This window comes from Aquarana catesbeiana, linkage group LG10 (genome assembly GCF_042186555.1).
Source record: "Aquarana catesbeiana isolate 2022-GZ linkage group LG10, ASM4218655v1, whole genome shotgun sequence".
Classification (NCBI taxonomy): Eukaryota; Metazoa; Chordata; class Amphibia; order Anura; family Ranidae; genus Aquarana; species Aquarana catesbeiana.
This window is the reverse complement of record NC_133333.1, coordinates 8,352,510-8,496,688: the sequence shown is the minus strand read 5'-3', so window position 1 is coordinate 8,496,688 and position 144,179 is coordinate 8,352,510. Positions and strand designations below refer to the sequence as shown.

The 144,179-nt window shown below is 46.0% G+C and overlaps 3 protein-coding genes and 1 pseudogene across 9 annotated transcripts; 2 read left to right on the top strand and 2 right to left on the bottom strand.

Annotated features, from left to right (window-relative positions):
* Positions 1-27,310: 27,310 nt before the first annotated feature.
* LOC141110295 (leucine-rich glioma-inactivated protein 1-like) lies at positions 27,311-66,162 on the top strand. Its single transcript, XM_073601590.1, has 9 exons — positions 27,311-27,997; positions 37,032-37,479; positions 47,895-47,966; positions 49,426-49,497; positions 50,769-50,840; positions 52,079-52,150; positions 54,391-54,569; positions 61,152-61,316; positions 63,568-66,162. Exons 2-9 carry the CDS (start codon positions 37,289-37,291, stop codon positions 64,428-64,430), a joined length of 1,686 nt encoding a protein of 561 aa, XP_073457691.1. The 5' UTR covers positions 27,311-27,997; positions 37,032-37,288; the 3' UTR covers positions 64,431-66,162.
* A 3,878-nt stretch (positions 66,163-70,040) lies between these two features.
* On the bottom strand, positions 70,041-79,716 carry LOC141110293 (FXYD domain-containing ion transport regulator 6-like). Its single transcript, XM_073601589.1, has 6 exons — positions 79,143-79,716; positions 78,854-78,896; positions 78,021-78,053; positions 75,747-75,821; positions 74,161-74,204; positions 70,041-71,156 (listed from the first exon to the last, which is right to left on the bottom strand). The coding sequence occupies exons 1-6, from the start codon at positions 79,152-79,154 to the stop codon at positions 71,130-71,132; spliced, it is 234 nt and encodes a 77-aa protein (XP_073457690.1). The 5' UTR covers positions 79,155-79,716; the 3' UTR covers positions 70,041-71,129.
* Positions 79,717-83,372: 3,656 nt separating this feature from the next.
* Positions 83,373-130,853, bottom strand: LOC141110291 (FXYD domain-containing ion transport regulator 3-like). 7 transcript variants are annotated; one of them, XM_073601583.1, is made up of 9 exons: positions 124,937-124,989; positions 91,776-91,837; positions 90,352-90,384; positions 88,157-88,177; positions 86,505-86,579; positions 85,226-85,262; positions 85,083-85,123; positions 83,548-83,588; positions 83,373-83,508 (listed from the first exon to the last, which is right to left on the bottom strand). In XM_073601583.1, exons 1-8 carry the CDS (start codon positions 124,972-124,974, stop codon positions 83,569-83,571), a joined length of 327 nt encoding a protein of 108 aa, XP_073457684.1. In that variant the 5' UTR covers positions 124,975-124,989; the 3' UTR covers positions 83,373-83,508; positions 83,548-83,568. The 7 variants fall into 7 exon arrangements, with proteins under 7 accessions (XP_073457684.1, XP_073457686.1, XP_073457688.1 ...); XM_073601585.1 differs by lacking the exon at positions 124,937-124,989 and adding an exon at positions 130,712-130,853 and having other exon boundaries at positions 83,373-83,588; positions 91,776-91,840; XM_073601587.1 differs by lacking the exon at positions 124,937-124,989 and adding an exon at positions 130,712-130,851 and having other exon boundaries at positions 83,373-83,588.
* A 303-nt stretch (positions 130,854-131,156) lies between these two features.
* On the top strand, positions 131,157-132,528 carry LOC141110292 (uncharacterized; annotated as a pseudogene).
* The last annotated feature ends 11,651 nt before the right edge of the window (positions 132,529-144,179 follow it).

Genomic DNA, 144,179 nt, shown 5'->3' with positions numbered 1-144,179 from the left:
TCATTCGGTACCACCACAGCTCGGTGTCCATGTACTCTCCTCTTGTACCAACGTCGATCGGTGTCCGCGTATTTTTTATCCTGTACCACCACTGCTCGGTGTCCATGTACTCTCCTCCTGTATCACCGCCGCTCAGTGTCCGTGTACTCTCCTCCTGTACCACCGCCACTCGGTGCCCGTGTACTCTCCTCCTGTGTCACCGCCACTCGGTGTCCGTGTACTCTCCTCCTGTACCACAGCCGCTCGGTGTCCGTGTACTCTCCTCCTGTACCACAGCCGCTCGGTGTCCGTGTACTCTCCTCCTGTACCACCGCCGCTCGGTGTCCGTGTACTCTCCTCCTGTACCACCGCCACTCCGTGTTCATATATTCTCATCCGGAGTGTCCATGTACTCTCATTCGGTACCACCGCCGCTCGGTGTCCGTGTACTCTCCTCCTGTACCACCGCCGCTCGGTGTTCGTGTACTCTCCTCCTGTACCACCACCGCTCGGTGTTCGTGTACTCTCCTCCTGTACCACCACCGCTCGGTGTTCGTGTACTCTCCTCCTGTACCACCACCGCTCGGTGTTCGTGTACTCTCCTCCTGTACCACCACCGCTTGGTGTGTGTGCACTCTCATTGGGTACCACAGCCGCTCGGTGTCTGTGCACTCTCATTCGGTACCACCACCTCTCGGTGTCCATGCACTCTCATTCGGTACCACCACAGCTCGGTGTCCATGTACTCTCCTCTTGTACCAACGTCGATCGGTGTCCGCGTATTTTTTATCCTGTACCACCACCGCTCGGTGTCCATGTACTCTCCTCCTGTATCACCGCCACTCGGTGTCCGTGTACTCTCCTCCTGTACCACCGCCGCTCGGTGTCCGTGTACTCTCCTCCTGTATCACCGCCACTCAGTGTCCGTGTACTCTCCTCCTGTACCACCGCCGCTCGGTGTCCGTGTACTCTCCTCCTGTATCACCGCCACTCGGTGTCCGTGTACTCTCCTCCTGTGTCACCGCCACTCTGTGTCCGTGTACTCTCCTCCTGTACCACAGCTGCTTGGTGTCCGTGCACTCTCCTCCTGTACCACCGCCGCTCGGGGTCCATTTACTCCTCTCCTGTATCACCGCCACTCGGTGTCCGTGTACTCTCCTCCTGTATCACCGCCACTCGGTGTCCGTGTACTCTCCTCCTGTATCACCGCCACTCGGTGTCCGTGTACTCTCCTCCTGTACCACCGCCACTCGGTGTCGTGTACTCTCCTCCTGTACCACAGCCGCTCGGTGTCCGTGTACTCTCCTCCTATACCACCGCCGCTCGGTGTTCGTGTACTCTCATCCACAGTGTCCATGTACTCTCATTCGGTACCACCGCCACTCAGTGTTCATATATTCTCATCCGGAGTGTTCATGTACTCTCATTCGGTACCACCGCCGCTCGGTGTCCGTGTACTCTCCTCCTGTACCACCGCCGCTTGGTGTTCGTGTACTCTCCTCCTGTACCACCACCGCTCGGTGTCCGTGTACTCTCCTCCTGTACCACAGCTGCTTGGGGTCCGTGCACTCTCCTCCTGTACCACCGCCGCTCGGTGTCCATTTACTCCTCTCCTGTATCACCGCCACTCGGTGTCCGTGTACTCTCCTCCTGTATCACCGCCACTCGGTGTCCGTGTACTCTCCTCCTGTACCACCGCCACTCGGTGTCCGTGTACTCTCCTCCTGTACCACCGCCACTCGGTGTCCGTGTACTCTCCTCCTGTACCACCGCCACTCGGTGTCCGTGTACTCTCCTCCTGTACCACCGCCACTCGGTGTCCGTGTACTCTCCTCCTGTACCACAGCCGCTCGGTGTTCGTGTACTCTCCTCCTGTACCACCGCCGCTAGGTGTCCGTGTACTCTACTCCTGTACCACAGCTGCTCGGTGTCCTTGTACTCTCCTCCTGTACCACCGCCACTCGGTGTCCATATACTCTAATTCAGTACCACCACTGCTCGTTGTCAGTGTACTCTCCTCCGGAAACACTGCCCCTCAGTGTCAGAACACTTTCCTCCTGTACCACCACTGCTCGGCGTCCGTGACCGTGTATTCTCCTCCGGAACCACCAGCGGCAGGGCCAAGATCTCAACCCATGACCTCAGCTACACTGGCGCAGTGGCTCTTCATGCTGAGCCACCTGTGATGCAGGGTACCCAATTCCTTGGATAATCTTGATTAAAAAAAAAATGGGCAAAATGTCACTGAGTAATAATTCTAAAAACATATTAATTCTAAATATTTTTAATTATATGTATATCATAATAAATATAATCTTTTATATATTAAAATATTATTTTAAATCATTGTTAAATCATTTTATGGTGTAATTTTGGCTAATCTTGATAAAAAAAAAATAAAGGAACAGTGTAAAAAAAAAAAAAAAAAAAAAAAAAAAGTTTTATAAATAATAGCATTTAAAGTGCCTCCGCCCCCTAGCTAATGTACAAATGCGAATGCATGCACAAGTCCTGCACACATATGTAAACGACAATCGCACCACATATGTGAGGTATTGCCGCGAATGTCAGAGCCAGAGCAATAACTCCATCACCAAACTGCCTGTGTAACTCCAAACTGGTAACCTGTAAAGACTATTTTAAAGCATCGCCTATAGAAATTTTTAGGTATAGTAGTTTGGCTCCGTTCCAAAGGCATGCGCAATTTTAAAGCGTGACATGTTTGGTATCTATATACTCAGCGTAACATCATCTTTTATATTTTACCGTAAAATTGGGTATTTATATTGTGTCCCTGTGCACTAAAATTCAGTAAAGTGTATTTTTTTCTTAAAAATGTTAAAACAGGCTGTGCAAGTAATGTGCAACATACAAAAATGCAACAACCATTATTTTATTCTCCAGGGTCTTTGCTTTCAAAAACATATATCTCGTTTGGGGGTTCCAAGTAATTTTCTAGCAAAAAATAAATAATTTTGCAGATTTTGTCAAAATTGGCCGGGGGGGGGGGGGGGTTAAGCGGTTAAATATGGAGCTCTGTATTTTTATGATGTTACACATTCTCAGGAAATAGGTTAACCACTTCCGGACCACCGCATGCCGATGTATGTCCTAAGTTTGAAGAAGAATATCGTTGATATGGCAGCGGCTAGCTGCCGTAACCCCGGTATCCTCTTTTTCGGCCGGTGGTCCGGTTTCTGATAATAGTGGTCTCTGCGGCGAATCGCCGCCGCAAGATCACTTTTATCGGCGGCGGGAGAAGGGTCCTTCTCCCACTGCGCTTTTTTTTTTTTGTTATTTTATTTTTTTACATGACTTTTTTTTTTTTTTTTTATTGCATTTTAGTGTAAATATGAGATCTGAGGTCTTTTTGACCCCCCAGATCTCATATTTCAGAGGTCCTGTCATGCTTTTTTTTTCTGTTACAAGGGATGTTTACATTCCTTGTAATAGGAATAAAAATGACACATTTTTTTTAAAAGAACAGTGTAGAAAAATAAATAAAAGGTAAAATAAGAAAAAAAAAAATTTAAACGCGCCCCGTCCCGCCGAGCTCCCATGCAGAAACGAACGCATATGTAAGTCGCGCCCGCATATGAAAATGGTGTTCAAACCACACCTGTGAGGTATCACCGCGATCGGTAGAGCGAGAGCAATAATTCTAGCCCTAGACCTCCTCTGTAACTCAAAAAACATGCAACCTGTAGACATTTTTTAAATGTAGCCTATGGAGTTTTTTAAGGGTAAAAGTTTGTCGCCATTTCACGAGCGGGCACAATTTTGAAGCGTGACATGTTGGGTATCAATTTACTCGGCGTAACATTATCTTTCACAATATATAAAAAAAAAAACTGGGCTAACTTTACTGTTGTTTTATTTTTTAATTCAAAAAAGTGTATTTGTTCAAAAAAAAAAAAAAGTGCGCTTGTAAGACCGCTGCGCAAATACGGTGTGACAGAAAGTATTGCAACAACCGCCATTTTTATTCTCCAGGGTGTTAGAAAAAAAATGTATAATGTTTGGGGGGGCTAAGTAATTTTCTAGCAAAAAAAAACAAAAAACTGTTTTTAACTTGTAAACAACAAATCTCAGAAAGAGGCTCGGGTCCTTAAGTGGTTAATAGGGTCCAGATTTCCAGGGACAGTCCCGGATTTTAGGGGGCTGTCCCCAGAAACAAATGGTTAAACGCCTGTTGTTGTTGTTTTTTCTGCCATTTGTGTCCTGCAGAGGGGAGATTTCCCATCCTGTCCTATAAATACTACAGGGAAACTCTCCAAAGGAATCGGGAATCCCCTCTGGGACAGTTGTCACCGGGACAGGTGCCCCTTTTGAAAGACATTCCTGTTCAGTTGGTGACAACTGAAAATTTGGGATCTTTTTTTTTTCTATCGCTCTTCGTGGCAATTGTGACCAGAACAGATAGGTGGGTGGACAGATGTTGCACCAAATTATGGGTGTGGCAAAACCGTGGGAGAACCTACTCATTATGTACACAGCGGCATGGTACAGTCCTTGTGCCCAAAAAATATTCTTTAATTACTGTGCCACGAGTCCAACAGTAATGCACAAAGTAAAGGGGTTGGGTGTCAGCAATGCACAGAGCGCAGGGGTCAGGTGTCAGCAATGCAGAGTGCGGGGTTTGGGAGTCTGTAATGCACAGAGCACAGGGTTCAGCAGTTTGCAATGCACAGAGCATGGGGGTCGGTAGTCTAATGTAAAGAGTGCAGGGGTCAGGAGTCTGTAATGCACAGAGCGCAGGGGTCAGGAGTCTGTAATGCACAGAGCGCAGGGGTCAGGAGTCTGTAATGCACAGAGCGCAGGGGTCAGGAGTCTGTAATTCAGAGTGCAGGGGTCAGAAGTCTAATGTACAGAGCGCAGGGGTCGGCAATCTGTAAACACATAGAGCAAGGGTCAGGAGTCTGTAATGCGCAGGGGTCAGGAGTCTGTAATGCGCAGGGGTCAGGAGTCTGTAATGTACAGAGCGCAGGGGTCAGGAGTCTGTAATGTACAGAGCGCAGGGGTCAGGAGTCTGTAATGTACAGAGCGTGGGGTCAGGAGTCTGTAATGCACAGAGCGCAGGGGTCAGGAGTCTGTAATTCAGAGTGCAGGGGTCAGAAGTCTAATGTACAGAGCGCAGGGGTCGGCAATCTGTAAACACATAGAGCAAGGGTCAGGAGTCTGTAATGCGCAGGGGTCAGGAGTCTGTAATGCGCAGGGGTCAGGAGTCTGTAATGTACAGAGCGCAGGGGTCAGGAGTCTGTAATGTACAGAGCGCAGGGGTCAGGAGTCTGTAATGTACAGAGCGTGGGGTCAGGAGTCTGTAATGTACAGAGCGTGGGGTCAGGAGTCTAATATACAGAGCCAAGGGGTCAGGAGTCTGTAATGCACAGAGCGTGAGGGTCAGAATTCTCTAATGAACAAGAGTGCAGGGGTCAGGAGTCTCTAATGGGTCAGGAGTGTGTAATGTACAGAGTGCAGGGGTCGGGAGTGTGTATTGCACAGAGTGTGAGGGTCAAGGGGCAGTAATGCACAGAGTGCAGGGGTCAGAAGTTTCTAATGCACAGGGTGCAGGGGTCAGGAATCTCTAATGGGTCAGGAGTCTCTAATGCGCAGAGTGCAGGGGTCAGGAGTCTCTAATGCGTAGAGTGCAGGGGTCAGGAGTCTCTAATGCGCAGAGTGCAGGGGTCAGGAGTCTCTAATGCGCAGAGTGCAGGGGTCACGAGTCTCTAATGTGCAGAGTGCAGGGGTCACGAGTCTCTAATGCGCAGAGTGTAGGGGTCAGGAGTCTCTAATGCGCAGAGTGCAGGGGTCAGGATTCTCTAATGCGCAGAGTGCAGGGGTCAGGAGTCTGTAATGCGCAGAGTGCAGGGGTCAGGAGTCTCTAATGTGCAGAGTGCAGGGGTCAGGAGTCTGTAATGTGCAGAGTGCAGGGGTCAGGAGTCTGTAATGTGCAGAGTGCAGGGGTCAGGAGTCTGTAATGTGCAGAGTGCAGGGGTCAGGAGTCTGTAATGTGCAGAGTGCAGGGGTCAGGAGTCTGTAATGTGCAGAGTGCAGGGGTCAGGAGTCTGTAATGTGCAGAGTGCAGGGGTCAGGAGTCTGTAATGTGCAGAGTGCAGGGGTCAGGAGTCTGTAATGTGCAGAGTGCAGGGGTCAGGAGTCTGTAATGTGCAGAGTGCAGGGGTCAGGAGTCTGTAATGTGCAGAGTGCAGGGGTCAGGAGTCTGTAATGTGCAGAGTGCAGGGGTCAGGAGTCTGTAAAGTGCAGAGTGCAGGGGTCAGGAGTCTGTAATGTGCAGAGTGCAGGGGTCAGGAGTCTGTAATGTGCAGAGTGCAGGGGTCAGGAGTCTGTAATGTGCAGAGTGCAGGGGTCAGGAGTCTGTAATGTGCAGAGTGCAGAGGTCAGGAGTCTGTAATGTGCAGAGTGCAGGGGTCAGGAGTCTGTAATGTGCAGAGTGCAGGGGTCAGGAGTCTGTAATGTGCAGAGTGCAGGGGTCAGGAGTCTGTAATGTGCAGAGTGCAGGGGTCAGGAGTCTGTAATGTGCAGAGTGCAGGGGTCAGGAGTCTGTAATGTGCAGAGTACAGGGGTCAGGATTCTTTGATGTGCAGGGGTCAGGATTCTCTAATGCGCAGAGTGAGGGGGTCAGGAGTATGTAATGCGCAGGGGTCAGGAGGGCATAATACATTGGTCAGTGTACAGAATGCAACAAAAAAATACCTTGCTCTTCAATCCAAAATCCCCCTTTTGGAAACCCATGCAAACTCAATGCAGATGGTGTCCTGATTGGGATTTGAATTGAGGACCCCAATGCTGTAAGGTGGTGGTACTAACCACTGAGCCACTTATTCTACAAGGTTGTCAGTCTGCCTAAGCGATGCTCATTGCAGGGTCCTTTTTTCACATATATAACTTTTTGTGGTAATCTTCCCCTCGATGACAAAGGAGATGACAAAATCCGACCAAAAAAAAAATTGGATTTTTAGCGTTTATCTATATGAAATGCGTTGCTAAAAAAAAACTTTTTTCTTTTTTCGTAAACTTCACAGCCGACTTCTTAAAAGTTAAAATCAGTAGATAAAAAGCCTCTGGGTGCTGATCCCGGCGTTTGCTGTGTTCTGATGTCGCCGCGAAGAATGCGGCGCGGCGCTGAGGTGACACGGAGTCGTGTGAGGTCTCTGCATCTGCCTCGCTGCAGGACAAGGGCCTGGTGACACCTCCGCGTTCTGTCAAATGCAGCCAATATTTGCTGGAGGACGACCTTGGACTCTCCTGCTGACCGGCCGCTTTAGTTCAGCTGCTGAACGTCGGCACCGAGCCATCCCTCCCCCCCACACCCCACCCCACCCCATGCACTCTTCTCCAAGCTACCAGACCCAGCACCACCATTTAACTCCATCATAGGCAGAGAGCCTGGGGTCTGGCCACGTAGGCCAGTGCCTGGGGTGTAGAAGTTTCTAGAGGGTGAAGGCCAGACTGCGTTGGCACATTTTTTATCTCTTATGGTTGTAAAACAAGAAATTTACAAAAACCCCGGGGGGGGGGGGGGTCTGGGGGGTTTTATGTTACTTTAACATTGAATTACCCTCGTGGCCTCCAGGGGCACCAACAACGTGGAGGAGATCGGTCCTGGCACTTCTGGCTGGTGTGCCCCGTGGTGGTCTTTGTCTCTCTCCTGGTATTGAACGTTACACAGGCCGGTGTCGGCATGATGAGAGTCCATGGGAACACCAGACCAGATGACATGTGTCCTGTATCTTTGGGGGCGGGGGGGGGTGGCTTTGATACCAGTGACAACCTCTGACTTTGTCTGGACTGAAGGACTGAACTCACTTTGTTACATTCTCTGCAGCTGGTAGAGTCCTATCAACCAGGACTGGGGGGAGGACTACAATGACCAACAGAGGTCAGGAAGAGTTCAATTCTGTTTCAAGAGGCAGACATGAGACTAGATATAGATAGACGCTATCTATCTATCTATCTATCTATCTATCTATCTATCTATCTATCTATCTATCTATCTATCTATCTATCTATCTATCATAAATATGAGGTACTGCAGGAGAGAGATACCTACAGTGACCAGAAAAAGTATTCATACCCCTTGAAATTTTTTACGTAAATGTATTTTATTGGGATTTTATTTGATAGACCAACACAAAGTGGCTCATAATTGTGAAGTGGAAGGAAAATGATAAATGATTCAAATAAATATGTGAAAAGTGTGGGGGGAGGGACATTTGTATGGCGCCCCCCCGGAGTCAATACTTTGTAGAACCCCCTTTCTCTACAAGTCTTTTTTGGGGATGTCTCTACCGCTTTGCACATCTAGAGAGGACATTTTTGCCCATTCTTCATTGTAGAATATCTCAAGTTCTGTCAGATTGGATGGAGGGCGTCTGTGAACAGCAATTTTCAAGTCTTGCCACAGATTCTCAATGTGATTTAGGTCTGGACTGTGACTGGGCCATTCTAACACATGAATATGCTTTGATCTAAACCATTCCATTGTAGCTCTGGCTGGATGTTTCGGGTCGTTGTCCTGCTGGAAGGTGAACCTCCGCCCCAGTCTCAAGTCTTTTGCAGACTCTAACAGGTTTTCTTCTAAGATTGTCCTGTATTTGGCTCCATCCATCTTCCCATCAACTCTGACCAGCTTCCCTGTCCCTGCTGAAGAAAAGCATCCCCACCACATGATGCTGCCACCACCATGTTTCACGGTGGGGATGGTGTGTTCAGGGTGATGTGCGGTGTTAGTTTTCCACCACACATAGTGTTTCGCTTTTAGGCCAAGAGTTCAATTTTGGTCTCATCTGACCAGATCACCTTCTTCCACATGTTTGCTGTGTCCTCCACATGGCTTCTCACAAACTACAAACAGGACTTCTTATGACTTTCTTTCACCAATGTCTTTCTTCTTGTCACTCTTCCATAAAGGGCAGATTTGTGGAGAACACGACTAATAGTTGTCCTGTGGACAGATTCTCCCACCTGAGCTGTGGATCTCTGCAGCTCCTCCAGAGTTACCATGGACCTCTTGGCTCTTCTCTGATGAATGATCTCCTTGCCCGGCCGGTCAGTTTAGGTGGACGGCCATGTCTTGGTAGGTTTGCAGTTGTGCCATACTCTTTCCATTTTCCAATGATGGATTGAACAGAGCTCCGTGAGATGTTCAAAGCTTGGGAGATTTTTTTATAACCTAACCCTGCTTAATACTTCTCCACAACTTTATCCCTGACCTGTCTGGTGTGTTCCTTGGCCTTCATGATGCTGTTTGTTCGCTAAGGTTCTCTAACAAACCTCTGAGGGCTTCACAGAACAGCTGTATTTATACTGAGATTAAATGACACACAGGTGGACTCTATTTACTAATTAGGTGATTTCTGAAGGCAATTTGGTTCCACTAGATTTTAGTTAGGGGTATCAGAGTAAAGGGGGCTGAATACAAATGCCTCCCCCACACATATTTATTTTATTTATATATATATATATATATATATATATATATATATATATATATATATATAGTTTTGATGATCTCAGTGGTGGAAGATGGTGAAATACACAACAGACAGAAGGACGGACACAGTGGAGGGAGTTCTCGGGATCTTCTCTCTGTTGGCCGGAGTCCGGCACCCCCTACACTCCCCCCCCGGTGTTGAAGTTCAGAGATGTCGCTGGCTCTATATATAGAGGATGGAACATGTCAGGTGTCCCCGCTCTCTGCCCCAGTTGGATGGACAATACGTTGTCACCCTCCACATTGGTTGTGTGGCACGGCTGTGGACAGTGTGGGGGGGGGGGCGACGTGGAGTGGCGAGTGGACCCAGCCCCTCATTATACGGGTCGTTTTGGGTACAGTTGGGTTGGGATTTTGGCTGCTCGGATGTCCAATCAGAAGATTTGGATGTCTGGCTCTTTTAACCCGCAGCAGATGAGCAGTTGATGGCGGCGCACACGTAACGCGCGGACAAGAACTCTCCGTCCTCCAGCCCTGCGACGCGCCGCAGAGACCTCCGTCTGTGCCGAGCGAATATCAAGGTCTATCGGAGGACTTTTTTTTTGGGGGGGGGGGGGGGGGAATAATGCTCACTGTTGCCATGGCAACTGTATAACAAGTCAGCCGTCGGATGTGATTTTTGACAGACGGCCGGCCATGAAAAAAAAAAAAAAACGCCGAATCTCTGGGCAAGTTTCGTAGTTTGGTTCAGGTCAGCTGTTTGGGAAAGTTTTAAAGGGGAAGGAAAAAGTCTGCCTTATTAAAGCGGACCTGTCCGTCACTTTCACCTGAATGACTGCAACATACAGGGATATACAATGTAATACTGACACATAATCACACACATAGGTTGGACTTGATGGACTTGTGTCTTTTTTCAACCTCATCTACTATGTAACTATGTAACTATGTAACTTTACAAGTCTGCATGAAGAAATCCCGGAAGAGCCCCAATATAGAGGACGAGGATCGTCGTTCACAAAAACTCTACTCTTTTTATTATTGAAAAGTCATCCTTGATCTCCAGCCTAGGCTGAGATGATGTAATCAGTCTGCAGAAGGGAGCATTTCCTCAAGCTCCCCAACCCCCAATACCCTCCCCCCGACCAGACTTTATGTTGTAACTTTGTTGCAAGTCACAAAGTGAGAGGTTACAGCAGGGGGGCTGATCAGACATTTGTGAACCCGGCAAAAACAGCACAGGCACCAGGATTTACATCATAGTGGGCACAGAAGGTGAACAGATCTGGGAACTCAGCACAGGGATGGTGGGAACCCCTCATAATGGGCACAGCGGGTGTACAGACCCGGGAACTTAGCACAAGGATGGTGAGAACCCCTCATAATGGGCACAGCGGGTGTACAGACCCGGGAACTCAGCACAGGGATGGTGAGAACCCCTCATAATGGGCACAGCGGGTGTACAGACCCGGGAACTCAGCACAGGGATGGTGGGAACCCCTCATAATGGACACAGCGGGTGTACAGACCCGGGAACTCAGCACAGGGATGGTGAGAACCCCTCATAATGGGCACAGCGGGTGTACAGACCTGGGAACTCAGCACAGGGATGGTGAGAACCCCTCATAATGGGCACAGCGGGTGTACAGACCTGGGAACTTAGCACAGGGATGGTGGGAACCCCTCATAATGGGCACAGCAGGTGTACAGACCCAGGAACTCAGCACAGGGATGGTGGGAACCCCTCATAATGGGCACAGCGGGTGTACAGACCCGGGAACTTAGCACAAGGATGGTGAGAACCCCTCATAATGGGCACAGCGGGTGTACAGACCCGGGAACTTAGCACAAGGATGGTGGGAACCCCTCATAATGGACACAGCGGGTGTACAGACCCGGGAACTCAGCACAGGGATGGTGAGAACCCCTCATAATGGGCACAGCGGGTGTACAGACCTGGGAACTCAGCACAGGGATGGTGAGAACCCCTCATAATGGGCACAGCGGGTGTACAGACCTGGGAACTTAGCACAGGGATGGTGGGAACCCCTCATAATGGGCACAGCAGGTGTACAGACCCAGGAACTCAGCACAGGGATGGTGGGAACCCCTCATAATGGGCACAGCGGGTGTACAGACCTGGGAACTCAGCACAGGGATGGTGGGAACCCCTCATAATGGGCACAGTGGGTGTACAGACCCAGGAAACTGGCACAGGGATGGTGAAAACCCCTCATAATGGGCACAGCAGGTGTACAGACTCTGGGAACTCAGCACAGAGAACTCACCAATGTAGTCCTAGAGGAAACTATGGGGGGGTTTATTGCTCAGTTTTGGGGGGGGAACCTTCATACACATCACTGCAATGGTTCTGGGTCCATAGCACAGTCGGGGATCAGGGCTCTGTGCTGCACACACATACTTCATAGGCTTTAGTACAAATGTAATCCTTTGTAATCGGATGAAGGGAAGAAAGTGACGACTTCCTTCCTTTTGTCCCAGTAAATCCCCGGCGGTCGCACCTCTGGCCCCCGTGCAGCTGCTTCCGGCTCCACCGACATGTGTGCGTTGGCTTAAGTTATACAGCGTTCAGTACTTGGGCGGAGCCTGAGTTTATAGAACGCATTTTTTTTTTTTGCAGGAGGCTGACTCCTCCTGAAAACGCTGGTTGACTGGCTTCAATGCTGATCCCTTTGGCTGTAACATTTTTCTGAGTTAATTTAATCAGAATACATTTCAGCTATAAAGTGGTCAACTGGAAACCCTCCTTTATTAATTAGTGTGCTGGATCCTGGAATTCTCCATTGATATCTGTGCACTAATCGGAGTGCCCTCTTCTGGCGGTTGGCGATATGGCGGAACTTCCTTGGCTGGCTGGCTCCCCAAGCGGCTCACCGTGAATTATTTCATCTCTACCTAGAATTCTGCAGTGATATCTGTGCACTAATCAGAGTGCCCTCTTGTGGGGGTTGGCGATGTGGCGGGACTTCCTTGGCTGGCTCGCCAAGCCGATCACCGTGACCCATCCGTTTAAGCTCAACCTGGAATTCTCTGGTGATATCCATGGACTAATCAAAGTGCCCTCTTCTGGCAGTTGGCGATATGGCAGGACTTCCTCGGTTGGCTCGCCAAGCCGCTCACCGTGACCCATTTCAGCCCTACCTGGAATTCTCCATTGATATCCATGCACTAATCAGAGTGCCCTCTTCTGGCGGTTGGCGATATGGCGGGACTTCCTTGGCTGGCTCACCAAGCGGCTCACCGTGAATCATTTCAGGTCTACCTGGAATTCTCCGATGATATCTGGGCACTAAGTAGAGTGCCCTCTTCTGGCGGTTGACGATATGGCAGGACTTCCTTTGCTGGCTGGCTCACCAAGCTGCTCAATGTGAATAAATTCAGCCCAAGCTCGGATTCTCCAGTGTTGTGTGCACTAATCAGGGTGCCCTCTTCTGGCGGTTGGCACTATGGCGGGACTTCCTTGACTGGCTCGCCAAGCCGCTCACCGTGACCCATTTCAGCCCTACCTGGAATTCTCTGGTGACCTCTATGCACTGATTGGAGTGCCCTCTTCTAGCGGTTGGCGATATGGCAGGACTTCCTTGGCTGGCTCGCCAAGCCGCTCACCGTGAATCATTTCAGGTCTACCTGGAATTCTCCGTTGATATCTTGGCACTAATTAGAGTGCCCTCTTCTGGCGGTTGACAATATGGCAGGACTTCCTTTGCTGGCTGGCTCGCAAAGCTGCTCGATGTGAATAAATTCAGCCCAAGCTCGGATTCTCCAGTGTTGTGTGCACTAATCAGAGTGCCCTCTTCTGGCGGTTGGCACTATGGCGGGACTTCCTTGACTGGCTCGCCAAGCGGCTCACCGTGAATCATTTCAGCCCTACCTGGAATTCTCTATTGATATCTATGTACTAATCAGAGTGCCCTCTTCTGGCGGTTGGCGATATGGCGGAACTTCCTTGGCTGGCTCACCAAGCTGCTCACCGTGACCCATTTCAGCTCAACCTGGAATTCTCTGGTGATATCCATGGACTAATCAGAGTGCCCTCTTCTGGCGGTTAACGATATGGCAGGACTTCCTTGGCTGGCTCGCCAAGCGGCTCAACGTGAATCATTTCAGGTCTACCTGGAATTCTCCGATGATATCTGGGCACTAATTAGAGTGCCCTCTTCTGGCAGTTGGCGATATGGCGTGACTTCTCTGGCTGGCTCACCAAACCGCTCACCGTGACCCATTTCAGCCCTACCTGGAATTCTCTGGTGACCTCTATGCACTAATCAGAGTGCCCTCTTCTGGCGGTTGGCGATATGGCAGGACTTCTTTAGTTGGCTGGCTGGCTCGCCAAACTGTTCACCGTGAATGATTTCAGCTTTCAAACATTAAAATTAATTACTGGAAATGATCGCCTAATCGACGTTCTCGGCTTCACATTCAGCACAGGTGGGAGGAAAATATAATCAGAGGAGCCGTCCAATTTTTGGTCAGCAGCTGGCGATTCCCAACAACTTCCAGCGAATGTTTGCTGCTGGGACACGTGCAGGTAATGGAGCGCGTGTGTCCTGTGCCAATCAGTACAACCTGCCATGTAAAAGTATGTAGTCATTTATTTTTTTCGTTTGTTTTTACAAGACTCCCAAATGCCAGCAAACATGTAATTAGGCAAGCACCATTTTTTTTTTTTAATTGACTCTCTAAATCCTCTTCAATGACACAACAACCTATAAAGGGTGCTGAAGCATAGTAAACGTTAAAGCGGTATTAACCCTACAAACCAAAAGATTTCATCCATCACAGCTTACCAATCATCAAATGTGATGTGCTGCAGGGCCTGGGACAAGGGGGGCACAACAGGAGGGGCAGCTGCCCCTGGGCACTGTGGAATCGTGAGGTGGAGATTTGGGGATTTGTGTTGGGAGGAGGAAATTGGGGGGGGGGCAGGAGGGGCAGCTGCCCCTGGGCACTGCGGAATCATTTGAGGTGGAGGAGGAGATTGGGGGATTTGTGTTGGAAGGAGGAAATTGGGGGAGGGGCAGCTGCCAGTGGGCACTGTGGAATCATGTGAGGTGGAGGAGGAGATTGGGGGATTTGTGTTGGATGGAGGAAATTGGGGGAGGGGGCAGAAGGGGCAGCTGCCCCTGGGCACTGTGGAATCATGTGAGGTGGAGGAGGAAATTGGGTGATTTGTGTTGGATGGAGGAAATTGGGGGGGGAGCAGGAGGGGCAGCTGCCAGTGGGCACTGTGGAATCATGTGAGGTGGAGGAGGAGATTGGGGGATTTGTGTTGGGTGGAGGAAATTGGGGGGGGGGGGGTGGCGAAAGGTAAGAATAGTTCTAGGAAGGGAAATTTGGGGGAGATTTGCTAGGAGTGGTTATTTGGGGGTATTTGTGTTGGGAGGGGTAAACAGGACTTAGATCCTTTAGGAGGGGAGATTTGGGGGGGTTTTGCTAGAAAAGGTGATATGGTAGAGGGGAAAGGGATCTGTGCTAGGAGGGGAATATTTTTTTGGATGGGGGGGATTTGTACTATCAGGGATGATCGGGGGCGTATTTGTGCAAGGAGGGGAACCTGGGGGGGGGGGGGTTGTGCTAGGATGGGGAATTGGGGGAGGGGGATTTGGAGTGGGGGGGTAAAGGAATTTTGTGCTCGGAGAGGACATTTGAAGGGTAGAAGATTTGTGGTAAGAGGGGGAAATTTATTTTGGAGGGGGGATTTGGTCAAGTGCCCCCCCTGGAATCAGAAATCGGATCTTAAATTTAGTACAGTTGCGTCGCTATCGGGGTGCGGCCAGCCTGCACCCGGGTGCCACCTGCCAGTGGCGTGACACCATCAAGGTGTTGTCAAGCCCGCCCATCAGTGTAATCTGACTTCGGGCTCTTTTAACTGCTCAGTCCAGCAGAGAACTCGGCGGCGCTGTGACAGGAGAAAGGCGAGCTGCGGGCTATCAGCGTCTTCCCCCGCTTGCCCCCCCTTTCTCCTGTCAGGGAGAAGAGACGGCAGCTCTCCCCAGGTTCCCCGCCCAGCTTCCTGCCCACTCCATTCCTTCCCTATTGGCCATAACTGAGAGCCAATCAAAGGAGACTAGGAGAGGAGAGCATCATGGGACATGTAGTCCCAAAGATTGGCGGCTCCATTCTCCACATGGAGGAGGCTACAGCTCAATCAAGGGGGAGATTGAGAGACTGCAGCTTGGAAAAAAAGGTGAGGGAGAGTGCGCTGCAGGACAAAGAATAAGGAGTGTGCTGAGCGGAAGCCAGAAAGAGAGCCACGCTGCCCAGCGCCACCAAGGAGAGAGCCACGCTGCCCAGCGCCACCAAGGAGAGAGCCACGCTGCCCAGCGCCACCAGGGAGAGAGCCACGCTGCCCAGCGCCACCAGGGAGAGAGCCACGCTGCCCAGCGCCACCAGGGAGAGAGCCACGCTGCCCAGCGCCACCAGGGAGAGAGCCACGCTGCCCAGCGCCACCAGGGAGGGAGCCACGCTGCCCAGCGCCACCAGGGAGAGAGCCACGCTGCCCAGCGCCACCAGAGAGAGAGCCACGCTGCCCAGCGCCACCAGAGAAAGACTGAGCCACTACCAGGGTACAGACATGCTACACTACTGACCAGAGAACCCAGAGTGAGCGATCGTCCAGCCGGAGGAATCACTGCTGTCCTTTCGCTGGGTTTGGTAAGAGGACCTGTTGTCCATTATCCATTACTTATCCTAGGGACTGTACTACGTCTGCTGTCTCTGACCATGATAATGTGATAATGACATTGTCCAAAAGGGGCGGTGCATGGGTGACCCTAAAATTATGACCCCCCCCTGAAAAAAGTTCTGCGGACGCCCATGATTAGGAGTGGGGGGGGGGGACTGTGCTTGCAGAAGACATTTGAGGGGTAGAAGATTTGTGATAGGCAGGAGAATTTTTTGTTTGGGGGGGATTTGTTCTGGGGGCATATGGGGAGAGAGGATTTTAAGCTGGGGGGAGACAAATATTTTGTGCTTTTTATGGTGTGGGGGATTTTTGCTGACACTTGATGCTCATACATCTTGCTGATCTTGCTGGGGGGGGGGGGGGGGGGTTGGTTGCAATTTGGTCCTGGGCTGTAGATGACCTTGTTCCCGCCACTAGGTGGCTGCATTTGTTTTCTTCTTTTTAGGCTGTTTTCACCTGGTGATTCGGCGCCAGTAACACACCTTCTGTATGAGAGCGACCCCACTCTGGATGAAGGAGCAGAAGGGGCACCTTTTGGACAGCAGTATTGTCGTTCTGGGGATAGAGGGCAGTGTTAGATGGACTAGCAAATTTAAATACACTAACAAATCAAAGCCAAACTCCAGCTAATACTTGAATAATCCGTTACAGCAAACTGTTTTTTTTTCTGTTCCTTTTTGGGATAAAGGTTTTACATCAATAAATAACAGCCAGTCATTGTAAGCACCCATCAAGGTAAATGGTTTGTTCCTATCCTTGTAACTGTTACATCTGCAGGACAGCTTGTTCTGTTGTAAAAAAAAAAAATATATGGATCACCAGGATAAAAGAAGGAACATGAATGCGGTCATCACATCTAAGAATTGGTAAACGACAATCTAATAAATGTTTGCTTTTGGGTTTAATACCGCTATAAAGGGTAGAATGTTCCCATTCAATTCTGGCACGTGACCCCTCCCCCTCATCGTTCATACAGGGCCCCGGACTTGGAGAATAATGCCTTTTGCTTGGCACGGGGAGGGAAGCCTGGATACAAGACTTGTGTTTTTTAATTGCACAATTTGGGAGTTTTTTTATTCATTTTTCTTAAAAGTACATTTAGGGATAAATTTTACTTATTCGGTTGCTGCTTCATCTCTTTAAGAGTGATTGAAAGTGCGCCATCTGGTGGTCATCTGTGGATCAGGAAATAAGATTACCGTCAGTGCTTAAAGCAACCTGTAGCGCTTTTCAGAAGCTGTAAGTATTTCTTGCCCCGGCCTTACTGTTACCTCCTTGTTCCCTGCAGAGCATCAAGGACCCATCTGCTTCTTGTTTTGCCCCATTTGGCCCCTTTTTTAAGTCTTGCACATGTGTACCGGCTCCTCTCTGGTATCGCTTGCTCGAATTTCACTGCACACTGTAAGTTCCTCACAATGTGCATTAGAAGCCACAGTGATTAGACAGAGCCCCGCCTCATTTCCCGGCTGGAGGACATCCAGCATCATCTGGCGCTTTCCTCCCCAGCTTGACCGTCCCCTGGCCCCGCCCCTTTCATTCATTGGGTTTCAACTCTCTCAATCTTGGAGGCTCAGCATCAGATGTGGGCGTTACCTATGCAAATACAGCCTGCCCTGAAACGCCCTCTCCCCCCCCCAGACTGACACCTACCTATCAATCGTTTTGATATTTGCATAACTCCTCCCAAGGTGCAGCCCGCTGCTTGCATCAGGGATGAAGAGTATTAAGCCAGGGCACTGTGATGTTTTAAGGAAGCTATGTACAGCCCCTCCCACCAGCCATGATCTGCCTGCATTGCATAGAGAAGCACAGAGATCCAGTGGTCACATCACACAGCATTTTTGTGGACTGGGTGGTGTCAGCCCTGCCCCATTGTCTTTTGCTAAACTACTTAAACCCCCCCTACTCTTCCTAGGTCTGCAGCATAGACATTAAATATTCTATAGTCCTAAGATGAGAACTAGGGAGAGCTATATAGGCACCTTGAGGTGACACGGGAAGTGTTCACAGGGCAGCTCTGAATTTCTGACGAGATCAGCCGGTCTAGTTTTTGCAAATATATACTGTGTGTGTTTGTGTGTGTGTGTGTGTGTATGTGTGTATATATATATATATATATATATATATATATATATATATATATATATATATATACATACAGTATCTCCCAAAAGTGAGTACACCCCTCAGTGACATTTGTGTAAATCTTTTCTTCTATCTTTTCATGTGACAACACTGAAGAAATGACACTTGTCTACAATGTAAAGTAGTGAGTGTACAGCTTGTATAACAGTGTAAATTTGCTGTCCCCTCAAAATAACTCAACACACAGCCATTAATGTCTAAACCGCTGGCAACAAAAGTCAGTACACCCCTAAGTGAAAATCTCCAAATTGGGCCCAATTAGCCATTTTCCCTCCCCGGTGTCATGGGACTTGTTAGTGTTACAAGGTCTCAGGTGTGAATGGGGAGCAGGTGTGTTCAATTTGGTGTTATCGCTCTCACTCTCTCATACTGGTCACTGGAAGTTCAACATGGCACCTCAAGAACTCTCTGAGGATCTGAAAAAAAGAATTGTTGCTCTACATAAAGATGGCCTAGGCTATAAGAAGATTGCCAAGACCCTGAAACTGATCTGCAGCACGGTGGCCAAGACCATACAGCGGTATAACAGGACAGGTTCCACTCAGAACAGGCCTCACCATGGTCCACCAAAGAAGTTGAGGTCACGTGCTCAGCGTCATATCCAGAGGTTGTCTTTGGGAAATAGATGTATGAGTGCTGCCAGCATTGCTGCAGAGGTTGTAGGGGTGGGGGGGGTCAGCCTGTCAGTGCTCAGACCATACGCCGCACACTGCATCAAATTGGTCAGTATGGATGTCGTCCCAGAAGGAAGCCTCTTCTAAAGATGATGCACAAGAAAGTCCACAAACAGTTTGCTGAAGACAAGCAGACTAAGGACATGGATTACTGGAACCATGTCCTGTGGTCTGATGAGACCAAGATAAACTTATTTGGTTCAGATGGTGACAAGCGTGTGTGGGGGCAACCAGGTGAGGAGGACAAAGACAAGTGTGTCTTGTCTACAGTCAAGCATGGTGGTGGGAGTGTCGTGGTCTGGGGCTGCATGAGTGCTGCCGGCACTGGGGGGCTACAGATCATTGAGGGAACCATGAATGCCAACATGTACTGTGACATACTGAAGCAGAGCATGATCCCCTCCCTTCAGAGACTGGGCCGCAGGGCAGTATTCCAACATGATAACCACCCCAAACACACCTCCAAGTACACCACTGCCTTGCTAAAGAAGCTGAGGGTAAAGGTGATGGACTGGCCAAGCATGTCTCCAGACCTAAACCCTATTGAGCATCTGTGGGACATCCTCAAATGAAGGTGGAGGAGCGCAAGGTCTCTAACATCCACCAGCTCTGTGATGTCGTCATGGAGGAGTGGAAGAGGACTCCAGTGACAACCTGTGAAGCTCTGGTGACCTCCATGCCCAAGAGGGTAAAGGCAGTGCTGGAAAATAAATGGTGGCCACACAAAATATGGACACTTTGGGCCCAATTTGGACATTTTCACTTAGGGGTGTACTGACTTTTGTGAGATACTGTATATAAATACTTCTAGACCTAGGGAGAAAATAGGAGAAATCCATAGTTAAGGTTTACATGCACTTTCTGACTCGATTATCCTGAAAATATACGCATTTTTCATCCCTGGCCTCTGGAAGTTCATGAGACAGAAGGAGCAGTAAAGTCCAGTCACTGTACAGCTCTACTAAGCAGGTTATGTTGTGCAGCTGATCATATTTGAATATGTATTTAAATAATATCCTATAGAAGGACTATCAGAATCATTTTTACTGTGCTGTATTGTAGCCAGGTGGTTATGCCCTCCCCTCCCCCCCCACCCAGTTGTAAGATAAAATGCCAATTTCCTCTCCGATAAACCCCCCCCGAACCCTCGCCCCACATTCACAGCCACATAGAGATATGAAGCAGCCAACCTCATGCCACCCACTTCCCGGGCACAGTGTCAGCCCCCCCCAAAACACCCTCTTGGCACATTTAACTCTTTCCCCGCCGCAGCCCGCAACTAACAAAGAGCCGTGTATTTGTAATTATTTTTTTCCGCTGACAAGTTGTTTTGGACGGCAGCAGAGGCCGTGAGATTGGGCGCCCCTTGGCCGCGGGCCAGTCATGACCCTATCGGAGGAAAGATGGTCCGGAAACAAAGGGGCGCTTTATGCCGAGGGAAGAATGGCAAACTGGGGGGGTGGGGGGCGGGGCCTACGGGAACGCGGCTTTAACTGGGCAGAACATTTTTTTTTTTTTCCGAAGTGCGAGATGAATTCACGGAGGCGTTTTTTTAGATCTTGGCGTTTGGCCGCGCGAATAGTTGTTGTTGGGCGCTTCCCGTAGTCCTTCGGGGGAAAGTAAAAGATGAAGAAACTTTAGAAATGATGAGAAATTATACAAATAAAACTTGAAAGTGACAAAGTAACGAAAGCTGAACTCCTGCAGGTAGAAAAAGTCGCAAACGAATGCAGCTCTGTGATTGTTGGGGGGCCCCTTTCACATCTCCGCGTTTCCAAATGCAGGGCAACCTGCACGGAAGATGCGCGCTTGGCTAAGCGTTTTTCGGAGCGCGCATCGCACGTGGCCATTAAATGTTAATAGCAGCGCGGGAAGCAAACTCTCCAAAAAAGCTCCCCAAAAAAACAAGCTCCACTACAAAAAAAAAGTACAGGAGCTTCTTTGGGGCGTATGTCGCACGTAGGGCAACCCATTCAAGGGAAAGGCTGCCATACGTGCGATTAACACGTGAAAAACGCACACAAGACAGCGAGTGGGAACGCGAGTTCTCGCTGCGCGCAGATGTGACTGCAGCTTACGGTCACATTCACTCTCACACCTAGGCACTCCAGAAACTTGGGCAGAAATGCAGATTGCGTGTTTTATCGCACAGCAAAACGCATGAAAATGCAGCATTACACAGAATGCGAAATGCGATTGGCTCGGTGCCCAAAAAAGAGGCACTTGAGCTACTGTGTGCATAGAAAATGCTGTCACGTGAAAAAATGAGAGCCAAGTGAAAGGGAACTTAAGCTTAAGCTTGTGCTGCTTCTCATTTCACTGTCCAATCACAGGTTGAGGTTGGGGCCAGGGTGACCTGGGCTCAGAAAAAGTGAGTTGAATAATGCTGTAATAATCAGATTTAGCCACAATTATAGCCAATTATCCAGTGATGCAGATCCATTTAATTTACGATGACTTGCCGACGCAATGACCAGCTAATGCTCCCATTTCAAATGACAGATCCCCAGTACTGCTGGGATATACAAATTGTGGATGGATCTTGTGTAGTATCATTGACCAAATGCAGTCATGACCATATTTGGTCAATGACATCACCCAGGATCCCCACTGGCTTGTTTACGAACAGCAATCTGGGATCTGTTTTGGAGGCAGTAAAGCCACTGGCACTAAATGACAGATCCCTGACGACTATTTGCAAACCAAATCCAAATGTTCAATCACAAGCTGAGGATGTTGGCCATCAGATTTGGCCACAGACCAGTCATCCAGTGATGCAGATTCACGTAATTCCCAATGACTTGCCGATGCGATGACCAGCTTATGCTCCCGTTGCAAATGACAGATCCCCAGTACTGCTGGGATATAAAAATAGTGGAGGGATTATTTGTATTGTCGTTGACCAAATACATTCAGGAACATATTTTGTCAATGACATTACCCAGCATGAGGATCCCCGCCGGCTTGCTTATAAACAGAAGCAAACAGGGATCTGTCATTTGGAGGCAGTAGTGTTACCAGCACTAAATGACAGATTCCTGACTGCTGTCTGCAAACCAACATCAATCACATCCAGTGTATGCATACCACATCAATCACAATAAATTGCCAACAAATTGCTTCTTTCACAAATGACAGATCCCCAATAGTGCTGGGATTTAAAAACACCAAAGGGATCCTGGGTAATGTAACTGAAAAGTACGATCATTACCATATTTAGTCAATTACATGATCAAGGATCCCCGCTGGCTTGTTTACAATCAGCAGCACTCAGGGATCTGTCATTTGGAGGCAGTAATGCTACTGGGACTAAATGACAGATCCCTGACGGCTGTTTGCAAACCAAATCCAAATGTTTAATCACAAGCTGATGATGGGGCCAGGGTGACCTGGGCTCAGAAAAAGCGAGTTAAATGATGTTAGCCATCAGATTTGGCTACAGGCCAGTCGTCTAGTAATGCAGATCTACATAATTCCCAATGACTTGCCGATGCGATGACCAACTAATGCTTCCATTTCAAATGACAGATCCCCAGTACTGCTGGGATATACAAATAGTGGAGGGATCTTGTGTAGTGTCATTGACCAAATACAGTCATGACCATATTTGGTTATTGACATCACCCAGGATCCCCGCCGGCTTGCTTATAAACGGAAGCAAACAGGGATCTGTCTTTTTGAGGCGGTAATGTTACCAGCCCTAAATGACAGATCCCTGACTGCCATCTGCAAACCAACATCAATCACATCCAGTGTATGCATATCCATATCAATCACAATGATTTGCCAACACTATGACCAGCTGCTGCTTCTGTCGCAAATGACAGATCTGCAATAGTGCTGGGATTTGGGTGGGGGTGTGGGGGGGGGCAGAACCCCCCCCTTGCCCCAAAGCCCCTCCCCCCATGTTGAGGGTATGTGGCCTAGTATGGTTCAGGAGAGGGGGGCACTAGCTTGTTGCCCCCCCCCCCCTTTCCTGACCTGCCGAGCTGCATGCTTGGATAAGGGTCTGGTATGGATTTTGGGGGGGCCCCCACGCCATTTTTTCATTTTGGCATTCCCCTTAGAATACATACCAAGCCCAAAGGGTCTGGTATGCGTGGGGGAACCCCATGGCATTTTTTAAATGTATTTTTCATTGCCTGCATTCTTCTTCTTTTTTTTTTTTTTTTTTTTTTTATATTCAGCTGTCAGCAGGGAATCCCGCTGACAGCTGATGAGTCATCGGTTGTTAAGGACGCGACGGCCAGCTTCTCATCCTGCTCCTTAACAACCAGCTATTTCTTCACACACAATTCGAATCGGTTGATCATTTTTCAAACCGATTCAAATTCAATTTGTTCTGAAAATTTGGAATTCGATTAGAGAATAAAGAAACCAAACGAAACAAAACGCGTTTTTACGTACTGCACATGTCTAACGACTTTGTAGAGCGCAAACAAAACGATCACATTGGTCAAAGCCAAAGTCGTAACAAAGTCCCACTCATCCAAAGTCGCATCCAAATCGCACCAAAGTCACAAAGTTGCAGAGGTTTTTTTTTTTTACGGGGATTTTTTTACGTTGCGCAAGTGTGAACGCACTCTCACAGAAGCCAATCGTTTTGCGCTTTTTTTTTTTTTTGACCCAACGAAGAATTCTTGTTTTACTCCCATCTTTTCTAAAATGTTTGGGTTGAAGCTCGTTGTGGTGGGTCCCGCCCGTCTTCTCCTTGGACTGGTGATATCTCTCCTCCCCATTGACCTGTTTTCATGTGTGATTCCCTTTCCTCCTCATCACCCGCTGTGGTCTCCTCCGCACATCCCAGATGTTCCTGGAAACTCCTCCACCGCACTGGATGTTCCTTGTGTGTCGCCAGCAAAACAATTGGCAAGCGGCGGGACTCCTTGGATCGATTGCAAGATGACTCCTTTCCTGCTCCGTTTTACTATGTAGGTGTCCCTTTCTTCCATCTCTACACCTGGCAGAAAACGAGAGGACCTGTCAAGAGTTGGACCATTGCAGAAGTAACCTTTTAACGTGGACCGGCCAGTAACTTCACAATACATTGTAACAAGAGCAAGAGTATCCTTTTTTCAGAAAAGCTCCACCTTTAATCATTGAAAAGCCATCCTTGAAACCCCATTCCAGTGACTTTGCCTAGGCTGAGATGACGTCATCAGTCTGCTGCAGGCAAGAGGAAGAATTTCTGCCGTTTCTTCTCCCCCAGCGATCACTCGGATGATACATTGTAACTTTGTAGCAAATCCCAATGTAAGAGGATGTGAAAGGGGCTGATCTGTGTCAGAAATTTGGTAACATGGCTAACAATGGCAAAGGCACCAGGATTTAAATAGTTATTTAATCTCTAAACTGGCATCTATTACAAAGACAAAATGTATATAGTAAATAAAAAAACACCCACACTATGAAAAAGAACTTTATTAGAAAAAATGAATAATAAATACATTTAATAAAATAAACATTGCCCCCCAGATTTGGCCACGGGCCAGTCATCCAGTGATGTAGATCTACGTCATTCACGATGACTTTGCCGACGTGATGACCAGCTGATGCTCCCATTGCAAATGACAGACCCCTAGGGGGTCCCTGATGGGACTTAAAAGTAGAGGAGGGATCTTGTAGTGTCACTGACTGAATGCAGTCATGACCATATTAAAAAATAGTGGAGGGATTATATGTATTGCCGTTGACCAAATACATTCATGACCATATTTGGTCAATGACATCACCCAGGATCCCTGCTAGCTTGCTTATAAACAGAAGCAAAATGGGATCGGTCATTCGGAGGCAGTAGCGTTACCAGCACTAAATGACAGATCCCTGACTGCCATCTGCAAACCAACATCAATCACATCCAGTGATGCAGATCCACATCAATCACAATGACTTGCCAACACTACGACCAGCTGCTGCTTCTGTCGCAAATGACAGATCCCCAATACTGCTGGGAATTAAAAATAGCAAAGCTATTACTGACCAAGTACGATCATTACCATCATAGGCGTGCGCACAAGGTGTGCCAGGTGTGCCTGGGCACACTCTAATCACCCAGTGTGGCGCAGATTTCCCCTGTTTAGACCCTTGATATTTCACCAAAGCCCCCTAATGGGGCTCCTTAAAAAAAATCAGCTTGTAAAAAATAATAAAAACATAAAAAGTACTTACACAGTCCTACTGACACCCCCAGTATATACTGTATACACATGCACACACACGCAAATGTGTTTGAGCTTTGGAGTGCACACCCTAATGCAACAGGCTTAACACCTATGATTACCATATTTTATTCAATGACATCACCCGGGATCCCCGCCGGCTTGTTTACAAACAGAAGCAAACAGGGATCTGTCATTTGGAGGCAGTAATGCTACCGGCACTAAATGACAGATCCCTGACTGCTGCTTGCAATCCAACATCGACCATGATGACGTGTCGACAAGACAACCAGCTGCTACTTCCATCGCAAATGACAGATCTCCAGTACTGCTGGAATTTAAAATTAGCAAAGGGATCCTGGGTAATATAATAGACTAAATATGATCATGATCATATTTAGTCAATGACAATACCCAGGGTCCTTGCCAGTTGGTTTACAAACAGAAGCCAACAGGGATCTGTAATTTTGTGGCAGTAATGCAACCAGCACTAAATGACAGATCCCTGACTGCTCTTTGCAAACCATCATCAATCATGTCCAGTGATGCAGATCTACATTAATCACGATGACCTGCCAACATGATGACCAGCTGCTGCTCGCATTGCAAATGACAGATCCCTAGTACTTCTGGAATTTAAAACTAGCAAAGGTATCCTGGGTAATGCAACTGACCAAGTACAATCATCACCATATTTAGTCAATGACATCACCCAGGATCCCTGCCTTGCTTGTTTACAAACTGAAGCAAACGGGGATCTGTCATTTGGAGGCAGTTGTGCTACTGGTGCTAAATGACAGATCCCTGACTGCTGTTTAAAACCAAACATCAATCACCTCCAGTGCTGCAAATCCACATCAATCATGATGACTTGTCAACATGATGACCAGCTGCTACTCCCGTCACAAATGACAGACCCCCAGTACTGCTGGGATTTTAAAAAAGCGGAGATATCTTGGGTAATATCATTGACCAAATACAATCATGACCATATTTGATCAATGACATCACCCAGCATCTTTGCCGGCTTGTTTACAAACAGAAGCAAATCCGGATCTGTCATTTGGAGGAAGTAGTGCTACTGGCACTAAATGACAGATCCCTGACTGCTATTTGCAAACCAGATCCACATCAATCACAATGACTCGCCAACACGGTGACCAGCTGCTACTCCCATCACAAATGACAGATCCCCAGTACTACTCTAATTTAAATTTAGCAAAGGGATCCTGGGTAATGTCATTGACCAAATGCAATCATGACCATATTTGATCAATGACATCACCCGGGATATTTGCCGGCTTATTTACAAACAGAAGCAAACAAGGATCTGTCATTTGGAGGCAGTAGCGCTACTGACACTAAATGACAGATCCCTGACTGCTGTTTGCAAACCAACATCAATCCCATCCAGTTATGCAGATCCCCATTGATCAGGATGACTCTCAGAAATATTGACCAGCTGCTACTTCAGTCACAAATGACAGATCCCTAATACTGGTGGAATTTAAAAATCGTGGAGAGATCTTGGATAATGTCATTGACCAAATGCGGCCATGACCATATTTGGTCAATGACATCACCCAGGATCCTCCCCAGCAAACGGGGATCTATCATTTGGAGGCAGCAGTGCTACTGCCACCAAATGACAGATCCCTGACTGCTCTTTGCAAACCAACATCGATCACGTCCAGTGATGCAGATCTCCATCGATTAGGATGACTCTCTAAAACGATGACCAGCTGCTACTCCCATCGCAAATGACAGATCCCCAGTACTGCTGGAATCTTAAACTGGCAAAGGGATCCTGGGTAATGTCATTGACCAAATACCATCATTACCATATATGGTCAATGATGTCACCCAGGATCCCCACCGGCTTGTTTACAAACAGAAGCAAACAGGGATCTGTCATTTGGTGGCAGTAGCGCTACTGGCACTAAATGACCGATCCCTGACTTCTGTCTGCAAACCAAAATCAATCACATCCAGTGATGCAGATCGCCATCGATTAAGGATGACTCGCCGAAAAGGATGACCAGCTGCTTCTCCCATCGCAAAATGCGATCGCAAATCCCCATTTCTGCTGCAATTTCAAAATAGCCGAGGGATCGTGGGATCGTAGGGATTGTGGGCAATGTCATTGACCAAATCTACTCATCCTGACCACATTTGGTCGATGACATCACAAAGTATCCTCACCGGATTATTTACAAACAGACGCAAATGGGAGGCAGTGATGCTCCCGGCACCAAGTGACAGATCCCTGACCGCTCTTTGCACATAATGTCACTTTTAAAGGAATACATCATACTGCATCCGCAAATGATTGTGCAGATTTGAAGGCGTGACCTGCACTTTAATTAGCAAATTTCTATTAGCACTTTATGGTTTTCGACGTTCTACTGCGATCGATCTTCATGGAAAAGTTCTCCTTTAAATTCATTCCACATCGCAAGTCCCCGAGCCAAAGATGACAACATTAATGAGAAAACAACACAGCGACCACAAGCATGGACACACCGCAAACAAATTAGGACAAGCCTGTTCCAAACAGGTCCACATCCTCCTCCTCCTCCTCATCCTCATCATCATCATCATCATCATCATCATCATCATGGTCATCCCCATCCAGCCCTTCCTCCCTCCGAGCCGTCCCAAAGATTCCATCAAACAACACATTGTGTGAAAGGCTGCCAGCCCCACCAACACCACATGCAGGACGGGGAGAGGAGCGCCGCGAAAAAGAGGGACACAGAGAGAGAGAAAAGCAGAGGAGAGGAGACAACGAGAACCAAGAGAAGAGGAGAAAAAAGAGGCGAATCCATCGAGAAATTACAGAGAAGAAATGTAGGAATCTGACGATCACCCAACTATTGTGGTGAGTACAAGACATGACTCAATTGTGCTTTGTAGAGACTGATTTTATTTTATTTTTTGTTCTTTACATTTTTTTCTCTTTAATTTCACTTTTACTCTGTTCATTTTTGTTTATTATTATTTTACTTTGGATTTTTTCTACTTTTACTATTTCTTTTTTTTTTTACTTTCGTATTAATGTGTATATTTTCTGCACTAATCTTTCTCCTTTTACATTGATTTTTTTTCCTCTTCGATTTTCTTCATTTACTTTGGATTTTTTTTTTCCATTCACTTTTTTTTTTCTTTTACTTTGCATTTGCATTACATGCTTTGTGCATGCTTTTTCTTTCCTAATCATTCTTTTATTTTCTTTGTATTACTTTGTACTTTTCCTTTGCCATTCTTTTTTCTTTTCTGTTTCAAATTTTTCTTCTTTTACTTTGTAGTACTTTGTACTTTTTCTTTGCAGGCTTTTTCTTTTTTTTTCTTCTTTTCTTCTTTTACTTTGTACTTTTTCTCTGCCATTCTTTTTTCTTTTACTTTGTATTTTTTTTCTATTCTCTCTTTTTGTACTTCTGTATTACTTTGTACTTTTTTCTTTTTATATTCTTTTTTTTTCTTTTCTAATCATTCTTCTTTTACTTTGTATTACTTTGTACTCTTTCTTTGATGGTCTTTTTTTCTCTTCTTTCTTACTTTGCACTTTTTCTTTTACATTCTTTTTTTTTCTTTTCTTTTCTAGTCTAGTCATTCTTCTTTTACGTTGTATTACTTTGTACTCTTTCTTTGATGGTCTTTTTTTTTTCTCTTCTTTCCTTTTTTTTTCTTATCTTTCTTCTTTTACTTTGTATTACTTTGTACTTTTTCTTTGATGGTCTTTTTTTCTGTTCTTTTCTTTCCATTTTTTTTTATCTTTTCTTATCTTTCATCTTTTACTTTGTATTACTTTGTACTTTTTCTTTGATGGTCTTTTTTTATTTTATTTTCTTTCCCTTTTTTTTTCTTATCTTTCCTCTTTTACTTTGTCTTACTTTTTACTTTTTCTTTTCAATTCTTTTTTTTTTCTTTTCTAGTCTAATCATTTTTCTTTTACTTTATATTACTTTGTACTTTGAGGTTCTTTTTTCTTTTGATATTCCTTTTTTTTAATTTTCTAATCATTCTTCTTTTATTTTGTCTTACTTTGTACTTTTTCTTTTCAATTCTTTTTTATTTTTTTATTATCTAGGCTAATCATTTTTATTTTACTTTATATTACTTTGTACCTTTTTCTTTGCTTTCTTTATTTTTTTTTTCTTTTCTTGCCTTTCTTCTTTTACTTTATATTACTTTGTACTTTTTCTTTGAGGTTCTTTTTTCTTTACCTACTTTTTTTTTTTTTTTTCTTTTCTTACCTTTCTTCTTTTACTTTGTATTACATTGTACTTTTTCTTTTCCATTCTTTTTTCTTATACTTTGTATTGCTTTGAGTTTTTTTTCCTTTTCTATTCTCTTTCCATTTCTATTTTCTTTATTCCATCTCACTTTCTTTTAAAGCAATAACCGACTCAAAAGCAAACCTTTATTATATTGCAGCTCACCAATTCTTAGATGTGGTGGCCGCATTTGTTTTCTTTTTTAGACTTTCTTTTCTTTTGTCACCTGGTGATCCAGCCAGTAAGTCTGTTGTTTTCCAAAAGAACAAGGTGTCCCATTGATGTTATCAGTTACATGGATGAGACAAGCCACTTACCACTGACAGGGGTGCTTACAATGAACAGCTTTTTTAAATCTATGTGAAACCTTTATCCCAAAAGAAAAAAAAAACTGTTTGCTGTAACTGATTCTAAAGTGTTAAATGGCGTTCAGGTTCAATGTGTTAGTGTATCTAAGTCTGCTAGTACATCTAACTTCCCCTCCCCCCCAAAGACTGGCAATGCTGCTGTCCAAAGGTGCCCCCTGTGCTCCTTCATCCAGAGTGGGGGGCACTTTAAGACAGGAGGTGTGTGTTACTGGCCAGATCACCAGGTAACAGAGGGGGGGGGGGAGCCTAAAAAAAGAAAACGAATGCAGCCACCACATCTAATGATTGGTAAGCTGCAATATATGACATTTTTGGTTTTGGGTTTATTACGGCTTAAAAAAAATTTCGTCTTATTCTATTAAATCCTTTTTTTTTTTAATTTTCTTCTTCCCCTTATTTCTTTTACTTTGTATTTTCTCTTTTCTATTCTTTTCTCCTTTTTACTTACTTTTTACTTTACTTCTTCCCTTTCTCTCACTTTCCTTCAATCTTCTTTTTATTGTTTTGTTTTGTGTTTTTCTTTGCAATTTTTTCTGATATTGTTTCTCCTTTAATTGTTTTTTGTTTGTTTGTTTTTTAAATAATGTCTGCTTCTATTATTTCCCTTTTCCAGCTCAATTTTTCTTTCACTTTCTATTTTGCTTCTCTGCAAATTAAAACAAAAAGTGAAATATTTTCTTTCCTATTGTCTGTAGAAAGAGAAAAATAGCAGATGGGGGAAGTTCCATGCCATGTGCAATTCCTATTCCTATTCATTATTATTATTATTATTATTATTGTATGTATGGGTGAATAACAAATTAAAAGGGGGCGTAATACACAAATACAACACAAAAGTTTTATTTAACTTTTAGTACAGCTGGTCAGGGCTAAATGGGTATTTGTGGACACCTGACCATCCCACATACTAAAAGTATGTGACCCCCCCCCCCCCCCTCCCTCCATGGATGGGGTTCAGGTGTCTCCAGTGAAGGGTCCTGTTAATATTCCATCATACAAAGACACTTTGGGGCAATTGTGGCAACCGTGCCATTTTGGATTTCCCATCATTTTGCCCCACCGGGGCAAGTAGAGAAGAGAGAGAGAATCCACCTCACAGGCACCCCCCTGACTTTGGATATACTTTTTGACCTCCAACACAGACATTAAAAATGCCACGTTTTAGATCTTACATAGTTACATAGTAGGTTCTGCTTATTATTTAATGGTACCGTCCACTAAATGTGACACATTCGCTTCAGTACCGGACACTGTCACCCCCTTCCTGCCCAGGACAATTTTTAGCTTTCGGCGCTGTCACACTTTGAATGACAATTGGTGGGGTATTTAATCACCACTGGGGGTCTTTTATTTTTTTCTAATCTAACAAAAAAAGAACGAAAATTTTGAAAAAAAAAGTTTTTCTTAGTTTCTGTTCTAAAATTTTGCAAATATGTAATTTTTCTTCACTGATGTGAGCTGATGAGGCTGCACTGAGGGACCCTGATGAGGCTGCACTGAGGGGCCATGATGAGGCTGCATTGAGGAGACCTGATGAGGCTGCACTGAGGAGCCCTGATGAGCCTGCACTGAGGGGCCCTGATGAGGCTGCACTGAGGGGCCCTGATGAAGCTGCACTGAGGGGCCCTGATGAGGCTGCACTGAGGGGCCCTGATGAGGCTGCACTGAGGGGCCCTGATGAGGCTGCACTGAGGGGCCCTGATGAGGCTGCACTGAGGGGCCCTGATGAGGCTGCACTGAGGGGCCCTGATGAGGCTGCACTGAGGGGCCCTGATGAGGCTGCACTGAGGGGCCCTGATGAGGCTGCACTGAGGTGCCCTGATGAGGCTGCACTGAGGGGCCCTGATGAGGCTGCACTGAGGGGCCCTGATGAGGCTGCACTGAGGGGCCCTGATGAGGCTGCACTGAGGGGCCCTGATGAGGCTGCACTGAGGGGCCCTGATGAGGCTGCACTGAGGAGACCTGATGAGGCTGCACTGAGGAGACCTGATGAGGCTGCACTGAGGTGCCCTGATGAGGCTGCACTGAGGGGCCCTGATGAGGCTGCACTGAGGGGCCCTGATGAGGCTGCACTGAGGGGCCCTGATGAGGCTGCACTGAGGGGCCCTGATGAGGCTGCACTGAGGGGCCCTGATGAGGCTGCACTGAGGGGCCCTGATGAGGCTGCACTGAGGGGCCCTGATGAGGCTGCACTGAGGGGCCCTGATGAGGCTGCACTGAGGGGCCCTGATGAAGCCGCACTGAGGGGCCCTGATGAAGCCGCACTGAGGGGCCCTGATGAAGCCGCACTGAGGGGCCCTGATGAAGCCGCACTGAGGGGCCCTGATGAAGCCGCACTGAGGGGCCCTGATGAAGCCGCACTGAGGGGCCCTGATGAAGCCGCACTGAGGGGCCCTGATGAAGCCGCACTGAGGGGCCCTGATGAAGCTGCACTGAGGGGCCCTGATGAAGCTGCACTGAGGGGCCCTGATGAAGCTGCACTGAGGGGCCCTGATGAAGCTGCACTGAGGGGCACTGATGAGGCTGCATCGACGGGCACTGTTGAGACTTCACAGACGGGCACTGTTGAGGCTGCATTAACGCGCCCTGTTTAGGCTGTACTGACGCGCCCTGTTGAGGCTGCATTGACGGGCCCTGTTTAGGCTGCACTTCGGGGCCCTAATGAGGATGCACTGGGGGGCCCTGATGAGGCTCCACTGAGGGGCCCTGATGAGGCTCCACTGAGGGGCCCTGATGAGGCTGCACTGAGGGGCACTGTTGAGGCTGCACTTAGGGGCCCTGATGAGGCTCCACTGAGGGGCCCTGATGAGGCTGCTCTGAGGGGCCCTGATGAGGCTGCACTGGGGGCACTGTTGAGGCTGCACTTAGGGGCTCTGATGAGCACTGATGATCAGTGCCTTGATTATGAGTGTAAATAATGTACTGACAATCTTGCCGGTTAGCGCCACTCCTTTCCCCACACAGACACAGCACGGGAAGAAAGGACTGCCGATAACCGCCAAGTTTGTTTTACATGTGATCAGCTGTGATTGGACACAGCTAATCATATGGTACAGGGCCGCTGTGATTGGCTTTTACTGCAATCTGTGATCCGATGGAAGTCTTCCCAGAACTTGAAGCTCGCACTGTAGCCGGCTTTTGGCTATAGCGCAGGCGGGAAGCGGTTAATGGCACCCCTACATATGTCTAAGATATTTCGAGTGGCAAACTGCATAGTGCTGCAGCACCATATGGTTCGGTGTGGCGCCTTTTTTGGAAGAGAGTTAACAACTTCTTTTATGTGTTTCATGCTCCTTCCTGTTTGATTTCAGTGGGCCGCCCTACACACAAAGCACGGGAATGCGCATAACACGTGCATCCACGCACGCAGTGGTGTGAACCAAGCCTAAATAATGTCAGAGGGACCCACAACAGTGGCCCCTTTGTTACCATCACCCCCCCATGTCCCGAATTGTCACTCTTCTTCCAGTTGTAGCAATTTGTAGTTTGTTGCTTCCCTCCAGGGGGTCACGAGCTCTGGTTAAACTTAGAAACATAATTGGCGTCCCCCATTCACGGTCATTTTTTTTGCTCGCCGGTAATTTGTAAACCGCCGTTGCGAGTAATTGTGGCGCTCCCAGCTATGAAACCCCCCCTTTGCTGCACCCTCCAGGCTGTGAATAGACAATACAGAATAGAGAGGATGATTTATCTGCCGATCCCTTTAATAGCGCCGCCTCGAGCCGTCACCTTCACGAGCGGAGAACAAACGGACTGCCGAGAAGGTTTAACGTGTCAATGTCATTTCCAAAATGATTTTCACTATTTCGAAATCTAAAACTTTGGCGATTTCTTATCGCTGGTGATCCGATCGTGCCCGGGCACTTCCTGTCACGGGGTGACAACGCTCTGTCAATAGAATCACTGCAGAAAGTTGTGCCTTGTGACCAGGGCCTGGATAAGGGGTGGGCAGGAGGGGCGTCTGCCCTGGGTGTAATGGGTTATTATAGGTATGTGGGCACCCTAACCCTAAGGGAAAAGGGAGTGGGGGGGGGTGCAGATTGGCATCTTTGCCCTGGGCGCTGGATGGCCTTGTGCCGGCACTGCTTGTGACACTTCAGGTGCTGATGGTCAGGCAGGGCCGGGGCAAGGGGTGACCCTGGGCCCTGTGGTGTTATGTGAGGTGCAGGGGCACCACAAGGAGAACGGGAATTTGGGTGGTAGCAGGAGGTAAGAATTGTTCCAGGAGGAGAAATTTGGGGAGGGGTGCTAGGAGTGGTGAATTGGGGGTGGGGGGGTTGAGGAGGGGAGTGGGGAAAAGGATTTGTACTAGGAGGGGGTGAGATTTGGGGAGGTTGTGCTAGATAGTATGGGGGAGGGGATTTGTGCTAGGGGGAGATTTATTTGTGGAGGAGGATTTGTGCTAGAAGGAATGATTGTGGGGCATTCGTGCTGTAAAGGGAAATGTTTTTTTTTTTTTGGGAGGGGGGAGATTTGTGCTAGGATAGGGGGATTGGGGGAGGGGGAATTTAGAGTGGGAAGGGGGTGAGGATTTGTTCTCTGAAGGAAAATTTTAGGGGTTGAGGATTCATGCTAGGAGGGAGGATTTTTTGGGGGGGGCGGGGGGGGGGGGGGTTGTGCTGAGAGCTTATGTGGAATGAGAGGATTTGATCTGGGGGGAGGGGGGGGCGAATATTTGTGCGGGGGGGGGGGGGGTTCAGCAGGAGGGTGGATTTATAGTTGGGGGGTAACTGTGCAGATTAGTGCTCAATTCTTTTTTTGAGGGGAGGGGTTTTTTGCTGACACATAATGCTCATACATCTGAGTATGTGGGGGGGGGGGCACCACTTGGCATGTTCCTCCTGGGCTCTAGATTGCCTTGTCCCGGCACTACGGTCAGGGATGCCAGAACAGTGTTCACCAGCAAAACCAGTGCACCCAATCACTAGTATCACCAGTCACATTGTCAGCAGACCAGTGTAGTCGGCCAGTGTCCCTGATTGCTTTCAGGTCTGTAACGGTCAAGGAAATGTTGGCATGTCCAAGCTGAAGTTCCTGCCACATTTTTGGTTGGCATCCTTTACGCCCGGTGTCATGCTTTATTGTATTTCAGACATGACTTGCCCGCCTTCTTTTAGGAACATTTATTATCCTGTCCCCATTAGATGACCCTGCTGACCCCTTTAAAAATCCTGGGACATATTTATGATGATGGGGTTAAAGGTGTAGATGCCAAACATACCACGACAGTGGACAGTGGACCTGTCATTAACTTAGTCTGCAAGAGTAAATTCCTGACAAGTGATAACATATTTATAGCTTCACCTTTTATCATCTGAAAAGCCACCCTTTAAATCCAGATGAGATGATGTCATCAGTCTCCTCTTCCCCAATGATTACTCAGATTGTGGCCATGTGGCTATGGTAAGTCAATGAGGTCCCCAACATCCAATGAACATGTGGTTATGGTAAGTCAATGAGGTCCCCAACATCCAATGACCATGTGGTTATGGTAAGTCAATGAGGTCCCCAACATCCAATGACCATGTGGTTATGGTAAGTCAATGAGGTCCCCAACATCCAATGGCCATGTGGCTATAGTAAGTTAATGAGGTCCACCAACATCCAATGGCCATGTGGATATAGTAAGTCAATAAGGTCCCCAACATCCAATGGCCATGTGGATATAGTAAGTCAATAAGGTCCCCAACATCCAATGGCCATGTGGTTATCGTAAGTCTATGACGTCCCCAACATCCAACAACCATGTGGCTTTAGTAAGTCAATGAGGTCACCAATATTTAACCACTTGCTTACTGGGCACTTGAACCCCCCTCCTGTCCAGACCAATTTTCAGCTTTTAGCGCTGTCACTCTTTGAATGACAATTGCGCGGTCATACAACGCTGTACTCAAATGAAGTTTTTATCATTTTTTCCCCACAAATAGAGCTTTCTTTTGGTGGTATTTGATCACCTCTGCAGTTTTTATTTTTTGTTAAAAAAAATTGAGAAAGACCACATTTAAAAAAAAAAAGTATATATTTTTTATATTTTGTTATAAAATTTTGCAAACAGGTCATTTTTTTCCTTCATTGATGTACACTGATGAGGCGGCACTGATAGGCACTGATGGGTGTCAGTGATGGGCACTGATGGGTGGCAATAATGGGCACAGGTTGCTTACACTGATGGCAGCACTGCTAGGTGGCACTGATTGGCACCACTGGTGGGCATTGATAGTTGGGACTTGGCATTGATAGGTGGCACTTGAGGGCACTGATAGGTGGCACTTGTGGGCATTCATAGGTGGCACTACTGGGCACTGGCAGGTGGCAATGACAGATGGCACTGGTAGGCTCAGATGAGGCACATCCTTCCTCTTCGGGACCGATGCCCCTTTAACATAAGCCGATGATCGGCTTTTTTTTCTCAGCGTGAGGAGAAAACGAAACCGATTACCGAGCTTTTGTTTACATCATGTGATCAGCTGTCATTGGCTGACAGCTGATCACATGGGAAGGGGCAGGGATCGGCCCCTTACTCGGATCTGTGATCATCCGAGTCTCCGTGACTCGGTGATTACAGCGCCGGCACCGCACGCCCTGCAGGGTGCGCGCGGTGCGCGTGCACAGGGGAGGACGTCCCATGACGGCCTCCCAGGAAATTGAGGTCCACGGTGTGGCTGTCATTCGGCTATGGCCCGGACCTCAAGTGGTTAATAGCCATGTGGCTATTGAAACTTTTTGAAACTTTTTTTTGCATTGATACATGTCCCCTGGGCAGTACCCCAGTTTACATCCTCAACATCCAATGGCCATGTGGCTATAGTAAGTCAATGATGTCATTATTGACTTACTATAGCCACGTGGCCAATGGATGTTGGGTTATGTAAATGGCTTACTAGAGCCACATGGCAATTGGATGTTGGGGATGTAAATTACTTACTATAGGCACACGGCTATTGGATGCATTGACATCATTGACTTACTATAGCCACATGGCCATTGAATATTGGTGACCTCATTGACTTACTATAGCCACATGGCCATTGGTTGTTGGGTACGTCATTGACTTACTATAGCGACATGGCCATTGGATGTTGGGGACATCAATCACTTACTATAGCCACATGGCAACAGGATGTTGGGGACGTAAATGACTTACTATAGCCACATTGCCATTGGATGTTGGGGATGTCATTGACTTATTATAGCCAAATGGCCATTGGATGTTGGGGACCCCATCGACTTTCTATAGCCACATATTAATCTGACTTGTTTTTTTTTGTAGAATGGAAAATTATTTTTGCCAAGAAACCAGAACTAAGGAACCAAGACAGAGGAGTAACATGGATGTGTAGGTGGCCAATATCGGAGAAATCAACCAGATCAGAGATGTGACCAGAAATAAAGGAAGAGACGGGGAGCAGGCCCCAACGGCCAACTACAACGGACTTTAGGAAAGAAGGATGCGTCTGTGAATATGACACATTGAGCGCAGCAGAGGTCCTCAATAACTTCCCGAATTTTTTCGTGGACTCCAGACCAATGGGGCCGTTCCTCCGCCTGTCACTTTGGACCCTCGTATTCTTCTCTCTCTTTCCTTTGAGCTGGACCAGGCGGCCGAAACGCCCGCCAAGATGGAGGTGCCCTGCCGCCTGCAACTGCACCACCGACAACGTCCTGTGTGATGGAACTAACGACATACCGAGCACGTATTCGGCAGACATCGTCTCAACGTAAGAGAACATTCAGCTGTTATCATTATTGGTATCTTTACTGAGGCGCAAAGAATCTGGATGTTGACTTGATGTGTCTCCATTCTAGAGTTCATGTACACGGGCGGCAGCATAAGTAGGTGGTTGAGCTGTGGTTTTACGCTTTTTGGTACCATACGTTTTGGGGGCGTGATAGCAAAATGTGTGTGTGGGGGTGCCTTTAGGAGTGAATGGTACCATTGCCTGTCTGCTAAAGGGCTGTGCATTTTTTTGTTTGTTCCCTTAAAATACAAGTGTGAACACTTAAAGTGGTTGTAAACCTCGGAAATGAAAAATGAACAAAGCATATCCCTCTATAGTGTGTACTTGCCTGAATCCAAAGCCCATAGTGTATTTTCTGTCTGCTCTCATATTCCTCTGCTATCTGCAGGAGTTCCTTCTGACATTCTATGCCAAGGGTAGGCAACCTCGTCACTCCAGCTGTGGTGAAACTACAAATCCCATCATGCCTTTGCCTCTAGAAGTTATGCCTGCGACTGTCAGGGTCTTGCAATGTCTCATGAAACTTGGAGTTTCACCACAGCTGGAGGGCCGAGGTCGTCTAACCCTGGACTCTATGCCAACACCAGGAGAAGGCTCCCCCCTCCAGCACACAACAGGTGATTGACATCCTCAGTTGTGCATATTTCCCTATGAGAATGTGTGTGTGTTTGGGGTTACCTTTTACCTCCACTCAGGTCTCAGGTTACACTCAGCTCCCTGCTCTATGATGTGCAGTGTGTGACATCAGATCCCCATCCTATAAACAGGTTCAACTTATGGAAGAGGATTTGTTTCACTTCACTGGGTAAATGGAAGGGTTTACAACCTTTTTACAGCTGAACTTCACCCAGAAGAAGAAGTTCTGCATTTCCGCCTCCTGGGTATCTTGTTTTGATAGGTACCCGTCCCATTTGAACTCAGATCACCTGAGCCACCCACACTGTGCCCCTCCTGACCTGACTCCTGACCTATGTACTGTGCCCTTTTAAACCATCCATGCTGTGCCCTACTAACCCCTATACTCTGGCCGCCTCACCCCCTGTACTGTGCCCTCCTGACCTGTCTCGCCCACACTGTGCCCTCCTAACCCCTATACTGTGCCCTCCTGACCTCTCCCACCCGCACTGTGCACCTCCTGAATCCTGTACTGTGGCCTTTTGACCCAACCACACTGTGCCCTGCTAACCCCTATACTGTGCCCTCCTGACCTGTCTCGTCCACATTGTGCCCTCCTAACCCAATTACTGTGCCCTCCTAACCTGTCTCGTCCACACTGTGCCCTCCTGTCCCCTATACTGTGCCCTCCTGACCTCTCCCACCCACACTGTGCACCTCCTGATTCCTGTACTGTGGCCTTCTGACCCAACCACACTGTGTGCCCTGCTAACCCCTATACTGTGCCCTCCTGACCTGTCTCGCCCACACTATGCCCTCCTAACCCATATACTGTGCCCTCCTGACCTGTCTTGCCCACACTGTGCCCTCCTAACCCCTATACTGTGCCCTCCTGACCTGTCTTGCCCACCCTGTGACCTCCTGACCTGTCTCGCCCCCACACCGTGCCCTCCTGACCTGACCCAACCACACTGTGCCCTCCTGACTTGACCTACTTACACTGTGCCCTACTAACCCTTGTACTGTACCTTCTTGACCCACGGTACTGTGCCCTCCTGAGTCCTGACCTACCCAAACTGTGCCCCCCTTACCTGACCCACCCACACTGCATCCTAGTAACCCCTGTACTATGCCCTCATTGCCCCTCCCCTGTTTAATTCTACAAAACTATTTATACTTTAATCTTGGGAGTAGGTGCCTAAATTGGGGCAGGCTGGTAGGGGCCCCGGTGCATTACTTTGCCCAGGGGCCCATGATGCTATTTAAGATTATATTATATTATATTAAGACCGTCCTGGGGGGGACTGAAGATCCTGTTTTAAGGTTTTATTCAAAAGGATACAATGTAGCAATGTGACGGGTACAAGCAGACCCTGTTCTTTATCAACCTTTTGAATAAAACTTAAACCTTTTAAAGGCATTGTAACCCTTCCCTTGAACATGTACAATAAGAGACCGTCTTTTATATATACAGTGGGGACGGAAAGTATTCAGACCCCCTTACATTTTTCACTCTTTGTTATATTGCAGCCATTTGCTAAAATCATTTAAGTTCATTTTTTTCCTCATTAATGTACACACAGCACCCCATATTGTACACACAGCCCCCCATATTGTACACACAGCCCCCCATATTGTACACACAGCACCCCATATTGTACACACAGCCCCCCATATTGTACACACAGCCCCCCATATTATACACACAGCACCCCATATTGTACACACAGCACCCCATATTGTACACACAGCACCCCATATTGTACACACAGCCCCCCATATTGTACACACAGCCCCCCATATTGTACACACTGCACCCCATATTGTACACAAATCACCCCATATTGTACACACAGCACCCCATATTGACAGAAAAACACAGAATTGTTGACATTTTTGCAGAAAAGAAAAACTGAACTATCACATGGTCCTAAGTATTCAGACCCTTTGCTGTGACACTCATATATATAACTCAGGTGCTGTCCATTTCTTCTGATCATCCTTGAGATGGTTCTAAACCTTCATTTGAGTCCAGCTGTGTTTGATTATACTGATTGGACTTGATTAGGAAAGCCACACACCTGTCTATATAAGACCTTACAGCTCACAGTGCATGTCAGAGCAAATGAGAATCATGAGGTCAAAGGAACTGCCTGAAGAGCTCAGAGACAGAATTGTGGCAAGGCACAGATCTGGTCAAGGCTACAAAAAAATATCTGCTGCACTTAAGGTTCCTAAGAGCACAGCGGCCTCCATAATCCTTAAATGGAAGACGTTTGGGACGACCAGAACCCTTCCTAGAGGGTATATGGGGGGCTGTGTGTCCAATATGGGGTGCTGTGTGTCCAATATGGGGTGCTGTGTGTACAATATGGGGTGCTGTGTGTCCAATATGGGGTGCTGTGTGTCCAATATGAGGTGCTGTGTGTCCAATATGGGGTGCTGTGTGTCCAATATGAGGTGCTGTGTGTCCAATATGAGGTGCTGTGTGTACAATATGGGGGGCTATGTGTACAATATGGGGCGCTGTGTGTACAATATGGGGGGCTGTGTGTACAATATGAGGTGCTGTGTGTCCAATATGGGGGGCTGTGTGTACAATATGAGGTGCTGTGTGTACAATATGGGGGGCTGTGTGTACAATATGAGGTGCTGTGTGTCCAATATGGGGGGCTGTGTGTCCAATATGAGGTGCTGTGTGTACAATATGGGGTGCTGTGTGTCCAATATGAGGTGCTGTGTGTCCAATATGGGGGGCTGTGTGTCCAATATGGGGGGCTGTGTGTCCAATATGAGGTGCTGTGTGTACAATATGGGGGGCTGTGTGTACAATATGGGGCGCTGTGTGTACAATATGGGGTGCCGTGTGTACAATATGGGGTGCCGTGTGTACAATATGGGGCGCCGTGTGTCCAATATGGGGGGCCGTGTGTCCAATATGAGGTGCTGTGTGTACAATATGGGGTGCTGTGTGTCCAATATGAGGTGCTGTGTGTCCAATATGGGGGGCTGTGTGTCCAATATGGGGGGCTGTGTGTCCAATATGAGGTGCTGTGTGTACAATATGGGGGGCTGTGTGTACAATATGGGGCGCTGTGTGTACAATATGGGGCGCCGTGTGTACAATATGGGGTGCCGTGTGTACAATATGGGGCGCCGTGTGTACAATATGGGGGGCCGTGTGTACAATATGGGGTGCCGTGTGTACAATATGGGGGGCTGTGTGTACAATATGGGGTGCTGTGTGTCCAATATGGGGTGCTGTGTGTCCAATATGGGGTGCTGTGTGTCCAATATGGGGTGCTGTGTGTACAATATGGGGGGCTGTGTGTACAATATGGGGGGCTGTGTGTACAATATGGGGGGCTGTGTGTACAATATGGGGGGTTGTGTGTACAATATGGGGTGCAGTGTGTATAATATGGGGGGCTGTGTGTACAATATGAGGTGCTGTGTGTACAATATGGGGTGCTGTGTGTACAATATGGGGGGGCGCTGTGTGTACAATATGTGGTGCTGTGTGTACAATATGGGGGGCTGTGTGTACAATATGAGGTGCTGTGTGTACAATATGGGGTGCTGTGTGTACAATATGGGGGGGCGCTGTGTGTACAATATGTGGTGCTGTGTGTACAATATGGGGGGCTGTGTGTACAATATGAGGTGCTGTGTGTACAATATGGGGTGCTGTGTGTACAATATGGGGGGGCGCTGTGTGTACAATATGTGGGGCTGTGTGTACAATATGAGGTGCTGTGTGTACAATATGGGGTGCTGTGTGTACAATATGGGGTGCAGTGTGTACAATATGGGGTGCTGTGTGTACAATATGTGGTGCTGTGTGTACAATATGGGGTGCTGTGTGTACAATATGAGGTGCTGTGTGTACAATATGGGGTGCTGTGTGTACAATATGGGGTGCTGTGTGTACAATATGGGGTGCTGTGTGTACAATATGGGGGGCTGTGTGTACAATATGGGGTGCTGCGTGTACAATATGGGGTGCTGCGTGTACAATATGAGGTGCTGTGTGTACAATATGGGGTGCTGTGTGTACAATATGGGGTGCTGTGTGTCCAATATGGGGGGCTGTGTGTACAATATGGGGGGCTGTGTGTCCAATATGGGGGGCTGTGTGTCCAATATGGGGTGCTGTGTGTACAATATGGGGTGCTGTGTGTCCAATATGGGGTGCTGTGTGTCCAATATGGGGGGCTGTGTGTCCAATATGGGGGTGCTGTGTGTACAATATGGGGGGCTGTGTGTAAAATATGGGGGGCTGTGTGTACAATATGGGGGGCTGTGTGTACAATATGGGGGGCTGTGTGTACAATATGGGGTGCTGTGTGTACAATATGGGGTGCTGTGTGTCCAATATGGGGTGCTGTGTGTCCAATATGGGGGGCTGTGTGTCCAATATGGGGGTGCTGTGTGTACAATATGGGGGGCTGTGTGTAAAATATGGGGGGCTGTGTGTACAATATGGGGGGCTGTGTGTACAATATGGGGGGCTGTGTGTACAATATGGGGCGCTGTGTGTACAATATGGGGCGCTGTGTGTACAATATGGGGGGCTGTGTGTACAATATGGGGGGCTGTGTGTACAATATGGGGCGCCGTGTGTACAATATGGGGCGCCGTGTGTACAATATGGGGCGCCGTGTGTACAATATGGGGCGCCGTGTGTACAATATGGGGGGCCGTGTGTACAATATGGGGGGCCGTGTGTACAATATGGAGTGCCGTGTGTACAATATGGGGTGCCGTGTGTACAATATGGGGGGCCGTGTGTACAATATGGGGGGCCGTGTGTACAATATGGGGTGCCGTGTGTACAATATGGGGGGCTGTGTGTACAATATGGAGTGCTGTGTGTACAATATGGGGAGCTGTGTGTACAATATGGGGTGCTGTGTGTACAATATGGGGTGCCGTGTGTATAATATGGGGGGCTGTGTGTACAATATGGGGTGCTGTGTGTACATTAATGAGGAAAAAATGAACTTAAATGATTTTAGCAAATGGCTGCAATATAACAAAGAGTGAAAAATGTAAGGGGGTCTGAATACTTTCCATCCCCACTGTATGTATGTATATATATATATATATATATATATATATATATATATATATATATATATAGTGAGGGGGAAAAAAACGTATTTGACCCCCTGCTGATTTTGTACGTTTGCCCATTAACAAAGAAATGATCGGTCTATAATTATAATGGTTGCGGTTTATTTTAACAGTGAGAGAGACGGAATAATACCAAAAATATCCAGAAAAACACATTTCAAAAAAGTTATAAATTGATTTGCATTTTAATGAGTGAAAAAAGTATTTGACCCCTTTGCAAAACATGACTTACCGGTAGTACTTGGTTGCAAAACCCTTGTTGGCGATCACAGAGGTCGGACGTTTCTTGGAGTTGGCCTCCAGGTTTGTACACATCTCAGGAGGGATTTTGTCCTCTTTGCAGATCCTCTCCAAGTCATTAAGGTTTCCAGGCTGACGTTTGGCAACTCGAACCTTCAGCTCCCTCCACATATTTTCTATAGGATTAAGGTCTGGAGACTGGCTAGGCCACTCCAGGACCTTAATGTGCTTCTTCTTGAGCCACTCCTTTGTTGCCTTAGCCATGTGTTTTGGGTCATTGTCATGCTGGAAGACCCATCCATGACTAATTTTTAATGCCCTGGCTGAGGGAAGGATATATTTTATATATATATTTTAGATATATATATTTTATTATATATATATATATATATATATATATATATATATATATATATATATATATATATATATATATATATATATATATATATATATATATATATATATATATATATATATATATATTTTTTTTATATATATATATATATATATATATATATATATATATATATATATATAGATACAGTAATTTTTTTTCCCCCCTTTAATAGTACGAATTATTGCTCCGCTTCCCCTGGGCATGGAAGGATCATTGTACGACGGCCACATCTGCAGTGACGCGCTACAATCTTCATATCTTATCACAAGCGTTCTCTCCGGGCGTTGTACTGCGATTTGCGCTCCGTAGATAAGTGGGTGAATCGCCTTCTTTTTTTTTTTTTCTATAGACAATGGAATTAGACAAACACCATCGCTTCAAAGAGACTGAACCCAATCCCCGCACTCGGGTTACCATGGTAACGCTAAGAACAAAACTCGCCTAAAAACTGAAGATGATTCGAAAAAGAAAGAATCCGATTTTTATTATTTTTTTTTTATTATTATTATTTCCTGGTAATAGAAAGGCGTGGAGGTTAATATCAATCTAAAAGAGGTTAATATCAATCTAAAACGTTGGATCATTAGAAGCTTTTCGTGGAAAAAAAAATGTATTATGAAGGTTGCTGAATGATCCATTCCTTGCGTATCACATATTACCTTTCTTCTTCAGACTCTTGAAGTATCTACTGTTCCCACTATGGATATCTTCAAGGTTACATGAAGCCCTCGAGCACATAGCACCTTTTAATAAATAGATATTAAAAATGTATACCATTACTTTTATGTATCACTGCAGCATTTACTAGAAGGAAACTGTTGACTCAACTTATATTTTTACTTTGCTGTTCCATATTTTTGGTAAGTTCTCCCTCTAGTGGTCATCTAAAGAGCAAGGAACGAGATGGCTACCTGGGTTAAAACTAAACTCCAGGCAAACAGCTAAATGAACAGATAAACTCTGGATCTGTTTGATCTGATAAAGGATTTGCATTTCTGTCCCTCCTGCCATGAGATATACACAGCTCCACCGCATAGCATAGTCCTGTCTAACAGGGGAGGAGACCTGCAGCTCAGTACCACGGGTCTTATCCCTCCAGCCTGTGAATGGACAGTGAAGGAGGAAAAGCAGACAGACCACAATGTATTTGAAATGAAATGAACAAGATGTGCTTTAACTGCAGACTTTCAGCTTTAATTTGAGGGTATTTACATCCGAATCAGGTGAATGGTGTAGGAATTACAACAGTTTGTATATGTGCCTCCCACTTTTTAAGGGACCAAAAGTAATGGGACAATTGGCTGCTCAGCTGTTCCATGGCCAGGTGTGTGTTATTCCCTCATTATCCCATTTACAAGGAGCAGATAAAAGGTCCAGAGTTCATTTCAAGTGTGCTATTTGCATTTGGAATCTGTTGCTGTCAACTCTCAATATGAGATCCAAAGAGCTGTCACTATCAGTGAAGCAAGCCATCATTAGGCTGAAAAAACCAAACAAACCCTTCAGAGAGATAGCAAAAACATTAGGTGTGGCCAAATCAACTGTTTGGAACATCCTTAAAAAGAAAGAACGCACCGGTGAGCTCAGCAACACCAAAAAACCCAGAAGACCACGGAAAACAACTGTGGTGGATGACCGAAGGATTCTTTCCCTGGTGAAGAAAACACCCTTCACAACAGTTGGCCAGATGAAGAACACTCTCCAGGAGGTAGGTGTATGTGTGTCAACAATCAAGAGAAGACTTCACCAGAGTGAATACAGAGGGTTCACCACAAGATGTAAACCATTGGTGAGCCTCAAACACAGGAAGGCCAGATTAGAGTTTGACAAACAACATCTAAAAAAGCCTTCACAGTTCTGGAACAACATCCTATGGACAGATGAGACCAAGATCAACTTGTACCAGAGAGATGGGAAGAAAAGAGTATGGAGAAGGAAAGGAACTGCTCATGATCCAAAGCATACCACCTCATCAGTGAAGCATGGTGGTGGTAGTGTCATGGCGAGGGCATGTATGGCTGCCAATGGAACTGGTTCTCTTGTATTTATTGATGATGTGACTGCTGACAAAAGCAGCAGGATGAATTCTGAAGTGTTTCGGACAATATTATCTGCTCATATTCAGCAAAATGCTTCAGAACTCATTGGACGGAGCTTCACAGTGCAGATGGACAATGACCCGAAGCATACTGCGAAAGCAACCAAAGAGTTTTTTTTAAGGGAAAGAAGTGGAATGTTATGCAATGGCCAAGTCAATCACCTGACCTGAATCCGATTGAGCATGCATTTCACTTGCTGAAGACAAAACTGAAGGGAAAATGCCCCAAGAACAAGCAGGAACTGAAGACAGTTGCAGTAGAGGCCTGGCAGAGCATCACCAGGGATGAAACCCAACGTCTGGTGATGTCTATGTGTTCCGGACTTCAGGCTGTAATTGACTGCAAAGGATTTGCAACCAAGTATTAAAAAGTGAAAGTTTGATGGATGATTGTTAATCTGTCCCATTACTTTTGGTAGCTTAAAAAGTGGGAGGCACATATACAAACTGTTGTAATTCCTCCACCGTTCACCTGATTTGGATGTAAATACCCTCAAATTAAAGCTGAAAGTCTGCAGGTAAAACACATCTTATTCATTTCAAATCCATTGTGGTGGTGTATAGAGCCGAAAAGATTAGAATTGTGTTGATGTCCCAATATTTATGGACCTGACTGTGTATATGTATATGTGTGTGTAGTATTATTATATAGTAATATTCTACTTTACAGTAGTTTCTCTGTTGTTGCTTGTGCAGTGATTCTGTAACCATCTTAACCACTTCCGGACCGCCGCACGCCGCTATACGTCCTAACTTTGAAGAGGAATATTATTGTTATGGCAGCGGCTAGCTACCATAACCCCTGTATCGTCTTCCACGGCTGGCGGTCCAGTTTCCGATAACAGTGGTCTCTGCGGCGGATTCACCACGAGATCACTTTTAGCGGCACGCAAAATGGGTCCCCCCCCCTCCTGCCGCGCTCTCATGTCCTCCACCGCTTACCGGGGCCATCGTCCTTCTGCTGGCTGGATATGGAGACGAGTGAGGAGAAGATGGCCCCCACCTGTCTCCATATCATTGCAGGGCGGAAGCGACGTCAAAACGTCACTTCCGCCCATAGCTTATTTTTTTATTTTATTGCATTTTAGTGTAAATATGAGATGTGAGGACTTTTTGACCCCCCAGATCTCATATTTAGGAGGACCTGTCATGCTTTTTTTCTATTACAAAGGATGTTTACATTCCTTGTAATAGGAATAAAAGTGACACAATTTTTTCTTTTTTTTAAAAACAGTGTAAAAATAAAAGGTAAAATATATAAGAAAAAAAAAAATTTAAACGCGCCCCGTCCTGCCGAGCTCGCGTGCAGTATCGAACGCATACGCGAGTAGCGCCCGCATATGAAAACGGTGTTCAAACCACACATGTGAGGTATCTCCGCGATCGGTAGAGCGAGAGCGATAATTCTAGCCCTAGACCTCCTCTGTAACGCAAAACATGCAACCTGTAGAATTTTTTAAATTGGAGATTTTTAAGGGTAAAAGTTTGTCGCCATTCCACGAGCGGGAGCAATTTTGAAGCGTGGCATGTTGGGTATCAATTTACTCGGCGTAACATTATCTTTCACGATATAAAAAAAATGAGCTAACTTTACTGTTGTCTTATTTTTTTAATTTAAAAAAGTGTATTTTTTCCAAAAAAAGCGCGCTTGTAAGACCGCTGCGCAAATACGGTGTGACAGAAAGTTTTGCAATGACCGCCATTTTATTCTCTGGGTGTTAGAAAACAAATATATAATGTTTGAGGGTTTAACGTAATTTTCTAGCAAAAAAAACCTGTTTTTAACTTGTAAACAACAAATCTCAGAAAGAGGCTCGGTCCTTAAGTGGTTAATGTCTGTGTGCGGAGCCATCTCAGGTCTGTGCCCCGGATCCATCCAATCGTTCTCATTCTGTTCTATTTCAGTTCGTTCCTCAGATGCGGCTTCACCAGCATCCCCGCTGACAGCTTTGCACCTTCTCAGACAATGCAGATCCTGTAAGTATTATTATTACCATTAGAACTAATTAGTCATCGTATAATTACTCATTACTCACAAAACGTATTCCGATCTTCCAGCTCCGCAGTTCTCTATGGCAGCGTTCATTTTCATGTTACAGATAAATGTTTTTTTAATGATTTTTGTAATAAGCCAAAGTACAGAATGTGCTTTTAATTTGTGTGATGGGTGTGTGGAGAATCATTTTTTTTCAAAATACATTTATAATTCAGTAGAAAAGCCGATGATTTTGTAATTCTGTGCTTTCTGACAAATTTTACTTGAACTTTTGTTGGGTTTATGAAGAATCGAAAGTAAGGACTCCTCTCCTTCCTCTATAACTCTCCTCTCCTGAAATACTCTGCTCTGCTGGAGGACTCTGCTCCTTCCTCTATAACTCTCCTCTCCTGAAATACTCTGCACTGCTGGAGGACTCTGCTCCTTCCTCTATAACTCTCCTCTCCTGAAATACTCTGCACTGCTGGAGGACTCTGCTCCTTCCTCTATAACTCTCCTCTCCTGAAATACTCTGCACTGCTGGAGGACTCTGCTCCTTCCTCTGTAACTCTCCTCTCCTGAAATACTCTGCACTGCTGGAGGACTCTGCTCCTTCCTCTATAACTCTCCTCTCCTGAAATACTCTGCACTGCTGGAGGACTCTGCTCCTTCCTCTATAACTCTCCCCTCCTGAAATACTCTGCACTGCTGGAGGACTCTGCTCCTTCCTCTATAACTCTCCTCTCCTGAAATACTCTGCACTGCTGGATGACTCCTCTCCTTCCTCTATAACTCTCCTCTCCTGAAATACTCTGCACTGCTGGAGGACTCTGCTCCTTCCTCTATAAACTCTCCTCTCCTGAAATACTCTGCACTGCTGGAGGACTCCTCTCCTTCCTCTATAACTCTTGTCTCCTGAAATACTCTGCACTGTGTAAGGGGTTATCTCCTCTCCTGAAATACTCTGCACTGCTGGAGGACTCCTCTCCTTCCTCTATAACTCTCCTCTCCTGAAATACTCTGCTCCTTCCTCTATAATTCTCCTCTCCTGAAATACTCTGCACTGCTGGAAGACTCCTCTCCTGAAATACTCTGCACTGCTGGAGGACTCTGCTCCTTCCTCTATAACTCTCCTCTCCTGAAATACTCTGTACTGCTGGAGGACTCTGCTCCTTCCTCTATAACTCTCCTCTCCTGAAATACTCTCCTCTCCTGGAGGACTCTGCTCCTTCCTCTGTCTGGTATAAAGGTTTAACACCCCCCCCCCCCCCCAAACCATAGACTTAAATGCTCACCAATCACCTGTTTATTGTATTGCAGCACAAGATGATCCAACTGTATATAATGTTTCCCCTTTACATCCCTTCTGGACCCTCTATATAGACTCTGGTGATGATTGTCTATAGTTCCCCTTCTCTGGGTACTTCCCGATCCTCACATCTCAGATTTCTCTTTTTGTAGGTTGTTCACCTCCTGCTCCTTCGATGTGATCGCAGATGACGCCTTTTCAAAACTGAAGCATTTGGAATATTTGTAAGTGGTGCAGACAGTAGAAGATGTATTGTAGGAGGAGTAGGGAACTCTGCCTGGACCAGGTTACGGTCTAAGCCAGTGGTCTCCAAACTGCGGGCCGGGCGTGACCGTTTGCTTTTATCTGGCCCCTGGGACACTATTTTGTTAATTGACACCAATGAAGGGCACAATTCCTACCAATTGCATCAATGATTGGGCACAATTCCTCCCAATGATGGGCCACAATTACTCTGAATGACGCCAATGATGGGGCACAATTCTTCCCAATGATTAGACATTCTTCCTCCCAATGACATCAATGATGGGCCATAATTCCTCCCAATTACACCAACAATGAGTCCCAATGATGGGGTGCAATTCCTCCCGATGATGCCAGTGATGGGACACTATTTATCCCACTGATACCAATGGTGGGAATTGTGTACTTCCGATAGCAACAGTCTGGCCCTCCCTAAAATCTGCAGGACAGTAAACTGGCCCCTTGTTTAGAAAGGTTGGCTCACCTTTTGCAGCTATAACAACATCAACTCTTCTGGGAAGGCCGTCCGCAAGGTTTAGGAGTGCGTCTATGGGAATTTTTGACCATTCTTCCAGAAGAGCATTTATGAGGTCAGGCACGGATGATGGTTGAAGTCAGGACTCTGTGCAGGCCAGTCAAGTTCCTCCACCCCAAACTCGCTCAGCCATGTCTTTATGGACCTTGCTTTGTGCACTGGTGGGCAGTCATGTTGGAACAGGAAGGGGAGATCCCCAAACTGTTCCCACAAAGTTGGGAGCATGAAATTGTCCAAAATGTCTTGGTATGCTGACACCTTAAGAGTTCCCTTCACTGGAACTAAGGGGCCAAGCTTAACCCCTGAAAAACAACCCCCCCACCATAATCCCCCCTTCACCAAATGATTTGAACCAGTGCACAAAGCAAGGTCCATAAAGACATAGATGAGCGAGTTTGGGGTCGAGAAACAGCATATGTGAAAGGAGCTTCTGTATCCCTCAGGAGACATTTAAAACCCAGTGCACCTTAATTTGGCTTTTCCAAAGGTTCAATTGCATTCCTCAGAATTGGGGAGATTTTTCAAAAATTGCCCAATTTTCTCCAAAATTTTGAGAAAATTAAATCTCTCAATTTTGATAATCTTTAACCCCCCCCCCCCATGACTAACTAGACTCTTTTCTTCATCAAGTTTTTGGCCAAGAATATTACCAAAGTTCAGAAACAATGTGCAGTCTACTGTTTAGATTTGAGTAAAATGTTTTTATTTACTTTTTAGGTTCATCGAAAACAACAATATCAAATCAATTTCTAGAAATGCGTTTCGTGGATTGCGGTCTCTGATCCATCTGTGAGTACATTAAAAAAAATATATAAACTATATGGCCAACACTTTATGGACATCTGACCATCACAACTATATGAGAGTTTGGACATCCAATTCCAACACCATGGTCGTTAATATGGAGTTCTAGTTCTTCTGAAAAGATGTTCAACAAGATTTTGGAGGGTCATTCGTGAAGTCAGGTACTGAATGAGAAGACCTGGCTCACAATTGGCATTCCAATTCCTCCCAAAGGTGTTCAGTAGGGATGAGGTCAGCGCAGGACATATGAGACCAAGAGTTGTTCCATTTGGACAAACCATGCTTTTATGGACCCCACTTCTTGCAAACATTTCCACAATATTTTTGGCGTGTATGAGGAATTTGTGAGGTCAGGTACTGATGTTGGATGTGAAGACCTGGCTCACAAATTGGCATTCCTATTCATCCCAAAGGTGTTCAGTAGGATTGAGGTCAGGGCTCTGAAAAGGGCACTTGAGTTCCTCTACACCAAACTGGTCAAACCATGTTTTTATGGAGATGTTGGTTGAGAAGACCTGACTCATTCCAATTCATCTCAAAGGTGTTAAGTAGGGTTGAAGTCATGGCTCTCTACAGGACACTCAAGTTCCTCCCTGCCAAACTGGTCAAATCATATCTTTATAGAGATGTTGGTTGAGAAGACCTGACTCATTCCAGTTCATCGCAAAGGTGTTCAGTATGGTGGAGGTCAGGGCTCTGTGGAGGACACTAGAGTTCCTCCACCCCAAACTGGTCAAATCATGTCTTTATGGAGATGTTGGTTGAGAAGACCTGACTCATTCCTTTTCATTGCAAAGGTGTTCAGTAGGGTTGAGGTCAGGGCACTATGCGAGACTCTCGAGTTCCTCCACCCCAAACTGGTCAAACCATGTCTTTATGGAGGTGGCTTTGTACACAGGGGAACAGTCATGGTGTAACAGAAAAGGGTCTTCACCAAACTGTTATACAAAGACATTTTAGATAATTTTGCCTTTTAGTCTTGTGGTGATACATTAGCAATATCCTTCACTGGAAGCCCCCTGGACTCAACTATTTGGAGGGGGTTTGCCTAGGTTAGGCCATGAATTGTAATAAAACTGGCAATAGATTTTTCCGGCTCCCATTATATTAGCTATTAATAAATGCCATTTTCTGTCCTGAACTAGCTTTTTCAAACCTTTTGTTGTCTGGATGAAACAAATTTTATGTTTTTTTTTCTTTTTTCCTTTTCCTAAATGTCTTAGGAGTTTGGCTAATAATCATCTGGAGTCTCTTCCGAGTGGGATGTTTAGGCCCCTGACAGCCTTAAAACACATGTAAGTATATACAGTAGCAGACATTTATTTCCTTTACAGAACAAAGACAAGTATAAAGTTTCCAGGGATGGGCAGGTTTCTGCTGGACGTTAGTCTTTAGTAAATGCTGATTTTTTTTTTGTAGTTATCTCAGTTGAATGTTCTTATTTTGTTGGTTTTCTGGTTAGTTTGGAGCCGTGTGTTGTATGGCCGTATAGCTTATACTTTGAATTTGTGTGCCTCCTGCTGGCTCATTGGACTATAACACTGCTGAGGTCTTCCTCCACCTCAACTGCTCATGCCTAAAGCCCCCAGGGCCTGAAAACATATCAGACTTGGCAGTACTGCATCGTAGACAGGTTCCAACTCTGCGCCTTCTAAAGCAGCGGTCGCCAACCTGTGATCTGTGGACCACTGATGGTCCACGAGAAAAGTTTGGTGGTTCCCAGAGGTTCTTCCACAAAAAAAAAACCATTGTGGCAGATATATACTCACAGGGAGGTGATGGGAGTAGAGCGCAGAGCGGTAGGTGAAGGAGGAGGGGACTTGCAATGGAAGCGCTGATCACAGACTGTGGGAGGGAACTCAGAGCTCGAGCACATGGCTGGATAAGGAAGTGAGATCCAATGATGAGTCTGTGTAAGGCAGCAGTGTGATCCAGGGTGAGGGGGGCAGAGAGCGGAGCATTGTGTGTATAAAGTAAGGCATAGAAAATTCATGTTAGTGGTCCTCGGGATTAAAAATTGTGACGTTAGTGGTCCGTGAGGTTTGAAAGGTTGGCGACCACTGTTCTAAATCATTGGGGATGGTGGTGTGATTATATTGGGACAGTTTTTTAACAGGTTTAGTCATCCTCACTAGTTAAATGAGGCACCATCACCCACACTAGTTACATGAGCAAAGTCACCCACACTATGACTTGAAGGAACTTTGCAGTGCTGCTCCAAGCATGAGTGTGTCCTCTTTCCCCTTGGTCCTCAGGTTATAGGGGTTCAAATAGTCTCATCTGGCAACAACAATAATGGGCATCCAGAATGCCACTCTCTTGCCCGACCCATGTAGAGTAAGGCCTCAGACAGTTGTTCCCCACTGACCCAACGCATTTCGCCACACCCACGGGGCCAAGTCATAGAGACCCTAGATTACAGACCTCTATAAATAAGCTTTGGTGGATAGGGCAAAACATGTCAGGGGGCGTGGCCAGTAGAGAAGCACTGGCTGAGGTCGTACAACACACTGTACATGGGTCGGGTGGCAGAGCAGCATTCTGGATGCCCATTACTGTAGTCTCCCACACTAGTGTCATGAGGAATAGTCACCCACATCTGGGCAGGTCAACTGATTTGCTGCAGTGTGCTTCCGCCTGTCTGGCTGACTTTATGTCTAGTCTGGCAGGGGGAGATATAAACGGGTGGAAGCGCGGAGAGTAAGGGAGTTGTTGGGGCTTGAGTACTACACATGTAAGGATGTAGCTGGAGATCTACTAAACAGTGTGCTCCTGAGAGGGACCTTTGAATGGGTGAAAGATTTGGACTATTTCCTATATGGACTGTAGGGGACATCGGGGCTCAAGTTGGGGAAGTACACCAAAGCAACTAGATTGAAGGTTTACCAAGAATGTGATATATTGTTACACTATTATCTGGAATTCAAGTAAAGTGTCCATTTGTTCAACTGCATCATGTGACCTGTGAGTACTGCAAGGGAACTTTTCGGGGTAACAGAGTAATGTTGAGTTCAGGAAGGAGGAGCAGCAAGTTTGAGTTGGAAGCAGTGGTGGTGGCGGCCAGGAGATGGAGAGTCTTGGATGGTGGGATAGGCCTCCCTAGGCGGCTGGGCAACCAATACCAGTACTTTGTCCTCAGTCACAGCATGGGGCTGATCTTTGAGGACTTGGCCTGGAACCCTAGCCTGTGGATGGAACTCACCATAGGACTTAGTGTCATTGGGAGACGGTGCTCTGGTACCATCACTGCCCGGAGAGGAGTCACTGGCAGGATGTATAAGGTGGACATTTCCTTGCCTTTGTGAAGTGAATATGACCTCCAGTCCAAAGGGGGGGGGGGGGGGGGAGGGGGGCACTAACACTCACTAGTTGCATGAGACATTGCCACCCTTACTGCAACACATATACAGTGTATCTATCTGTAAACTCTTACAGAGGCAGTAAACATGGACATACCCTTGAAATAAATGATAGAGTCATATGTTGATGTAGCTGCCCATCGAAAAATAAATTCTAACACTGTCCTCTACTGCAGTGATCTACGTGGAAACCCCTTACACTGCGACTGTCGGATCAAGTGGCTGGTGCACTGGGTACACGGACCCGGGAAAAACGTTGCCATTTGGCCCCCACTGCCATGCCAGGAAGCGGGCAAAATGAAGGGGCGGGACCTGACTGGATTGTCAGAAAAAGAATTTGACTGCGTCACCGGCAGTAAGTACCGGCAGAAACCTGCTATCCTAAAATCACACACTTCTCATAGCCATAGGTACAAGAGAGCAAAACATTTCGGCAAACTTGATTTTGACGCAAAATTGCACCTTCTTTTTTCTTCTTTTTTTTTGGGCTCTGGATATGCCTTGGGGCACAGGGATTTGGTTTATTTAAAAGCTAAGCTCCAGGATAGACATGTGTAGTTTGTTTCATTCCAAATCGAATTTGGATGAATTTTTTGTTATTAAAAAATTCGGATGTATCCAAATTTCCGAATTACAATAGTACTGAATTTAAACGAATCCAAAACAATGAAACAAAATTCCGAATCGAATTGGAATCCTTTTCAAATTTGAATTTCTGAAGAGGATAAAACAGAATAGAAAATTATGTAATAGAATAAAAAAAAAAATTAAAAAAAAAAAGAATAGATTAAAATATAACCATCTTCTGAAATTCAAATTTCAAATAGAATAAATTTGAATAGAATAGAAAAAAAAAAGAAAAAAAAAATAGACTAGAAAGAATATAACAATTTCCCAAAATTTGAATAGAATAAATTTGAATAGAAAAGATTAGAATAAAAAAATAGAATATAACTATCTTGCAAAATTCTAATTTAGAATAGAATATAACCATTTTCCAAAATTCAAATCGAATACAAAATAATATAATAGAAAATAAAGGGATAAAATAAAAAAACAATTGAATAAAACAAAGAATATAACCGTCTTCTGAAATTTTCATTCAAATAGAATGAAATAAAATAGAATATAACCATCTTCTGAAATTCTAATTTCAAATAGAATGGAAAAGAATAGAATAGAAGAAAAGAAACAGAATAGAATACATTTGCATAGAAAAGATATATAAAATAGAATATAACCATCTTACGAAATTCAAATTTAGAATAGAATACATTTAAATAGAATATAACCATTTGCCAGAACTCAAATAGAATAGAAAAACAAAAAAAAACAATCTGTATGCAGATTTTGTGCCTCTTTCCCCTACTGACTAAAAGGCCCTCAAATAACAAAAAAAAAAAAAAAATCTGTATGCAAATTGTTTTATGCCTTTTTCCCCATTGATTAAAAAATCTAAAAAAAAATAATAATAATCATTAAGGCAAAAAAAATAATTCTGTGAACAAAATTATTTTGTGCCTCCCCCCCCCCCCCCCCCCCCCCATTGACTAAAGAAACCTCAAATAACAAAAAAAAAAAAACTCAGAACATCAAAACAGCAAAAATAAAGAAAACCTCAGAGGAGACCATTGTAGCCTTAAAACCACCTTTTTCCCCTTTGACTTCAATAAAGGTTACAGACATTTCTACAAAGTGAAATCTTGTCAGTTTTGCTCATCTTTAGGAGTACACCAGAGACTGTACAACCCAACCGGGTCTCCTAAACCTGAAATATCTCTTTTTATAGAAACACGGAGGAGTGACAGCAGAAAAAGAGCAAGCGGTCCATAGAGTGCGCCTTTTCATTTTTAACTTTTGTCTTACTTCTTAGAGATCTATTTTTTTCTAAGCATTTTTTTACATCATTTACTGTTGATTCACTCATAACTCTGCTGGAGATCTGCTCCAAGCATCTACTACTCTTTTTCAGTAAAATAATACATTCTCAGGTTAGATGTGAATGTTTCTCCTGATGGTTTCGGCCCTCCTGAACCTTATTCACGTCCCTCGTAGATTTAAAGGTTTCATTCTTAGCACCACTTTTCCCTCCTTTCCTCCAGACTCCACATATTACGTTCCTGAAGTCTCTCTCGATATGTTTTATCCCTCAGACCTTTCACCATTTTTGCCCTTTTTGGACTCACCCTTTCAATATCTTTATGTAACCAGAATTGGGCACAGTGGGGTCAGTTCACTAATTGTTGCTTGCAAAATTTTGTGGGTATTTTTTTATATAATATCACATACAAAAATAAACGATAACACAAGAGATCAATTCATCAAAGTAAAATATCAAAATTGTGGTAAATTCAGCAAAATTGGGAGGTAAATACAAAATAAAAATTGAGATAAATCGTTAAGGTCAGTTCACTCAAAGAACATAAAAATGTGTTCTCTTGTGTAGCTGTACCTTCTTGTGTAAGGCCAGCCTTTCTCTCAGCCTCCTTACTTCACAGGGACCCTTGAAATAGGGGTTCTCTGAGACTCGAAAACTATTAAATCCAATCCATTAGTGGGTCAGTAGGAAAAATGTCCCTTACGATGGCGGTCAGTGGGAAGAATGTCCCTTATGTTGGCGGTCAGTGTAAGGAATGCCCCTACATTGGCAGTCAGCGGGAAGAATGTCCCTTACGTTGGCAGTCAGCGGGAAGAATGTCCCTTACGTTGGCGGTCAGCAGGAAGAATGTCCCTTACGTTGGCGGTCAGCGGAAAGAATGTCCCTTTTGTTGGCGGTCAGCGGGAAGAATGTTCCTTATGTTGGCGGTCAGCGGGAAGAATGTCCCTTTTGTTGGCGGTTAGTGGGAAGAATGTCCTTTACGTTGGCGGTCAGCGGAAAGAATGTCCCTTTTGTTGGCGGTCAGCGGAAAGAATGCCCCTTACGTTGGCGGTCAGCGGGAAGAATGTCCCTTACATTGGTGGTCAGTGGGAGGAATGTCCCTTACATTGGTGATCAGTGAGAAGAATGTTCCTTACATTGGCGGTCAGCGGAAAGAATGTCCCTTACCTTGGTGGTCAGTGGGAAGAATGTCCCTTACGTTGGCGGTCAGCGGGAAGAATGTCCTTTACATTGGCGGTCAGCGGAAAGAATGCCCCTTACGTTGGCGGTCAGCAGGAAGAATGTACCTTACGTTGGCGGTCAGTGGGAATAATATCCCTTACGTTGCCGAACAGCGGGAAGAATGTCCCTTACATTGGTGGTCAGTGGGAGGAATGTCCCTTGCATTGGTGATCAGTGAGAAGAATGCCCCTTACATTGGTGGTCAGTGGGAAGAATGTTCCTTACATTGGTGATCAGTGAGAAGAATGTTCCTTACATTGGCGGTCAGCGGAAAGAATGTCCCTTACATTGGCGGTCAGCGGAAAGAATGCCCCTTTCGTTGGCGGTCAGCGGGAAGAATGTCCCTTACGTTAGCGGTCAGCGGGAAGAATGTCCCTTACGTTGGCGGTCAGCGGGAAGAATGTCCCTTACATTGGCGGTCAGCGGTAAGAATGCCCCTTTCGTTGGCGGTCAGCGGGAAGAATGTCCCTTACGTTAACGGTCAGCGGGAAGAATGTCCCTTTTGTTGGCGGTTAGTGGGAAGAATGTCCTTTACGTTGGTGGTCAGCGGGAAGAATGTCCCTTACGTTAGCGGTCAGCGGGAAGAATGTCCCTTACGTTAGCGGTCAGCGGGAAGAATGTCCCTTACGTTAGCGGTCAGCGGGAAGAATGTCCCTTACGTTAGCGGTCAGCGGGAAGAATGTCCCTTACGTTGGCGGTCAGCGGGAAGAATGTCCCTTACATTGGCGGTCAGCGGAAAGCATGCCCCTTTCGTTGGCGGTCAGCGGGAAGAATGTCCCTTACGTTAACGGTCAGCGGGAAGAATGTCCCTTTTGTTGGCGGTTAGTGGGAAGAATGTCCTTTACGTTGGTGGTCAGCGGGAAGAATGCCAACTACCAAGTGGTGTGGAACCTGCAGGCATCATCAGATGGGAGGTCAGTTGGTTACAGTTTAGGAACTAATCAACCTCTGAAGGAACCCCTGGTTGAGAATGGCTGGTATAGGCACAGAATATTTTAGGAATGTACAAAAAAACAATGAGGGGAATTCTGAACTAGCCAGTAAGTTAAAAGAATACAGGTGTCCTTTTATGAAAGTGCGGTAAAATACCGCTTTTCAGTTCTCAGGCATTCTCAGAGGAGATCGCTCTCCTCTGAGTGCCTGTTTATGAAAGTGTGTAGATCGCTTCTCATGTTGAGTTGAGGAGCGATCTACAAACGCCGGGAACTCCTGAGAATGGCTCCTCTCACTGTAATCTCGCGTGATATAGCGGGATTACAGTATGAGGAACCATAAAATACAAAAGTTTAACACAAATCAGCACACATTATTCCCCAACATATTAATAAAATAATAAAGTTAAATTCCCCCTACACAATATACATTAACCTAATTATAAAAAAAACATTGTTTTTATCAATATTTAAAGATCATACATGTCCCTATTTAAATGTGAATGGTGTATAGTAAATGAATGTAATGCACATATGTAATGCAGCTATACACCATTCATATAAATGCAAAATACATTTATAATCATTAAAAAAATAATTTTAATAAAGTATACAAGTATAAATATTTATTAATAAATTAAAATAAAATATATTTCATTATAGATAAACATAAAAATTGATAAACTGGTGCGATGCGAGAACACTGCGAATCCACTGCGGGTTCCCGCATCGCACCGACTCGCATGTCAGTTCACACTGCCATATGCGAATCGCTGGGGAGTGTCAATACATTGTTAAGGACACCCCCAGATCAGCTTGCATATCGCACTGCGAACTGACAGTTCGGACATGAATCGGATCGCATATGTGTGAACACACATGCGATCCGATTCTGGTCCGAACAGAAAAAAGGGTCCTGTGCGTGTTTGCACCGAATGCGGTGCGATATCAGCCATACTATCTGTACAGCTGATATCGCACCGCACAGACATCGCATGTAATGTGAATGGCAGTGTGCTGCAAATAACATGCGATGCCTGTGCGATGTCCGGCATCGCGCAAGTGTGAACTGGGCCTAAAAGTTAACACCCCCAAATCAGTTCACATATCGCAGTGCGATCTGCAAACTCGGACAGTAATCGAATCGCATGGGTGTGAACACCCATGCAATCCGATTCTGCTGTGGACCAATAAAAGGGTCCTGTAAGAGTTTGGTCCGAGGGCAATGCAAATTTAGCAATACTATCTGTATGGCTGAAATCGCATCGCACAGAGATCGGATGTGATTTTGCACTGCGGTGCGAATCACATCCGATCTCGGACACCGCAGCAGTGGGAACTGGCCCTAAATCATATTGCATTTGCACCAAAATGGTACAGGACCCTTTATTTGGTCCGCACTGGAATCGGATCGCATGGGTGTGAACACCCATGCGATCCGATTCCTGCACCATTACATAGTTCGCACTGCGATCTGTGAAATGATCTGGGGGTGTCATTAACTTTACATTGACACCCGCAGTGGTGCGCAGATGTCAATGTAGGTGCGATGTGAAAACCCGCACAGGAATCACGCTGGTTCACGCATCGCACAAGTGTGAACCCAGCCAGAGACGTGAACATCTAAAAAAAAATATATATATATATATATATATATATATATATATATATATATCTATATATAGATACACATATATATATATATATATATATATAGATGTATATTTATATATATATATATATATATATATATATATATATATATATACACATACATACATACATATATATATATATATATATATATATATATATATATATATATATATATATATATATATATATATATATATATATATATATATACACACACACTATAAATTCCTATCCTGCTGGTTTTGGGGTGTGTAATGGTGGGGAAGATGTGCTCTGACTGTTTGGTGAAAGAAAGAAGTCAAAAGACTTCTTTCTTTCTCCAGAATATCAGCCAGTTTCAGGCTTCTCACTCTGATTCTCCACTTCTGAAATGGTGAATCAGAAAGTGAGAATTCTGTCACAGATCGCCAGTGAGGTGTGGAGATCGCACCTTCATAAACTGGCCGTTTCTGTGAATTCTCACTGTGCTGAGATAATCAGCGGAGAACATGTTCTCCGCTGATTATCTCAGTTTCATAAACTGGTAAAGCGCTGAGATCAGCGGTGAGACTCGGGATCGCCGCTGATCTCAGTTTCATAAAAGGACACCACAATGTAGAAATGTTAATGACCTAAGAGCTCAGGAGAGTAAATAATTTGTAACATTGTACTAGAAGGAGATTGTTCTTTGAGAAAGATTTGATCATCTTTAATGTGCCTTCATCCAATCATCAACTATTTTTAATCCTTATACTGCTGGTGTTAATAAGTAGCTGGGAAGGTGGATCATATTTACTTGTTTTAAGCTTTTTTTTTTTTTTTTTTTTTTTTTACATTTCTTCTTCAGTTGCTTCCTGCTTTCTGGCCTAGGCCAAAATGAGGTCATACATCCCAGAATCCTTTATCACATTTTTTTTTTTCTTTCATCTGGGGGAAGTGGAGGAAGGGGCTTTCTCAGCTAAGCACATCCTGCTGCCTGCATATCTGAGTGCCAGGAAGTAAATGCTACATGAATCGCCTGCCCTTACTCAAGATGGCCGCAGCTGGGAAATCCTAAGAGGTTTAATACTGTGTCATTTTGTATTTTTTTTTTTTTTTGGATTAAGTGGGAAAAGATTAGAACCTCAACCAAGTACTAAACCCCCCCCCACCCCCCCCAAAAAAATAATTACCTTTTACTTAGCATGATGTAACTTGAAATTCTGAATCTTCCTCTAGTACCTCTAGTCTGTACCTTTTAGTAATATGGGGTTTTCTGTTGATTCTGTAGACATTATCCAGAGATGGACCTTCAAGTTTCCATCCTTGTCGGTGAAGGCCTTCGAGTACCTGTCAGAGCAGTACGTGGTGATCGCACATCCGTTCGAGGGACGCTGCACCTTCCTGGAGTGGGATTATGTGGCCTATCAGTTTAGACACTTTGACAGCATCAAAGGTACCTTTTACAGTGAGAGTTTTTTGTATTATTGTTTTTTTTTTGCTCCTCATGAAGGAGTTAAAGTTACTCCAGGAAGGCATAGTTATTAAAGAGGAGTGTATCCTTACCTCTCCAGTGCCTCCTGAAGACTGGTGGGAAACTAAGGGCGGCTTCACACATCCCCGCTGCGCTTTTTGGCCAAAAAGCTGCTAACCCGTGGTTTTGCTGTAATTTCCCACAGACTTCTAAGAGGTCCTGCGGTTTCGGAAAGTGCACCAAAACTCCTACATGCTGCATCTTTGGTGTGCTTCTTGAAGCTGCACCAAAACAACGAGACATCATAGAAGTCTAATGGGAAAGCGCAGCTAACCTGCGGGGCAGTACGAATACGAATTTATCTGACCTTATGAACTATCCAAAATAACGAATGCTGCATCTAAACGAATGGAACGTAACAAATTAGTAATAAATAATAAGAATAAAAAGTTATTATTCTTATTATTTATTATGATTTGTTACATTCCATTTGTTTAGATGCGGCATTCGTTATTTCAGATAATTCATAACTGCAGAAAAATTTGTATTCGTTACGTTCACTAACAGCCAAATTTGAAAGGAAAAATTAATGGTTATTAGTTGGTTATTATTTCAGATTTTCAAATTTTTGGGTTTTCTAATTTTGGGATTTTCATTTTTGGATTTTCGAATCTTCTAATTTTTGAATTTCCGAGTTAGAAGATTCGAAAATCCAATTTTTGAATTTCCGAATTTATTGAATCTCCGAATTTTTGAATTTCTGATTTTTGAATCTCGGAATTTTTGAATTTCCGAATTTTTGAATCTCCAAATTTCCAAATTTCGAAATTTTTGAATCTCCAAATTTCCTAATTTTTGAATCTCCCGACTTTTGAATCTCCGAATTTCCGATTTTTTAATCTCTGAATTTTCTAATCTCCGAATTAGATTTTTGAATTTTTGAATCTCTGAATTTTTTAATCTCCGAATTTACAAATTTTTGAATTTCTGAATTTTTGAATTTTGAATCTTCGAAAATTAGATTTTTGTATTTCCGAATTTTGGAATAATTTGTTTAAAATGGGCTTTCATTTATTAGACTATTTCCAAATTAACAATTTGTTGAATTTTGCAAAAAATGAATCTAATTGCACATGTCTAATCGACACTCCTGGTAATGTCCATTTCCCACCAGATTTCAGGGAACCATTACTTTTGGGTGGAGTAGAGTGAAGGCAGAGAGGTAAGTATTCAGTCGTCTTTTAGGCCCCCTTATCAGGAGCGGGATCTAGTTTTTCTCAGTGGGGGATCTGTCCACCGATCCCCTGCTGAGCCGAGTGGTTGGATGACAGGTCCAGCCCACTCTGCTCTATAGGCAACCAGATGTCAATGAAGCAGCTGTCCATTTACACCAGACTGCCCCCCAATCCGATCAGATGGAGGAAAATGGATCCCCTTTCATCTGTTTTCATCAGATCGGAGGTAGAAAGGTCCATCTACATCTGACTGCCCACAGAGGAGAATGGAAGGTCCAATCGAGTCCAGCTGAAAAACAGACAGGCAGACCCGATCGGACCTCTTCCAAGCACATCCCATTCACACCTGATAACGGAAACACACATTTCAATTTTTTGGGGCTTTTTTTTTTTGTAAAACGTGGCACACATAGGGCAACCTATTCATTTGAATGGGCTGCCCTATGTAGGACAAATGCCCCAAAGTAGCTCAAGAACCTTCTTGGTAAAACACGTCTCTGCTAATCGTGATTGGGGTGTAATTAATAATTAGGTTTCATTTGCATCCAGGCATTTCCGAATGCCAAAAACACGTTTGCCGCTGAGAGTTTTGTAAAAAGCGCATCACTCGTGTTGCCATTTAGGCTGAGTTTCCAGACGCAAAACACGGTGCGTGTTAGAAATGTGCTGCAAACGCACGTCGTACTTGCATCGCCACAGCACTTCGCACGCATGACATGCCACACGACGCACAGAAACCAGGAGGTAAAAAGGGAAAGGATTTAGGTCACACTAGCTAGTGTTGTTATTGGCCAAAACCAAAAACCTAGAACATCAAAGTCGCAAGCACAAAAGGGTGGTGTGAACCAGCCCTATTAAAAGCTGAACTCCAGTGCCAGTTTTATTTCATTTTGGATGGAATGGGGAAGGGTTCAAATCTCTGTCAGGCTGTGGAGATGTAGATATTGAGTTGCTGTTGATTTTACAATTTTCCTTACATCTTTGTTTCCATGGTGCAGGTATTGCGGTGGTCTCCTGCCTGCCTTTGGTAATTGGCAAGCAGTTATTCGTTGTGGTGGCCCAGTTATTTGGTGGTACTTACGTCTACCGCCGAGACCCCTCTCCTGGAAGCACGACAGCATTTCGTCCTTTCCAGCACTTTACAGACATCCGCAAGCCCAACGACCTTGAGAGCTTCACGTCCTCCGAAGGGGACCTCTACTTCATCATCGCAGACAGTGCCAAGTCTGGAGCCAGCACCCTTTACAGATGGAACGGTGTGGGCTTCTACCCGCAGCAGCAGCTGCCTCGTTGGTACCGTGACACGGACGCTGAACCCCTAATGCTCTCGGGTTCCCCACATCTGATCATGAGTAGTGGCTCCCAGAGACCTCTAGTATATCGCTTTGAGAACAAGCGCTTGGAACGCCTCACTGATATTCCGGAAGCCTGGGATGTCTACGCCGTCAAACACTTTACCGATGCAGAGGACGGGGTGTTTGCTTGCCTGGTGAGATACATGGGAGACTCTTCTTTGGTTAGGTGGGATGGCTCCATGTTTAAACAGTTGCAGCAGCTGCCGTCCCGAGGTTCCCACGTCTTCCAACCTCTTCTCCTCGGTCTACATTGGCACGCTCTCCTGGGCAATGACTATGGCTACGCCTGGATATACCAACTTGAAAAATGGAAACACTGGGAAGTTGAGGAGACCAATGACAAGGAAGGATCTTCAGGGCCTTTGGTGCCCATGCAGGAATTCAAAGTGTTGGAAGCCAGAGCTTTAACCACAGTGCGTGTGCGGGGGAGGGAGTTCATTTTTGTGGCAAGCTTCGGAGGGGACACGGTGGTTTATGAGTACATAGAGAAAGACAATTCAATATGAGCTTGTCTGGACAAATGAGCTAAGCGAGATAGAAAAGCCAAGGCCTCAAACTGGAAATAAAAGCCATCACACAACCTCTATTATGAAAACCAAAGGCACTGTTTTAACTGAAACAGATTTATTTTTCATTATCAATATAAAGGACACCGAAAACAACCTCATTTTCTAAAGAATAACAATTTGCTTCACTTCATTACAGTAAACACAAATATTAACACTCAAAATCAAGGAATGCAATTGTGTCAGGAGGAAATCACCCAAGCATAAGTTCAGGGACTTTGACAGGGGGTGGGAGGACCTTACCCAGCCATAACCTTAAGGACTGTGATAAGGTTATGTTTGGGTAATGTCTTTCTGACCCCATTGCAGCCCTTAAGGTTATGACTGGGCAAGGACCTCCTTACCCTATGAACTGTGAAGAGTCCGGAGAAACTTACCCAAACATAATCCTCAAGGACCGTGATTGGGTGCCAGGAAGACCTTACCCAGCCATAACCTTACAGTTTGTAATAGGGGTCAGGAAGAACTTACCCAACCATAACCTCAAGGACTGTGCTGGGAATCAGGAGGACCTTACCCAGCCATAAGGATTGTGGTAAGTTTATGGTTGGGCAATGTCTTCCTGACCCTATTGCAGTCCGCAAGGTTATGGCTGGGCAAGGTCCTCCTGAACCTATGGAGTGTAATTGGGAGTCAAGAAGACCTTACCCAGCCATAACCTCAAAGTGTGCAATAGGGTCAGGAGGAATTTACCCAACCATAACCTCGAGGACTGAAATGGTGATCAGGAGGACCTCACCCAATCATATCCTCAAGGACTGTGATTGGGGGGGGGGGGGGGGGGGCAGGATGACCTTACCCTGCCATAACCTTAAGGATTGTGGTAAGGTTATGGTTGGGTAATGTCCTTCCGACCCCATTGCAGTCCTTAAGGTTATAAGCTTGGTGAGTTCCTCCTTATCCTTATGGACGGTTATGGTGTCAGGAGGACGTTACCCAACCATAACCTCAAGGACTGTGATTGGGGATCAGGAAGACCTTAATCCAGCTGTAACCTTAAGGTTTGCAATAGGAAACCTATTCAGGAGGAATTTACCCAACCATAACCTCAATGACTATAATGGAGGTCAAGAGCACCTTACCCAATCACATCCTCAAGGACTGTGATTGGGGGTCAGGAAAACCTTATCCAATCATAACCTTAAGGACTGTGGTAAGTTTAAGGTTGGGTAACGTCTTACTGACCCAATTGCAGTCCTTAAGGTTATGGCTGAGCGAGTTCCTCCTGACCCTATAGACTGTGATGGGGGTCAAGAGGACCTTACCCAGCCATAACCTTAAGGATTGCGATCAGGGTCAGGAGGATCTCGCTCAACCAGAACTTCAAAAAAAAAAAAAAAAGCCTTTGGAAATGTAAAGTGACTGGTTAATAGAACTAATATAAAAAACATAACCACAAAGAATGGACACCTTGTATTTTTACAATTGTTTTGTACATTTCATATATTGAATAATGTTGCAATCTTTACAGATAACAGTTACATTCTGACTGGTGTTAAAATCTAAAGCCACAAAAATCTATTAAAACCACATTCACAGGGCTGGCATGAAGGTGCTATTATTATATTGTGTTAATAATATTAAACCTCCTTCAACATGGGTCTCAACTTAGACCAAACCCTAAAACTTTACAGCTACATTTGTGTAAATAAAGTATCAACTTTTAGATTAATTTGTGTCCGGAATCATAATGGTGTTCTAGCTAAAAAGTCCCATATACAAAGTCTAGATGGTTGGCAAGTGTATGTGTGTATACTCGGGTCCCACCAGCGACACTAGGACATCTCTAACATCTCTTATGCCTGTCCCAATCCCACCCATTGTTACTTTTGTCCGAGTCCTTGTTGAAGATTTTCCCTCATTTCCTGTCTGGTGCAACCGTTGTCAGCAGGACAGGAAGTGAGGGGAAAACTTCTCTAATGGAGCCTAGAGTATCCATAGATACCTGATGGGCGTTCTACTCCTCCACGCCATTCAAATGGAAAAATTTAGTTTTTGGCTTGACGTTTTTTTTTTATTACCCCCTCCAGTGGGGGGATGAGTCCAAACTTCATTCCCTTCAAGAAGTACGGCCTCTGAAAAAAATTAGCATCAGAAAGACATCCAGGAGTGTTGAATGCCTCCACCCCCTGCTGTACACTGTGGTACCTTTCACCGGCCCTCCTTCCTCCATTACTACACAGTCCTGTAGAGGGCAGCAGCTGGAACCACAGTTTACAACGGGATGGGGGGCAGGCACTCAACATTCCTGGAGTGTTCTAGATCACAGAAATGCACCCATCTGGATGGGGGAACAGCAATAATTAGCCATGTACCTTAAAGTGAATGTAAAGTCAATTTTTTTTTCCTAGTTTTGGATGAAGCATGAACCCCCCCCCCCATCAGGTTTTTACTGCTGTCTAGGGGAGATTAAAGCTGAACTCTCAGCTCTGAGGAAATCTTAAGACTACCCTTGTGGTGGAGCTCTCACTCACCCTGCACTGCCAGGGTTAAATGCTCATTAGGGGAACAAGAAGGCTCCATGCACACCTGTGGGACTTGTTACATAGTAGGTGAGGTCGAAAAAAGACGCAAGTCCATCCTATGTGTGTGATTATATCACACACATTGTCATGTGACTTTGGACATCAAAGTCGCATGACAAGTCTCAGCCAGTGGAAAACATTTTTTTTTTTGGGCGGCCTCAAACATGAATCTATCCATTGCATATAGGGGGCGACCTGGAGAGAGGGGGCAACACCCGGGTGCCCCTAAAGGACGGACCGCCACTAGTCTTTGTGCAACTTAAAGTTGCAACAACTTTAAAAAAAGGTGCCTGCACTTCATTGGTGTGACTTTTGGTGCAACTTTGATCCGACTTTACATTCTCTGGATCAAAGTTGCACCAAAAGTCACTCCAAAGTTGCACTGGAAATCATGCGGCTTTAGAGAGGTGCTAATGTGAATGAAGCCTAAAATGCAGTTTTAAGCGCCTTGTCCCTTTTGCTCCTGCAGTCTCTCCCTCTCCTTTGCAACTGGTCCCCCTGCACCCGCTTCTCTTCCACACTTTGTTGGGAGGCGCTGTGTTGTCATCAAATACAATGCAGGACCAGCAGTCTTGCATTGTAAGTGAGGATGCCGGGGGCCCGCCTACAACCCAAAGTGTGGAAGGGGTAGAGGAGAGCGCCATCTGCTGGGGCTGTGAGGGATAAGGTAAGTAAAATTGCCTTTTAGGCTTCAATGCATACACAGCATGCAGCACCTGTATTACAACCTTTTCACCTCCCCCAATGTACATCTACCCCACCCCTCTTGTTTGGGGGTCTGAGACTGCCTTGTAGGTTTCTTACTAAAATGAGAAAAGCATATATATCTACTTAGACAATACTGAATCAAAACGGCTGCGATATAAAAGTAAACCCGATCACTAAAATCTCATACATGTTTTTTTTTTTACATGTTCCTGTCACCTCAAAAGTCATTTTCAATATTTTTTAATCAGCAGATTTCATTAAAATATTCCCTGGTGATCCTGCCATGAAGGTCCTTGTTCAGGCACTTCCTGGATTATAGGGTGACAACGCCCCTATCTACCAATTGCTCTCCTGTGTGATCACATGCACCCCCTGGTGGTGACTACAAGAAGCAGCACTATCACACCTTGCTCAGGCGTAAACCAGAAAGAGGAGGAGGAAGGAGGAAGAAAGAGGAGTAGGAGGAAAGAGGAGGAGGAGGAGTAGGAGGAAGAAAGAGAGAGGTGGAGGAGGAAGAAAGAGGGAGGTGGAGGAGGAAGAAAGAGGGAGGTGTAAAAACATGATCTTGATACATGAAGCGTTGGCAAAATAAATGTCATACAGTTTAGATCTACACTAGGCATCAAAATTACTCAAACTTTTGCTTTCAGTTTTAAAATAAAAAATCCAAATGTTTTGAATGAACCAAAAATAATTTCACAAATAATATTACAAAGGGGGTCATGGCGCCTTTACAGATATAATATATATATATATATATATATAACCAGGGGGCTTGTGCTTTTATCATCAGAAAAATCTACAGTGAAAAAAAAAAAATTAAAAAAAATCCCCAATTTTACAAATTTCCAACTTGAATAAATGGAGAATGTTGCCACCTTGTGGACACTTTAGAGTAGTGCACATAGTCACAATTGTACAATCTACTATACGCAGGTACTCCTCACTTAACAACCAGGTTCCGTTCCAACGATCCATTCCTTAAACGAATTGTTAAACGAGGAGTCACAAGTAATCAATATTTTAAGCATTCCTATCTACTGTACTGTATTGTGAAAAAAAAAAAAGAAGGTCTAAACACACAACTCCAGCTTGCATAAGTACAGAACACAAACGAAAATTCTGCACTGTACAGTACAATGATGTATAGTATTTTGTTCGGGTGGGGAGAGCTGGTCGTAAGTCTGAGTGGTCGTTAAACGAGGAGTATCTGTATCCAAAATCTACACAACATGGCTGAACCATCTGCGGACATCCCATTCCAAAACCTATGGCCATTAATTTGGATTCCACCTCACCCATGAACATTAATATGGAGCCCTCTTACCCAATGGGCTTCAATTTTGAGTAGCCAACTCCCCCCCCCCCCCCCAATGGAGACTAATATAGAGGGCCCCTTCATGTAAATTAATATGGAGTTGCCCCCCCACCTTTACAATGGACAGAACTGTGGATTTGCTGCCCCTTTCCCATGGCCATTATTATGGAGCTCCCATGGACTTTCATATTAAGTCACCACCCTCCATGGACATTAATATGTAGTTGCCCTGTACATGGTAATGTACAATCTACTATATCCATAATTGACATCTGTGGACATCCCATTCCAAAAACGATGACCATTAATATGGATCCCCCCCCCCCCCTCTGCTCATGGAGCCAACTTCCAATCCCCATGGACATTAATGTGGCTTTATTGTCCGTTTCTCCCCCCGGACATTATTATGGAGCCATAGACCTAAATATGGAATTGCCAAGTCCCACCTGTCCAGCCCCCCAAATCACAGTCATTAATATGTAGTTGCCCCCTTTCCATGGCAATGTACAATCTACTATATCCAAAACTTGTACAACAAGGCCAAACATCCGTGGACATCCCATTCCAAAACTATGACCATTAATATAGATTTCCCCACACCCATGAACATTATTATGGAGCCCCCACCCCAATGGACAATTATAGAGGCTCCCTCATGAACATTAATAGTTCCCCTCTGTTCATAGACATTAATATGGAACCAACTTCCAATCCCCATGGACATTAATGTGGCTTTGTTGTCCCTTTCCCCCCCCCCCCCGGCCATTATTATGGAGCCATAGACTTAAATATAGAGTTGCCAAATTCCACTTGTCCTACCCCCCTCCCCCAAAATCACAGTCATTAATATGGTTTTAGAAATGTCAAACTTGAATAAATGGAGAATGCTGCCACCTTGTGGACATTTTACAGTAGTGCGCAAAGTCACATCCAGTCTAATGTACTGCGCATCTAACGCAACGAAAAGCTTGCCTGGAGACATAAAACTGAATAGGAAAATAGAAGTTGATATTTATTTTTTTCTAGAACACTGGAACCCGACCCAATAATTTGGCTAGTACAGTCAAATAGCAATAGATACATACAACAAATAGATCTACAAAGAATTATGTATTAGTCTCCCACAAAATATATATATTCTTTTCCATGCATTAATATCTGCAATCTTAATAACTTTATATCCGGGGGTTCAGTGATTTGGATAGGTCAGGAAGGTCCTCATGTTATGTAATTTTGGTAACTCTGAAGGAGATTGTATTGCCAGTATGGGGGGAGCTTTAACCAAAACCTGTCATAAAAGAAACAGGGGCTGCCAGTGATCACCACCTCCACTGAAAATGCTACATGCCTGGCAGTCATGTTGACCCAATTTTTTAGTAGGTTGAACCTCAAAACTGGAACAAAGGTAGGTAAGAGGGGGCTGATTTTCTTGATATACAAACTTGAAGCCAGGGGCTAAACATGACAGCCAGGAAACTAGGCTAAAGGCAGGAGCAGCAGGCTTCCCCGTGTGACAAGCCAAGTCTTTCATCAAGCAGAGGTAACTCCTGGAAACCTGTCTCGATATGGACCTTATATGGACTTTACGTAGTTGCTTGCGTAGCAGATGCCAACTGTTGTCACCCTATAAAAGGAAGTGCCTAAACAAGGTCCTTCATGGCAGGATCACCAGGGATTATTCTGAAATCTGCAGACTTTAAAAGATTGTAAATTGACTTTTGAAATGGCTTCAACATGTTTACTGGTCTGCCGCAATCTTAAATCTGCTGTCTATGGGATGCTCACACAGAGGCACCATTCCAGTTTACTCTCCGCTCCCCTGTCACAACAACAAGGAAATCTTGTGTATTTCCCACTGGAAGCCAAGGAGTCCTCCAGAGCCCGTAAAACCATCAGAGAACAGGATAGCAGAAACGTACTTCTTGTGAACTTCTTAAATCTGCGTGTCCGCATTCGACTCAGCCAAACGGATTTATCCATTGAGCGCCATTGGTGTGTCATTCTCCGGGCCGGAACACAGAGAAGAGTCTTACAGAACGTTCAGTGGGGTCTTCGTGCCTTGATTAGATCTGTCCCAATAGGGAGGTCCTAGCAAGTCTTTTCTTCCATTGCGACCTAAAAAGTGTAAAAAAAAAAAAAAAAAAAGTGACTGGGTGAGATAAGAGGGACACCAAACACCAACCGAAACTGCACATTTTACCTCAGGAAATATATTTATACACAAATACTGTACATATACTGTAAATACACACTTCCCATTCATTTATATCCAAAATATACACAACATGGCCAAACGTCCATGGACAACTAACCATCACATCTATGCAAGCTTGTTGGAGATCCAATTCCAAAACCATGGCTGTTAATATGGAGTCCACCACCAATGGACATTATGATCCACCATGGTCATTATTATGGAACCCTCCATTAATATCAAGTCCCCTTCCAATGGCCACTAATATGAAACAAACCCCTCCATGGACATCAATATAGAATCCCCCCCCCTTTTCCATAGCCATTATTATAGAGCCCCACCCATGGACTTTTATATGCAGTTGGCCTCCCCCTGGGCCATTAATATGGGGCTTCCCAATAGACATCAATATGGAAGTCCTCCTCATGGACATTAATATAGAGTTGTCCCCCTCCCATAGCCATTATTACGGAGCTCCACCCATAGACTTTTATATGGAGTTGGCCTCTCTTTGAGCCATTAATATGGGGTTCCCCAATAGACATTAATATGGAGGTCCTCCTCATGGACATTAATATAGAGTTACCTCCCTTCTCATGATCAGTAATATGGAGTCCACCGAATGGACAATAGTATAGAGTTGCCCCCCTTCCCATGGTCCATAATATGGAGCCCTCCGAATGGACAATAATATTAAGTTGCCCCCCTCCCATAGCCGTTATTATGGAGTCTCACCCATGGACTTTTATATGGAGTTGGCCTCTCTTTGGGCCATTAATATGGAGCTCCCCAATAGACATTAATATGGAGGTCCTCCTCATGGACATAAAAATAGAGTTGCCCTCCTTCTCATGGTCATCAACATGACGCCATCCGACTGGACAATAATATGAAGTTCCAGCCCCCCATGGCCACTAATATGGAGCCCCTCCATTGACATTAGCATATAGGTGCCCCACCTTCCCATATTATTATAGAGCCCCCCATGGACCATTAATATGAAGCCCCCCAATAGTCATTAATATAGAGCCCCCCGAAATGAACATTAGTAACAAGTTGACCCTCCACCCCATGGCCACTAATATAGAGCCCCCATGAACTTTAAAATGGAGTTGCCCTCCCGAAATGGACATTAATATAAAGTCCCCCTCCCCGGTCACTAAATATGGAGCCCCTCCATGGATATTAATATAGAGTTGCCCCCCCTTCCCATAGCCGTCTTTATGGAGCGCCCCATGGATTTTAATATGAAGTTGCCCTCCCCATGGGCCATTAATATGAAGTTTCACGCCATAGTCATTAATATGAAGCTGCGCGCCCGCCTCCCTTCCCCTTGGCCATTAATATAAACCTCCCCCCACTTTCCCCTTCTCCCATCAGGGACATTAATATAGGGTTGCCCCCCGCATCATGGACATTAATATAAAGTTGCCTCACTTTGTGGCTAACAACCTCCACTCTTCTGGGAAGGCTTTACACAAGATTTTGTAGAGTGTCTGTAGAAATTTATGCCCATTTGTGAGGTCAGGTATTGATGAGAGGACCTGGCTCACAGCTCACAGTTGGCGTTCTGATTCATCTCAAAAAGTGTTCAGTATGGATGAGGTCAGGGCTCAGTACAGGACACTCGAGTTCCTCCACACCAAACTGGTCACACCGTGTCTTTATGGGGCTTGCTTTGTACACAGGTGGCAGTCATGGTGTAACAGAAAAGGGTGTTCAGTAGGGTTGAGGTCCAAAGATGTTCAGTAGGGTTGAGGTCGGGGATCTGTGCAGGACAATGGAGTTCCTCCACACCAAACTGGTCACACCATGTCTTTATGGCACTGACTTTGTACAAAGGGGCACAGTCATGCTGGAACACACAATGGGGTTGAGGTCCAGAGGGGGTCAGTAGGGATGAGGTCAGGGCTCAGTACAGGACACTCGAGTTCCTCCACACCAAACTGGTCACACCATGTCTTTATGGGGCTTGCTTTGTACACAGGGGCAGTCATGGTGGAATAGAAAAGGGTGTTCTGTAGGGTTGAGGTCCAAAGATGTTCAGTAGGGTTGAGGTTGGGGCTCAGTGCAGGACACTGGAGTTCCTCCACACCAAACTGGTCAAACCTTGTCTTTATGGAGCAGGCTTTGTACAAAGGGGCACAGTCATGCTGGCACAGAATATGGGGTTGAGGTTCAGTAGGGTTGAGGTCAAGGCTCTGTGCAGGACACTGGAGTTCCTCCACACCAAACTGGTCACACCATGTCTTTATGGCGCTGACTTTGTACAAAGGGGCACAGTCATGCTGGAACAGAAAATGGGGTTGAGGTCCAGAGGGGTTCAGTAGGGATGAGGTCAGGGCTCAGTACAGGACACTCGAGTTCCTCCACACCAAACTGGTTACACCATGTCTTTATGGGGCTTGCTTTGTATACAGGGGCAATCATGGTGGAACAGAAAAGGATGTTCAAGTAGGGTTGAGGTCCAAAGATGTTCAGTAGGGTTGAGGTCGGGGCTCTGTGCATGACACTGGAGTTCCTCCACACCAAACTGGTCAAACCATGTCTTTATGGAGCTGGCTTTGTACAAAGGGGCACAGTCATGGTGGAACAGAAAAGGGTCTTCACCAAACTGATACGACGAGTGAAGACCCTTCTCTGTTCCACCATGACTGTTACGACGAGTGAAGACCCTTTTCTGTTCCACCATGACTGTTACGACGAGTGAAGACCCTTTTCTGTTGCACCATGTTCCCAGTGAAGGGTACTATTAATACGACATTGTCTACAATGACGTATTAATAGTACCCTTCACTAGGAACATCTGAACTCCATAATTTGGAGGGGAAGGGGGGTTTACATACTTTTGGTGATATAGTGGGGTGTCATAGTAAACCAAACAAGTCTCAATAGCCAGTGAGAGACAAATGAAGGACAATCTACCTCTGCTGATGCGCTTTTCTTCTTCTTCCAAATGTTGAGATCAGCTGCAAAGATGGAGGAAACAGGTCAGCGGATCATCCTCGTAGGGTGCAATTGGTTGGTACTTTGTAATGTTATCGTTATCACGCAATGCTTTGGCCATATGCAATTCCTTGTACATTGTACTGTGTAGCTGACACCATGCAGATCCCATCAGTCGCCAATCATTCTCTGCCATTCATTGAAGGTATTTTAGTAACAGATGTGGGCGAAACAAAAAATCACTACAAAACACCAAACTACAGCCGCAACAAGGGGGTTCGGATCACTAAAATCAGCAAATACCACATTATGGCCACTAGATGGTGCAGAGGAGCTTGCATGTTCTCTTTGATAGTCAGCACCATCTAGTGGCCATAATGCAGTATTTTACACATTCACAGATTCAACCTACAGAGAAAATAAACCTGAGAACATTCAATTTGTGTCCCATTCTCAAAAGAGCAGGCTTACATGCAGTTTTGATAGATGAACAGCAATGCGATTTGTTTTAAATACCCAACACCCCCCCCCCCACCCCCCGCCTTCAATAGAATAAAAAGCACTAAAGAAACCCAATTCTTTTGCTCCCATAGGGAAGATAATCTGTGCATTAAACACTGCATTATGGCCACAAGATGACATAGGAAATAGGTAAACTTCCCATTGCCATCTACTGGCCATAATGTGGTATTTTCTACATTCACACATTCGATCTGTAAAGAAGGTAGCCTGAGTACATTCAATTTTGGCCCATTCGCACAGAACGGACATGCAGTTTTTTCATAAAAAGGTAAGCCCCCTTCAATAAAACCTGTTTGCACTAAAGAAACCTAATCATGTCAATCATTTGTGCGTAACAGAAAACACTGGATTACAGCAACTAGATGGAACTGACTATCATAGGACTCATCATATGCTCCTCATTGCCATCTAGTGGTCATAATGCGGAATTTTTGGCATCGGCACATTTGAATTACAGATATTATAGAGCAAAAACTATTTATTTTTCTACATTTGCACAGAACAAATTTACATGCAGTTTGGATGAATGTGATTTTTTTTTAATACACCCCTTTCAGTAAAAATGGTTAGCACTAAAGAACAAAATCATTTTGCACCCTTAAAGTAGAAAAAAACTGTGTGTGCAAAAAATACTCTATTGTGGCCACTAGATGGCACTGACACTCATAAGAAAAAGAAAGCTCCTCACTGCCATCTAGTGGCCACAATGGAGTATTTTCCACATTTCACACATTCAAATTACAAGAAATATAGCTTGAGAACATTTCAAATTTTTTTCTCGCATCCTTACATGAATTTACATGCAATTTCAACGGAGGAACAGCTATGCACATTATTTCAGAATCACACCTCAAAGTGGAGGTAAAACCGAACAATAAACTCCCCTCTTTTGTGCTTCCTTTTGTTCTGTTAAATATACAATTAAAGCACATCTAAGGACTTTAAAGTGCAATGCATTACATTTTGTTTTTGGGTTTAAGATACACTTTAATCCTTTTAGAAAAAGAAAAAAAAAAAAAGAAAAAAACTTAAAATTTGCTTACTCAGAAGAACTATAATTCCTATAGTCAGCATCACTCCTGAAAACACTAAACCTCCAATGCGGAGAGATTTGTAATCTGAGGAGAGAAGAAAACACAGATGCTTCTGATGATACAATCTGAAGAAAAGACTCGACCAGCCAACGTGATAAAGGACGGGATTACTTGCTCAGAAAGGTAGGACGATTACGAAACCAATATATTGTGTTGCTATTTCTATTTTAGTGTTTTTTGTTTTTTTTTACATAGTCTGGTTACATAAAGACACAAGTTCAACCAATAAAAGCGAAAAAAATCCAAATCATACAATCCAATATAAACATTCCTATAACCACGGTTGATCCAGAGGAAGAATCCCAGCAAAGCATGATCCAGAAAAATCTATCCCGATCCCCTGATCGAGGCAAACGGATTTTCCCTGGATCAACTTTACCAATAAATGTCAGTATCCAGTTATATTCTGTACATTTAGGAAAGTATCCAGGCCTTTTTTAAAGCAATCTACTGAGCTGAACAGAACCACCTCTGGAGGGAGTCTATTCCACATTTTCACAGCTCTTACTGTGAAGAAACCTTTCTGTATTTAGAGCCAAAATCTCTTTTCCTCCAGACGTAAAGAGTCCTTGTCCTCTGATGACCTTACAGTGAATAACTCAACACCAAGTACACTATATGGACCCCTTATGTATTTATACATGGAGATCATATCCCCCCTTATGTATTTATACATGGAGATCATATCCCCCCCTTATGTATTTATATATGGAGATCATATCCCCCCCTTATGTATTTATATATGGAGATCATATCCCCCCCTTATGTATTCTACATGGAGATCATATCCCCCCCTTATGTATTTATACATGGAGATCATATCCCCCCTTATGTATTTATACATGGAGATCATATCCCCCTTATGTATTTATACATGGAGATCATATACCCCCCCTTATGTATTTATACATGGAGATCATATCCCCCCTTATGTATTTATACATGGAGATCATATCCCCCCCTTATATATTTATAAATACGGACCTTGCACAAAGCAAGGTCCATAAAGACATGGATGAGTGAGTTTGGGGTGGAGGAACTTGGTTGGCCTGCACAGAGTCCTGGCCTCAACTCGATAGAACACCTTTGGGATGAATTAGAGTGGAGACTGCAAGCCAGGCCTTCTCATCCAACATCAGTGCCTGCCCTCACAAATGCTCTTCTGGAAGAATGGTCAAACATTCCCATAGACACACTCCTAAACCTTGTGGACGGACTTCCCAAGAAGAGTTGAAGCTGTGCTAGATGCAAAGGGCGGAGCCAACTCAATATTGAACCCTACGGACTAAGACCGGGATGTCATTAAAGTTCATGTGCGTGTAAAGGCAGGCGCCCCAATACTTTTGGTAATATAGTGTGTGTGCTGCGCCAATGAAGACGACCCACTTCTGTGGGGCTGTATATACAGGTATGTGTATCATAAGGAAGGGGGGAAAATGGTTGTAAACCCTTACAGACCACTTTGACCTACAGGTAAGCCTAGATTAAGGCTTACCTGTAGGGTCCAAGAAATATCTCCTAAACCTCCTGTACCCGGTTTAGGAGATATTTGCAAAAAAAGACAGGCACCGCTGTCTACGACGCATGGCGCACGCCGCTGCTAACGGCGATATGCCGTTAGTGTCGGCTCCCGTGCGCATGAGCGGGAGTGACGTCATCACGGCTCCGGCCAATCACAGTGCCAGAGCCAATACCCGGAAAGCAGATGGACGCTACATTGCAGGCTCCTGTGTCAGGTAAGTGACACATAATGGGCTACTATCCGATGTGATGCGATGCGATGCATAGTACCCCGTTATGCTTTACCTTTGCAAGGAAACAAAGAGGAAGTAACACCCATCAGGGTTTACTTCCTCTTTATAGGGTAATATAGTGTATGTAATCCCATGACAGTGGATCTTCTTGTGCGAGCTGGAAAAAAGAATACATTTTTTTTTTTTACTAGATTCCCCAATCCACACTATACAGCACTAATGGACAGATCTGCAGGGTGGGCTATTTTTAGTCTGAGAGGCGGCACCAGCGGCGTTCAGAATACCCAAACAGCAGCTGCATCTGACTGGATGCAGCCCCTGTTCGAATGACAATTTTCTGCCTGGCCCCTTCAATCTCTCAATTGAAGGATATTGGGTAGGACGGAAGAAGGCGATGGGACCACCCGCAAAGTGGATTTCAGCTGGTTCATTCAGTACACCTCAGTGGAAGGCTTTGTGCGGTACTCACCATAGTGAAATGGATCAGATTCTGCAGCACATCCTGTGAGGGGAAGCAGACGGGAGTGTTAAAAAAAAAATAATAAAAATAAATAAAACAAAAGAAAGAAAATGTAAAAAAAGAAATGTTTTATACTGTATAAAAAAAAGGGAAAATATATTTTATATATATATATATATATATATATATATATATATACACACACACACACAATATATATTATATTATATATACATACACTATATATATATATATATATATATACACACACACACATATACACACACACACGTATATATAACAAAAGGAAGGAAATTAAAAGAGAAATTTTTCATACTGTATTAAAAGAATAACAATTATATGTATATATTATATTATTATATATAAAAATTAGAAAGTTGTGAGAGGCTGGGCTGGAATCCGAGGAGAAGGCACATTACATGGATGGACTGGAGAAGTGACACTTGTGTCTAAAGGGGGTGAGGAACACCAAAGAAGAAATCAAGAGACAAATTTTCCCGGATTGGGGCTTTAAAAATAAATCAGCACATTGTTTCAAAATGAAAAGCTGATACAATCTTGAAGTACAACCAATAAAATCATCACCTCCCATGCACCATAGGAAGGAACATACATTTAAGGGCTCTGAAATAAGCTCAGACTTCATGATTGGATGTTGTAAAGAAAACCCACACACACCATGTAACAGATCTATGGACTGCCCATGCCCAGCAGTGAAAGGTGGCACTAGGGGGCGCCCTGGACCCCTGGGACAGGATGGCCTTCTACATTCCAGCTCAGAGATGACCCAACTCTTTAGGACAACCATCCATTCTACTCACCTGTTATAATCACACTGAGAATAAGAAAACTGCAATGGAAAACCTGAGAGGAGGCAAAGAAAGCCGGTTATGTTTTATATACAAAAAATAGATTTATCAGATGCAAAGCAAGTCAATGTAAAACAGGGGAAGTCAGAGGGGCGAGGGGACAGATTTACAATAGGAGAGAGAGAGAAGAGAGAAGAGAGAAGAGAGAAGAGAGAAGAGAGAAGAGAGAAGAGAGAAGAGAGAAAATAAATAATATTAAAAAAAAGGATGCGGAAGAAGGGAGAGATAGATAGATATCTACCTTACAGAACATTGCGAACTCTCAGGGCACAATGTACAGATCACACTGGAAGCACCAACAACACTCCAGCATACAGCGGCGATACTTATACGTTTCTATGGACATTATTTACTGAAAACACACTCAGGACAAAACAGGATAAAGCGAGAAAGGAGAAGAATTTCCAATACAGACCGGTGAGAGGATCAGACAATGGGCGCTCAGTATATAGACTGACAGCCAGAGGGGACAGAAGATCTCCCGGAGGATACATAGTAACAACAACAATGGCAGCTCTGAACTTCAGGGATTACACTCAGCTTGTTCTGTTCTTCCCCTGATCTGAGATATTGTGTTATGTGGGGTCATGTTTGGATGGGACATGTTATTATATACAGGTTCAGTATGACCACCCATGTGCCACACTGCAGCCTTGGAGGAGATCAGAGTCACACTACTTGCAATGCCTCACACCAGGTTCCTTTTGACTTACTAGGGGGTAATAAAAAAGCCACATTTTTTTACCATCAACACAGTAGGCACTTGCCAATAGGAGATTGAAGATAAGAGTTTTTCACTAATTATTATTAATTCTCTAATGATGAACCTTGTAACCCCCCCCCCCCCCACCACCACCACCACCACCACCACCACCACCATTATCAGTAGTGAAATAAATCTCAGATATTATTATTTATTATATAATTATGATATAATAATCTGAGCTGGTTTACTAATAAAGTACTTTTCTATTTTTGCAAGCTTGGTTTTCCTTTTATGTGTTGAGTAAAATATCCACCAGAGGGATCTGTCAGTACAATCACCCCCCCCCCCCCCTCTCTCTCTGGATGAGGGAGGATTAGAACCTGTTGGGCTTGTTGTCACCTTCTTCTGGCCTCCTACAACAACACAGACTGTATATATGTACACACACACACACACATTATATATATATATATTTATTACACACACACATATTTATATACACACATATATACATATATATATTATATACATGTGTAATATAATATACAGGTGCATGTCCTAAAATTATAATATCAAAAAGTTAATTAAATTTATGTACCAAGTCAAAAAGTGAAACTCATTATATAGATGTGTTGCACACAGAGTGATAGATTTCCAGCATTTCTTTCTTTTAATTTTGACAATTTTGGTTTACAGCGAGTGACACCCCAAAATTTAGCATCTCAGAAATTTAGAATATTACATAAGAACAAAAAAAAAAAGGATTTTTAACACAGAAATGTTGTCTCAGTGAAAAGTCTGTCCATGTACAGTATAGTATGCACTCAATACTTGGTCGGGACTCCTTTTGCATGAATTGCGGCATCAATGTGGCATGGCATCAGGGGCGGATCCGGGGGGGGGGGGCAACGGGGCAATTGCCACCCCCGAGAAATTTGTTGCCGGGCGGGTGACATAGCGGGCGGCTCCTCGGGCAGGTAACATAGCCGGCGGACCAGGTGGTGCGGGTTGTGGGCGGGCCGGGCTGCCAGGTGACTCAGTGTGTTGGCAGCTGGCCAATCAGTTAGCCAGGGGCAGGGGGAGCAGAGAGATGAGATCAAGTGATCCAGTGGCAAATCCACCCCTTGGATCACTTTTATATCAGAAAGACCGGCGCCTGAGGGAAATTTCAATACTGGGGTTACGGCATTTAGCTGCAGTCATAAGCCTGATATTAAACATTCGATCAGATGACATATTGTGCCAGTTAGGCGGTTGGCAAGTGGTTGATCCCACCTAAAATACATTGACCCTGAACTTTGACCCCAACCTTGATCCCAACAGTGACCTCGATCAAACCCTGATCTGGCTATTGAAATTTTTTTTTTCACACACTTTTCTAGGTTTCCAATTTTCGTCTCTAGTATACAATGTATCTTTTTTTTCATTTTTTTTTTTTCCCCTCGAAGGGAGAAGATACATTGTATACTAGAGAAGAAAATTGGAAACCTAGAAAAGCTTGTGAAGAAAAAACAAAAAAACAAAAACAAACAACAAACACACACAAAAGGCAGGCTGTACAGTGACTGATCACTATGATAGCCAATCAGAGGCCATCGCAGAGCTCAGATGATCGGGAAGCGAGCCTTCTGGTTACCAATTGTTAGTAGCAGATCCGGAGGTCTTGCTCTCCAACACAGGATTTACTCTCAACATAAGTGGAGTTATCCTTTAACCCCTTCCTGATGTGTATTCATACCTGTATATACAGCCCCACAGAAATGGGTCTTCTTCAATGGCGCAGCACACACACTATATTACCAAAAGTATTGGGACACCTGCCTTTACACGCACATGAACTTTAATGACATCCCAGTCTTAGTCCGTAGGGTTCAATATTGAGTTGGCTCCGCCCTTTGCAGCTATAACAGCTTCAACTCTTCTGGGAAGGCCGTCCACAAGGTTTAGGAGCGCGTTTATGGGAATGTTTGGCCATTCTGCCAGAAGGGCGTTTGCGAGGTCAGGCACTGGAGTTGGATGAGAAGGCCTGGCTCGCAGTCTCCGCTCCAATTCATCCCAAAAGGTGTTCTATCGGGTTGAGGTCAGGACTCTGTGCAGGCCAGCCAAGTTCCTCCACCCCAAACCCACTCATCTGTGTCTTTATGGACCTTGCTTTGTGCACTGGTCCAAATCATTTGCTGGAGGGGGAATTATGGTGTGGGGGTTGTTTTTCAGGGGTTTGCTTGGCCCCTTAGTTCCAGAGAAGGGAACTCTTAAGGCGTCAGCATACCAAGACATTTTGGACAATTTCATGCACTCAACTTGCGGGAACAGTTTGGGGAAAGCCCTTTCCTGTTCCAACATGACTGAGCACCAGTGCACAAAGCAAGGTCCATAAAGACATGGATGAGCGAGTTTGGGGTGGAGGAACTTGACTGGCCTGCACAGAGTCCTGACCTTAACCCGAGACTGCAAGCCAGGCCTTCTCGTCCAACATCAGTGCCTGACCTCACAAATGCTCTTCTGGAAGAATGGTCAAACATTCCCATAGACACCCTCCTAAACCTTGTGGACGGCCTTCCCAGAAGAGTTGAAGCTGTTATAGATGCAAAGGGCGGAGCCAACTCAATATTGAACCCTACGGACTAAGACTGGGATGTCATTAATGTTCATGTGGGTGTAAAGGCAGGTGTCCCAATACTTTTGGTAATATAGTGTGTGTGCTGCGCCATTGAAGACGACCCACTTCTGTGGGGCTGTATATACAGGTATGCATACACTCATCAGGAAAAGGTTAAAGGGTAACTCCACTTTTTTTTTTTTTTAAATAAACCTTCCCCCTCTGGGTGAATCTCTGTACATTGCAGGGATTGTAACAAACTTTGTAGCAGATTCCTACTTTATGTTGCTCTGAAGAAATAGCGGTTTCCCCATGTCCTGTGCAGACAAATTCGGAATGGGAGGGCCTGGTTTATTATAATCACCCGGTGCACTCAGTTCTCATGAGGAAAGTGTCAGGGTCTGCATCCCTTTAGAAGCATTTAACCCCTTGGGAGCATCTCACCAAAACTGAAATTCCTACTGCAGGGGATGCCTAAAATCTCACTTTGTGAATACAAAGTGAATGGGAGCGATTTTATAAAATTATCAAATCAGCTGCTGCACCTGCAGGGCTCTAATGAGGAAAGTGGCAGGGTCTGCATTCCTTTAGACACGATTTCCCTTTGGGAGCGTCTCGCCAAAAAAAATGACATTCTTGTTGCAGGGGATGCCCAAAATCTGATTGGTATCTTAGCGCAGACTTGTGGGAAAAAAAAAAAAAAAATCAGTGAGCCAATCACACAAGCAGGAAATAATATATCGGGGGGGGGGGGGGCGTTCTGTATACCATCTCTGTGTACAGAGCAGCCCCAGGTGGCCATATTGCATTTTACAAAAAATGTGAATTATTTCTGGCTGGAGTAGCATATTATATATATATATTAGATGCGGTGGCTGCACTAGTTTTAATTTTTTTCTGTTTTTCACCTGGTGATCTTGCCGGTAACACACCTCCTGTGTTAGAGAGCCCCCCCCTGGGGGAAGGAGCACAGGGGGCACCATTGGACAGCACCATTGTCATTCTGGGGGGGGGGGGCAGCAGATTTACAACGCTTTTCACCCAATTGAGTTTCTCCTTTAAACCCTCCATCACAACGTTCAACCACAACACACACAACGGGGGAGGGGCTCTGCGGACAGGAATCGGAGGACGCACCCTGACAGCTTTCAAAGGAGACAACACGCTGTGAGAAAACAAACCGACTTTATTGAATTAGTAGTTAAAAATGTTACAGAAAATAGTTTACATAACAAAGATGGGGGAGGGGGGGAATCAAAGGTTGCGAAGCACAAACTGTTATAAAGTAAGTTTAAAAAAAAAAAAAAAAAATTAAAAAAAAAAAAAAAAAATTAAAAAAAAGTTTTTGAATGGACGTCACGTTCAGCAGCGACTGGCGCTCCCTGCAGGAGAGAGGGGAAAAAAAAAAAAAAAGTCAGCAAGTGAAATGGTGCAAATGTGTGCTCATGCCTTACCCAACACAGCAAATACTGGATTTTTCATTACCGTTTTCTGTTATAGAGGGTCTCCCCCTCACTAGGGACTCCCCAAAAGGCACCCTTCACTAAGACTAGGGACTCCCAAAAGGCACCCTTCACTAAGACTAGGGACTCCCAAAAGGCACCCCTTACTAGGACTAGGGACTCCCAAAAGGCATCCCTCACTAGGCATTCCCCAAAGGCACCTCTCACTAGGGACTCCCCAAAGGCACCCCCTCACTGGGCCCCACAACATACTCCTTGCTAGGGACCCCCCCCCCCCCAAGCACCCATCACCATGCCTGCTACTCAACACTCTTCCCTCCCACCGCACCCATCGCCATACAGCACATTGCACTACATCACTTATACAGTCTCTCCGCACCTTCACCCAACATATAGAGCATCTCCTCCCCTGTGATCCATCTAACCACCCCCTTCCTCATGGAGCATCTTCACACCAACACCCCATCTATAGAGGGTCTCCTCCTCTCTGTTCCCACCAACAGCCCCAGTCGTCATGCAGCAGGTAGCACCACCACCCCACTTATAGAGCCTCTCTGCATCATCACCATCCCAGTTCTTATAGAGTGTCTCCCCACCACCCAACTTATAGAAGGTCTCCACACCATCACCACCACCCAACCTATAGGAGTGTCTTTACACCACCACCACCCAACTTGTAAGGTGTCCCCACACCCCCACCCCACTTATAGAAGGGCTCCTCCCCTTTTTTCCCTTCCACCATCCCACCTATAGAGCATCTCTTACCCCCTGCTCTCTACAAGGGCCCGTCTGACAGCTCCCACTGTGATTGCCACTCTGACACCCCAATCATAGAACATTCCCTTTGGTCCTTACTGAGGCCCCCTCAACCCACTGGTCATTCTCAAGTGCTCACCACCACCCCAACTGGTGGGAGTTCCTCACTGTGGCCTCTCCACCATCATTGTCTTTTCACACCACCACCCCACTTATAGAGCATTTCCTCTCTGCTCCTCACTGGGGCCCCTCTGAGGCCCCGACAATGGTTGTCACTATACAGCGTTCTGACCCCCCCCCATACAGTATCTACACTTTGCTGGTCACAAAGGTCTACTCGGAGCTCTCCGCACTCTGACTGCCACTATACTCAATACTCTCTGAGCACCAGACACCATGCATGTCGCTATTCAGCGCTCCGCACCAAGCAGAATAAATTTCAACTTTAAGGTGATTGCACGTCCCTCACCCTCAAAACCCCCGGCCCTGCCTACACACGCCTACTGGGAAAGCCATCCCTGTGGACAGCTCTACTTTCGGATTGTAGAGAAATGTCTTTGCACTGGAGAAGAGTGAATAGAACAACCATGGAAGGCGTGGAAGCGGTTGGGTCAGGATGGAGGAAGGAAGGTGCATACTCCATGTGGATTGAGTTACCTGGAGTGATGAGCTGCTGTTCCTGGGCTCGGTGCCTCTGCCTGGAGACAACAAGGAACAAAAAACATGAATCAAATCTCATTCTATAAAAAGGAAGATAAATAAACACATAAGAGGAAGAACAGAGGACGCCGGACACTCACTCGCTCTTCTTGTTAAATTTGCATCTGCATTTCCCACCTGAAAAAATAAAAAAAAGACGCCAAATGAATACAAAGAGCAACAGACGGCACGGCGTCCTCCTATAATAAAGAGGACCGGTCAGGAACATTACAATTCTACATCAATAAATTATTGGCAGGTCTGAATATTCAGCAATTGTATTTTCCTGACAAGCTCTGCCTTTCATCATTTAAAAGCCGTCCTTGACTTCCAGTCAGTGACTTTGCCTAGGCCGAGATGATATCAGTCTGCTGAAGGCAGTAGGAAGCATTTCCTTAGTCCCCTCTCTCCCCCAGTGACTTTGCCTAGGCCAAGATGATGTCATCAGTCTGCTGCAAGCAGAAGGAAGCATTTCCGCAGTCTTCCCTCCCCCCCGGTGACTTTGCCTAGGCTGAGATTAGGTTATCAGTCTGCTGCAGGCAGGCGGAAGCATTTCCTTTATTTCCCCTTTCCCCCAGTGAGTAGTCCACTTCAGGCAGGAGGAAGCATTTCCTCAGTCTCCCCTCTCCCCCAGTGACTTTGCCTAGGTCGAGATGATGTCATCAGTCTGCTTCAGGCAGGAGGAAGCATTCCCTCTGTCACATCCACCAACTTTGGCTAGGCTGAGATTAGGTCATCAGCCTGCTGCAGGCAGGAGGAAGCATTTCCTTAGTCTCCCCTCTGCCCCAGTGACTTTGCCTAGGCTGAGATTAGGTCATTAGTCTGCTGCAGGCAGGAGGAAGCATTTCCTTCATTTCCCCTCTCCCCAGTGACTAGTCTGCTGCAGGCAGGAGGAAGAATTTATTCAGTCTTCTCTCCATTAGTGACTTTGCCTAGGACGAGATGTCATCAGTCTATTGCAGGCAGGAGGAAGCATTCCTTCAGTCTCCCCCAGTGACTTTGCCTAGGCCGAGATGATGTCATCAGTCTGCTGCAAGCAGAAGGAAGCATTTCCTCGGTCTTCCCTCCCCCCAGTGATCAGTGCAACAAATCACAAAAAGGTGAGAGGCTACAGCAGGGGCAGATTTGTGCCCGACGTTAGGATTTACATCATCTGGTCATCTCTGAGCCGAACCAGTGATGTCACCCTCACCTGCAGGAAGCATCTGGAAGACGGGGATGTATGGGGGGGGGGGGCAATGTTTTAGGTTTTTATTCTAACCTTTTATTTATTTTGGGTTTTTTTTCCATTAGCATTTCTTAACAGGGTGGAGGACAACCAAAGAACCGGACTTTGAATTTTCTATGGTAGGATTGCTTTCATTTTGTACAATTACTTACTCAGCAGTATAATAATTCCCATCGCACAGAGGATACCCGCAATGATCAGCCCCACCATCTTCAGAGACTCATAATCTGAAAAAAAAAAAAAGATAACGTGGGGGTCACACATTACATCACACACCCCCCCCCCGCCTTTCTCCTCCCTTACCACCTGGTCTGAAAAAGTATTTTTACCCACAATCCCATTCTTTTTTTACCAAATTAAAAAGTTTAAATTCCATGGTTAGCCTTTAATGATGTTCAGGACCCGGTGTCTTGCCGAGAAAGGAGAAAGTTCCCTCGGCGGATAAAGGTCCCCCCTGTACTGCGCAAGCGCTGCGCTTGCACAGTACGAATGACTAGGAGCCGCCGAAAATAGCTGAAGATGAAAATTTTCAATCAGCTGTACACGGCGTCTGCGTCCTGGGTCCAGGCTGAAGCCCCACCATCCAAGTGGACCTAGAGGGAGAATAAAAAAGTGCCGAGTGAAGCGAGGCCGTGCCCGAAGCGTGGCGAGCCCGCGAGGGGCCCTCTTACAGGCGCCGTGTACAGCCGATTTCTTCTCTATTTCGCTTTGGCTATTTCCGCCGGCTCCTACTGCGCAGGCGCTGCGCCTGTGCAGTAGAGGGGGGTCCTTATCCGCCGAGAGGAACTTTCTCGGCAGAAAACTGGCAAAGAGATTGACCCCCACCTAGAGCATGGCTGTAATTGGCCGAGCTACTATTATCGCCATGCTGAGCGATTCTCCATATATTCCTATTGAGTGTCCATTAGAGGGCGATAATTAAGCATTTCTACCCCCTGCGCCCTCTGGTGGATCATACATAGCAATGCATGGAAAGCTAGCTAGATGGATAATGGTGATCATTGTATGGATGTCCAGGTCTACCGGCCAAGCCCTCAGGAGATTTAACCCCACTGCATCTAAATGAGGAGCTTTTCTTTCCTTCTTCCTATACATTTATCATTACAAGCCCAGGAGGTGATAGAGATTATAGAGATTATATAATATATATATCTTTCTTGCGCCCCGAGCTTCTTCAACCAGTCCAACATGTTCATTAGCTTATGAATAGGGGAAGCCTAGCTTCTAAAACCAATACAATAAACCTTGTGGACGGCCTTCCCAGAAGAGTTGAAGCTGTTATAGCTGCAAAGGGTAGGGCCAACTCAATATTGAACCCTATGGACTAAGACTGGGATGCCATTAAAGTTCACGTGCAGGTAAAGGCAGGCGTCCCAATACTTTTGGTAATATAGTGTAGATTGTAACTAGGTAAGTGCAAGTCATGGAATACAACAATCTCCTATTTCCAGCAATTACGTGATCCAGAAATTTCTCTTGGGTGCCTTTACTTTTGCTGCGGTCATTGGCTGCTGGTTTCTCTTGGGTAAGCAACATAAATTGACCCCCCCCCCCCCCCTTTTTTTCCCCCCTCACTTCCATTGTTTAAAATCACATTTGTATTAGTCTGTTATGCTTTATGGTCTCCTGAACCTATACCTTGTAGATTTGGAACTTTTTTGGAGTCACATACTTTATCCATCCAAAACTAACACAACATTTAACATTTTGGCTACATATACAATGTAAGGCCTTCCTTTACCACAAAGCTAACAAGTTTGTAAAGTTATAAAAAAAAAATAAATAAATAAAAGGAATTGCTCACCGTACTCAAACTGACTGTTATCTAAAGAAAATAATACAAAGAGGAACGTGTTACTAAATAAAAAAACCTTTCTAAACAGATGTATAAAAACAAGAGAAAAAACAAAAAAGAAACAATGTATCATCGTTGGGTACACAGCCTGATGTCTTTGGCTGCATTCACACCTGAGCGTAGCATCTTTGGGCACGTTTTTGCACGACTTGCACATTTGTATGCAGATTTTTGGGCTTTGGCTTTTTTTTTTTTTTTTTTTTTTTATTAGCCGATAGAGAAAACGTATCTGTTGCATCATTTGTTGCTAGCTATTTCTGCTTTTTTTTTTTAGCTTTTCCATTAGCTTTTATTCATTCATTATTCATTTATAATGTTTTTTCGTTAGGGTTAGGATTAGGAGTTGGGTTTTTTTATATTTTATTGATATCTTAATAATAAATGAATAAATACAACATAAAATAAATACACAAATAAAAAAAAAAAAAATACTAAAGCAACAATAAAATTAACCCTCTAACCTTTACTACCCCCCCCCCCCCCAAAAAAATAAAAAAATAATAAAAAATATATATATATAAAAAATAATAATAAATAATATAAACATCCTACCTCCAATACAAAATAAATTATTATTAGTAATGTATATTTTTTGTTTGAGTTTGGGTGTTTGTTATATTATTAATAAATAAAAACAACATGTATTTCATATTTAACATTAGAGGTTATTATTTATTAATGTATTATTACATATTAATTTTAGATATTTGTGTCTTTATTTTACATTTATTTATTCATATATTATTACCATTTTCTACATTTTTCACTTGAGCAGAAAATCGCATGACAAAAAAAAAAAAAAAAAAATAATAATAATAATAATAATAATAATAATAATAATAATAATAATTATAATAATAATAATTATTATTATTATTATATGAATGGTGCATTTCCATTAATTTCTACTTTAATAAAAAAAAAAAAAAAAAAAAAAAAAAACAAACCACGCCAAAAATTTCCAAATCTGCCCGATTTGAGCAACATAAAAAAAAAGCTCCAGGCATCATGGAGTGGATATGTGAACCATCTCCATAGAGAATAATTGATTGTTTTCTCCTGCAGCAGCGTTTTTGAGCTTCACCCAGAAAAAACGCTCAGGTGTGAATGCAGCCTAAGGTAACCTTAGGTTTGTTTTACATTAGCGCACCTCCAAAGTCGCATGATTTCCAGTGGAGCGCGACTTTTGGTGGGACTTTGATCTTGTGTTACATTCTCTGGACCCCAAATCGCATCGGACCAAAGTAGTGCGGGAACCTTTGCTGAAGTCGCGACGACTTCTGTACCATCAGGTCAGTAGGAACGGCAATTTATTTTCAAATGGCACCTAAACACGGGTGCAAATCTGCCGCAATAAATCGTGGCAAACCGCAATGCGTGAAGCTGTCACCTAAAAGAAGCTCCTGCCTCTTTTTGAGCAACAAGCTTTGTGTGATGCAATTTAAATCGCACAACAATCACTGTAAAAAAATTTAAAAATTGCAAACGCCTTTAGGTGTCATTCAAAATTTTTTGCACAACGTTTTGGGATCGCGGACAGAAATCGCAGTGATTCTGCCCACAGTCTTAAACGCCCTGGTGTGAATGGAGCCTTAGGATGGAAAGTGTGCGACTTTGATCTCAGCTTACATTGTCTGGACCAAAGTCGCATCAAAAGTCGACCCAAAGTAGGGCAGGGACCTTTTCTGAAGTCGCAGCGACTTCGGTAGGAACGGCTCTCCTAGAAATGCTTTGAATTTCCTGCTACTTGGGGGTCTCACGAGTCGAATCCCAAGTGGCACAAGGGTGAAAGTGTCCCAAACCCCGGTTCTCACTGCCGCGACTTGAGAGTTCAAAGTTGCATGACAAGTCGCACCCCATTAATGGCAACGGAACCGTTCTAGATCTCAAGACGCTCCAACTTCACTGACCCAGGATACAGGTCAGGTAAGTCACTGACCCAGGATACAGGTCAGGTATGTCACTGACCCAGGATACAGGTCAGGTAAGTCAGAAGTCCTCATCCAAAGACTTGCTCCAGGTCAGCAGCTCAAAGTATTAAAGCCAAGGGATTGGCATGACAGCCAGGAGAGATCACTAAATGGCAGACCCCCTCCCCCACAACTGAGAAATGGGACGCACACAGAAGGAGGTTGTCTACTCACCAAAGCCATCTGATGCACGGAGACAGGGAGCAGCTGAAACACAAAACACAGAAGATGTTTACTGGAGGGAATGACAACGATAAAACCTGCAAACAGGAACTCCAACTTCTTCTTGGGGATGAGCCCGCGGTTCGAGTCGAACGCCGGAATGTTCATTTGCTTGCAAACTAACCAAACATGTGGGGCATTTGAGCGCCGCAGAACGCCCCATAATGCACTGCGAGATTGCAGTGCATTGATGTCCGATTGGCCAAAGCATGTACCTGACCTGCATGATTTGGCCAAATCACAGTGCGCTCTGCTGCGAGAGCCATAATTGGCCAAAGACAGGGTGCCTTTGGCCAATCATGGCTCAGGGGGACTAAATCCACGCCCCACACTATATAAGGCTGCTTACATAGCGGCTGTGTATAATATAATTTATATATATATATCACATACACATATACATACAAGAAAGAGCTGCCTGCTACTGCAAAGAATTCCATCTGTAGAATTATCCATCTATATATTTTTCTTCTCCCTCTCACTCCCCCCCCCCTTTGTCCCCATCCCACTTCCCTCCCCTCCTCCCCACACTTACACCCCCCCCCCCCATTTCTCTCCTTTCCCCTCTCATCCCCCCCCCCCCTTTTCTCCCCCTTGTCCCTCTTTTTCCCTCCCAATCATCCCCCTCTCACCCCCCTTTTTTCCCCCTTTTTCCACCTCTCACTCCTCCCTTTCACCCTCCCCCCCTTTTGCCTATTTCCCCACCCCCCTTCTCCCCCCCCCCATTTTTTCCACCTCTCTCCGCCCTTCTCCCCCTCTCTTCTTAACACCCCCCCCCCATTTCTCTTCTTCCCTCTCTTCTTATCCCCCCTTTTTTCCCCACATTCCCCCCTCCCCCTTTGCCCCTCTCTCTTCCTAACACCCCCCCCCCCCCCCCCCGTTTCTCCTCTTTCCCCCTCTCACTCCTTATCCCATTCCCCTTCCCGCACTCTCACCCCTCCCCCTTCTCCCCCCATTTTTTTTACCCCCTCTTTTTCCTTATCACATCCTCCCCTCTTCCCAAACGCTTTCACCCCCCCCCCCATATTTCTCTTCTTCCCACCATCACTCCCCCTTTACCCCCCCCCCCCCGCCCATTTGTCCCTTCCCCTGTCAGCAAAAGGATATTTCACCAATGATAACCCAGGATGCTGGAGTCCCATTCAATGATGTACCTCGTTTTACTAAAGAAAGGACAATATCCAGCTGTTCTGCCCTTTGTGTTCCATGGACAGTTATTTCCTGGACCCTGTTCTCAATAATTTAGGTTTTACATATGGCTTTTTGCCCTTTATGTGTACCATGTCTTATGTCTGTGGGTGACCCTATTGACCCATTTGTAAAATTCAGGACATGACAGAATAGATGGGTGTAATGGAAGGAAGGTCTGTACATACTTGCCAGCATCAGAAAAAAGGTGACGAAGAAGTCCTGCATCTTGAGATCAGCCGTTTTCAACCTGCTGGAGACAAAAGTAGAGAGTGAACAGATGTAGGAATTCTTTATATAAAGGAATATAGGAATAAGGTATTCTTTATATAAGAAAGCACAGAGGAATTGACTCTGGAAGAGTTTGCAAGTTTGCAGTTTGGCCTCTAGTACCACACAAGACGCTTGTAAAAGTTTCTGCCCAAGATTGGGATTGCTCATGGTAGTAGTAGAATCACTTTTGGATAGTTCCTTTGGGTTTCAGTCTAGATGGCTCTTCAGGAAGGCCTATCCTCACTGGTGGGGGGCCTTCCTGGTTCTAGGTGAATGGAAGTGAAGAAGCTCCAGATGTAAGCACTGGCGTTTGGCCTCTAGTACCAGACAGGACACTCCTAATACAGTTTCTGCCCAACCTTAGTGGTTGAGCTCCATGCACAGGTCTGTTACATAGGGTGATGTGAATGATTGCAATGGCATTGGATCATATTGGAAATGGTGACGATAGTAGAACCCCAAGTTTCTTTGGGGTTCAATCTAGAATGCTCCAGGGAAAGGTCTATTCTTACTGGCGTGGGGCCTTCCAGGCTCTGAGTGAATGGAAGTGTAGCAGCTCCAGAAGTGGGGAAGTTCTAGATGTAAGCAGTGGTTATAGTTTATGTCAAGTCCCCCTAAACACATTGGTATTTTTAAGTGGATTTCTAGCAGATAAATAGGGGAAAATGTTAAATAACTGGTCTTCAGATTGCTTACATTTGGAGCTTCTACACTTCCTTTTGCTCGTAGCAGTGAAAACTGAACCCCAAAAAAAACCTTGCAAATGCATATCTTCCACCATCATCACGATTCCCAATCTAATCCAAACCACACTGCAACCATTGCTTACATCTAAAAGGTTCTCTTCTACCCATTGACTTGGAGCCAGGAATGTCCTCTATCAGTGATGGTACACCTGCCTCAAGAGCAGTTTAAATTGAAACCCAAAGAAACCTTGCAAAAGCAAATCTACTGCTATCATTACTGATCCCTAATGACCCAGCGCCACTACAACCAGTGCTTACACTGGGAGCTTCATCACTTCCGTTCACTCTGTTCCTGGAAGGCCCTCCACCAGTGAGGATAGACCTTCCTGAAGAGCAGTCTGGACTGAAACAAAAGAAACCTTTTAAATGTGATTCTACTACTACCAGGACCAATCCAAATCTGATCCGATGCCACTGCAACCAGTGCTTACATCTGGAGCTTCTACAATTGCATTCACTCAAAGACAGCCCTCCACCAGTGAGGATAGACCTTCCTGAAGAGCAATCTAGAATGAACCCCAATGAAACCTTCTTGCTAGAAAAAAAGCATTTAGCCAGTTTGATCCTCTCTAGAAAGTAGCTGCAGCCCTTAGGCCCGGGGTAATTTAATGGAGAACATGGGATCAGTTCACCAAGCCTGGAAGACCCTCCACCAGTGAGGATAGACTTTCCTGAAGAACAGCCTGGGCTGAAACCCAAAAGAAACCATTTAAAATGTGATTCTACTACTATCATGACCAATCCCAATCTGATCCAATGCCGCTGCAAACAGTGACTACATCTGGAGCTTCTACAAGTGCATTTACTCAAAGCCAGGAAGGCCCTCCACCAGTGTGGGCAGAACTCCCTCAAAAGTGGCCTAGCCCTAGACTGAACAAAAAAAACACCTACAAAGGCTATTCTATTACAAATCGCCACCAATCCCAACATGACTGAACCCAGTGCTTACATCTGGAGCTTCTACACTTCCATTCACTGGGAAGCAGAATGGCCCTCCATCTGTAAGGATAGTCCTTTCTTAAGAGCAATCTAGAATGAACCCCAATGAAACTGGTTTGCTAGACAAAAGCATTTAGCCAGTTTGATCCGCTCTGGAGAGTAGCTGCGACCCTTAGCCCCTGGGAGTACTTTATTGGAGAATAAGGGGCCAAGCCTGGAAGGCCCCCCACCAGTGAGGATAGACCTTCCTGAAGAGTAGCCTAGACTGAAACCCAAAGAATCATTTTAAATGTGATTCTACTACTATCATGACTAATCCTAATCTGATCCGATGCCACTGCAACCAGTGCTTACATCTGCATTCCCTCAGAGCCAGGAAGGCCCTCCAGGAAGACCTTCAACAGTGGCCTATTATCATCATCATCAATTTATATAGCACCAACAGTTTACGCAGCGCTTTACCATGTAGAGGGGGGACAGCACAATTTCAATACAGAAGGGACAGGAGGGCCAGGCTCGTACAGCTTACATTCTAAAGGGAGGGGGTGGTGGTACAAAAAGGTAGAAGATGCGGGGAATGGTTTGATGAAGTTGTTAGGTGGGATAGGCTTCCCTGAATAAGTGAGTTTTCAGGGATCTCCTAAAAGGTGGGCAGGTTAGGGGCTGATCGGATATACCGGGGCAGGGAATTCCAGAGGATGGGAGAGGCTCTGGAGAAGTCCTGAAGGCGAGCATGGGAGGAGGTAACAAGTGAGCTAGAGAGTAGGAGGTCCTGGGAGGAGCAGAGGGGACGATTTGGGTGATATCTGCAGATGAGGTTGGTGATGTAGCTGGGGGGGCGATGTTGTGAATGGCCTTGTATGTTGTGGTTAGCATTTTGAATTTTATACGGTGGGGTAGGGGGAAGCCAGTGAAGGGATTGGCAGAGAGGGGCAGCAGTCACAAATCGGTTAGTGAGGTGTATTAGTCTAGCAGCAGCATTCATAATAGGGGGGGGGGGAATAGCGTGGGGGGGTTCAATCTAGGCCTTCTTGAATTGCTTTTCGTCTAGCAAGAAGGTTTCTTTGGGGTTCATTCTTGATTGCTCTTCAGGGAGGTCTATCCTCGCTGGTGGAAGGCCATTCTGGCTCTAAAGGGAATTGAAATGTAGACGCTCCAGATGTAAGCACTGGTTACAGTCTTGTTGGAATGCAGTTGGGATTGGTGATGGTGGTAGTAGAATAGCTTTTTCAGGTTTTTTTGGGGGGTTCAATCTAGGCCTTCTTGACTAAGGACACCAAAAAAGCAACTTATTCACTGATTATTTCCCGCCTTGACTACTGCAACCCTCTCCTTAATGGCCTACCCTTAACGCGGGTGAATACGTTGCTTTTGTGGTGTCCTTAGTCAAGAAGGCCTAGATTGAACCCCCCAAAAAAACCTGAAAAAGCTATTCTACTACTACCATCACCAATCCCAACTGCATTCCAACAAGACTGTAACCAGTGCTTACATCTGGAGCATCTACATTTCAATTCCCTTTAGAGCCAGAATGGCCTTCCACCAGCGAGGATAGACCTCCCTGAAGAGCAATCAAGAATGAACCCCAAAGAAACCTTCTTGCTAGACGGAAAGCAATTTAGCAGATTGACCCTCTCTAGGAAGTAGCTCCAGCCCTTAGACCAGGGTTATTTTATTGGAGAACATGGGACAAGTCCTCGAAGTACAAAGGTCTAACAACACACCAGGACAGGTCTCCTACCATCCATCATTCTCAGGGATAGTTCCGCCATGGTATGTCCTATTCTTACTGACAGGTCCACTTTGGTGAACCCACCAACACTGCATTTACTTCTACAGGAGTGTGGAAAATTTTTTACCCGCACAAAGATTGCCTTAGAGCTATAGAGCATCTTCTTACAACACTTTCACCATCAGGAACCTGTCGCAGAACCGGTTTGTTTTGCTCCTGGAGTCAAATGAAAACAATAAGGGGGGAGGGGGTTGGGGGGCCCCTACAGACTGGTTTCTGTCAAAGGAAACATAAAACAATGCAGAAACTTCTTTTTCCCCCCCAAGACAATTCAGATTATAAGCCAGAGGATTTAATGGAGGTCTGGAATCACCATCTTGTGAGCCATCATAAAGTGGACCTGTCATTAGATAAGATCACACATGCTCAGCTATATGTACATTGAACTCCACTCAGGTATTTTTAACCTCTCACAGAGATCACAGTGCCCCCTCCTGACAATGCCTTCATCTGATTTTCTCTCCAGAATCATGGCACCATCTTTGTTTAGACATCATCCAGGGTCACCATCTACTTCCTGGACTGAGATGCTGACTCAAGAGATGACGAAAGTCGGTGGTGGTTGCTCAGCTTATGGCGGTGTTCACAAATGTCTCCCACAGATCCGCCCCTGGTGCGGAGGATCTCATCATGTGACTTGCTGCAAAAAGTTACAGCCCGAGTGATAAATGGGGGAGGGGAGACTGAGGAAATGCTTCCTCCTTCCTATAGAAGACTGAGGACATCATCTCAGCCAAGGCAAAGTCACCAGACTGGAGCTCAAGGGCGGCTTTTTGATTATTGAAGGTGGAATTTTTCTGAAAAACGATACCATTGCTGTATATAGTGACCTATCCGCAATATAATCAAGCGGACATAAAAAATTACTGACGGTCCACATTAAAGACCCAAAATTAGCCAATTAAATCCACCGGTGCCTCCCCGCCCCCTCACTACTTTTTATTAATATTATCGACTAAAAGCAACTAATGCCATAATTTAAATTCAAAAAAATTTAATTTATAAAAAAATAAAAAAAAAAAAAATTATAAAATTGCATACCTACTGGTCTATCGACAGTGCTTGTACATTTGTTATATGTGAACGGGGCAAAATGAATGTTTAGACCATTTCCTGTGCCGGGTGAATGTTTTCTTTTTATTGATCCAAAAATGGAAACCACCACATTTGACCACTAGATGGCGCGAAGTACCATAGGAAAACCATGTAAGACTTAGTGCCATCTAGTGGCCAAATGCTGCATTTTCCTCTTTAGGAAAGGTACATTTGTCCAGCACAATAAAAGGCCTAATAACATTCGTTTTTGCCCTATTTGCACAGAATGAATGTGCATGCAATTTTGCAAATAATGGGCACAGCGGGTGTACAGACCCGGGAACTCAGCACAGGGATGGTGGGAACCCCTCATAATGGGCACAGCGGGTGTACAGACCCGGGGAACTCAGCACAGGGATGGTGGGAACCCCTCATAATGGGCACAGCGGGTGTACAGACCCGGGAACTCAGCACAGGGATGGTGGGAACCCCTCATAATGGGCACAGCGGGTGTACAGACCCAGGAACTCAGCACAGGGATGGTGGGAACCCCTCATAATGGGCACAGCGGGTGTACAGACCCAGGAACTCAGCAGAGGGATGGTGGGAACCCCTCATAATGGGCACAGCGGGTGTACAGACCCAGGAACTCAGCAGAGGGATGGTGGGAACCCCTCATAATGGGCACAGCGGGTGTACAGACCTGGGAACTCAGCACAGGGATGGTGGGAACCCCTCATAATGGGCACAGCGGGTGTACAGACCTGGGAGACTCAGCACAGGGATGGTGGGAACCCCTCATAATGGGCACAGCGGGTGTACAGACCCGGGAACTCAGCACAGGGAGAGTGGAAGCCCCTCATAATGGGCACAGCGGGTGTACAGACCCGGGAACTCAGCACAGGGATGGTGGGAACCCCTCATAATGGGCACAGCGGGTGTACAGACCCGGGAACTCAGCACAGGGATGGTGGGAACCCCTCATAATGGGCACAGCGGGTGTACAGACCCAGGAACTCAGCACAGGGAGAGTGGAAGCCCCTCATAATGGGCACAGCGGGTGTACAGACCTGGGAATTCAGCACAGGGATGATGGGAACCCCTCATAATGGGCACAGCGGGTGTACAGACCCGGGAACTCAGCACAGGGATGGTGAGAACCCCTCATAATGGGCACAGCGGGTGTACAGACCTGGGAACTCAGCACAGGGATGGTGGGAACCCCTCATAATGGGCACAGCAGGTGTACAGACCCGAGAACTCAGCACAGGGATGGTGGGAACCCCTCATAATGGGCACAGCGGGTGTACAGACCCGAGAACTCAGCACAGGGATGGTGGGAACCCCTCATAATGGGCACAGCAGGTGTACAGACCCGAGAACTCAGCACAGAGATGGTGGGAACCCCTCATAATGGGCACAGCGGGTGTACAGACCCGAGAACTCAGCACAGGGATGGTGGGAACCCCTCATAATGGGCACAGCGAGTGTACAGACCCGAGAACTCAGCACAGGGATGGTGGGAACCCCTCATAATGGGCACAGCGAGTGTACAGACCTGGGAGACTCAGCACAGGGAGGGTGGAAGCCCTTCATAATGGGGACAGCAGGTACACAGATCTGGGAAATGATGGACAAATATGGGACAAAATATTTGGTTCCCATGGAAGGCCAGTCCCTCCCGATGAGGAATCCACTGGGGCAGCCGGAACAGTCAAGTTGCATTCTTTGTACATTGTAGCGATAGTAAATCCTGCTCCTTCCTGGGAACGGCCGGAGATGCCATCCCTATTATCTGTGAGAGTTCCTGGCCTGAAGTCAACAGATGACCCAGCGGCAAAAACAATTCGGAAAAACACGTTGGCAGAGCGAAACGCGGAACAGATCATTGCGCCGAGATAACAATAACAATCAGCTCCATTATTATGGTGGTTAGTTCATGAAAGACGAGCAGATTTGTGCCAAAATTAGAAGCCACAAATACAACAAAAACAAATATGGAAACAAACAATGTATCAAACACAAATCCTGACACAGGAAACATTGAACAAAATTATAAAAAAACAAATTCTGGAAAACAACAACTCCAGACATTTGTAGACGCAATCACACCGACCATGGAAAATAATAATTCCTATTCCGGGGGAAGCAATGTCCTTTGTGTCACTTTAAAACTGAAGCTGGGGATTTTAACAATGTATCCTATTTTAAAAGTGGACCTGTCAGTCAATTTACAGATCTCCATGAATAAAACATGTCACAATATGTAACAATAGAATTTCTTAGAAAAGATCCACCTTCTATCATTAACCGTTTCAGCCCCAGAAGGATTTACCCCCCTTCCTGACCAGAGCACTTTTTGAGATACGGCACTGCGTCGTTTTAACTGACAATTGCGCAGACGTGCGACAATACACCAAAATAAAATGGACGTCATTTTTTTCCCACAAATAGAGCTTTCTTTTGGTGGCATTTGATCACCTCTGTGGTTATTTTTTGCGCTATAAACCAAAAAAAAAAGTGACAAATTTTGAAAAAATAAAAAGCAATATTTTTTTACTTTTTGCTATAATCAATATCCCCAAAAAATATCTAATTTTTTTTTTCTCAGTTTGGGCCGATACGTATTCTTCTACATATTTTTGGTAAAAAAATAAATAAAATTGCAATAAGCAATAATTGATTGGTTTGCGCAAAAGTTATAGTGTTTACAAAATAGGGGATAGATTTAAGCGCTGCGTAAACTGTTGGCGCTATATAAATCTCGTATAATAATAATAATAATAATAATAATAATAATAATTTATAGCATTTTTATTTTCATTTTATTAGTAATGGCGGTGATCTGCGATTTTGCGGCGGACACATCGGACACTTGACACCATTTTGGGACCATTGTCATTTATACAGCGATCAGTGCTATAAAAATGCACTGATTACTGTGTAAATGACACTGGCAGGGAAGAGGTTAACCACTAGGGGGCGATCAAGGGGTTAAGTGTGTCCTAGGGAGTGATTCTAACTGTGGGGGGGGGGGGGGGGGGGATTGCCTCACTAGAACATGACAGAGATCACTGCTCCCGATGATAGGGAGCAGTAGATCTGTCATGTTGCTAGGCAGAACAGGGAAATGCCTTGATATATAGGCATCTCCCCATTCTGGCACTCCGTGACACGATCGCGGGACACCGGGTGGACATCGAGTCCATGGGACCCGCGGGTAGTCACGCAGTACGCGGCCGGCGGCGCGCACCCACCAGCCTGCAAATGAAAGGGGATGTACCTGTACGCCCGTTTGCCCACTGCTGCCATTGTGCCAACGTATATCGGTGTGCGGCGGTCGGCAAGTGGTTAATGAGCCATCTTTGAGAGTTCCAGTCCAGTGCCTGGCCTGAGATGATGTCATCAGTCTCCTGCAGGCAGGAGGAAGCATTTTCTCAGTCTCTCAAAGATGGCTCATTAACCACTTGCCGACCGCCGCACACCGATATACGTTGGCACAATGGCAGCAGTGGGCAAACGGGCGTACAGGTACATCCCCTTTCATTTGCAGGCTGGTGGGTGCGCGCCGCCGGCCGCGTACTGCGTGACTGTACCCGCGGGTCCCATGGACTCGATGTCCACCCGGTGTCCCGCGATCGTGTCACGGAGTGCCAGAATGGGGAGATTTTTCCCCCAGTGCTCAGGAGGTACACAACTGTATCATTTCTGAGCGGACGTCAGTCCATGAAGTAGACAGGGACCCTAGGTGATGCCTGAACAAAGATGGCAGCATCCTTCTGGAGAGGAAAGAAGATAAAAGCGTCAGGGAGGGTCCTGTGATCTCTGTGAAAAAGGTAATAAAATACCTGGAACTGTTACATGGACATTACTTAGCATGGATTATGGAATATGGCTATAGTGGATCAATGCCATCATCCCTGTAAAATGGAAATGGAGAGATCCCTCAAAAGGGTGGGACTATAAATGGTCAATAAAGACAATAGATATGTTTTGTACTATCAGATTTTATTACAAAACTATACATATACGAAACATCAAGTGAAAATTGGTATTGATGGCAAATCTGGGCTTTCTGATCTGCTGGATGGTTGCCCGTTTTTTTGAAGCTCACTCAGGTGTGGACTTACATTGAGCTTGCAATACTGACCACCTTGGCTTCATTACTTAACATCATATTTGGACTTGTCTTCAGCCTGGATTATGAGATTGCAGTGATCTCTTACATTCACAGTGGTCCTATCGATCCTTCCCATTGCGACAACACCCGCTTTTCAAACATCGTAGAGCTTCTGTCTCTCTAGGCTGCATTTTATTTTGGGGGAATCTCTGCGGGACTGTCCTGAGTGGACCTCCAGGTCATACCAGGTGTGGTGTCAGAACAACAACAACGCTCGGCCCGCTGATGCAGGATTTTAAGCTTCACGACATGATTTTATGACACATCACTCAAGATTTGGAAAGTTATATGTACTGTCAATTCAGCACACCTCTGAAGAAGGAGTCTGGAAACGCGTTAGCGGTTTGTATCCATTCTTTCCAAAATCAATGTATGTATGTTGCCATCAATATCATTTTCACTTGATGATTTTTTTGTATATGTATAGTTTGTAATAACATTTTATATATTTACTACCTATTGACTTTATTGACCAGTGCCGCCACAGTCCCACCATTTGAGGGATTTCTCCATTTCTTTACTTAGCATGCATGGACTTTCAGTGAAAAACAAAATATATCTCTGTTGCTAGGTCCACTTCAGGGCGCAAGATCTCAGTGCCAGAATTCCTGTCTCTGTTACTGTCAACCTGCAAGTTTAGGATGTTCCTATCCACCTTTGAGTGTCCTTGGATCCTCCTGTTACACAATTTACTTAAAAAGGAAATACTAATTTAGGAGGCATGGTGGGAACCCCTCATAAAGGGCACAGCGGGTGTACAGACCCGGGAACTCAGCACAGGGATGGTGGGAATCCCTCATAATGGGCACAGCGGGTGTACAGACCCGGGAACTCAGCACAGGGATGGTGGGAACCTCTCATAATGGGCACAGCAGGTGTACAGACCCGGGAACTCAGCACAGGGATGGTGGGAACCCCTCATAATGGGCACAGCGGGTGTACAGACCCGGGAACTCAGCACAGGGATGATGGGAACCCCTCATAATGGGCACAGAGGGTGTACAGACCCAGGAACTCAGCACAGGGATGGTGAGAACCCCTCATAATGGGCACAGTGGGTGTACAGACCCGAGAACTCAGCACAGGGATGGTGAGAACCCCTCATAATGGGCACAGCGGGTGTACAGACCTGGGAACTCAGCACAGGGATGGTGGGAACCCCTCATAATGGGCACAGCGGGTGTACAGACCTGGGAACTCAGCACAGGGATGGTGAGAACCCCTCATAATGGGCACAGAGGGTGTACAGACCCAGGAACTCAGCACAGGGATGGTGAGAACCCCTCATAATGGGCACAGCGGGTGTACAGACCCGAGAACTCAGCACAGGGATGGTGAGAACCCCTCATAATGGGCACAGCGGGTCTACAGACCCCGGAACTCAGCACAGGGATGGTGGGAACCCCTCATAGTGGGCACAGCGGGTGTACAGACCCAGGAAACTCGGAGATGATAGAAAACCCACCGTTTTTTTTTTTTTCTCTTCTTGAGCGGCAGGAAAAAAAATTGTCAGGAGGGTTAATGCTCCATCATCCATTAAAGTATCAGCTTTGGGCGGAAAAAAAAAAAAAAAAAAAGGTTATTCCATCAACAAACTTGTGACAGGTCCTCTTCAAAGAGTAAATAAAGGGAAATGTTTTGGACTTCCTCAGAATTAGGCACAGAATGTCCTGACCGGACAGCAGAGAGGGGGGTTGCCATAGTAAAGGGAGAAGACGGACAATAGACCCAAATTAATGGTGGGGCCAAGTTGCTGAGGAAACTCTTTTGGAGCAGAAAAAAATCAACAACAACTGAAGAACAAAGAGCGGTGACTGCGGCGCTCTGAACGGGGAACAGCGATGAGGGGGGGGGGAGGGGTCTGAACAAGGCCAGGATTACCCAACATTGCAGAATTAGGAAACTGGACACGACAAAAAAGCTGCTGACGGGGCAAAATGGCCGACATCCAGATTATTTAACAGCCTTTTAGACAATGCGGCCCACTGTGTGCCAAGCTATGGGGTAGAGACCCCGGAAATGTCCTGAAGGTACCCCCAGACCCAATGTCAGGTTCATATCCAACCCACTGTCCATTAGAAAACATCTCTCCAGTTTTCTGATCAAACGCTAAATTGACTGATTTTCACCAATGAGTGCCGGACAAAATTCCCAATCGCCATCAAGCCGAATGATTGGCCGTCTGATTCTGAAATAAATTTTATTTTTTCATTACTTTCCAATAAACTTTTTACTTGAAAAAGGCAAGTGAATGGATGCTGGAAAAGCAGCCCCTTGCAGGACTGGGATAAGGGGTGGGCAGCAGGGGAAGCTGCCCTGGGCAAAGGGACAGAATGGACACAGGGCTGTAAACTCCCACTGACCCCAACGATGGGACACAATCCCTCCCACTGGCACCAGCGATAAAGGGAACTACTCCTCCCACTGGCACCAGCGATAAAGGGAACTACTCCTCCCACTGGCACCAGCTAAAAAAGGGAACTACTCCTCCCACTGGCACCAGCGATAAAAAGGGGAACTACTCCTCCCACTGGCACCAGCGATAAAAAAGGGAACTACTCCTCCCACTGGCACCAGCTAAAAAAGGGAACTACTCCTCCCACTGGCACCAGCTAAAAAAGGGAACTACTCCTCCCACTGGCACCAGCTAAAAAAGGGAACTACTCCTCCCACTGGCACCAACGATAAAGGGAACTACTCCTCCCACTGGCACCAGCGATAAAAAGGGAACTACTCCTCCCACTGGCACCAGCTAAAAAAGGGAACTACTCCTCCCACTGGCACCAGCGATAAAAAAGGGAACTACTCCTCCCACTGGCACCAGTGATAAAAAAGGGAACTACTCCTCCCACTGGCACCAGCGATAAAAAAGGGAACTACTCCTCCCACTAGCACCAGCGATAAAAAAGGGAACTACTCCTCCCACTGGCACCAGCGATAAAAAAGGGAACTACTCCTCCCACTGGCACCAGCTAAAAAAAAGGGAACTACTCCTCCCACTGGCACCAACGATAAAGGGAACTACTCCTCCCACTGGCAGCAGCGATAAAAAGGGAACTACTCCTCCCACTGGCACCAGCGATAAAAAAGGGAACTACTCCTCCCACTGGCACCAGCGATAAAAAAGGGAACTACTCCTCCCACTGGCACCAGCGATAAAAAAGGGAACTACTCCTCCCACTGGCACCAGCGATAAAAAAGGGAACTACTCCTCCCACTGGCACCAGCGATAAAAAAGGGAACTACTCCTCCCACTGGCACCAGCGATAAAAAAAAAGGGAACTACTCCTCCCACTAGCACCAACGATAAAGGGAACTACTCCTCCCACTGGCACCAGCGATAAAAAGGAAACTACTCCTCCCACTGGCGCCAGCGATAAAGGGAACTACTCCTCCCACTGGCGCCAGCGATAAAGGGAACTACTCCTCCCACTGGCGCCAGCGATAAAGGGAACTACTCCTCCCACTGGCGCCAGCGATAAAGGGAACTACTCCTCCCACTGGCGCCAGCGATAGGGGCACCATTTCTCCTCCTAATACTAAGGCATTGTTTGCACCCTCTGATGCCAGCACTTTTTTTTCCTCCCAGTGGCCACAGTCAGGCCCCCCTAAAGCTTGAAGGACAGCAAACTGGCCCTTTGTTTAGAAAGTTTGGAGACCCCTGGTCTACCTGATCCTAGGTTAATGATGGTAATTGGTATTGGCAAACATCTGGTTTGGCAATATAAGCCAGTTCTTCCAAGGTTAATTGGTTGGCTTGAATTATTTCGGCTAACGACTATTGCTTTCCGCTGAAGAAAGGTCTTCCCCATCGCATAAATATGGACGCTCAGCCAAAATAGTCTTCTCATTTTGGATGGAGTTGTCTGATTTGTAGACTTTTCTAAAAAAGTATGTCATTATATGAAGAGTGGCGATTGGTTGTGTTTAACCAATTATATATTCAGTATTAAAATGTTGAATACAACAGGGGATGGAGGGGGTTGTGTCCTCGGCTTACAATTTCTGCACCAAATTGCATCCCTCGTTGTGATCTTGGAAAGTTCGGAAAGCTGGTTTTGGTGTCTGCGATAAAGAAGGTAGAAGATTGGAGGCCATCGGTGACCTTCACCTGCTGAACGAGCACCGAGGTTAAGCCCTCCAACAATGGAATCCTCCTAAACAAACACGTCTTTATTGCAACATTTGTTACCATTCACCCAAGTCTCCCCCCCCCCCCCCCCCCCCCGGGAAAGGAAATTTTATCTCCCGAATTGGGAGGCGTTGGGCAACACCAACTGAAATTACAAAAGCTAAAATGGTGGGAGGGAAGAGAAATCATGAATAGAAAAAATAAATAATAATTAAAAAAAAATAATCACAGGCTAGACTATAGAAAACACAAAATTTGTTACAATTACTGGATTATCGGATTTTTGGGTTGCAGAGCATTGACACGGACAATCTGTAAAGGTTGAGAAGACTTTATATTGTAACATCATTTCCAACTGTCCTCGTTCTGGAACCAATTTAACAGTTTAATGCACTGGTTGGTATCATGTGAGGGGGGAGGGACGGGTGTCCCGGGCGCTGGTACCATGTGAGGGAGGAGGGACGGGTGTCCCGGGCGCTGGTACCATGTGAGGGAGGAGGGACGGGTGTCCCGGGCGCTGGTATCATGTGCGGGAGGAGGGACGGGCGCCCCGGGCGCTGGTACCATGTGGAGGGAGGAGGGACGGGCGCTGGTACCATGTGGAGGGAGGAGGGACGGGCGCTGGTACCATGTGGAGGGAGGAGGGACGGGCGCTGGTACCATGTGAGGGAGGAGGGACGGGCGCTGGTACCATGTGAGGGAGGAGGGACGGGCGCTGGTACCATGTGAGGGAGGAGGGACGGGCGCTGGTACCATGTGAGGGAGGAGGGACGGGCGCTGGTACCATGTGAGGGAGGAGGGACGGGCGCTGGTACCATGTGAGGGAGGAGGGACGGGCGCTGGTACCATGTGAGGGAGGAGGGACGGGCGCCCCGGGCGCTGGTATCATGTGAGGGAGGAAGGACGGGCGCCCCGGACGCTGGTATCAAATGAGGGAGGAGGGACGGGCGCTGGTACCATGTGAGGGAGGAGAGACGGGCATCCCGGGCGCTGGTACCATGTGAGGGAGGAGGGACGGGCGCCCCGGGCCCTGGTACCATGTGAGGGAGGAGGGACAGGCGCTGGTACCATGTGAGGGAGGAGGGACGGGCACTGGTATCATGTGAGGGAGGAGGGACGGGCGCCCCGGGCGCTGGTATCATGTGAGGAAGGAGGGACGGGCGCCCTGGGCGCTGGTATCATTACCACTCTGTGAGAGGTAATAACCCATTATTGAACATTCTGCACTGACCATGGAAAACATTTCTGATGACGGGTTCCCTTTAAGAAGGAAGCTTCCCTCATACCATGGAGTGAGGAATGATACAATGTAGCGGGTGACTCGGCACAGGAATTGCCAGTGTGGGGTAATGTTACATTGTTGGCACAGAACGGACTCACCTATTGTGATGGGATTTGCAGCATTTCTCTTGGGGAATATGGAGCTATAAAAAAGCAAACTCGAGGAAACGAGATCCAAAAGGAGGCGAGACGGACTCAAAAACCTGGAGAGTGAAGAATCTGGTGCAGCTCTGCGTAGGGACCAATCAGCTTCCACGTTTTATTGTCCAAGCTTAATTGAACAATCTGAAGTTAGAAGCCGATTGGCTCCCATGCAGAGCTGTAGACCTGTGCGATTCGTTTCGTTCCGAATCGAAAATCAGATGAATTTTTTGCCATCATTCAGAAATTCGGATGTATCCGAATCACAATGTAAACGAATCCTCCGCCATAGCGAAACTAAATTCATCCCCAACAACAAAACTTGAAGTCGATTCGAATTTGGAAACAAATACGAAAACGTAAACATATTGCAATTCTCAGATGTGAAAAAATTTGGCAGCCACATTCGAATCGAAAAAAAAAAAAAAATAATAATAATAAAAGAAGAGGTAAAAAAGAAATGTTTCAATTTTCTGAATTCGGTCTAATAGAATTGAATTCTAAAACAAATGTAATGAACTAAACAAAAATTAATTAAGTCACTGATCACCGTCATTGATAGTAAAAATAAACTTATTCCACAAAATATATCCCACAGTTTGTAGATGCAATAAACTTTTGCGCAAAACAATCAATATACACTTATTTGAATTTTTTTTTTCTACCAAGAACATGTAGCAAATTTATGAAGAAATTTGTTTTAATTTTTTTATTAGGTGTGTCAGTGTCAGATTTGTCCTCTGCAATATGGCAGTCCCACTAAGTCACTGATCGCCGCCATTGCCAGTAAAAAATAAAATTAAAAAAATAGAAAATATCCCATATTTTGTGGATGATGGAACATTTGCACAAACCAATCAATATACGCTTATTGGGATTTTTTTTTTTTTTATGTAGTAGAATACATATTGGCCTAAAGACTATTCCCAGAGACCAGAGATAAGAGTATTCCCAGAGATAGAAGTATTCCCAGAGATAAGAGTGATGAAGAAATTAGATTTTTTTTTTTTTTTTTATTGGATATGTTTTATAGCAGAAAGTAAAAAAATGGTTCTTTTTTTGTTCTAAAATTGTCAGATTTTTTTTGTTTATAGCACAAAAAAAAAAAAAAAAAAAAAAAAGTAAAGCTGATCAAATAACAAAAGAAAGTTCTATTTGTGGGGAAAGTTAAAAAAAAAAACAAAAAAAAAACAAAAAAAAAAAAAATAAAAGATTTTATTTGGGTACTGCGCAGTTGTCCGTTAAAGTAACGCAGTTCCGTATCGCAAAAAATGGGCTGGTCATTAGAGGGGTAAAACCTTCCGGAGGGCAAGTGGTTAACAAATCGAAAACAAATGTTTTCATTTTGCACATGTCTACAGAGCTGCACCAGATTCCGATCGATCCGGTTTTAGTAAGGCGCCATTCACACTTGTAGGACTCCAAAGTTAGGTCGACTTTGGATGGGTGCAGCTTTGATTTTGACCAGTAATAATAGATAACCGTTGCACAACTGTTGCATTGGAGAACATTCAGTTACGACTTTCATGCAACTTTTGAGGGTTAAACATGGAAGTCTATGGCCCTCAAGTTGCATGAAAGTCAGACCAAAGTAGTGCATAAGCTACTTTAAAGTCGCTGAAACTTTAAGTTGCACATATATGAACGGTTATCATCGGAAAAACGACTTGTCATGCAACTTTGATGTCCAAAGTTGCACAAGTGTGAATGGAGCTCATCTCCCCCTAAAGTCAGCCAGGCACATTGTAGAGGGGAGACAAGTCCAGCAAGCAGCCAGTCAGGCTCTTGAAGTGTCCACTAAGCCATGCGGGATAAAGGTCGGTTGTTCTGTACATCACACCCGATTGTATCACTTACTGAGCCTGCAGCTTCTTTATCTTTAATCCTTGCCCAGGTTCCAGTATAGGCCGGTCACATGACCTCTGCCCCAGGTGTCCTGGTTCAGGGTGGCTCCTTTCTCTTCCAGCATCCTATGGAGTCACCCTTGTATGCAGGGACTAGAGTTGTGTCTCCCTGCACTGTGTACATCAATAGAAACACACAGCCCTCATAGGATGGCAAGGCACTCTTTTACTCCCCTCCTCCTCTCCACGCCTTTCTCCAAACGAATAGACTGGCTCCAGACTGCACTATCCACTGCTTATGTGCCACGGCAAAGAAATCTTTGCACTGAATATTCAGGGTGGCCCAAAGAGGTGTGACCAAATCAGTGTCTCCGAGTTGACCTGCATAGTATAGACCCCGGCAGTGTGGAATAGGATACAGCACAGTATCTGGAGGTAGATTGCAAGGGCCAGGACTCAACATTAAACGTTGGGGCACCTGTTCAGGGGTCAGTAGTAAAGAAGCCACTTACTACGGAACGCTGCACCCCTAACTACCGACCCCCAAACCCTGCACCAGCTACTGACCCCCTAACTACCGACCGATGAAGCCAGCGCCCCTTACTACCAACCCCCAAACCCTGCACCCCTTACTACTGAACCCTGCGCCCCCAACTACCGACCCCCAAACCCTGCGCCCCCAACTACCGACCCATGAAGCCTGCGCCCCCAACTACCGACCCATGAAGCCTGCGCCCCCAACTACCGACCCATGAAGCCTGCACCCCCAACTACCGACCCATGAAGCCTGCACCCCCAACTACCGACCCATTAAGCCTGCACCCCCAACTACCGACCCATTAAGCCTGCACCCCCATCTACCGACCCATTAAGCCTGCACCCCCATCTACCGACCCATGAAGCCTGCACCCCCATCTACCGACCCATGAAGCCTGCACCCCCATCTACCGACCCATGAAGCCTGCACCCCCATCTACTGACCCATGAAGCCTGCACCCCTAACTACCGACCCCCGAACCCCTAACTACTGACCCATGAAGCCTGCGCCCCTAACTACTGACCCCCAAACCCTGCACCCCTATCTAATGACCACCTAACTACCGACTCATGAATCTGGCACCCCTTACTACCGACCCATGAAGCCTGCGCCCCTACCGACCCCCAAACCCTGCACCCCTATCTACTAACCCCAAACTACTGACTCATGAAGCCGGCACACCTTACTACCGACCCATGAAGCCTGCGCCCCCAACTACCGACCTCCGAACCCTGCTCCCCCATCTACCGACCCATGAACCCTGCACCCCCCATCTACCGACCCATGAACCCTGCTCCCCCATCTACCGACCCGTGAAGCCTGCTCCCCCATCTACCGACCCATGAAGCCTGCTCCCCCATCTACCGACCCGTAAAGCCTGCTCCCCCATCTACCGACCCGTAAAGCCTGCTCCCCCCCCCCCCCCCCCCATCTACCGACCCGTGAAGCCTGCTCCCCCCCCCCCCCCCCATCTACCGACCCATGAAGCCTGCTCCCCCCCATCTACCGACCCATGAAGCCTGCACCCCCATCTACCGACCCATGAAGGATGCACCCCCATCTACCGACCCATGAAGCCTGCACCCCCATCTACCGACCCATGAAGCCTGCACCCCCATCTACCGACCCATGAAGCCTGCACCCCCCCATCTACCGTCCCATGAAGCCTGCACCCCCCATCTACCGTCCCATGAAGCTGGCACCCCTTACTACTGACCCCCGAACCCCTAACTACCGACCCATGAAGCCTGCGCCCCTAACTACTGACCCCCAAACCCTGCACCCCTATCTAATGACCACCTAACTACCGACTCATGAAGCTGGCACCCCTTACTACCGACCCATGAAGCCTGCTCCCCCCCCCCCCCCCCCCATCTACCGACCCATGAAGCCTGCTCCCCCCCCCCCCCCCATCTACCGACCCATGAAGCCTGCTCCCCCCCATCTACCGACCCATGAAGCCTGCTCCCCCCCCATCTACCGACCCATGAAGCCTGCTCCCCCCCCCCCCCCCATCTACCGACCCATGAAGCCTGCTCCCCCCCCCCCCCCATCTACCGACCCATGAAGCCTGCTCCCCCCCCCCCATCTACCGACCCATGAAGCCTGCTCCCCCCCCCCCATCTACCGACCCATGAAGCCTGCTCCCCCCCCATCTACCGACCCATGAAGCCTGCTCCCCCCCCCCCCCCCCATCTACCGCCCCATGAAGCCTGCTTCCCCCCCCCCCCCCCCCCCCCATCTACCGACCCATGAAGCCTGCACCCCCATCTACCGACCCATGAAGCCTGCACCCCCATCTACGACCCATGAAGCCTGCACCCCCATCTACCGACCCATGAAGCCTGCACCCCCATCTACCGACCCATGAAGCTACTACTGACCCCCAAACTCCTAACTACCGACCCATGAAGCCTGCGCCCCTAACTACTGACCCCCAAACCCTGCACCCCTATCTAATGACCACCTAACTACCGACTCATGAAGCTGGCACCCCTTACTACCGACCCATGAAGCCTGTGCCCCTACCGACCCCCAAACCCTGCTCCCCCATCTACCGACCCATGAAGCCCGCACCCCCATCTACCGACCCATGAAGCCCGCACCCAATCTACCGACCCATGAAGCCCGCACCCAATCTACCGACCCATGAAGCCCGCACCCCCATCTACCGATCCATGAAGCCCGCTCCCCCATCTACCGACCCATGAAGCCCGCTCCCCCATCTACCGACCCATGAAGCCCGCTCCCCCATCTACCGACCCATGAAGCCTGCACCCCCCATCTACCGACCCATGAAGCCTGCACCCCCCATCTACCGACCCATGAAGCCTGCTCCCCCCCATCTACCGACCCATGAAGCCTGCTCCCCCCCCCCCCCATCTACCGACCCATGAAGCCTGCTCCCCCCCCCCCCCCCCATCTACCGACCCATGAAGCCTGCACCCCCATCTACCGACCCATGAAGCTGGCACCCCTTACTACTGACCCCCAAACCCCTAACCACCGACCCATGGAGCCTGCGCCCCTAACTACTGACCCCCAAACCCTGCACCCCTATCTAATGACCACCTAACTACCGACTCATGAAGCCGGCACCCCTTACTACCGACCCATGAAGCCTGTGCCCCTACCGACCCCCAAACTACTGACTCATGAAGCCGGCACGCCTTACTACCGACCCCCAAACCCTGCTCCCCCATCTACCGACCCATGAAGCCCGCACCCCCAACTACCGACCCATGAAGCCCGCACCCCCAACTACCGACCCATGAAGCCCGCACCCCCATCTACCGACCCATGAAGCCCGCACCCCCATCTACCGACCCATGAAGCCCGCTCCCCCATCTACCGACCCATGAAGCCCGCTCCCCCATCTACCGACCCATGAAGCCCGCTCCCCCATCTACCGACCCATGAAGCCCGCTCCCCCCATCTACCGACCCATGAAGCCCGCTCCCCCATCTACCGACCCATGAAGCCCGCTCCCCCATCTACCGACCCATGAAGCCCGCTCCCCCATCTACCGACCCATGAAGCCCGCTCCCCCATCTACCGACCATGAAGCCCGCTCCCCCATCTACCGACCATGAAGCCCGCTCCCCCATCTACCGACCATGAAGCCCGCTCCCCCATCTACCGACCCATGAAGCCGGCACCCCTTACTACTGACCCCCGAACCCCTAACTACCGACCCATGAAGCCTGCGCCCCTAACTACCGACCCCCTAACTACTGACTCATGAAGCCGGCACCCCTTACTACCGACCCATGAAGCCTGCGCCCCCAACTACCAACCCATGAAGCCTGCGCCCCCAACTACCGACCTCCGAACCCTGCACCCCTTACTACTGACCCATGAAGCCTGCACCCCTTACTACCGACCCATGAACCCTGCACCCCTAACTACCGACCCCAAAGCCTGTGCCCCCAACTACCGACCCCGAACCCTGCACCCCTTACTACCGACCCATGAACCCTGCACCCCTAACTACCGACCCCAAAGCCTGTGCCTCCAACTACCGACCCCCGAACCCTGCGCCCCCATCTACAGACCTATGAACCACGCGCCCCCATCTACAGACCTATGAACCACGCGCCCCCATCTACAGACCTATGAACCACGCGCCCCCATCTACAGACCTATGAACCACGCGCCCCCATCTACAGACCTATGAACCACGCGCCCCCATCTACAGACCTATGAACCACGCGCCCCCATCTACAGACCTATGAACCACGCGCCCCCATCTACAGACCTATGAACCACGCGCCCCCATCTACAGACCTATGAACCACGCGCCCCCATCTACAGACCTATGAACCACGCGCCCCCATCTACAGACCTATGAACCACGCGCCCCCATCTACAGACCTATGAACCACGCGCCCCCATCTACAGACCTATGAACCACGCGCCCCCATCTACAGACCTATGAACCACGCGCCCCCATCTACAGACCTATGAACCACGCGCCCCCATCTACAGACCTATGAACCACGCGCCCCCATCTACAGACCTATGAACCACGCGCCCCCATCTACAGACCTATGAACCACGCGCCCCCATCTACAGACCTATGAAGCCTGCACCCCTTTCTACCAACCCATGAACCCCACGTCACTTACTACCGACCCATGTACACTGCACCCCTTAATAGTGACCAATGAACTCTGTGCCCCCTACTACTAACCTATGATTTCTTCATCACTTACTACTGACCTTTGAACTAAAAAGATCTATCCAATAAAATGCGCCGCTACTGCATGCAATGCACACAGTTGCAGCGCATTTGTCAGCTAAAACTGGGTCAAAACAGGTGGTGAAGAGGTGTCATATCACCTCCTCGCCGCCTGTCCATTACCTTTGAAAAGTGATCCAAGCGCAGATCGCTTTTCAGATGAGCGGCAGATTTGGACGCACATCTAAAAATCTACCCTTAAAAATCCCTCCCCTGCACAGCTTACCTCTCTGTTCTCCTTCTGGACGGATCATGTTTTTGTTTTGCAGCTTTTGGCTCGCCTACCCATCTCCAGTGGTCCACTGGGCGGGGCTAACATCTGTCAGCCAATCGCAGCCCTGCTAAAGGAGTACCGCGCCCTCCCCCATCTGCACAAACACTGATAACAGCTACTGCTGAGACAAAGAATGTTTTTTCCCCCCACACTTTATGGCCACACATAGGGGGGACAGACCACTGCTGCAAGTGCTGGGATAAGAATTTTCACAAACAAACTGGGGGGAGGGGGCGGGGGGTTATTTTGTGTAGAAATAAAATAAAAAAACTGAAAAAAGGGGTTAATTCTACTTTAACCACTTGTCTGCTGAGGCCCTTTTAAAATTTTTTTTTTTGCACACGTTAAAAACCAGCACTTTTTGCTTCAAAATTCCTTAGAACCCCAAAACATTTTCTAAAAGCAGAGGCCCGGGAGAATAAAATGTTAAAATTGCTGTGGTTACTTTTTTTTTTTTTTTTTAAATGTCGCGCGATAGTTTTATCGAATGCAAAAACTTTTTCCCCAATTAACGTCATTACAAATGGAACAAAGCAATAGCTTCGGACAGGTGACAAGGTACTCTTTACGCAGTACTGGGACAAGTTCCTCTAGTGGTCAGGGCAAGGATGTAGAACTGTACCCCCCCCTCACTGGTAATGCATGCCGTAGAGTGGGTTTACTGCCCTGTGTCCATTCTCTGCCCACCCCCTTGCTCTGCTGTTCCCAGGGCAGCTTCCCCTCCTGCCCACTTCTTGTCCCGTCCCTGTCTTTATGTAGGTGCATGCCTTAGAATGGGTTTATTGCCCTGTATCCATTCTCTGCCCACCTTGTTCCACCGTGTCCAATGCAACTTTCCCTCGTGCCCAGCCCTTGTCCTATGTAGATGCACGCCGTAGAATGGGTTTATTGCCCTGTATCCATTCTCTGCCCCCCTTGTTCAGCCGTGTCCAATGCAGCTTCCCCTCGTGCCTACCCCTTGTCCTGTCTATGTAGATGCATGACGTAGAATGGATTTATTGCCCTGTGTCCATTCTCTGTGCACAGGTCAGCTTGCCCTTCTGCCCACCCCTTGCCCCAGCCCTGTCTTTATGTAGATGCATGATTTATTGCCCTGTATCCATTCTCTGCCCCCTTACTCCGTTGTGTCCAATGCAGCTTCCCCTCGTGCCTACCCCTTGTCCTGTCTATGTAGATGCATGACGTAGAATGGATTTATTGCCCTGTGTCCATTCTCTGTGCACAGGTCAGCTTGCCCTTCTGCCCACCCCTTGCCCCAGCCCTGTCTTTATGTAGATGCACGATTTATTGCCCTGTATCCATTCTCTGCCCCCTTACTCCGTTGTGTCCAATGCAGCTTCCCCTCGTGCCTACCCCTTGTCCTGGTCCTGTCTATGTAGATGCATGCCGTAGAATGTGTTTAATGCCCTGTGTCCATTCTCTGTCCCCTTGCTCCGCTGTGCCCAGGGAAGCTTCCCCTCCTGCCCACTTCTTGTCCCAGCCCTGTCTTTATGTAGATGCAGGCCTTAGAATGGGTTTATTGCCCTGTATCCATCCTCTGCCCCCCTTGTTCCACTGTGTCCAATGCAGCTTCCCCTCGTGCCCACCCCTTGTCCTATGTAGATGCATGCCGTAGAATGGGTTTATTGCCCTGTATCCATTCTCTGCCCCCCTTGTTCCGCCGTGTCCAATGCAGTGTCCCCTCGTGCCTACCCCTTGTCCTCTCTATGTAGATGCATGTCGTAGAATGGATTTATTGCCGTGTCCATTCTCTGTGCACAGGTCAGCTTGCCCTTCTGCCCACCCCTTACCCCAGCCCTATCTTTATGTAGATGCATGCCTTAGAATGGGTTTATTGCCCTGTATCCATTCTCTGCCCCCTTACTCCGTTGTGTCCAATGCAGCTTCCCCTCGTGCCTACCCCTTGTCCTGGTCCTGTCTATGAAGATGCATGCCGTAGAATGTGTTTAATGCCCTGTGTCCATTCTCTGTCCCCTTGCTCCACTGTGCCCAGGGAAGCTTCCCCCCAGGGCAGCTTCCCCTCCTGCCCACTTCTTTTCCCGGCCCTGTCTTTATGTAGATGCATGCCTTAGAATGGGTTTATCGCCCTGTATCCATTCTTCCTTGTTCCGCTATGTCCAATGCATCTTCCCCCTCGTGCCTACCCCTTGTCCTTGTCCTGTCTATGTAGATGCATGCCGTAGAATGGGTTTAATGCCCTGTGTCCATTCTCTGTCCACTTGTATCGCTGTGCCCAGGCCAGCTTGACCTTCTGCTAGGGTTGCCACCTGTCCGGGATTCACCTGGACAGTCCAGGTTTTGAATCATGTCTCCGAGTTTCAGTCCACCTGAAACCCAGACAAAATTATTCAGACAGAAAACGTGGCTCAGAACAGGGCTTGACAGGAGTGTGTGTGTGTGTGTGTGTGTGGGCACTATGTGCGCTGCATTACTATTCTCTTTGGAGTGCCCAAAAGGTGTCCCAGGTCTGTTACAATCCTATAGTGTATATACTAAAACAAAAAAGTTACTGTGCGCCGCTAAAGTGTTCGGGTTTGGCTTGAATAAAAAGTGGCAACCCTACCTTCTGCCCACCACTTGTCCCAGGAATGTCTTTATGTAGATGCATGCCTTAGAATGTGTTTATTGCCCTGTATTCAATCTCTGCCCCCCTTGCTCCGCTATGCCCAATGCAGCTTCCCCTCGTGCCTACCCCTTGCCCTGTCTATGTAGATGCATGCTGTAGAATGGGTTTAATGCCCTGTGTCCATTCTGTCCCCTTGCTTTGCTGTGCCCAGGGCAGCTTGCCCTTCTGCCCACCCCTGGTCCCAGACCTGTTTTTACACAGACATCAGGGATCTAGACCCCCCCCCCCCCCCGTTTCCCCCGCCCTCCAAAAAGCAGCTAACCAAGCAGCCAGGAAATGACGGCTCTGAACCCGGAAGTGACCAAGCCCTTTGTTGCTTCTGGGATCATTCATTGCAGAGGAAACGGGGGAACTGATGTTCCTCCATCTCCTCTGTGGGCAGCCATCCTGATGGCATACTGCAGCCGAGATCCTGGTATTAACCACTTCCATTCAGGGCGTTTATATACGTAGATCCGATGGGAAGTGGTTAAGGAGTTTTTAACCTGTTGCTGCCCACATACGCAGCAAGGTGGGCTGGCCTTAATGCCCATACGCGTCCATGGGCGGCAGAGGGGGCGCCCTTACAGCACAGTGACCAGGCTGTCAAAAGGCAGCTCCTGGTCTCTAGTAATCATCAGGAGCCGGGGGGGGGGCAGGGTCCCCAGCTGGAAAGCCAATCACAGCGGTCCCATGACTGAGCAGACCATCTTTCCCATTGAGCATAAGAGCTCAGTTAAAGGGGCGGCAACATGTTCCCCGGTGATACACAGAACTCACTATCACTATCGAATAATTATAATTTCTTCGGAAACTTCTTACAAAAAGGGTAAACACCCCACACCCAACAAATATTTAATAAAAATGGGAAAAAAAAAAAAAAAGTCAAAAGTCAACGGAAATCATGGGACACTTTAAGAGCCTGCAAAAGAACAGAAGTAAAAGTAGAACTGATAAGTAGACATGTGCACTACCGAAAAATGTGTTTATTTTTGCTTTTCGTTTTTTTTGTTTTTTTTCCCGTTTAAATTGAATCATTAGTTGTGAAAAGCATTCGTTACTTCTAATCATTCATAACGTTCCATTCATTTAGATGCAGCATTCGTTACTTCAGATAATTCGTAATTTCGGGTGCATTCGTATTTTTGGTTGAACTAGATGGACTTGTGTCTTTTTTCAAACTGACTAACTATATGTATGTATTTGTTACGTTCACCAACAGTTACTTTAGCCAAATTTGAAATGAAAATTCCAATACCTATAATTTGATATTATCATAATAATAATAATTATTAATAATATTAATAATAATAATAATAATAATTTATTATTATTATTATTATTATTATTATTATTAATAAATTATTATTATTATTAAAACTATAATATTTTAAATTAGAAATAGAAAATCCGAAAAATTAGATTATCCAAATGTAATTAATTTGTTAAACTCGTAGGTTGAATCGTTTTTCATTCTTTCTGAAAATTTGTTTTCGTTCATTCGGATGCTTCCGAATAAACGAATATGCTGAATTTTGTCCGAAAACAAAATTCATAACGAATTGCAGATGTCTACTGATAAGGAAGGTGTTCTGGCTAATCCAGCGAGGAACTAGAAAAATAGGATTTTTAACTTACCGTAAAATCCACTTCTTTGAGTTCATTGACAGACGCAGCGCTTCCTTATTCAGAACCATAGGGTTAGATCGCCCCCTACAGGAGGAGGACACTAGGCAGAAAAAAGGACTTGGGCAGTCCTAGGTCACGTACACCCCCACCCCCCCCCCCCACCCCCCCCCATCTTCTACAGGCCTTCAGTTTGTCCCAAGCAGTGTCAGAAGCATAAAAAAAAAACAAAAAACATTCCATAGAAGGGCGGGTACTGTACCTGTCAAAGGAACTCAGAGAAAAATAAAATCCTATTTTCCCATTTGTTCATTGACAGACACAGCACTTCTTTATTCAGAACCATAGAGATGTCCCAAAGCAGTGCCAAACATGAGGGGTGGGGCAGCCAAAAAAAAAAAAAAAAACACACACACACACACACTACTAAAAAACCCCACACAACCTGGAGCTCATCGAGAACTGGAGCCCAACCTGAACAGCAAGAAAACCCCTTTCGTGAGGGAAAAACCCTGTAGACCGCAGCCTGCAGAACCTTGCGGCCAAAAGAGGCATTCCGCAGATGCCAGCACATCCACTTTGTAAAATTTTGTGAAAGTGTGTGCCGATGACCAGGTGGCTGCCTTGCACACTTGCATCACTGATGCCTGATGACGGAAGGCCCAGGAGGCACTCAGCACCCAAGTAGAGTGCGCCTGCACCGGGAAGGGAGGAACCCGACCCCTGACAGAATAGGCCTTGAGTCACTGTCTGTCTGATCCATCTAGAAATGGTCGCCGTGGAAGCAGACAGCCCCATCTTCGGCCAGTTCACGATCACTAACAGTGAGTCTGACCTCCGAAAGCCGCCAAATACACCCCGATCGCCCGAACTACATCCAAGGTGTGTAAGGCAAATTCCCTCGGATGTTGCAGCCTGGGACACAGGGAAGACAACACAATGTCTTCGTTTAAATGGAAATCAGAAACAACTTTTGGAAGGAACGAAGGACAAGGGCGAAGAATCACCAGGTAGAGCGTGCGACAGGATAGTGCTGCCAATTCCAACACCCTGTGAGCAGAGGTGATGGCCACCAAGAAAGCCACCTTCTGTGATAGCGTGAGCAGGTGAATTTCTCAAATATTTTCAAACGAAGGCTTCTGTAGAGCCGAAAGCACCAGATTCAAAGTCCCACGGTGGCAAGGGAGGTCGCATCGGTGGAACCACATGTCGCACCCCCTGAATGAAGGTACGCACCAGGGAATGCAAAGCCAGGGGGTGCATTGAAAGAAAAACCGCCAAAGCCGACACCTGGCCCTTGATAGTACTCAAGGCCAAATTCTGTACAACGCCCCTCTGGAGAAAAGTCTAAATCCGACCCACCGAAAAGGAACGTGGGCGAAACCCCACTGACTCACACCATGAAATGTACACTTTCCACGTCCGATGATATACCTTCCTGGAAGTAGACTTCCTAGCTTTGAGTAGTGTCTCAATCACTGGACGCAGGTAAACCTCTATCCTTCAACACCTGGCTTTCAGCAGCCATGCCATTAAAGCCAGCGACGGTAAAGCAGGGTGGAAGATCGGCCTTTGGGATAGCAGATCCTCCCTGAGAGGCAGCCGCCAGAGGGCGTCTGTGACCAGACGCACCAGGACCAACGAGGCCAGTCCGTGACCACTAGAATGACGGGAATTCCTTTGGGCTCGATCCTGCGTAAGAGCCAAGGCAGAAGCTTGAGAGGAGGAAAGGCATAGATCAGACGATACTGGGCCCACGGAGCCACCAGAGCGTCTGAGGCGTCCGCCAGAGTGTCCCGAGACCTGGCCACAAACCTCTGCACCTTCCGGTTGACCCGGGATGCCATCAGATCTACCTCTGGAGAGCCCCAACGCAGAAATATCTGTTGAAATATCTCCTGATGAAGGGACCACTCCCCTTGGTCCAACACTTGTCGACTGAGGTAATCTGCCTGCCAGTTGTCCACCCCTGGAATGTGGACGGCGGACATGGCCAGGACGAAACGCTCTGCCCACCGGAGAATGCCGGCTACTTCCAGGCCCGCTAACACACTCCTTGTTCCTCCCTGGTGGTTGTTGTAGGCCACCGCTGTGGCATTGTCTGACTGGATCCGTATCGGGAGCCCCTAAATCGATCCATCCAATGATCCAGACAGACTCTGATCGCCCAGAGTCCAAAATGTTGACAGGTAGCCTGGATTCCTCCAGCGTCCAGCGACCCTGATCAGAGCTCAGGCCCAGGACTCCTCCTCACCCGGACAGACTGGTATAAATGTATAACTCATTGTGAGGTCAGATTTTGCTACTGTAGAACAAGTCAAGATATCAGTTATCTGCCAATTGGTTTATAACCGCAGTCAACCAATCAGAGGAGCCAACAATAAACCTCTGACCTGGAGCTAAGCACCTCGCCAGAAATTAATGACCTCACGGAGGTACAAGTGATGTCATCACAAGCTGCGGCACTCATTAGCGTTAATGAAACGCTGAATGTTGACTTTTGATACATAATTGGCGCACCTGCCATCCGGACATGTAGTGCGTTGTGTTACAAAACAGAAGAGTAATGAGGATTTTACCATTAACACACCGCAAAGAATTAATTGGATCCTACATCAACATATGGTACGGGAAGGTGGAGAATATTATTGTGGTTGGAAGTTTGCGGCCCCGGTGGTGGAAATGTGCATTTTGTTTTGTTTTTTGTTCCCTTGGACAATATCTGGCGAGCCGAATCCAGCGGAGTTGGATGCCGCCCTGATCAGAGCTTACTGAGTGTTTACAAATCCTCAGGATTCAGATATCACGCTGACCTCAGTGTCCAAACATCTACAGGTGGCTCCTACACAAGACTGGAAACTTTATCCTGGCACTGAGCGCACAGCGACACGGGGGAGGGATGGGGGGGGGGGGGGGCAAGTTTTAGAACTCAGCTTTTTGCATTTCCAGGCACCATAGAGGTAACACAAACAACCCTCCCAACCCCACCACCTGCAAATCCCCAGATGTTCCCAACAAAGGAAAACATCTCATCCTTCCATCGACTAACAGCGATTTGTTATAGGATCAGATTTTTCTGATGACCAGTAGATAATTATAAAAGTGACATTGAGACTTCCACTCTTCTGTACTGTTGTAATACAGCATTAGGGCTCATTCACACTGTCACAGAGCACGCCGTGCGTTATCACCTGCGTCAATGTGCGTTGCGATAAGACAGCCCACTGAAAAATGTGCCCCCAACATAGAAGCAAGCACAAATACATTATCTTACATTTTCCACTAGATATTTCTCTCCAGGAGCTTCTGTTTTGAATTGAATAGACACTTTCTGCTAAATTATCCCAGCCCTGATGAAGGAGGATATTTGGCACCCCGAAACGTGTTTCATGCCTTTTGTCCCTGTTTGGACTCTTGAGACAATCGTTCAGCGCCCTTTGTCATTTTCAGGTGGATTTCTCAATTTGGGTGACAACTTATTTCTCTAGGGGCCCCCGATTTGTATTATGGGAGCGCCAGAGAGGGAGCGCCAGCGTCAGAGAGGGAGCGCCAGCGCCAGAGAGGGAGCGCAAGCGAGAGCGCCAGAGAGGGAGCTCGAGCGCCAGAGAGGGAGCGCGAGCGCCAGAGAGGGAGCGCGAGCGCCAGAGAGGGAGCGTGAGCGAGAGCGCCAGAGAGGGAGCTCGAGCGCCAGAGAGGGAGCGCGAGCGCCAGAGAGGGAGCGCGAGCGCCAGAGAGGGAGCGTGAGCGAGAGCGCCAGAGAGGGAGCGCGAGAGAGGGAGCGAGCACAAGAGAGGGAGCGAACACAAGAGCGAGAAAGAAAGAGAAAAGAGAGAAAAGAGAGAAAAGAGAGAAAAGAGAGAAAAGAGAGAAAAGAGAGAAAAGAGAGAAAAGAGAGAAAAGAAAGAAAGAAAGAAAGAAAGAAAGAAAGAAAGAAAGAAAGAAAGAAAGAAAGAAAGAAAGAAAGAAAGAAAAGAAAAGAAAAGAAAAGAAAGAAAGAGCCAGCAAAAAACATGAGAACGAGAAAACGAGATACATCCCCTTATGGGCCCAATGCAGTGATAACTCTGGCCCTCCCCCACCAAGGTGCAGTGAGGGATCCAGGCTGAGCCCTCGGGTCCCCTCTTCATCCCATAGGGCCCATCTCTCACCAGCTGGGACACCTTAAGTCAATATATTGCCTGTTAGACAGGTTTGGGGAGGAGGCTTATGGAACAGAACAAGTTCTTGACGTAATTTATTTGGCAGCTGGATAAAGGCCAGAGGTCCGCCCTCCTCAAAATATATATGTCTTTTCCTGACGGATGTAAATAGCCTGACAATTTACAGATCATAAATGGCTGAAAATCACTCTGGTCATACAAGTTCTACAAAAATCTGCCAATGTATGGACCGCACAGTCACACCAGGCACCCAGTAATCCCATGAGAATGTACGTATTGCACTCTGAGGAGAACATACAAGGGCTGCTGTTGATGGGCTCCTTCTGAAAATGCTACATGCTTGGCTTTCTGTAGCCTCAAAACTGACCCGCACAGCTAGTGATCTGCATTCTTGTTCTGGATCACAAACCAGGCCCGTTAGTATTTTCAGAAGGGCAGATCAGCAAAGGCGGCCAACACCTTTTGGTAAAAACCAGAGCGGAGATAGCGATCAAACCCTCATTATAATACAAAGCCCATATAAAATAAAAAGTACACAGTGTACAATAAACACAGCACTCCGCCATTGCACAATACACTCAGCACCGGCTTTGTCTAGTAAAATCAGAAAACCAACAAACCATAAAGACGGCGTACAACCCAACCGGCAATTCATTGTTACTGACCGATCGACCTGCAGTTAATTCAGAGCTGTTTGTTCTGGATCATTTAAAAGATTTAAAAGGAGCACTCCGCATACGTCACCGAGGTACTTACACTGTATGTCTAAATAAATAGGAAAAAAAAAAACAACAAGTATTTCGTACATCTCCAGAATACATGGACATTTCCCCATGGTTTATCCCTTTAAAACACACTGCAAGTACAGAGAAATATCTGCCGATGTTCCAGGAATATAATGGACTGAGAGTAGTCCTCTCCGACATGACAACACAGCCAAGAATTAATTTTGTAGGTGGTGTCAGCCCTGCCTACTTCAAAAAAAAAAAAAAAACTGAGCCCCTCTCCTCATCCCCTCATATCCATAACTACATCTCCTCACTGGCCTCATCTTCCTCTCCATAACCCCTCCTCCTCATCTCCATCACCATTTCTCCTCTTCTCAACCCCTTTTCCTCCTCCTTTCCACAAATCATCTTCCTCATCGTCATAGCTGCACCTTCTCATTTCTCCTCCCCCTTCCTAATTTCCACGACCACTTCATCATCTCCATAGCCCGCCCACCCCCCCCTCCTCCTTACATCCATAGCCCCCCCCCTTTCCTCCTCATCTCCATAAAACACACCACCTCATTCCTCCTCCACCTTCCTCAGTACCATTGTCACTTCCCCATCTCCAACCTCTCCTCATCCCCATAGCCCCCCCTTCCTCATCCCCATAGCCCTCCCTTTCCTCCTCATCTCCATAGCCCACCCCATTTATTGCCATAAAGCCCCCATCATTTCGCCTCCTACTTCCTCATCTCCATCAACCTTCCTTCCCATTTCCCCCCTCCATAACCCCTTCTCCTCCTCCTTTCCACAACTCATCTTCCTCATCTCCATAAAAACACACCACCTCATTCCTCATCCACATTCGTCAGTACCATTGTCACTTCCCCATCTCTACAACCCCTCCTCATCTCCATAGCCACTTTGTACCCTGCTCAGCGCCTCCCTTTCCTCATCTCAATATCACCACCTCCTCCTCCTCATATCCATAACCCCCTCTCCTCATTCTTCTCCCCCTTCTTTATCTCCATACCCCCCCCCCCCCCAACCCCATCTCTTCTCTTCCTCATCTCCATAACACCCCCCCCCCCCCTCATCTCCCTTGGCATCTCCATTTCCATAACCCATCATCATCCCCTACAGAAAGTTGAAGACTGACAGGATCAACTGGTATTTTTTGCACTTATACAGAACACAGATGTAAAAAATTAAAAATAAAACAGGTTTGATTGAATATTTAACAAACAATAAGGAAGAAAAATGCAACTGCTTCCTGCTGGGGGGGGGGGAGGGGGGGGGAGCGTATTCCCAGCACTGACCCCTCACCTGCAGGCACAAAAAAAAAAAAAAAAAAAAAAAGGGAACCTGACTGGCATTGGTGAATGGTCACCCAAACTGGCCCTTTATGGTAAACTCTACGGATACTCACGTTTGTAAGCGCCCCACAACTGTCCAACTAACCCAACACCCCAAAAACATAATTTATCAATTCAATGCCAACTCCCAAAACTAACCCAACTCCCTAAAGATCAATTTATCAGTTCAATGCTACTGTTGCTCCCCAAATAACCCAACTCAATGCCAACAACCCAGCTACCCCTAAAACATTGATTTGTCAATATAATGCCAATTCTCCAACTAGCCCACAACTCCCTAAACATATTTATCAATTCAATGCCAATCCCCCAACTAACCCAGTTCCCTAAAACATTGATCAACTCAATGCCAGCTACCCAACTCAGCAAACATTGATTTGTCAATAAAATGCCAACTCAACTCTCTAAACATATTGATCAATTTAATTGCCAACTCCCAAACGAACCTAACTCCTTAATCATCTATCAATTCAATGCCAACTTCCCCCCCAACTAACTCAACTCAATAAACATCAGTTTAAATGCCAACGTCCCAAATAACCAATGCTCGAGTTGGGTTATCAATTAAATGCCAACAACCTTACTTGCCTCCAACTCCTTAAGTATTAGATTTGTAAATATAATGCCAATTATCCAACTAACCCAACTCCCTAAACATATTTATCAAATCAATGCCAATCCTCCTAACTAACCTAGTTCCCTAAACACTGATCAATTCAATGCCAGCTACCCAACTCAGCAAACATTGATTTGGTAATAAAATGCCAACTCAACTCTCTAAACATATATTTAGCAATTTAATGCCAACTCCCAAACTATCCCAACTCCCTAAGCATCAATTTATCAGATCAAGGCTACCCCCCCCCCACACACACACACACACACACACACACACTCAACAAATATTGGTTAATTAATTGCCAACAGGGGCGGACTGACCATTCGGGCACTCAGGGACTGCCCGAGGGCCCCATGCCACTAAGGGGCCCCATCAGGGTTGCCAGCCTCAATAAAACCAGGGACAGCATGTAAAAAAATTGTGTGTATGTGTATTCTGTGTGTGTATACTGTGTGGCTCCATAATCTATTGCCTGGGGACCCCATAATCTCCTATTGCCCGGGGGCCCCATAATCTCCTATTGCCCGGGGGCCCCATGAGTTGTCAGTCCGCCCCCGACTGCCAACAACCCCAACTTCTTAAACCTTGATTTGTCATTATAATGCCAACTCTCCAACTAACCCAACTTCCTAAACATCAGTTTATCAGTTCAATGCCAACTCGCTAAACATAAAAGACATTTTAGGATTTTCTCAGGGGAATGGACAAAAAAAAAAAAAAAAAAAAAAAAAGGGAAAATGAAAACTCAGCAAAACAAACAAGCCGCAGCGCGTAGAAACATGAGATAATCACACCTCCGAAACACAAAACAACTAAATAATTCAATGGAAGATCTCACCCTCGGCAGAAAGCTGAACATACATGCAGGAGAGACATCCTAAATAGACAAATGAACTAAAAAAAAAAAAAAAATTTGTACAGTCAGAATTGTTTTAGTGGAGCGATCCTCACCACAGACTACAGAGGAAAAAAAAAGCAATTTATCTGTTGAGATTTCATTTTTCTGGTTTATGTGAAACCAACCATCTTTCCACGTCTATTTTGAAATCTTAAGACGAGGGAACGATCAGACAATACACAGTAGGAATGAGTTCCTACAATCACTGTATTTGCATTTTTCTAATGTATGATTTTTCCCCAGCAGTATGGAACGGGGCTCCATAAGCACATGGTGGGACAATGCTGGGCCCTACCACTGTGAAAGAGGTAAATGGCACACAAGGTTCTCAAAAGATGCAGATCAAGGGGCTTCAGAAGGTCCGTTTTGGTCAGGTAAAGTTGGCTTTTCAAGTTTTCCTAGGTTTTTTTTTTTTTTTTTTTTTTTTTTTTTTAACTCAATGGTTTCTGGAGACCAGAGACTTCTTTACTCCCAAAGCTCTTCAAAGTCTCAGGACTCCGGAACCCATGTGGGAGCTATAAAAAAAAACAAACAGCCCCGCAGAAAACTGAAAAAAAAAAAAAAATTTCTCCACTCAAACTCTACATTTTCTCCACTCATTCTAGAGCCCCTTTATGCCATTTACCCACTTTTCCCACAGTGAAAGGGGGCCCAGCGCTGTCACAGAAGCCTCATAGACAACCATCAAATGGAAAGATTGAATGGTTTTGTAATAGTTTCAGCCAACGGTGCAAGTTTATACCCAAGCCATTGACTGTTTCAGGGAGGCATTAGCAATGGTCTAGGCCAGTGATGGTGAACCTTGGCAACCCAGATGTTTTGGAACTACATTTGCCATGATGCTCATGCACTCTGCAGTGTAGTTGAGCATCATGGGAAATGTAGTTCCAAAACATCTGCCTTGCAAGGTCTCATGGGACTTGTAGTTTCGCAACAGATAAAGGGCCACAGGTTGAGCATGCCTGGTCTAGGTCAGTGGTCTCCAAAGTGCAGCCCTTTGCTTTCCTTTATCTGGCCCTCGGGGCACTATTTCCCCCACTGACAACACCATTAAGGCATCCTTCCTCCCACAACACCAACGATGGGGCGCTATGCCCCCCCCACCGACACCAACGATGGGGCACTATGCCCCCCCACCGACACCAACGATGGGGCACTATGCCCCCCCACCAACAATGGGGCACTATGCCCCCCCACCAACAATGGGGCACTATGCCCCCCCACCAACAATGGGGCACTATGCCCCCCCACCAACACCAACGATGGGGCACTATGCCCCCCCCCACCGACACCAACGATGGGGCACTATGCCCCCCCCCCACCGACACCAACGATGGGGCACTATGCCCCCCCCCACCGACACCAACGATGGGGCACTATGCCCCCCCCCACCAACGATGGGGCACTATGCCCCCCCCACCAACACCAACGATGGGGCACTATGCCCCCCCACCAACACCAACGATGGGGCACTATGCCCCCCCCCCCCACCGACACCAACGATGGGGCACTATTCCTTCCACTCTGCAGCTGTCACCAGAACAGGAGCAGAGGGGAAATCTTCCAATGGAAACACTTGTTCCGGTAACATCTCTCCATGATGGCAAATTCCATCGCTTAGGAGAGATTTTCTGACTTCCTGTTGGGTCTCTGGGCCAGGAAGCAACCTAAAATCCCACCAGTGAAGACACAGACAGTGATAGGAATCTGCAAACAAAATCCACCCATCACCAGACCCTCCAAGCGCCGCTGGTTGGGAGTGCAGGGCCATCAGCGATCCCGTATTATAGCGCCAAATATGCAAAAAAGCCGGCAACTCCATGCAGGTCACATCAAAAATAGCCTGAAGATAGAGCAGGTCTTTCCCTGTATTTGCATGGAGTGCTGGCTTTACAAATCAGTGCAATAAGATCCTGCAAGGGGGTTCTAACCCCTCCCACACTCCATCCAAAAGCTAAAATACTGACATATAATCACACACGTAGGTTGGACTTGATGGACTTGTGTCTTTTTTCAACCTCACCTACTATGTAGCTATGTAACTAAAAAAAAAAGTTCCGGTTGAGTTTAGAGTCTGTCAGATCTGTTGTCTGGCGACTATTCATTAGACCAGCTTCATATCTACATTCACGCTTTGTTGGGTTGTCAGGTTGCTCCCATTCCCCAATGCAACAATGCACCTGACCCTTGCACTCAACGCCCTTCTATGAAAAAAACACACACACACACTTAAATAAGCCATCAATTTCCCTCAAAACATACATTTAAATATTGCAAGCATGCTTTTTTTGGTTTATTAGGCTTTAATGGAGAAGGTGCAGAAAAGCATGTAGTGCATTTTTAGCGCGATTTGCGTTTTTATACTGCCCAACAACAAAAAGGCAAAATCACTGCAAATTAAAATACATAAATAATTAAAAAAAAAAAAAAAAAAAGCAACAAAAAAGTACTGCAGAAAAAAAAAAGTTAATGAATAAAAACACACAAAGAAAGTACTGCAGAAACCCTCAGAAGCAAACCGCATAGGTGTGAATGGAGCCTCAGGCCTGGTTCAGATACATGCGAATTGGAATGCGGGTTTCTCCGCATCTAATTTGCAGGACACGGTAGTGTGCCTGGCTTGCAATGGGGCCGGTTCACACATCTCCCGGGCCGGCCGCAGTCCGCGTACCTAAATGAGTCCTGCGCTTCTTTGGGTCGGGTTCAGATGAGAATTCAGCAAAAATTCGGACCGGATTCGCACCTGAACCCGTGAAAAGGGACGTATCGGACTCCATACTGTGAACTGTGGCCACACAGTGAACCCGGCCTCAGGCTTCATTCACACCTATACAGTTTGCTTTTTAGTCTTTCTGCAGTGCTTTTTGCAGCGATTTGCATTTATGCTTTTTTTTTTTGGGCACCATTTGCCTTTTTTTATGCTTTTTTTCGGGGGGTTGATTTGTTGCAGATAAAAAAAAAAAAAACGTACCCTTTCCAAAAACGCAGAGGCACAAAAATGCACTGTTGTGAACATGTTCCTTAGGAACCCATGTTAAAAAGAACGTTCTGCAAAAAGCATGAAAAACAAAAAATGCATTGGTATGAATGGATCCTTAGACGTGTGGTCAGTGTAACAGTTTTTTACAGTTTCTCCCCGCCCCCCCCCTCAAGCCGCAATAGGCAGTAGACAGGGAAGGTTACATGCAGCAGCCATGATGCTTCGCCCGTGGCAAAGCTCACCCTACATGTAGCGATCGGTGGGCGGCAAGCACAAACAAATGGGGAAGTGCCGCAAATGGCGCAATTGTCGCAAAAAAATGGGGTTTGAAAACAGACAGCGAGGAGGCGTCGCATCATTGTCAGTAGCCTCTGAAGCGCGATCCGAGCGCAGATCAATCCTCAGAGCAAAAAAGGAGATTTAGATGCAGGTACGGTTTCTTGCATTTAGGACCCCGTGCACAGCAGATCACTGTGCGGGAAACCTGCTTTCCGTGCCCGTTTCCCCACACTGCATTTGCGGTCTGCAGCAGGTGTCAATGTTAAAGTTAACAACACGTTAACTGCAGTGCGTTTGCCTGCACTGGATCGCATGTAGAAAAGTACCCTGCCATCCTGTTGCAGTGCGCATCCACTACTGTTGGTGCAGTTCAACCTATTCCAAATGAATTGGCTCTGCATTGCACCGCATGTGAATCGCACAGAATGCGCAGTGCATTCCTTCACAATTCCTGGTGTGAACCGGCCCCTAGAGAAACGCAGTGCAAGTCAAAACGCAGCCCTGGAACGGCCATCTACACTTCCGTTGAGGTATATGGCAGAACGTTGATGTATGCTTAAAACGCGTGCAACATGCAGAAAAAAAAAGCGCCCCCCCACATTGCCTTAAAACTTTTTAAACGTTGCAAGATTTGACGACTTGCCTTTTTTTTGGAGCAAGTTTATCAAGCAGAAAATAAATAAATATATGTGACTTTGACCAAACCAACATTCACTGGTGGTGAATCAACCACCGTCATTGGAAAAGTATGCAGACTCAGCTGAAGCACGTGTTTGTTGGATGTCAGCTTCAACACTTTTTACCCAAGTCCCTCAGAGCCCGTTTAGAAGAGTGTCAGACACCGCCGCACATGTAAAGAGCGATCCACAGAGTTTGTCAGGTGGTGAAGGGGGGGCAATATGAGGTTGGCAGGAGGGACGGCTGCCCTGGGCGCAATGGTTTATTGTAAGGATGGGGGGAGCCTTGCTCTGTTACAACGGTGGGCAGTTTGGCATCTTTGCACTGGATGACCTTGTCCCGGAACTGCATGTTGGCTCCTTGACACCCGTTTTAACCCAATTATTGGAGGGAGGGAGAGGGGGAGGGGGAGGGGGGAGAGAGAGAGAGAGGGAGAGAGAGGGAGAGAGAGAGAGAGAGAGAGAGAGAGAGAGAGAGAGAGAGAGAGAGAGAGAGAGAGGGAGAGAGAGAGAGGGGGAGAGAGAGAGAGGGGGGAGAGAGAGAGAGGGGGAGAGAGGGAGAGAGAGAGAGAGAGAGAGAGAGAGAGAGAGAGAGAGAGAGAGAGAGAGAGAGAGAGAGAGAGAGAGAGAGAGAGAGAGAGAGAGAGAGAGAGAGAGAGAGAGACACAGACAACAATATCTTGAAGTAAACAAATGAAATTATGTGATAATATCTTGAATAAAAACAAAATCCCACAACAGTAACTTTGAAAAAAAAAAAAAAAAAAAAAAAAAGCATTACAGAGTGAAAAAAATATTGTACAATAATACCTTGAATAATAATAAAAATATATATTTTATAATTAAAAACACACTAAAGAGCCAAAATAGTGTATGAATTTCCAGATTTTTTTAGCCAACTGTTGCATATTCACACTTTTTTTGGGCACAGAATGAGGTTGATTTACTAAAACTGGAGTGTGCAAAATCTCTTCTGCATAGTAACCAATCAGCTTCCGGGTTTTATTGGCTACCATGCACAGCTGCACCAGATGTTGCACTCTCCAGTGTTCGTAAGTCAACCCGAATTGCGTCAAAGGGCACACGAATGGTAGCTGGAAACCACCAGTGACGCACGATTTGAGGATCACTTCTGATAATCAGATGTTGGTGAACTCTGCGTAAAGTGCGCCCGGCCATCAGCTCACAGAGGTTCTCCAACTTGTAAATCTTTCACGTGAGCCGGCCGCCATCCCTGCGTCTCCCAACGGTGAAGAGCAAAGGAAAGTTTTACCTGGGGTTAGTATGGTCACTTTCCTAGTAATAAGTCCCATTTTTACCGGCCAGGGGGGTGTTACAGATGTATTAGCACCCACCCGCCTGTCTCACGCGTTGGTCGACAAAATTTGATTTTTCTATACAAAAATTGTACATTTTTGTTGAGTCTAAAAGTTGGTTTGAAACACAAAATAAAAAAATTGGCAGCGCTCAAATATACCATAAAGTATAACAAAATAAAAAAAAAAAATATCTGATTAAAAGTCACCATCACATGACAACAAAACGTTTCAGTTTTTATCGACTCTACAAATAAAATGTATCACTTTCATGGTTTTGTGTCTTCCTGATCCAGCTGATCATTATCACTCAACAACACGAAGCAATGTCTATAAACACAACAAAGTTACAACAAGAAGTAAAAAAAGTTATTACTGTAGCAGAGAGGAGATCCTGAGCCCAGAGCTGGAGAGGAGTTGGAGGAGAGGAGTCTAGTCTGATCTGGAGTCTGCAGGCTCTTACCTTGGAGAAGCTATGCGGAGGAGAAGGAGAAGGAGGAGGGAGCTGTGCAGTTTGGATGAGACAGACAGAGAAGGAAGAGTCCAGATCAGACCAGATCAATTAGGGATTCTGTCCCGCCCTGCACTGTACAGGTGAGAACAAGCCTTACTGGATGCTCAGCCAACATCCCCACCCAGAATGGATCGAGCCAACAGTGCTGGAGCCAGAGGAGAGAGTGAAAAAAGACAAGCGAGAGAGAAAAAAAAAAAAAAGGGAGAGGGCGAGAGAGAGAGAGAGAGAAAAAGAGCGAGCGAAAAAAAGAGCGAGAGCAAGCAAGCGATCGAGCAAGCGCGAGAGAAAGAGACAGAGCGAGAGCAAGACAGAGCGAGAGCAAGACAGAGAAAAAGAGCGAGAGAGAAAGAGAGCGCGAGAGAGAGAGAGCGCGAGAGAAAGAGAGAGAGCGTGAGAGAGAGAGAGAGAGCGCGAGAAAGAGAGAGAGCGCGAGAAAGAGCGCGAGAAAGAGAGAGAGCGCGAGAAAGAGAGAGAGCGCGAGAAAGAGAGAGAGCGCGAGAGAGAGAGAGAGCGCGAGAAAGAGAGAGCGCGAGAAAGAGAGAGAGAGCGCGAGAAAGAGAGAGAGAGCGCGAGAAAGAGAGAGCGCGAGAAAGAGAGAGAGCGCGAGAAAGAGAGAGCGCGAGAAAGAGAGAGAGCGCGAGAAAGAGAGAGCCCGAGAAAGAGAGAGCGCGAGAAAGAGAGCGAGAGAGAGAGAGCGAGAAAGAGAGAGCGAGAAAGAGAGAGCGAGAAAGAGAGCGAGAGAGAGAGAGCGAGAGAGAGAGAGCGAGAGAGAGAGCGAGAGAGAGAGCGAGAGAGAGAGAGAGCGCGAGAAAGAGAGAGCGCGCGAGAAAGAGAGAGCGCGCGAGAAAGAGAGAGCGCGCGAGAAAGAGAGAGCGCGCGAGAAAGAGAGAGCGCGCGAGAAAGAGAGAGCGCGCGAGAAAGAGAGAGCGCGAGAAAGAGAGAGCGCGAGAAAGAGAGAGAGCGCGAGAAAAAGAAAGCGCGAGAAAGAGAGAGAGCGCGAGAAAAAGAAAGAAAGAGCAAGAGAAAGAGAGCGAGAGCAAAAGAGCGAAAGAGAAAAAGAGCGAAAGAGAAAAAGAGCGAAAGAGAAAAAGAGCGAAAGAGAAAAAGAGCAAAAGAGAAAAAGAGCAAAAGAGAAAAAGAGCAAAAGAGAAAAAGAGCGCGAGCGAGAGAGAAAAAGAGCGCGAGCGAGAGAGAAAAAGAGCGCACGCAAGAGAGAAAGCTAGAGAGCGCACGAGAGAAAGCTAGAGAGAGCGCGAGAGAAAGCTAGAGAGAGCGCGAGAGAAAGCTAGAGAGAGCGCGAGAGAAAGCTAGAGAGAGCGCGAGAGAAAGCTAGAGAGAGCGCGAGAGAAAGCTAGAGAGAGCGCGAGAGAAAGCTAGAGAGAGCGCGAGAGAAAGCTAGAGAGAGCGCGAGAGAAAGCTAGAGAGAGCGCGAGAGAAAGCTAGAGAGAGCGCGAGAGAAAGCTAGAGAGAGCGCGAGAGAAAGCTAGAGAGAGCGCGAGAGAAAGCTAGAGAGAGCGCGAGAGAAAGCTAGAGAGAGAGAGCACAAGAATCAAGTGCAATAGAGTGCACACAAGAGAATAGGAGCTCTAGAATGCAAGCGTGCATTCAAAAAAGTATGCAAGTACAAGAGGGAGCACAATAGAGTGCATACAAATTAGTACTCTCGCAAGAGTGCGAGCGCAGATAAGAGTGCATACAAGAGAGTGCGCAATAGAAAATGCATTCGCAAGAGAACAAGTGCAGTAGAGTGTACTGAAGAGACAGTAAGAGCTCAAGAATGTGAGCATTCAAGAAAGTAAACACAAGAGAGCAAGTGCAATAAAATGCATGTAAGAGTACAAGCTCAAGAATGCACGTGCGCAAGAGAGTGTGCAGAAGATCAAGTGCAAGCACAGGTGTGTGCACCCCAAAGCTCAAACACACAAAATACACACATGGCTTTCTCTGCCTTTCTCTGCAGCCTCAGCTGCACATGACAGTGAATAAATGAGAAGTGCTCTGTGCTGAGCGGCTTCCTGTTCATTCACAAACTGAAGCATAGTAAACACAGTGAGCGAGTGTGTTCATATAGAAAAGGAAGGGGTCGGTAAATTACATTTTGATTGGGTGTGCCCAGGTATGCACACCCCCTGTGCAAGAGAGAAGGTGAATGAGATATACAGTATCTCACAAAAGTAAGTACACCCCTCACATTTTTGTAAATCTTTTCATGTGACAACACTGAAGAAATGACACTTGTCTACAATGTAAAGTAGTGAGTGTACAGCTTGTATAACAGTGTAAATTTGCTGTCCCCTCAAAATAACTCAACACACAGCCATTAATGTCTAAACTGCTGGCAACAAAAGTTAGTACACCCCTAAGTGAAAATGTCCAAATTGGGCCCAATTAGTCATTTTCCCTCGCTGGTGTCATGTGACTTGTTCGTGTTACAAGGTCTCAGGTGTGAATGGGGAGCAGGTGTGTTAAATTTGGTGTTATCGCTCTCACTCTCTCATACTGGTCACTGGAAGTTCAACATGGCACCTCATGGCACTTTCTGAGGATCTGAAAAAAAAAAAAAATGTTGCTCTACATAAAGATGGCCTAGGCTATAAGAAGATTGCCAAGACCCTGAAACTGAGCTGCAGCACGGTGGCCAAGACCATACAGCGGTATAACAGGACAGGTTCCACTCAGAACAGGCCTCACCATGGTCCACCAAAGAAGTTGAGGTCACGTGCTCAGCGTCATATCCAGAGGTTGTCTTTGGGAAATAGACGTATGAGTGCTGCCAGCATTGCTGCAGAGGTTGTAGGGGTGGGGGGGGTCAGCCTGTCAGTGCTCAGACCATACGCCGCACACTGCATCAAATTGGTCTGCATGGCTGTCATCCCAGAAGGAAGCCTCTTCTAAAGATGATGCACAAGAAAGTCCACAAACAGTTTGCTGAAGACAAGCAGACTAAGGACATGGATTACTGGAACCATGTCCTGTGGTCTGATGAGACCAAGATAATCTTATTTGGCTCAGATGGTGACAAGCGTGTGTGGCGGCAACCAGGTGAGGAGGACAAAGGCAAGTGTGTCTTGTCTACAGTCAAGCATGGTGGTGGGAGTGTCATGGTCTGGGGCTGCATGAGTGCTGCCGGCACTGGGGGGCTACAGATCATTGAGGGAACCATGAATGCCAACATGTACTGTGACCTACTGAAGCAGAGCATGATCCCCTCCCTTCAGAGACTGGGCCGCAGGGCAGTATTCCAACATGATAACCACCCCAAACACACCTCCAAGACCACCACTGCCTTGCTAAAGAAGCTGAGGGTAAAGGTGATGGACTGGCCAAGCATGTCTCCAGACCTAAACACTATTGAGCATCTGTGGGACATCCTCAAACGGAAGGTGGAGGAGCGCAAGGTCTCTAACATCCACCAGCTCTGTGATGTCATCATGGAGGAGTGGAAGAGGACTCCAGTGACAACCTGTGAAGCTCTGGTGAACTCCATGCCCAAGAGGGTTAAGGCAGTGCTGGAAAATAATGGTGGCCACACAAAATATTGACACTATGGGCCCAATTTGGACATTTTCACTTAGGGGTGTACTGACTTTTGTTGCCAGCGGTTTAGGCATTAATGGCTGTGTGTTGAGTTATTTTGAGGGGACAGCAAATTTACACTGTTATACAAGCTGTACACTCACTACTTTACATTGTAGACAAGTGTCATTTCTTCAGTGTTGTCACATGAAAAAAGATAGAAGAAAAGATTTACACAAATGTGAGGGGTGTACTTACTTTTGTAAGAAATTATATATATTTTCAGTCAGGTGTCCACAGAGGTAGTAGAGTGAGGTCATTAGGGACTCAATAGGGAGCATTTCAGAGACACCCTTCAAGGCGTACAAATGACGGCTTGTCATTGGGTCATATAGCCAACCTCCCCGACATAATTATAGGTGAACTCAGTGGCCCCTTGTAGGTGTGTACTGGGCCCCGTATTTCGAAGCCTCAGACTGTGATGTCATTGCTCTCCTGAGAAGTGACAGTGCACAGGAAATGCACAACACCAAAAAACCTTCTATTGGCCTTCCCTGTTCCACCAGTCTGGGCAACTCTGGGCTATAGATCCATAGACACAATGCAGAGGCCAGACACCCCCCCCCCCCCAGGATGACCAGAGGATCAATATGCACTTTAAAAATCAAAAATTATTTAAAAAATATTTCTATAGGGCGCACAGGGCTAGTATAGTCTAGATAATGTCTCTATATAAGGCAGTCCCAAATAAGCATGAGGATGCTGGTGGAAGTGATGGAAGTGATGGGATGGTACTCTTCAACACAAAGGGCTGCAGCTTAATAAGACTGAAGCAGGGTCTATAGAAACACAAGAAAACAAACAAAGGCGCCTCTAAGTGTAGAAGAAAGACAAGTTTAATGCCCCAACTGGGTTCCAAAAGCACTTACAAGATGGAAGGTGTAGTCAGGCACTTCGTAAGTGGAGCTGCATTGGAAAGGGTCACAGTGGGAGGAAGCATTCAGAGCGGATGGATGTAGTACAAAGCAGCGGCAGTGTGGAACAGAGGAAGCCGCTGTGAGGCCGGCGTCGTTAGCACGAAGAGACGGCGTAACCGGAAGTGATGTCATCCACTGGAGCGGTTCCTTAACCAGCCTGGACCGCAAACAGACAGCCGAAGGGAGGAAGTGTCGTCATCAATAAGGGACGCGTTTCGGAACGGTCATACGTTCCTTTTTCAACCAATGACTATAATGATGGCTATGCCTGATATATATACACACACAAACTAATAGTGGGTTGGCCGGGGGCGGGGGCAACAATCAAAATTTGATAATAACATAATATAAAAACGTCTAAATACATTTAAATACATAGAAACACAGGTAACAGCATTTTAAAAGGAGGCAATGAGAAGAAAAAAAAAAAAATATATATATATATATGTGTATGGGATGTTAGGAAGAAAAACGAAAGTAAAAACTGAAATGGTGGAGAGTTAAAAAGGGAGAGTATATAATGTATTCTATCAATAGGGTGTCTGGAATAGACTAACACGCAACCTTACATGTACAACGGCATGATAAAAATAAATGGGAGCAAAGAGGCAAATATAAATAGCAGAATAAAAAATGAAATTGGGACATTTGTGTCACCAATACTATCGAAATGTGGTAATATTAGACTACCGCAAATACTGTAGTAAAAGAGAGGGGGCTGGATTAATATTATCATAAAATTGCGCTGACTTCAAAATCCTCGTTTAACCCTCCAGGGGCTAAAACATTTAATAAAAATATCCAATACATTTCCCTGTGACATAGTCGTCGGTAGCGTTCAGCTGGGGGAAGATCTTTTGGCATTGCCTCAATGACCCATACTTTGAGGCCATTGGTGGACTTATCGTGGGCGTGGAGGTAGTGTCTGGGGACACTATGATTATCTAATCCGCCTTCAATAAACCGGCGGTGTTCGCCAAAACGTTTACGTAGTGGCCGAATGGTACGTCCTACATAAAATAAGCCACAGGGACATGTGAGGCAATATATAACATGGTCAGATGAGCATGTATGAAAGCCCTTGATTGGGTATGTTTTGCCTTTAACCTGAAAGTCTTTCTGGCCATGTACCACAAAGCTACAAGTCTTGCAGAGAGGCTTACGGCACTGATACATCCCAGAGATGGCTAGGAATGTGGGCATGTGGTGGCCAGGAGGCAAAGGTCTGGCCTTAAGTTTGCTGGTCGCTACCCTGCTTTTGATGTTAGGTGCCTTTCTGTAGGCAAATTGAGGTCTATTGGGCAGGGTGGAAAGAAGGTGTTCATCTTGTAATAACAGAGGCCAGTGTCTTTTTACAATATTTTCCATTTGCTTATGTTGAGTATGGAATTGAGTGATGAATCGTAAATTACCCTTCTGGGGGCGTGGACGAGGGTTCTCAGTGAACGGTGTACTCTTATATTTTTGATAAGCTGCATCTACAAGATCAACAGGAAAACCCTTTTCGAGAAATTTTTCTTTCAAAGTTGAACCTTCGATATCATAATCATTGTTTAGGGTGCAATTCTTTTTTAGCCTACAGAACTGACTTTTGGGTACATTGTTTAGCCACAGGGGGTGGTGACAGCTATTGTAATGGAGGAAAGAATTCCCAGCTGTTGGCTTGATGTAATTTCTGGCATGTATCTCCTTGCCTATCCAAAAAAGTTCGAGGTCCAAAAAGGCTAGTTTATATTGGTTGATGACAGAGGTGAAAGTCAGGCCCATGCTGTTGGTGTTACAATATCTGACAAAGTTAGAAAAGACTGATGCATTGCCATCCCATATAATAATCACGTCATCTATATACCGGCCATAAAAAACAATGTGGGAGAAAAATGGATTGTTGTTCCATATATATTGATGCTCCCAGTGCCCCATGGTAAGGTTCGCATATGAGGGTGCAAAGTGCGCCCCCATAGCTGTACCTCGTATCTGCAGGAAAAAATCATCCTCAAATTTAAAATAATTGTGTGTAAGGCAGAAGGAAGTGGCTTCGACAATGAAGGAAGCTTGTCTTGGATTAAGCATGGGGTCTTGGCAGAGAAAAAACTGTAGGGCATTGAGGCCCACTTCATGGGGTATGGATGTATATAGAGACTGGACGTCCAGAGAGGCCCAATGGTAATTGTGGTCCCAAGAGTACGTTGTTAAGATCTCTAACAGATGGACACCATCTCTAATGTGCGACTGAAGGGATTGGGCTAATGGCTGGAGGAATTGGTCTATATATTGTGAAAGTCCGCTGCTGATGCTGTCCATAGACGCCACAATCGGTCGCCCGGGTGGTGTTTTTGGGTCTTTATGCACCTTGGGCAGATGGTAGAAATAGGGTGTAAAGTGTACTTCTTTAATCAGAAAAGAAGCTTCTTGTTGGGTAATGATGTTGTCGTTTAGTGCTGTCTTAACAAGGGAGGAAGCTTCTAGGGTAAATGAGGGTAGAGGATCTTTGTTGAGTCTGGTATATGTGTTGTTGTCAGATAGCAATCGAGTGGCTTCAGAGACATAGTCAACTCTGTTTTGTATCACTATACCTCCCCCTTTGTCAGCACTTTTGATAACCAAATCCAGATTATTGGTAAGTGTGTCAAGGGCTCTTTGTTCACGATGAGTGAGATTAGAGATAGCTTTTTTATTTTTGTTACAGAGCTCCTGTATTTCCGCATGGACAATGCGGTAGAAAGCATCAATGCATGAGCCTTTGGACTGAGTGGGATAAAAGACCGAAGGGGGTTTAAACGTAGTGTTTTGAATGGGTGGAGAGGTTATTAAATGTTGTGTGTATAGGAAGTAATCATTCTCATGATCTGCCTGAGAAGAAGATGGAGTGAAGGGATGGCTATACAGTTCTTCCAAGATGGAAAGGGGATCACTTTCTGTATGGACATCAATGGTGTTGTGTGATGCATCAGGTATGTGGGAATCAGTATGTGGACGGTGTTTTGTGGATTGGATGTTAAAAAATCTCTTTAGAGTAAGAAGGCGGACAAATTTATTTAGATCCTTAAAGAGAAGAAAGGGATTAGGTGGAGCGGATGGAGCAAAATTTAGGCCTCGACTAAGAAAGGAGATTTCATCTGTGGTTAGAGCATGGGTGGAGAGGTTGAAGATTTTAACAGTGCTTTCTTTTTGCTGGGGTCTGGAGTGAGACCTGCCTCCTCTGCCTCGACAACCTCTTCTGTGTGTTTTCTTTTTTGTGATTTTGTCCGAGGAGGGTCGAATACTAAAAAAGGAACCGCAGTTGATACTGAAGGTTGAGTCGTGGCAAGCGGTGTCAAAAGTGAAGTGTTAGGACCAAACGAAACCAACGAACCGGGAGAAACTATTGAAGGAGTATGTGTGTTATTTACGGTGGTATTATGTATGGTAGTGGTTGAGCAGGGGAGGACAGCAGAGATGTTTGGTGCAGTGGAGATGGGAGTGACCTGTGCCAATGGCATAGGCTGGACAAGATCTAGGTTGTTATTGGGGGATGATGACGTAGATGCCAGAGCAGAGGTGTTATTTTCTTTATTGTGTATAATAGGTCCAGAAGGGACTGTGGATGTTATTTTGAGAGGGATTATTTTACGGGGGACAATGGGAGCAAAAGGATTGATATCCATAAGGGATGGGAGGTCGTGGGTCGATTTACGTTTCCAGGAGAAGATGTTGTTACTACTATAATCTTTCAAATCTCTACTAAATTTCCCTAATTTGTGTTTGATCAAAATGTCTTCCTTTTTGTATGCTTGTTTGGTCAGGATAGACAGCCAGAGAGATGGTAAATGAGTGGTAAGATCTGTGATTTGATGAAATACTGTTTTTATTTGATGAAAGCATTGTTCATATTTGATGTGCCTCTGTGTGGAGATAATTTTGATCCATTTGTTGGTGCAAAACTCAGAAATGGATGACCATTCTTTCTGTAACTCGGTGTCTAAAAAGGAACATGTTTTCAAAATTCTAAGGCCCCTAGGAGTAATGTGGGCAGACAAATATTTAAGAAGGAAAAATTCATCCCACCACTGCTGATTGGCGGAAATGACTAACTTTTCCAATTTCCGAAATAGTGTGCAGAGAGATTTGTATTTAGGATGGGAAAATTGAGGTATGGGTTTAAAAAATTCTTTAGGTATAAAGGCCAATAGATCATTTATTTTGGAGTATTTTAGAGAATCTATTTCAGACAAGAAAGTGATACAGTGATACAAAACAGAGTTGACTATGTCTCTGAAGCCACTCGATTGCTATCTGACAACAACACATATACCAGACTCAACAAAGATCCTCTACCCTCATTTACCCTAGAAGCTTCCTCCCTTGTTAAGACAGCACTAAACGACAACATCATTACCCAACAAGAAGCTTCTTTTCTGATTAAAGAAGTACACTTTACACCCTATTTCTACCATCTGCCCAAGGTGCATAAAGACCCAAAAACACCACCCGGGCGACCGATTGTGGCGTCTATGGACAGCATCAGCAGCGGACTTTCACAATATATAGACCAATTCCTCCAGCCATTAGCCCAATCCCTTCAGTCGCACATTAGAGATGGTGTCCATCTGTTAGAGATCTTAACAACGTACTCTTGGGACCACAATTACCATTGGGCCTCTCTGGACGTCCAGTCTCTATATACATCCATACCCCATGAAGTGGGCCTCAATGCCCTACAGTTTTTTCTCTGCCAAGACCCCATGCTTAATCCAAGACAAGCTTCCTTCATTGTCGAAGCCACTTCCTTCTGCCTTACACACAATTATTTTAAATTTGAGGATGATTTTTTCCTGCAGATACGAGGTACAGCTATGGGGGCGCACTTTGCACCCTCATATGCGAACCTTACCATGGGGCACTGGGAGCATCAATATATATGGAACAACAATCCATTTTTCTCCCACATTGTTTTTTATGGCCGGTATATAGATGACGTGATTATTATATGGGATGGCAATGCATCAGTCTTTTCTAACTTTGTCAGATATTGTAACACCAACAGCATGGGCCTGACTTTCACCTCTGTCATCAACCAATATAAACTAGCCTTTTTGGACCTCAAACTTTTTTGGATAGGCAAGGAGATACATGCCAGAAATTACATCAAGCCAACAGCTGGGAATTCTTTCCTCCATTACAATAGCTGTCACCACCCCCTGTGGCTAAACAATGTACCCAAAAGTCAGTTCTGTAGGCTAAAAAAGAATTGCACCCTAAACAATGATTATGATATCGAAGGTTCAACTTTGAAAGAAAAATTTCTCGAAAAGGGTTTTCCTGTTGATCTTGTAGATGCAGCTTATCAAAAATATAAGAGTACACCGTTCACTGAGAACCCTCGTCCACGCCCCCAGAAGGGTAATTTACGATTCATCACTCAATTCCATACTCAACATAAGCAAATGGAAAATATTGTAAAAAGACACTGGCCTCTGTTATTACAAGATGAACACCTTCTTTCCACCCTGCCCAATAGACCTCAATTTGCCTACAGAAAGGCACCTAACATCAAAAGCAGGGTAGCGACCAGCAAACTTAAGGCCAGACCTTTGCCTCCTGGCCACCACATGCCCACATTCCTAGCCATCTCTGGGATGTATCAGTGCCGTAAGCCTCTCTGCAAGACTTGTAGCTTTGTGGTACATGGCCAGAAAGACTTTCAGGTTAAAGGCAAAACATACCCAATCAAGGGCTTTCATACATGCTCATCTGACCATGTTATATATTGCCTCACATGTCCCTGTGGCTTATTTTATGTAGGACGTACCATTCGGCCACTACGTAAACGTTTTGGCGAACACCGCCGGTTTATTGAAGGCGGATTAGATAATCATAGTGTCCCCAGACACTACCTCCACGCCCACGATAAGTCCACCAATGGCCTCAAAGTATGGGTCATTGAGGCAATGCCAAAAGATCTTCCCCCAGCTGAACGCTACCGACGACTATGTCACAGGGAAATGTATTGGATATTTTTATTAAATGTTTTAGCCCCTGGAGGGTTAAACGAGGATTTTGAAGTCAGCGCAATTTTATGATAATATTAATCCAGCCCCCTCTCTTTTACTACAGTATTTGCGGTAGTCTAATATTACCACATTTCGATAGTATTGGTGACACAAATGTCCCAATTTCATTTTTTATTCTGCTATTTATATTTGCCTCTTTGCTCCCATTTATTTTTATCATGCCGTTGTACATGTAAGGTTGCGTGTTAGTCTATTCCAGACACCCTATTGATAGAATACATTATATACTCTCCCTTTTTAACTCTCCACCATTTCAGTTTTTACTTTCGTTTTTCTTCCTAACATCCCATACACATATATATTTTTTTTTTTTCTTCTCATTGCCTCCTTTTAAAATGCTGTTACCTGTGTTTCTATGTATTTAAATGTATTTAGACGTTTTTATATTATGTTATTATCAAATTTTGATTGTTGCCCCCGCCCCCGGCCAACCCACTATTAGTTTGTGTGTGTATATATATCAGGCATAGCCATCATTATAGTCATTGGTTGAAAAAGGAACGTATGACCGTTCCGAAACGCGTCCCTTATTGATGACGACACTTCCTCCCTTCGGCTGTCTGTTTGCGGTCCAGGCTGGTTAAGGAACCGCTCCAGTGGATGACATCACTTCCGGTTACGCCGTCTCTTCGTGCTAACGACGCCGGCCTCACAGCGGCTTCCTCTGTTCCACACTGCCGCTGCTTTGTACTACATCCATCCGCTCTGAATGCTTCCTCCCACTGTGACCCTTTCCAATGCAGCTCCACTTACGAAGTGCCTGACTACACCTTCCATCTTGTAAGTGCTTTTGGAACCCAGTTGGGGCATTAAACTTGTCTTTCTTCTACACTTAGAGGCGCCTTTGTTTGTTTTCTTGTGTTCAATATTCACTTTGAATAAAGTTCTCTTATAAATAAAAGTAACCCCCTCCGAGCATAGGCGTGTGCACAGGGTGTGCCGGATGTGCCTGGGCACACCCTAAATCACTCTCTGCGGTGCCAATTCCCCCTGCTTTTTGCCTCCCCTGCAGTGCTGCCAGCTTCCCTCCTTTTCCACCCACTGCTACAGGAGGATTCAGGATGGATGAACAAACTCAGTGAGTAATCCGTACGATCACTGGTGTCCATTCTTAACCGAAGCATAGTAAACTGTTTACTGTGCTTCAGTTTGTGAATGAACAGGAAGCCGCTCAGCACAGAGCACTTCCCATTCGTTCACTGTCCAGTGCAACTGAGGCTGCAGAGAAAAAAAAAAAAGAAGGACTGGGGAAGCTCTGTCCTTGGTCTCTTTTTCTCTGTTTAGACCCTTGATATTTTACCAAAGCCCCCAGTGGAGCTCAAAAAAACTACTGACACCGTCCACTGCTCTGCTGATAGACACTTGTGTGCGTTTGTGCTCTGGGGTGCACACCTTAATGCAGTAGGCTGCGCGCTCCCCAATGCCCCCAGCAGTGGCGGCCAATCTGTAGGGGGCGCCCGGCACCACCCCCCTATCCATGCATCCGGCCCCCTAATCTACATGCGGGGTGCTGGACGCCTGGATTCCAATGGGGTTTTTTCCTTTTGTAGCACATGAAGAGCGCCTGAGGCGCCAATTGGCAAAATATAAGGGGGGGGGGGGGGGGTTGGCATTGGTTTGCACACCGGGACATTATCTGGTTCCCGATTTCCTTGAATTATACAGCAAAGTCTGCAAGCAGGCAGGCTAATATATCGCAGAAGAGACATGCAAAGCCTCTTTTCCAATAACATACACCTACCCGCTTGCAGTCTTCTTCTGCGGCATGTGAACTGAGGTGTGCAGGCGCAGCTCAGCTTACATCTCCGTCATGGTCCTGTGTGCCAGAATGACTGAATTATGTGTGTGTGTGCGCCCGAGTTACACCAACCCACACCAGCCACTAGAGATGCCCCGAGATCGGAATCCAGGGAGAAGATTCCAGCACTGCTGAGGGACTCGGACCATTAGACAGGCAGGGCTTTCTTTATTATTGATTGGACCCTGGGCAAACATTTTCTTGGGCCCACCCGAATTTTCAAGCAGCGTTGGCTCAAGGGGCAGCTGCTTTGGGCCTCACAACAATGATTAGGCCCGGGGCAGCTGCCCCTTTTGCCCTGCGTTAAGGATGGCCCTGTAGAGAGGCAGGTAGGTGTAGTGCCTGTTTAATATAATGCACAAGCAGTGCTGGGACAAGATTATCCAGTGCCAAGGGCAAAGATGCTAAATTGTGCCCCCATTCTTCATTATGTGTGAGCTTATGGAGAAGATGGGGGGGGGGGGGGGGGGGGGAGCACAGCCCGCACCTGCTCCTGGCTCTCTCCTCCTCTCTTTGCTGCTTCCAGCGCTGGGCTGTCACTACTCCTGTCAGCCTCATCGTAGAAGGAACTTGCAGCGCCCCCATCCCTACAATATACGCTATGCCCATTGAAGCCACCCCTTCTGCCCATCACTTGTCCCGGCTCTGTGCACAAGATAGTTGGGCCTTAACCTACTGTCCCAACTTAGTTACTCAGAATATGGAAGCCATTGGATCAACACGACAGCCAGGCAACTTGCATTTTCAAGAGAAGACAGCAATAGCAGCCATCGTACCATATTGTCCAAGGTCAGGCTTCGTTAAGCAAGAATGGTCGGCACTCCCTCCTCCCTAGGCAAAGTCTCAAACTAGTTTCCATTTATTGACCCACTAGAAAAGACAAAAACACACACAATGACGAGGACAAACAAATACTCAGAATGGATTTTAAAGCCGATGGGACAATGGGTGTTCATCTTGACTTCCCCTTGGATGGGGTCTGCACTGGAAGCTTTGATGATGGCGGAGTCCAGGCTCAATCTACGGTGTTTATTGTATTCCGCTCTCAATAGATTAACCATCATGGCGAGGTAGTC

Excerpts from the sequence above, each read along its gene's own strand:
- LOC141110295 (XM_073601590.1), top strand. The coding sequence starts at position 37,289 with ATGGGGCCGTTCCTCCGCCTGTCACTTTGGACCCTCGTATTCTTCTCT. Across the intron at positions 37,480-47,894 it reads TCGGCAGACATCGTCTCAAC|TTCGTTCCTCAGATGCGGCT; the intron begins GTAAGAGAACAT and ends GTTCTATTTCAG. Across the intron at positions 47,967-49,425 it reads TCTCAGACAATGCAGATCCT|GTTGTTCACCTCCTGCTCCT; the intron begins GTAAGTATTATT and ends CTCTTTTTGTAG.
- LOC141110293 (XM_073601589.1), bottom strand. Across the intron at positions 78,054-78,853 it reads TCTCAGTGTGATTATAACAG|GATGTGCTGCAGAATCTGAT; the intron begins GTGAGTAGAATG and ends TTCCCCTCACAG. Across the intron at positions 71,157-74,160 it reads AGAAAAGCGCATCAGCAGAG|GTCGCAATGGAAGAAAAGAC; the intron begins GTAGATTGTCCT and ends TACACTTTTTAG.
- LOC141110291 (XM_073601582.1), bottom strand. The coding sequence starts at position 124,974 with ATGTCTCTCCTGCATGTATGTTCAGCTTTCTGCCGAGG. Across the intron at positions 91,838-124,936 it reads TGTTCAGCTTTCTGCCGAGG|GTTGAAAACGGCTGATCTCA; the intron begins GTGAGATCTTCC and ends TGTCTCCAGCAG. Across the intron at positions 90,385-91,775 it reads CTTTTTTCTGATGCTGGCAA|CTGCTCCCTGTCTCCGTGCA; the intron begins GTATGTACAGAC and ends TTTGTGTTTCAG.